The sequence below is a fragment of the Pseudorca crassidens genome, chromosome 8, assembly GCF_039906515.1.
Source record: "Pseudorca crassidens isolate mPseCra1 chromosome 8, mPseCra1.hap1, whole genome shotgun sequence".
Lineage (NCBI taxonomy): Eukaryota > Metazoa > Chordata > Mammalia > Artiodactyla > Delphinidae > Pseudorca > Pseudorca crassidens.
Genome location: NC_090303.1, coordinates 84,711,174 through 84,854,046, shown reverse-complemented (window position 1 = coordinate 84,854,046; position 142,873 = coordinate 84,711,174). Strand labels below are relative to the sequence as shown.

Sequence of the window (142,873 nt, the reverse complement as noted above, 5' to 3'; positions counted from 1 at the left end):
TCCATGCCACCCTTTACACCACTGAGCCACTTCTGTGCTCCACTGGCCCTGGGCGGGGAGTGGGGCGGGCAGGCACTCTTGCCAAGCCCCAGCACTCCCCAGGCCAACCCCACAGATCCGCAGTGATCTGAGTCACCTCCCACTAGCTCAATCTGGGGTTTTTGCAAAGTAAAATGAGGAAGAAAATAGGAGCTATATTTCACACACACACACATTTAATTACAATAGAATCAGATAATACTTTTTCAGAAGGTATGATAAATGAGAATGAAAGTCCCCTGTTCTCTCTCTGACTCAGTGGGTGGGGGAGACAAGAAGGACATGACAGAGGAGAAAAGGTGTGGGCCCCTTCTGTGGGACCAGGAGGAAGAAGTTTACAGCCTTGAGGTGATTTCCATAGTGGGGACCATCTGTGGCACAGCTGGTGAAGGGAAACCTGAAACGGCCTAGTGAAGACACCTATGGATGGGACAGGAGTCACAGGAAGTAATGCGTGAAGGCAGTAATCCCGTGGGCCTAGGTATGCGGCTCTCCTCCAGGAAGGAGAGCTAAAAACCCCATAAAACAAAGCACTGGTCAAGAGGCCAGCTTCCCTGGGCCCTGGGGGACCTGAGGTGGGGATTGCGTCAGGCTCACTCCCCACAGCTGTGGCTATTGCTGGGCTCCTTCTCCCCAAGAAACTGGCGGCTTGGTGGTGGCGCCCCCTGCTGTGCAATCCGTGAGAACTTAAAGCCTCCGCATTTCCATTGCTACCCATTGCCCCTCAGCTTTCTAGTTTGGCAGGAAGTGAGGCTGACTGACTGTCCCCTGAGGGAAGGGAGAGGCAGGAGGGAGGGGGAAGACCTAGTTCTGACCTGGCGGCCTAGAACATGACCTCAGTCTCCTAATAACTGGCTTTCTGGTTAACCTGCCAACCTAGGGTGACTCCCAGCCCTGACCTTTTCGACACCCTTATAAAGAATATTGAGGCCTTCCCCAGAGCAAGCTTGCCATGAACACCAAGTGAAAGCTGCATGGTCTTTTCGGAACCAGCCCCAGAAATTACATAGAATCACTTCCTCTGTATTGTATTGGCTACAAGCAAGTCATGAAGGTCAACTCAAATCCAAAGACAAGGATCCCCACCTTTCAAAGAGAGAAATGTCACACAATTTGAGGACATCTTTTAAAACACTACACCTCCCTTGTCAACTTCTCTGGGATGAAAACCTTAAAGGTTAAGGATGTAAGTGAATCCTTCAATTAGAACAAAGGTATGAGAGAGAGAGGCCAACTTCCTGAAGGTAAAGGGATATGCGAAGTCTTGGAATGCAGTGGGATCATCTATGTGAGTTCAAACAGGACATCTAAGGAGCTCAAGGATAGAACTCAGGCTTGAATACCATCAACTTAGTCAAGATTCATCCAAGGCAACCTACTGAATGGGAGAGAATATTTGCAAATCATATATCTGATAAGGGATTAATATTTAAAACATATAAAGAACCTATACAACTCAATAGCAAAAAACCAAATAATCCAATTAAAAAATAGGCAATAGGGTTTCCCTGGTGGCACAGTGGTTGAGAGTCCGCCTGCCGATGCAGGGGACACGGGTTTGTGCCCCGGTCCGGGAAGATCCCACATGCCATGGAGCGGCTGGGCCCGTGAGCCATGGCCGCTGAGCCTGCGCGTCCGGAGACTGTGCTCAGCAACGCGAGAGGCCACAGTAGTGAGAGGTCCGCGTACCACAAAAAATAAATAAATAAATAAAAATAGGCAGTAGATCTGAATAGACATTTTTCCAAAGAAGACATACAGATGGCCAACAAGTACATGAAAAGATGCTCAACATCCTTAATCATCAGGGAAATGCAAATCAAAACCACAGTGAGGTATCACCTCACACCTGTCAGAATGGCGATCATCAAAAAGACAAGAAACAGCAAGTGATGGCAAGGGTGTGGAGAAAAGGGAACCCTTGTTCACTGTTGGTGGGAGTGTAAATTGGTGCAACCACTATGGAAAATATGGAAATTAGTATGGAGGTTTCTCAAAAAATAAAAACTAGGACTACTATATTATCCAGCAATTCCACTTCTGGGTATTTATCCAAAGAAAACAAACACTAATTTGAAAAGGTATATGCACCCCCATGTTCATTGCAGCATTATTTACAATAGTCAAGATATGGAGACAACCTGTGTCCATAGAGGGATGAATGGATATATATAAAATAGAATCTTATTCAGCCATTAAAAATAATGAAATCTTGCCATTTGTGACAACATGGATGGATCTTGAGTGCCTTATGCTAAGTGAAATAAGTCAGACAGTGAAAGACAAATACCATATTATCACTCTTACATGTGGAATATAAATAAATAAAACTTAAAAAACGAAGTTCATAGACACAGAGAACAGATTGGTGGTTGCCAGAGGTGGGGCTTGGGGGATGGGAGAAACAGGTGAACTGTTCCTGTTTTGTTTTTTATTTCAAATAGAATTTTTTTTAAAAAAAAGCAGATGAGTCTCTTATTCTACATATCTCACCATAAAACAAGCACTGAACTCATGGCTCACTCACGAGCTTTTTTTTTTTTTTTTTTTTTTTTTGCAGTACACGGGCCTCTCACTGTTGTGGCCTCTCCCGTTGCGAAGCACAGGCTCCGGACGCGCAGGCTCAGCGGCCATGGCTCACGGGCCCAGCCACTCCGTGGCATGTGGGATCTTTCCGGACCGGGGCACGAACCCGTGTCCCCTGCGTCGGCAGGCAGACTCTCAACCACTGCGCCACCAGGGAAGTCCACTCACGAGCTTTTTAAAGATCAGATGCCAAACAGGACATCTATGATTTAAGAAACTGGGTCTGGAGTTGTCTACTCAAAATTAGAGTTGGAGCCAATAACAGTTTATGTCCAAAGGAAACAAAATTGAGTCAACAACTAAAAATAAAAATTGTTCCCAGAGACTTTGGCCTCAGGACGTTGGGAAAGGTAATACATCTGGGTCAGAATAATGTACACAAAGGAATTTTCTAGCCATGATATGACATTCTTACCATTTCTTTCATAGTTCCATGTCTTTGGGGGATGGGTTACATTGTCAATTGACTTAAATTTATTTAGTACTCTTTGTGCTGTTGTGGTTATCCTGTTATATTTCCCGAATCTTGAGAAAAGTTCATACATGTTTGTGCATGTTAAAAGAAGTGTCGCTATAGCTATATATGGGGCCCCAGATGCATCAGGTCATTGTACCCTTTCCCATAAATAAATATATACATATACATATAGATAGAGAGATAGATAGATAAATACCAAACCAACACCAACCTCCACTTCTTTTTCTTTCTTTTTTAGCTTCAAACGATAGCCATTTTTTTTAATTAACAATTCAACTTGCAATCTCAGAATACACTTCAATTTAACAAAGGTATGCAGAGAGATTTTATTCCAAGGTGTCCTCCCCAAAAAATTAAATCAGTAGCACATAGTACTGCAGCAATTATCTCCAGCAGATTTAAATTGGGGAATATACATTGACATGTCTTTTGATATTTTAAATTTTTTGTAATATTATTTTTATTATAGCTTTTTAGATAATTAAAACTATATAAAAATTAAAAACTGTAATTAAACATTTGAAATGCTAAGAGCTGTGTAGAATATACCTTAAACTCCTCCTCTCCCCATTCTATGTGTGGGTGCGTCTGCAGTGTGTGTGCACATTCCACTTCTTTTTCAAATTGAGACTTGTATCCTACACTGAAACCCACTTCTCTTGTCCAACTCAGGTTCAAATATTGTTATTTTGTTGTTCAAAACTATCTCCTCCACATAGATCCTTGATTTCCTCTGATATCTCGTTAAATAACTTTTCTATTTCTTCTCTCTGATATGTCCAAAATTTTAATCTATATTGACTCTTCTAAAGAATTATGAATTTTTTAAAATAAATTTATTTATTTTATTTATTTATTTTTGGCTGCATTGGGTCTTTGTTGCTGTGCGCGGGTTTTCCCTAGTTGCGACGAGTGGGGGCTACTCTTTGTTGCGGTGCGCGGGCTTCTCATTGCGGTGGCTTCTCTTGCTGCGGAGCATGGGCTCTAGGAGTGTGGGCTTCAGTAGTTGTGGCACATGGACTCTAGAGCGCAGGCTCAGTAGTTGTGGTGCACGGGCTTAGTTGCTCCGCAGCATGTGGGATCTTCCCGGACCAGGGCTCGAACCCATGTCCCCTGCATTGGCAGGCGGATTCTTAACCGCTGAGTCACCAGGGAAGCCACATGAATTCTTAAGAATGAAAGAATTAGAGAATTATGAAATATTTCTTAATCCTCAGAAAAATTTGATCTATATATTTTTTCTTTTCTTCATACTATATATTTCCACCAATTCTTAGTCAATAATTATCAACTTTATCAAAACCAATGTACTTTTTTTTTCTTTTTTTTTTTAGATGTTGAGGGTAGGAGTTTATTAATTAATTTATTTATTTTTGCTGTGTTGGGTCTTCGTTTCTATGCGAGGGCTTTCTCTAGTTGTGGCAAGCGGGGGCCACTCTTCATCGCAGTGCGCGGGCCTCTCACTATTGCGGCCTCTCTTGTTGCGGAGCACAGGCTCCAGGCGCGCAGGTTCAGTAGTTGTGGCTCAGGGGCCTAGTTGCTCCGCAGCATGTGGGATCCTCCCAGACCAGGGCTCGAACCCGTGTCCCCTGCATTAGCAGGCAGATTCTCAACCACTGCGCCACCAGGGAAGCCCCAAACCAAAGTACTTTTAAAATTGATATATAATTGACATAACACTGTGTAAGTTTAAGCAGTAGAATGTGTTGATTTGATACATTTATATATTGCAATACAATTACCACCTTTGAGTTTGCTAACACCTCGATCACTTCACGTAATTATCTAATTATCATTACTTTGCACTTTTTTTGTGGTGAGAATAATTAAGATCTAGTCTCTCAGCAATTTTGAAGTATATAATACATTATTGTTGACTATAATCATTACACTGTGCATTAGATCTCCAGAATTTTTATATCTACTAGTTGCAAGTTTGTTAAAAAATAAGGACTTAATTTGGGCATGGGAAGTGCTACCATGGGAGGGGGTAGGGGACAGCAGCTGGGGGACAGCTGTGTCAAGAACAGGAAAAGAGCAGAAGTGAGAGATGGTGGTGGAAAGTCAAGGACCAGGGAGAAAGCCCTGAGAAACGAGACCGAGCAGCCCTGGGGCTATGGGTTGAAAGAAAGAAGTGAATGAGGTGGTGGCCTGGGCAGAGGACATTCTTTCCTGCACCTTCTGGGGTGCCTGCAGGCCTGCAGTCAGGGCCCCGCCTGCCAACTGAGGAACAAGATATTTGGGGTCCCAGGCCGTGCGGGCCTCAGAGTTGCTGCCTGCTGAGCCAGAAGCAAGCAGCAGAGGCCAACAGACTGCCGTGAATGCCAGAACTGACACCACCTCTGCGGAACAGCTCACAAAGCCCAGGTTTTGGGCCCATCCTAGGCAAGTAAGACAAGCCTTTGAGAAAATTCTGATTTTTGCCCCCTCGACTGCCCAAGCCGGAAATTAGTGCCACCCAGGATCCTCAGATCTTTTGGGGAGTCCCGAAGGGGTGCTTCACACGTGTCCACAAGCCAGTCTGTCACGGGGCATCTTCCGTCAAGATCTTTGTCTCTGGCTTCGGCTCCCACTGGCCAACCTCACAGACCCCTAAGCCACTTGAGGGAGCCAAAGCTGCCATGCTTCGGGCACCCCAAGAAGTTGAGTTCCCTGTCTTTGTGGGGACGATAACCCCCTCCCCAATTCAGCGCCAACATTGTCAGTGCACCCCAAAGCTGCAGTGCACGGTCCAATCTCAAAGCCCTTTGTTATCGGTTTGGTTAGCTTCTGGCTCTTAGCCCTCAAACATGAGGGCCTAATCCGAGACCAAGGGTCTGACGGGGAGGGGACACCTACCTGGTCAGCCCTCCTTCTCTCCACCGAGATCCTCCCTCTGCCCTCTTCCTCTGGCACCCCAAGGCTGTTGTTGCTTCTTAGAGCCAGGACACAAAAACAGCTCCATTTCAGAAGAAGCTGTTCTTTATGTTTCTATATCTACAAGATTGATTTTAGTGCTTTTTCCTGAAACAAAAAACTGGGTGCCCTCAAAGTATACAAGAACAGCTTTCCAATGAGAAATTGGTTTGGATTGTTCCCCTGGGCTCTGAAAATCTCAGGACTGAGTTTCAGCAGGGCACAACATTACATAATGGTAGGAGGAACAAACAAGACGAGGCACACATTGAGTGTTGAAAGATGTGAAACCATGTGTAAGATCATGCTGATCTCTCAGAAATTCTCAGCTGTTTCATCCACCCTCTGCCACGTGGATCTTCCCCAGTGCTATCTTCCCAGTGATTGGCACAGAGAAAGTGCTCAGGAAGGATTTTTTGCATAAATGAACGTTTATAGTTGGTGTAGGTATTTGAAGGCAGAACTTTGTATTGCAACCCTGGTGTGGGTTGAGGGGTCCCATTCTGGTCCCTCGAAGAAGCTACTTTGAAAGGGGTCTGGAAGGCATGATTTGCCCTCCTCCTGATGAGAAGAAGTCAGACTGGTCTACGAAGTGGGAGGGGAAATTACCCAAGGGCTGGAAAGGGGAAATTCGGGGCTATGTTTAGGCTGAGAAATGAAGAGGGGAACCATGTGCACCACCAACTACACAGCCTGACTTTGATAACATTAGGAAAAATTTGACGCAACGTGCACTTCTATAACTCCTCACCGTCTCATTTAATAGGTTCAAAATGGCACAGGTAGATGAGAGAACTGACGTGGAAGTGCTTGGGTTTTTGTTTGTTTGTTTGTTTTAATTAAAATAAGGGTAACTAACCTTGCAATGAACTTTACCTTTCACAAAACCCTAACCCATACAATTGTCTCATCTGACCCTACAAAAACTTCATAGAATTAGGTAAACATATATTAGTCTCACCTTCCTTTTACAGATGAGAAAAGTGAGAATTGCAGAGTCAGTAAAGGGTCTATCCAACTCAGAGCCCTGTCCTCTTTCTACTATATGTATTTTACTTTGTACTGATTGAGTTACAACTCTACGAAAGGCAATTAAACAAAAAGATCTTTTTGAAAACTCCTTGTAAAACAAAGCTTTATGTATACACAAAGTGTTTTTTTAGTTGTAATACAGCATATTATCAGGGCTACTGCTGGTCCATATGAAGTCTTTCTAGCAGAGTATGAGCTGTTTGTATGGTGAACAACCTGCCCAGCAGTACATGGTGTATCTTTGGGATATGGGAGAAGGTAGTAACGGATGTGAAGTCGCAGACTCTGGGGGTTTAGCTCCAATTCTTCCCCTATTAGCTTTGCAACAGTAAACAGGTCATTTCGCCTCACTGAACTTCAGTTTCTACATCTATAAAACTTAGATATTAATTATGCTGTTACCTTTATCACAGTATTATGAGATTTAAGTGAGTTAAGATACTACAGGAATGTTGTTTTACAGATGAGGAAAGACTTGTCCCAGTCTGTATGTATATGTATGCATATATCTATATATCTATAGATATAGATAGCTATAAAAACTACAACTGTTTTTTGCCTTTTGATCTTATTTTGTTTTATGGGGGAGGGGGTGCTGGGGATGTGCATATTTCCCCTTAGTATTCCAGGATAGTGGACTAGTCATCATCCACCCAGAACACATTTCCCTTTCTTCCTTCCTAAAAGGACTCAGCTTTTCTTGGATCCAGGGGTTGGCTTGTGTGTCTACCCCCCAGCATTGGAAGGTAAGGGCTCTACAGCCTCTTGTCTTTTAAGGGTGTGTACTTACCCTGTGGGCAGAGCTGAATGTGCAGACCTTGCTGGCTTCAGGGCTGGGATTTTGCAAGGTGGGTCTCTGAGGACCTTTATGGTCTGGGCCTTGCTTACCCTTCATTCAACAAAGATGACGATCAGAGTTTGGGTCTGAGCTCAGAGAGGAGAAGACTGAGAAACGAGCATATCTGAGGGGGAGTCAAGAGTTTTAATTTCAACATAGATTACTTTGAGATGCTCATTAGAAATCCATGGCAAGACAGCATGAGAGCACTTAGGACCATGGGGTTCACCATTCTGTTCTCCTTACTTTTCTATATATTTGCATTTTTCCATAACAATAAAAAAGAAAACAGTTCAGCATATGAGTCTGGAACTCCAGGAAGAGCTGGAAACTTCTTACAAGACGATGTAAACTTGGAGGTCATCTGAGTACACTTAGTATTTAATCATGGGCCTGCAGGAAGACACCTAAAAGAATTAAGGAATCAAGCCCTGGGAACTCTGATATTTAAAAGTCAAGAAGATAAGAGATGGATGGACACAGAAATGAAGAGGGTGTGTCCTGAAAGACAGGTGACGAAGGAGTCTTAAGGAGGGAATGATCAACAATATCGAATGCTCCTGACCATTTGAATAAGATGAGGACTGAGAATTGGCCATGGCCTAGGCAAGCGGAGTGATGGGGACAAAGTCCTGACTGGAAAGTATTAGAAAGACCAATGGGGGGAGGTGAAAAAGGGAGACAGGTATAGGTAACACCATGATGGGGTTTTGCTGTAAAGAGAAGTGGAGCGGTAGCCAGAAGAGGACTCTGCTTGCTTTTTGTTGCAAGATTAAGACATTACCGAATGTCTTTATGCTGATAGGAATGATCCAGTAGGGGTGGAAAAACTGACGATGAAAAGTGCTGCTACAAAAGGGAGAGAGTTAAGTGCCGGAGCAAGGTGTCTGAGTAGAAAGGAGGGAACAGCGTCCAAGCAAAAGAGAGCAGCAGGGGGCAAGCGGCTCTCTCCTTCCTTCACGGAGCTCGGGTCTGCTTGTGAGCCCTAGAGCTGCTGGGACCATTTGCGGCTGCCTGAGGATGAAGTCTGTGCTGAAGGCTGGAGACCAGAGAGATAAAAAGAACCGAAATGCTCTCATGTGGAGGGGTCCCTGGACCACTAACCTGCAGCTTGCCCTGCCCCAGGACCTGCTGTCACATGAGATGGTAAACGACCTCATTGTTTAAGCGGGCTCAAGTCAGGTGGTGGTTGTTGTTTTAACTTTATTTTGTGATAATATTACTTAGAGAAAAGTTGCAATATTAGTAAAGAAAACACCCATATACTTTCCCCAGAGTCACCAATTTTTTTTTTTTTTTTGCGGTACGCGGGCCTCTCACTGTTGTGGCCTCTCCCGTTGCTGAGCACAGGCTCCGGACGCGCAGCCTCAGCGGCCATGGCTCACGGGCCCAGCTGCTCCACAGCATGTGGGATCTTCCCGGACCCGGGCACGAACCCATGTCCCCTGCATCGGCAGGCGGACTCTCAACCACTGCGCCACCAGGGAAGCCCAGAGTCACCAATTTTTAATATTGTGTGTGTGAGTGTACACACACACTTGTTTTCTGAACTATACTAGAGTGAACTACATGTCTTGTGTCCCTTTATACATTAGACCTGTACTTCTTCAGTGTATTTCCTAAGAACAAGGAGATTCCCCTACATAGCTACGGTCCAGTTATCAAATTCAGAAAAGTTTACATTGATGCAATACTTTTATTTAAGCTACAGTCCATATCCTAATTTTGTCAGTAGTCTCAATGATGTCCTTTATTTATTTCTTTTTATAAATTTATTTTATTTATTCATTTTTGGCTGCATTGGGTCTTTGTTGCTGCGCGTGGGCTTTCTCTAGTTGCGGCGAGCAGGGGCTACTCTTCATTGCGGTGTGCGGCCTTCTCATCGTGGTGGCTTCTCTTGTTGCGGGGCACGGGATCTAGGTGCGTGGGCTTCAGTAGCTGTGGCTTGCGGGCTCTAGAGCGCAGGCTCAGTAGTTGTGGTGCTCGGGCTTAGTTGCTCCATGGCATGTGGGATCTTCCCGGACCAGGGCTCGAACCCACGTCCCCCTGCACTGGCAGATGGATTCTTAACCACTGCGCCACCAGGGAAGTCCCAGAAAATTTTATGTTATGCATATTTTACCACAATTTAACCCCCACACACAAAGTGCTTAGAACAATACTTGGCATATATAAATGTTTAATAGTTGTAAGCTATTATTATCATCTCTCATATTACTGCCTTTGTTAAAGCTTAATAGATGTCAAAGAGAGTGGTTTGGAGATCACAGTCGTCCAAGGCTGGACCACACAGATCCAAAAGTATGACATTGTCAGTGCATCTGGGGTTGATCAGGCTCAGGAAAATTGACTCGTTAAGTCAATTCCCTAGAAACTGATCAACTAGATCTTCAGAGGCACATTCTAGGAAAGCCTCCTAGAAAAACAATCTGTTGTCTAAAAATTCCTTACCATGTGGAATCAGAGATCAGGGGTCAGGAGCATTTAACCACTGGTGGCATTAGGGACTGGTCGCTTAGGGTTCCATCACCCTCTGCAGGGATGGCTTTTGCTGCCAGTTATATTGCTCAGGGCACCCTCTCCCTGGGACCTGTCACTAGAGATCACAACAACTAGTGTTTTTGCCCTTCAACTTCCTTTTTTCCAAACTGCAGGTAGATTTCCCCACACCTATACCCTGATAGGACAGTCTGTCTTTAGTCAAGTTTACAAAACCATTAACTCACTTACAAGCCCTTTTAGTTCTAGATCTGACACCTTTGAATGGCCTTGAGGGTTTCCCAAGTCTTCATCAGCAACACAACCCATTTTGAAGGGAAATACTTTTGCATCTGGGGAATGTGTTCATTTTCATTTCTCTGGGCAGGTAACCATCTCCAAATTCTGAGGATACCCCACAGACATACACTGCCTACAATCTTCCTTTACTCGTTACAGCTCCTATTATTACTTGGTGTATCATTTCATTCACTCATTTAACAAGCATTTATTGAGCATCTACTATGCGTCAGGCACTGTGCTAGGTGCTGGAAATACAATAGTTGGCAAAACAGACATGTGCCCTCCAGAGCAGACAACCTACTGGACAAAAGATGACCATAAGGCTGTGAGATTGACTTTCTAACCAACATGCAGGATTGAGACATCAGCTCTCTTCCAACTGCCCCAGCAGGAGATGAGCCCCCTCCTGCCCACCTCTAACAAAGCTACCGCTGCTCAGAAGGGTTGGTTGGTTTTGTTTGGTTTGGTTTTGTCTAGCTTTTCCCATGAAATAGCTTTTAGAGCCTCTGGTGTATTCTTTTGAATAACCTCAGTGGTGGCAAAGGCCTAAATGGTTTACAGCAGATCTGACTTTCAGAAATAGTTAAAAGGCATGAAGAGTTAAGTCTGGCAAATAATTTGTGTGATAAAGTAGGTAATAACATTGTGGGTAGAAAACAAATTTGTTTTAAATGTAACTCTCTGGTGACTGATTCTTGTCATGCTCAAAAACTGCCTCTGGAAGCATCTCCAAAGCTGGAAAGCCAAGCATGTTTGGAGCCACAATGGCATCACTGTTCGGCCCTCCAAAGGTGAAAAGGGCGACAGTTATTTGTATGTGAAGTTCCAGAGAATGGCTGGGTTGTTCACTCCACAACCTTTGAGTTCTTTTTAAAGTTGAGTGCCTATGGCTCTATTTTTGTATCAAAAACAATCTCATTATTTTGTTGTTATGAACTCCCAGGAGGAGGAAGGGGCCTTAAGCAGCATCTTCCCAGCCCCCAGTCTGTGCCAAGCACATTGAGGACAGTTTAGTGCCAGGGTGATGGCCCAGACTCAGGTGCCAGATTCAAATCTCAGCTCAGTCCCTTGCTAGTTGCGACTTAAGGCAAATAGCTTAGCCTCTCTCTGCCCCAGTGTCATCTTTAGAATAGGAATAATAATAATTGGGACCGGGTTTCCCTGGTGGCTCAGTGGTTAAGAATCTGCCTGCCAATGCAGGGGACACGGGTTCAATCCCTGGTCAGGGACGATCCCACATGTCACGGAGCAACTAAGCCCATGGGTCACAACTACTGAGCCGGCGCTCTAGAGCCTGCGAGCCACAACTACTGAGCCCACGTGCCACAACTACTGAAGTCCGTGTGCCGCAACTACTGAAGCCCGTGCACCGCAACTACTGAAGCCCCCGTGCCACAACTACTGAAGCCCACGCACCCTAGAGCCCGTGCTCCACACTAAGAGAAGTCACCGCAGTGAGAAGCCTGTGCACTGCAACGAAGAGTAGCCCCTGCTCACCTCAACTAGAGAAAGCCCATGCACAGCAACGAAGACCCAGCACAGCCAAAAATAAATAAAATTTTAAAAAAATTTGGGACTGCCTTGTAACAATTGCATAAGATAGTTGTGAAAATGAAATGAGTTAGGACATTGTAAGGCATTGAGAACAGTGCCTGGCACACGGTCAGGCTCAGTAAGTGAATGAATGATTTCCAATGACATTAGTTCTTTGGGAGCAGGGACCAGGCATGCTCTTTGGGTCTCACTGTTCCTAGCATGGAGCTATCAATATGGTACATGTTCAGTAAAAACTTATTCCAGGATAAAGTGCACACACACACACACACACACTTCCAAGAGCTCTGTGTCCTGACATACACATCTGTTTAAGCTCCCTTCATCTTGGGTACTTTCCCTCTGATGTTTCCCCTTCTGCCTAGGTGCAGTCAGTTGTCTGCTCCCTGGCAGGTGGACAGCAGTGGGGGGCTGGAAGCAGGGTGAGCCAGGGGTGGGGTGGGAGCAGGAAACAGGGCCCTCTATTTTAAGCACTTGCTTCAGCTGTTCCAAGGGGACCATCCCATCACAATTTAAAATAGGGCCCTCCAGGTGGCCAGGGTAGGCTCTCAAGGCCCACTGGGGCCCAACTGACCCATCATGGCAGTGAGGCGGAACCCTGCATCCTGCCGGCCTGACTAGCTGCTCCGGAGAAGAGTGGCTTTGTTTTGGGGTCAGGTGGTAGAGCTACCTGCCACGGTGGGAGCTGCCAGGGGCAGAGCTAGAAAGAAGGCTGTGGCTCCCAGAGAGCTGCAATGGCTCAGAGGCCTCTCCATCACCCCGGTGGGCCCCCGGATCCCTAACCAGCTGGCTTCTCACTGGCTTGGTTCTATTTTTAGACACTTACAGTAGGTTGGATTATCTCCAGTCCTGAACAGACTCCCAAGGCACAGCAGAACTTACCGCAACTCAGGCCATGTCTGTCTCTTCCCCAGAAATGACCAGAAATCAAAAAACATAAAGATCACAGTACAGGGTGGAAGGTCAAATGTCCAGCTGCCTCTTGGAGGGCACAGGTCTTGACTTGTGGTGACTGCTTGCTCTTCATGCTTGATCTGGCCCAGCTATACCCAAACAGAGAAGTGGCCACAGTCTCCCAAGCCTCTGCCCCTCACAGGTCCAGGCCTCAGAGCAGCTGAGTCTGGCCCTTCCCGGCCTTCCTCAATTCAGATTCCTCCTGCAGGTCCTGGTCACACCGTTCTCAAAACACAGGTGGCTTGTTAAAATCAATCACCTGGGCAGCTTGTTAACAATCCAGATGCCTGGGCCCCATGTTAAACCCATTAAATCAGAGTCTCTGTGGTGGAGGCAGGTGTCTGAATTACTTAAACAAAGTTCCAGGTGATTCTGATTCACACCAGACTCAGAGTCAGTGCCCTGATCAGTCAGGTTCTCTTTGATCCTTGCTTCCTTGTTTGATTGAAACTGGAAACCCCTGAGGCTCGGACTGGAGCCACATGTAATTTCTGCCTCTCTAAAAAGTGAAGTTTTCTGTTGAAATTATGCAGACACCAGATCCCCAACATGAAGAACTTCCTAACTGCCTAGGATTGGCTTTTTCTGAATATCAGACTCTGCTTTTTAAATATAAAACGTGAGGGTTATTAGCAAGAGTAACAGAGTCAGGAGAGGTGGCCTGATCTGGTTCATTTATACAAGAAGTGTTGCTTGAGCAGTTATTGTAAGCCAGATATGATTCTAGGCACTAGGGGTTCAGCATTGAACAGGCCAGACCAGGTCCCTACCCTCATGAAGCTGACATCCTAGTGAGAGAGACAGTCAATAAATGAGCAAATAAGTAAATAAGATAATGTCAGGCTGCGGTTGAATCAGGTTGATCTCCAGCACAAGTAACAGAAGATCCCAACTAACCAGGCTTAAATGATAAGGGTGATTTCTTACCTTACATTATGGACTGAATTGGCCCCTGCCCCAAATCCTTATGTTGAGGTCCTAACACCCAGTACCTCAGAATATGACTATATTTGGAGACAGGGCCTTTAAAGAGGTGACTGAGTTAAAGTGAGGTCTTCAGGGTGGGCCCTGATCCAATGTGACTGGGGTCCCTATCAGAAGAGGAGGTTATGACACAGACAAGTGCAGGGGGAAGACCATGTGAGGACACAGGGAGAAGACATCATCTGCACGTCAAGGAGAGAGGCCTAAGAAGGAAGCAACCCTGACACTTTGATCTCAGGCTTCAAGTCTCCAGAAGCATGAACAAATAAATTTCTGTTGTTTAAGCCATCCAATCTGTGCTACTTTGTAATGGCAGCCCTGACAGACTAATACACCTGCTGAGGTCAGACGGCTCCCGGCTTGAGAAATTCAGGGGCTCAGGGGCTTCATCCCTTTCATTCCTTCCACCCTTCTGCTCTGCCATCCTCTGCCTGGCCCTCAGCTCCTCACTTGGCTATAAGTTGTCTGGTAAAGTTCCAGGCATCAAACTCAGACAGGACAACACTCTCCCTGGAAGGAAAGAGGCACCGTTCCATGCCATGTATCTCCTCTGCAGAAGAATAAAGCCTTTTCCAGCAGGCCCCCAATAGATTCCCCTTATATTTCATTTGCCAGAATGTCATCCTGTGTTTAGTCCCAAACCAAGCACTGGCAATGGGACTGGAAGCACGTTAGATGAATTAGGATTCACTCCTGAGATGAATGGGGGTGTAGGAAACATCACCTGAACAAAATTAGAGTTCTGTGGGCAAGGCAGAAGGGGAAACAGGCTTTGGGGAGGCAGCTAACTGTCTGCTATGAAGTGTTCTGCAGAAAATAAATGCAGGCTGATGTGATAAAGAGCGATAGAGGCGGGGTGAAGTTGACAGGGTTAGACCAGCAGGTCGGGCAAGGCCTCTCTGAGATGATGTTTCAGCTGATCCCCGATTGACAGGAAGGAGCCAGCAAGCAAAAACTGGGGCTCAAAACATTCCAGGCAGTGGAACTGTAAAGGCCTGGAGGTAGAAACAAGCTGGCTGTATTCCAGCATCAGAAAGAAGTAGAACTATACTACCTCCAACAAGACCTTCCCTTCCCTCCTCTCCTCCCTCTCTGCCTCAGTCTACCTACCTGAAAGGGGGGTTTAGTGAAGGTTGTCAGGCATCTCCATGTGCCTGAGTCATCACCAGGGTGGACACCAGTCTGGCTGCTTCCACAACAATGTCACAAGAGCAGAAAGCCCTGGAACAACCAAGCAGGTGTTCTCTTCCAAGAAGGATGGGAAAACTCCAAATGGAAGCCAGTCCAAGGGTCCTGGTGAGCAAGTACCTGGAGCTTTGAGCTTTCCTTCAGGGGCAGAATTTGCAGTTTGATGAAGAAAAAGACATATACTTTGAGAAACGTGTGTGCAGGTCCTCCGAGAAAGTAAATTTCACATGCCAACTGTCCACATCCCCCTCCAACTCATTCACATCACTTCTGCCTGGGCAGGGAGAGGCGGGGAGAGTGTAGAGAGCAGATCCCAGTCTCTCAGAACTCAGGAGTGTGCATCCAGCATCAGGGAAAATGTATGGTCTCACCGGATGTCAGGCTGGAAGGGATGTCCGGGATTATCTGTCTGCCTGCTTCATCTACTATTTTTCTTTTTTCACTTAATAATATGTTTTTGTATTCTCATTCTTAAACAGTGAGCAGAAAGCAGTCATAAATAGAGTCAAAAAGGTAAAGTCCCACTGGCACATCGATACAGCCACTTTGGAATTAACCTTACCTCGTCAAGTTGGGCAGGCCCATACCCCGTGGCCCAGCAATCTCACTCCTAGGTACATACCCAGAGAAACTCATGTGCTTGCACCAGAAGATGGGTGCAAGGATGCTCGTGGTGGCATTGTTGGTAGGAGTGCAAAACCGGCAACCATGCAAAGGCCATCCAAAACAGAATACCTCTGTGAATGGTGGTATATCCAAGTTTACAATACCTCAGTAAAATGAATGAATGATAGCTGCACTCATCAACATGGGTGAAACTTACAACACTATTGAGTGATAAAACTAGTCCGAAAATACAGCATGATTCCAATGGTTCTAATTATATAAAGTTTAAAAACAATCAGGTAGGGCTTCCCTGGTGGCGCAGTGGTTGAGAGTCCGCCTGCCGATGCAGGGGACACGGGTTCATGCCCCGGTACGGGAAGATCCCACGTGCCGCGGAGCGGCTGGGCCCGTGGGCCATGGCCGCTGAGCCTGCGTGTCTGGAGCCTGTGCTCTGCAACGGGAGAGGCCACAACAGTGAGAGGCCCGCGTACTGCAAAAAAAAAAAAAAAATCAAGTAATGTTTAAGCATACATACATATATGGGAAACTAAAGAAAGTGCAGGGAAGAGGTTCCCATTGGTTGGAGGAAAAGGAGCACAAAGGCATTGGTGGTGTGCCCTTCATTAGGTGGGATGGAAGGTGCATTGGTGGTCATTTTGTAAAATTGTTCTTTAAGAAACTTCTGCTTCTGTAAAGATGGAGTAGACAAACTTTTCCCTATCCTCCCACCGCTATAACTAAAAGGCCTGGACATTAAATAAAGAGAAATATAAGAAGACTTTGAAAGGTGGAGGGAAGAAGGCCAGCCAGTTGGGGACATCAGATCTCCAAGAAGGACATGCTCGTGTGCTCCCTGGATTTTCTGTTGCCTCCTGTACCCCAGAGGTGGAGGTAAAGGAGCCAGCAACCAGAATCGTGAATGGGCACAGACAAAAAAAGCCCCAGCACACCGTGCTCTCCCTATCCAAAAGACCAGGAAAGGGACAGCCCAGCAAGACAGAAAACTCGCCAGATAATAACTGCTACTCCAGTGCAGTGCTGCAGAAAAAACTGATGCTCTCACAGTCTGCAGGAGGAGAATGTTCCAGGTTCTTTTGGTTACAAGAGACAGAGATTCTTTCAAGAGAGAGGAAAGGTGGGGTGTTGCTGAAAGAGGAACCCAGGAGAAACTGGACCAGGCCAGAAACTGACGGAGCCCTCTTTTTTTCTCCTAGATCTCATGGCATCCCTGTGTCTCGGCCAGCCTGCTCTTTCTTGCCGCACCCGCAGTCCAGTGCCCTGCACCTTTGCACAGTCCCAGCTTGAACATGACCTCAGTGGCCCTCCCACTCCACAGCTGCTCTACGTGACAGCAGTTCTTGGCACAATCTTCATGTCTCATCTCTGTCCCTGCCGCTAACTGCCTCAGTCTCTCAATTTTCCAACTTCCAATAAAGAAATCAGAGTGGCTCAGTTTACCTTTTTGAGGCAGCTGCCAGTGACAAGTTGCTGGGCAGCTTATGGATTGTTCAGTATGCAGCTCCAGTCCAATTAATTGTGGGCACAGGTAGCAGAGTCCTGTCCGAAATATGGCTTCTTAGAAACTCTAATTCAAATAGATACATGCACCCCAATGTTCACAGCAGCACTATTTTTTTTAACATCTTTATTGGGGTATAATTGCTTTAAATGGTGTGTTAATTTCTGCTTTATAACAAAGTGAATCAGTTATACATATACATATGTTCCCATATCTCTTCCCTCTTGCGTCTCCCTCCCTCCCACCCTCCGTATCCCACCCCTCCAGGCGGTCACAAAGCACCGAGCCGATATCCCTGTGCCATGAGGCACAGCAGCACTATTTACAATAGCTAAGACATGGAAGCAACCTAAATGTCCATCGACAGATGAATGGATAAAGAACATGTGGCACATGTGTGTATATATATATATATACCATATATATGTATGCAAATAATGCCATTTGCAGCAACATGGATGGACCTAGAGATTATCATACCACGTGAAGTTAGAAAGACAAATATCATACGATATCACTTACATCTGGAATCTAAAATATGATACAAATGAACTCATTTACAAAACAGAAACCAGCTCACAGACATAGAAAACAAACTTATGGTTACCAAAGGGGAAAAGGGTAGGGGGAGGGATAAATTAAGAGTTTGGGATTAGGGGTTTCCCTGGTGGTGCAGTGGTTAAGAATCTGCCTGCCAATGCAGGGGACATGGGTTCAAGCCCTGGTCTGGGAAGATCCCACATGCCGTGTAGCACCTAAGCCCAGGAGCCACAACCACTGAGTCTGCGTGCCACAACTACTGAAGCCTGTGTGCCTAGAGCCCATGCTCCACAACAAGAGAAGCCACTGCAATGAGAAGCCCATGCACTGAAACGAAGACTAGCCCCCGCTTGCCGCAGCTAGAGAAAGCCTGCACACAGCAACAAAGACCCAATGTAGCCAAAGATAAATAAATAAAATAAATAATTTTTTAAAAAAAGAGTTTGGGATTAGCGGATACCAACTATTAAATATAGAATGGATAAACAACAAGGTCCTACTGTAAAGCACAGGGAACTATATTCAATATCCTGTAATAAACCATAAGGAAAAAGAATATATATATATAATTGAATCACTTTGTTGTACACAAGAAACTAACACAACATTGTAAATCAACTATACTTCAATTAAAAAAAAAGAATGAATTATGGCCCCTTCAGTGCCTATGAGAATAGGCTTCTTCCCAGACCCACATGGAAGGGTGGGTCCGTCAAATATACCAAGTGTAGACGTAAACGAGTAAACACATAAATTATAGTAGACTATAGTTGGTGCCAAACAATGAGCCGAGGCCTAGGTGAACCCGGGCCTGAGAGTCAGGGAAAGCTTTGCAGAGGAAAAGATCACGTGAAGGAGGAGCAGGGGTTTGCCAGAGAAATATGGAAAGGAGGGCGTTCCAGATGGAGGAATGTATGGGCAAATGGAAGCTGTTGTCAAAGGTCGTGACCTGTTCAGAGCACGGAGGCAAGTGCAGGGAGACTGGAGCGAGAGTGGGTGGCAAAAATGGGAGCGAAGCTGGGAAGACAGGTGGGATCAGACTGCAAATGACTTTGTATGTACACTGAGCTAGGGAGTTGGGGTTTTATCCCATAGACAATGGGAGCCAGTATATGTTTATTAAGCAGGGAGGTAACATGATCCATTGTTTTCTGGAAGTAGGTTCCAGGTTGCTCATAGGATCACCACTTCCTGCCATGGTTGGGCTCTGATACAACATCAAGGCTACTGCACTGGGCTCCTTATCCCATGGGGGAATGGTCTTTCTTTTGTGATGGGGGCCTTCTGTCCCCCCACTCCCAAACCCACCAGAAATATCTATACATGTCTCCAATTGTGAATGGGGTTCTAGTAGATATCCAGGGGTTTCATGGGGTTTTTGACCCAAGGGATGGGCACCCCATATTTAAGAAGACAGTAAGCTCGGTAGCAGTGTAAAGGCTTAGATTAGAGGGGAGCTTGGAAGAAGAGGGGTCAGTTAGGCAGCTGCTCTAATCGGCGAGATCCAACCAATAGGTAAGGAAGACCTAACCCAGGCTAGCAGGAGAGGGAGTGTGGCATGAGAGACATTCTCCAGGTGGGACCCATGGCACTTGATAACTGCTGAGGTGAGGGTGAGGCAGAGAGAAGAGGCATCTAACCTGGGTGAGTGGGAAGAGAAGGGTGCTAGAACACACACAGGGGACCCTGGAGAACGAGCAGGCTTGGGAGGAAGAGGTTGTATGAGGTTTTGAGCATGTTGTCCGGAGATTTCTAACAGGCAGTTGAAAATGTGGACCTGGAGTTCAAGAGAACAGTCTTCACCTTTGCACACCCCCTCCCCACTTCAATCTATTCTACGTGTTCAGTAAACATGTTAAAGTTATGTGCTCCATCAATATAACCACAGCTGGTTTTGATGTCCTTCAGATCCTTCACTCAAGCTGATGTCTGGATCTGGAACTGTGGTCTCTGCCCAGGAGGGATTGTGATTCTGTATCTTATCCTTCAAAATCTACCCCAACATTTGAGTTTTTTCTGTTCAATCAACTCATAGCACTTCCTCTTATCCTTCCAAGTTACCTGAGTGCCTCTCCTTTCTGTGACCCTTTTCTTCAGTAACAGTCCTGCAGCCTGGGTGAAGAGCCCAGAGGGTGAGTTTCTCTCAGCCCTCTGGAGAAAGGAAAGGAAGGAGCAGGTGTAGAGGGTAGCAGTGGGAGTGGCCGCGGCTTTAATTTACTCTCCCTCTAGCTGGTCTTGAAACCTGTATGTGGATTCCCTTGCCCTCCTTAGGCCCATAGTGGGGATGTCTCTGATGCTTGGGTAGAAGTTCCACCTTGGAAAGCTTTACTCTACCACCTCCCCTGCCCCCAAGAATTTCACGCACACACACACACACACACACACACACACACACACACACACAGGACCTGGAAAGAGGTTATAGCAGCACTTAGATCAGGTTCTCCCGTCAAGTTTGGGAGATGGAAACAAGCATTGCTCTCACCCGCCCCCCCCCCCCCCCCCCCCCAGCTAACTATTAAGTCTCTGCTTCTATTGCTTCTACCTTTGGTGCCTCCCTGTGGCAGATACCGCCCCTCCTCCCATCACCTCCCTAATCCTCCCCTCTTTCCATGCCTTCTCTAAGCTTCTTCCGGCCCTAGAGCTCCATCCCACACAACTGAAGAGGTTGGTGTCTTAGTCAGCTCAGGCTGCTATAACAAGATACATAGACTAGGTGGTTTAAACTACATTCATTTCTCACAGTTTTAGAGGCTGGGAAGTCCAAGATCAAGGCACTGGCATATTAGGCGTCGGTGAGGGCCCTCTTCCTGGTCCCCTTCTTGCTGTGTCCTCACATGATGGGGAGAAAAGGCTCTGGTCTCTTTATCTTCTTATAAGGGCACTAATCCCAGCATGGGGGCTTTACTCTCATGACCTCATCTAAACCTAGTTACCACCCAATGGTCCCACCTCCAAACACCATCACATTGGGGGTTAGGTGTTCAACATGAATTTGGGGTGAACACAAACATTCAGCTCCTAGTACACAGGCTCTTAGATTGAGCATGGGAGAAGAGTAGGGTTTCAAATACCAGTGCTCTAATATTTTTGACCCTGTCACATTCTACTTCAGAATTTTATCTCTGCACATGTTTCTAAAACCGTATAATGACCCGCCTTCCTTTGATTGGTCATCACTAGATTGGAAACTCCTTGAACACAGGTAATATGTCTAAATTAAATACATTTCAAGAGCCTGGTACACAGTCATCTCTCTATGGGAATCTCAGCATCTAAGTGGATGGAAATCTGGGGTCATGGCCTTGCTTGCCTTGCTGAGCAGGGGTGGTCTACAGTGAGAAGATAGAGGTTCAGATCAGCTCTCCCACTCACTGTATGTGGTGGGCAATCCACTTTCTCTCCTCTAAAAAATTAGAATAAATAACACCTGTCCTGCATTTTTTTTACAGGATTCCTGTGAAAATTAAATATGGAAACACTTGTAAAAACCCTTTGTAAAGTGTGAAAAATCCTATACAACGTGAGATATTGTGATTATTATCTGGGGCACTGGAAAGGCAAGAGTTCTACAGATAGATAAAGGGGTTCTAAATAGATAAGATTATATGGCTACTCTGTGTGACTTAGCTCCTGACTCTATCCAGAGTGTCTGTTTGCCTATTTTCTCAGCTTGCTAGTGATCCAAAGCCATACCAGCTTGTCTACTGTTTGGCTGGAGCCTAAGAGAGACAGGGACAGAGAGACAGGGAGAATGAGGGACGGAAGCAGAGATACATGGGCAGACCTCACCTGGCTTCAGGGCTGGGATTTTCCAGGGTGGAAAAGTCCAGAGGACTTTCTTACCCTTCTTCATTCAACAAAGAATGACTGTCAGGGTTTGGGTCTGAGTTCACAGAGAGAGCTCATAGTGAACTTTGAGATACTCTTATGGCAGCAGTCCTGAGGTCACCTGACCTACATGCAGACGCTGGAATATGGGATGCAGAACCTCCTCTCTCCTCCTTCCCTGTACTCCAGCCGCATCAAACTACCAGGAATTCATCTAACATGCTGTGCTTTTTAGGTCTCCCTCCTGCACCCCCACCTTTTTTAATGTGTATGTATATTTTTAAAACTAATGTTTATTGGAGTGTAGTTGATTTACAATGTTGTGTTAGTTTCTGCTGTACAGCAAAGTGAATCAGTTATACATATACATGTATCCACTCTTTTTTGGATTCTTTTCCCATATAGGTCATTACAGAGTATTGAGTAGAGTTCCCTGTGCCATACAGTAGGTCCCCATTAGTTATCTGTTTTATATATAGTAGTGAGTATATGTCAATCCCAATCTCCCAATTTATCCCTCCCCCCCCCCGCACTTTAATTGTGCTTCTTCTTCTCCTTCTTCCCAAATACCACTTCCCATGCCCCAAATCATGCCTTAACCTGGCTCACTTATCTGTTCTTAGGTCTCTACTAAAGGGTCGCCTCCTCCAGGAAGCCCTCCCTTAAGTCCTCACTTTGGGGTAGGTGTCCAGACTAAGCCTCCCACATATGTAGCAGGTATGAACTGTTCAACAACAACGAGGACACCAATTATATTACTTAAAACATGTTCTTGACATTAACTAGAACCACCTCAAGCCCACCCACCTAGATTGGAGAGAAGTTCGACACCAGTTGTTCCAGAGATGGATTCCACTCCCTTGGATCATCAGTCAACCCTGGAGTGCTTAGAAGGGGTCCCCCAGGCTCCCCATCCTCCAGTCGGAAGAGGCCCTGGTTGGCTGTGTTGATTCAGGACCCGTTCGCGACCGCCTCTTTGTCATTGTTGTTCCATGGATCCTGCAGCCTCCTGGTCCAGCTCCCTGCTCAGAGCTTAAGGATTTCCCCCATGGAAGCCGGCTCCACAGCATCTCCCCCGCTCCCCTAGGCTCCAAAAGCTCTCCCAACCCAGTTCTTCTTCCTAGTCCTTGAGACTCTCCTGGGGTCTGGCTGCTGCCCCTTTCCTACCCCCTGAACCTCCCACCCCTTTCTTAGATAGTAAAATCTAATTTCACTGATAGGCGATTACACAAATGACCCTCACCCCCTCCTGTTATCACCTTCTGGATGTAAAGATTTCTCAGGACCCTGAATAGAGGCCTGCTCACCATCCTGAAAGGGGAAAAATGCCTTCCATTCCCTCCTACAGCATCCATGGCAGCAAAAGCTGATTCTTAATAGATTATTACTCTGCTTCATGTTGCACATGTATATCTCACCCTAACCAAAAAGAAAAAGAACGTTCACCTGTGCTGTAATTATGTGTGTTTCAGTCTCCCTAATAAACAGCCTTAGACCAGTCTTGAGGAGAGACACCCCATATTACAAACCTTTGTATTCCCAAGATGAGTGCTTAATAAATGTTGGATGAATAAACGAATTGCCTGTGGAATTCAGAACTCAGTACAATATTGTACTTACCAGCTATGTTACAAGGATTAAATACCAAGGCCTGCTTGGCAGTCCCTTTTACTAACAAAGAACTCCTGCTTTTCAGAGTGTGATAGCACCTTGTCTTCTAGACTGGGGACATGTTTGAATGAGGCAGAATGTTTGTACTGGAATTTTCTATCATATGTGGCCAAGTCTTTGCCAACTTGTGAACATCAGTTCCGTGGTCAGTCCATAGACTTGACCTTCCTGATTCCAGGCAGTTAAGGGCCAAGGTGTTAATAATTTAGCAAATACAGACTCGAGAATATTTTCACCTGAGGAAAACATTGGAAGACCATTCATGTGGTTGGGCAGGCCTTTTGTTTCTTCATTTGTTTGTGTTAGTGTGTGTGTGTGGGGGGGGGCTTGTCTTGTTTTTGTTGTGCTTTGTTTTGTTTTGGGCTTGCTCCATCAAAACCTTGGCTTCAGGGTGTTAGTAAAACTGACCAAATAATAAACAGCTGAATCAGCACACTGCCCCAGAAACCGAGGTGCCATGGGATGAAATGTTTCCACCTGTGCTGAAAATGAACATTATTAGCCCAAATGACCACGGCAAGTAGGGTTATTCCATCCCAGAAGGCATGCAGCCAAAGGAGGGCTCCTTGGCACATTCTTCTTAGTACTTGTGACTCAAGATCTCCTTCCCTTCCCCTAGAAACAGAGAAGGGCTCGGAAAGGCACTTAGTTATCTCAGTAACAGACAGATTGTTATCCCTCAGTGAGAGGAATTTAATTCCAGAGATCTGTGTGTGGGAGCTCAAGGGATACCAATCAAAACACAGCAGGGTTTGAGAGTAAGGTATCTAATAACTAACAAACACTTATTTCTCCAAAGCAAATCATACCAAACACATTTATAGATTCTTTTCTTTTTTTCCCCGACTTAATTACTGATCTGGTCTACAGCTGGAATGCAGTGGGAAGCAAGCCCTCTGACTATAATCGAAAATACTCCCCTCGATGTTAAAGCAGCCACACTCAGGTTACACGTGAGGTCGTCCTGCCATAGTGACTTGGGCAGGGGGAGGATGAGCACCAGTAGGGGCAAATGGAGGCCTCCCCACAGGAGGGGCAGCAGGGGAAACCAGCACACTATGTATCTGCCACACACAGAATCCAATGAGGAGGGCACAGAGCAGAATGGGGAAATGGAAAGAGGATGGGAATATTGGAGGATTGAAAGCCGCTCTGCCACAGGAATCCCCAAGGGCTTCCTTAGAAGGCAAGGAAGTCCGGGAGAAAAATTCACCACATAAACCTGGGCAATGGCCACCTGAGATGGAACTGGAGAAAGGGGCCTGGTGAAATAAAAAAAAGGAGGTAAAGGACTCCATCTAAGCAACGATAAACAAATCACTATTGAGCACTTGGGACTTGCCTGGTGGTCCAGTGGGTAGACTCCGCACCCCCAATGCAGGGGCCCTGGGTTTGAACCCTGGTCCAGGAACTAGATCCCACATGCATGCCACAACTAAGAGTTCAAATGCCGCAACTAGGAGTCTGCATGCTGCAACTAAAGATCCCACGTGCCACAACTAAGACCTGGTGCAGCCAAAATAAATTAAATGAATAAATAAATGTTTTTTAAAAATACCAACCACAAGCACTGAAATTGAAACTGTGATTAAAAATCTTCCAACGAACAAAAGCCTAGGACCAGATGGCTTCACAGGCGAACTCTATCAAACATTTAGAGAAGAGCTAACACCTATCCTTCTCAAACTCTTCCAAAATACAGCAGAGGGAGGAACACTCCCAAACTCATTCTACGAGGCCACCATCACCCTGATACCAAAACCAGACAAAGATGTCACAAAAAAAGAAAGCTACAGGCCAATATCACTGATGAACATAGATGCAAAAATCCTCCACAAAATACTAGCAAACAGAATCCAACAGCACATTAAAAGGATCATACACTATGATCAAGTGGGGTTTATCCCAGGAATGCAAGGATTCTTCAATATATGCAAATCAATCAATGTGATACACCACATTAACAAATTGAAGGAGAAAAACCATATGATCATCTCAATAGATGCAGAGAAAGCTTTTGACAAAATTCAACACACATTTATGATAAAAACCCTGCAGAAAGTAGGCATAGAGGGAACTTTCCTCAACATAATAAAGGCCATATATGACAAACCCACAGCCAGCATCGTCCTCAATGGTAAAAAACTGAAACCATTTCCACAAAGATCAGGAACAAGACAAGGTTGCCCACTCTCACCACTCTTATTCAACATAGTTTTGGAATTTTTAACCACAGCAATCAAAGAGCAAAAAGAAATAAAAGGAATCCAAATCAGAAAAGAAGAAGTAAAACTGTCACTGTTTGCAGATGACATGATACTATACATAGAAAATCCTAAAGATACTACCAGGAAACTACTAGAGCTAATCAATGAATTTGGTAAAGTAGCAGGATACAAAATTAATGCACAGAAATCTCTAGCATTCCTATACACTAATGATGAAAAATCTGAAAGTGAAATTAAGAAACACTCCCATTTACCACTGCAACAAAAAGAATAAAATATCTAGGAATAAACCTACCTAAGGAGACAAAAGACCTGTATGCAGAAAATTATAAGACACTGATGAAAGAAATTAAAGATGATACAAATAGATGGAGAGATATACCATGTTCTTGGATTGGAAGAATCAATATTGTGAAAATGACTATACTACCCAAACCAATCTACAGATTCAATGCAATCCCTATCAAACTACCAATGGCATTTTTCACAGAACTAGAGCAAAAAATTTCACAATTTGTATGGAAACACAAAAGACCCCGAATAACCAAAGCAATCTTGAGAACGAAAAACGGAGCTGGAGGAATCAGGCTCCCTGACTTCAGACTATACTACAAAGCTACAGTAATCAAGACAGTATGGTACTGGCACAAAAACAGAAATATAGATCAATGGAACAGGAGAGAAAGCCCAGAGATAAACCCACGCACATATGGTCACCTTATCTTTGATAAAGGAGGCAAGAATATACAGTTGGGAAAAGACAGCCTCTTCAATAAGTGGTGCTGGGAAAACTGGACAGCTACATGTACAAGAATGAAATTAGAACACTCCTTAACACCATACACAAAAATAAACTCAAAATGATTAAAGACCTAAATGTAAGGCCAGACACCATCAAACTCTTAGAGGAAAATATAGGCAGAACACTCTATGACATAAATCACAGCAAGATCCTTTTTGACCCCCCTCCTAGAGAAATGAAAAGAAAAACAAAAATAAACAAATGGGACCTAATGAAACTTAAAAGCTTTTTCACGGCAAAGGAAACCATAAACAAGACCAAAAGACAACCCTCAGAATGGGAGAAAGTATTTGCCAATGAAGCAACTGACAAAGGCTTAATCTCCAAAGCATACAAGCAACTCATGCAGCTCAATATCAAAATAACAAACAACCCAATCCAAAAATGGGCAGAAGACCTAAATAGACATTTCTCCAAAGAAGATATACAGAATGCCAACAAACACATGAAAGAATACTCAACATCATAATCATTAGAGAAATGCACATCAAAACTACCATGAGATATCATCTCACACCGGTCAGAATGGCCATCATCAAAAAATCTACAAACAATAAATGCTGGAGAGGGTGTGGAGAAAAGGGAACCCTCTTGCACTGTTGAGGGGAATGTAAATTGATACAGCCACTGTGGAGAACAGTATGGAGGTTCCTTAAAAAACTACAAATAGAGCTTCCCTGGTGGCGCAGTGGTTGAGAGTCCGCCTGCCGATGCAAGGGACGCGGGTTCGTGCCCCAGTCCAGGAAGATCCCACATACCACGGAGCAGCTAGGCCCGTGAGCCATGGCCGCTGAGCCTGCGCGTCCGGAGCCTGTGCTCCGCAACGGGAGAGGCCACAACAGTGAGAGGCCCGCGTACCGCAAAAAAAAAAAAAAAACTACAAATAGAACTACCATACGACCCAGCAATCCCACTACTGGGCATATACCCTGAGAAAACCATAATTCAAAAAGAGTCATGTACCAAAATGTTCATTGCAGCTCTATTTACAATAGCCAGGACATGGAAGCAACCTAAATGTCCATCAACAGATGAATGGATAAAGAAGATGTGGCATATATATACAATGGAATATTACTCAGCCATATAAAGAAACAAAACTGAGTTATTTGTGGTGAGGGAGATGGACCTATAGTCTGTCATACAGAGTGAAGTAAGTCAGAAAGAGAAAAACAAATACTGTATGCTAACACATATATATGGAATCTTAAAAAAAAAAAAGGTCTTGAAGTACCTAGGGGCAAGATGGGAATAAAGACAGACCTACTAGAGAATGGACTTGAGGACATGGGGAGGGAGAAGGGTAAGCTGTGACAAAGTGAGAGAGTGGCATGGACATATATACACTACCAAACGTAAAATAGATAGCTAGTGGGAAGCAGCCGCATAGCACAGGGAGATCAGCTTGGTGCTTTGTGACCGCCTAGAGGGGTGGGATAGGGAGTGTGGGAGGGAGACGCAAGAGGGAAGAGATATGGGAACATATGTATATGTATAACTGATTCACTTTGTTATAAAGCAGAAACTAACACACCATTGTAAGCAATTATACTCCAATAAAGATGTTTAAAAAATAAATAAATACAAATAGAAAAAAATAAAATAAAGATATTTAAAAAAAACCAAATCATTATTGAACACCTGATTATATATGCCAGTGACTCTGCTGGGCACCAGGAATGTATTGTAAGAGAGATCTGGTTTTCACCCTCACGGAGCTTCTAGTACTGTGAGAGAGATGGACATCAGTCAATTAATTCCACGACGACAGTCATGAACTTTGGCATTCCACAAATATTCTAGTCTCCTGGTACTGACCAGGGCCTTGCCTTTGTCACACCAGCTGTATTCTCCAGCTACGGCCAAAGACATATTCAGCTCGAACACAACATCCTGTAGATCTCAGAGGATATCTTTCTTACCTCAACGTCCTACAGAGGCAAACTGTTAATGAACAAAATTAAGCTCATTTGGGATGGAAGGGGGTGTCATTATTTATTTGAATATTCTGGCAGTTGGCTGTCCAACCTTTCTGAAAATCAAGAATCTTACAGAGTTTTGCCCAGGAGTTCCACTTTATTTGAAATATAACGTAAGAAATTCTTAAAAATTAGTTGCACAAGCATGCAGTGTTAATTATAACAACGACAAGAAAAAGGGATATGAGTATCCATGAACCTATCAACAGTTAAACACATCCTTATGATGGAATAGTTTGCAACAGCTAAAAACAATAGGAGCAGGTACTCATGATGTAGTAAGGGAAAAAAAGTTGATACAAACTCATATATACAAGATACTTCAACTGTGTAAAAATATGTGAACATAAAAACAAAAATATGCCAAATATTAAGGCAGCTTGCTCTGGGAAACCAGATTAGGATGACTGTTACTTTTTTTCACACGTTCTAAGCTTTTCCCACTGGGAAGAAATCACTTTTAAAATCAGAAAAGGGTTATTACAAATGAAAAACAATAATTTCAGGCCTGTAAGCAGCTGAGGCTGAGTTTTGAATTCTAAGTTTTTCTTCCATTTTCCTGCTTCCTCCCTCTTCCCTTTGTTTCCATTTAAGGAACTAAGGGCTGGCAAGGTGCGGGTGAGCATTTGGTTCAGTAAGTTTTGAGGGGCCTCCTGGCACTCCTTGAAAATAGCAATCCCCAGGTCTTGGCTGCCCTCCCAGGGAGGAGAGCAGGTGACTCCATACACCACAGGGGCGGGGCAAATAGTTCTGTGACTAGCAGGGGAAGGGGGAGAGGGAAGGGGAGGAGGAGAGGGAAGGGGAGGGGGAGAGGAAAGGGGAAGAGGGACAGGGAAGGGGATGGGGAAAGGAAAGGGGAGGGGAGAGGGAAGGGGACGGGGAGAGGGAAGGGGAGGGGGAGAGGGAAGGGGAGGCGGAGAGGGAAGGGGAGGGGAGAGGGAAGGGGAGGGGGAGAAGGAAGGGGACGGGGAGAGGGAAGGGGAGGGGGAGAGGAAAGGGGAAGAGGGACAGGGAAGGGGAGGGGGACAGGAAAGGGGAAGAGGGAGAGGGAAGGGGAGGGGGAGAGGGAGGTTAGCTGAGGCAGGGCAATGAAGTCTCTGGGGTGGGAGAAGCAGAGGTGGCTCTGGGGACTTTGCCTGGCAGCTTCCCTGTGCTAAAGACAGGCATTCCCACCAACTACTGACTGTGCTCCTTTTCCTCCCTTTCAAGGTAGGGAAGGAGTATTTGCTAATTTGGGGTAACCTAGAAATCAGGAATGGAATAAGGGAAATATCAAGGATGATAGATAAACCCTGGCTGAGTCTGGGCTGGGTGAAGTGTTGTACCCATCTGGTAATCATTGGTAACTGGTAACCAGCCTCATTGTTAGGAAGAGGCCAGGCCTGTGGTTCTGAGACCTTTAGTGTGTTTCAGAAGCTCCTGGGTAAGGGATGTAGGAGGTTTAACCCCTGTTTTAGTACTGGTCAAAAATCCTGGGCCAGGAGACAGTTTAGACAATGTAGCACATACTAGGATCCTTCCACAGTACAAGAGTGTTTCCTGTCTTTAATCAGTGCCAGTGAATATCAGAAAGTTTCCTTTTCAGGAGTTCAAAATTCAAGTAGCCCAGGGATGAACAGGGCTGCAAACAAAGGCACAGACAACAACTGAGGGCAGGAGGAGGAAGGTGAGGACTGGGGCCTCCTGGGGAAACTGGGATATTCTATTTAGAGGTGGGAAGAAAAGGAAACTGGCCTCAGGGGACCAGAAAGTCTACCACTAACTTCAAGGGAGACAGTTACTTATACGTCAAGGAGATGCAAATAATGAAGGGAAGGAAGAAAGATCTCTTAGGGGCTGGAGTGGAAAGGCCTGAGGGGGAAACTCTGGACACCCTGCTGTCCTTCCTCTAGCATGTGCTCTCATTCTCCCTTGTTGCCCTTTGCCAAATGATCTCCCCGTGCAGGTAAATTGGGTTTATTTCCCCAGAAGGGGCCACGAGAAGAAATAAGTTGTCTTCATTTTGTGTCACTGACTCTCAGATTCATTCAACACATATTTCTCTGACCTGCTTCTTCCATCAATAATTCCCAAACATTTCCAATTAGCAGGCCACTTCAGGAAAGGCAAAACAGCCCTTATTAAAGCGTGATGTACCTCAGTGCTTGCCAGACTTTTTCACATCATGGCACACATCACGGTAAACTGTAATATTTATGTGACATGAAGGATAAACTGTGTGAGGCTGGACGCTGTCACCAGGCGCCAGCTGCTCCAGGGCTGTGAGGGTTCATCTCCTCCACACACCTGTAACCCACATGTTGGCACACTATTGGGAACCCCCAATCTGACACTTGGAGCCCAGCCACTAAAAAACAAAAACGCCTAGAATTAATAAATGGAAGTCATGTCTGTCAGCGACACAGCAAAGACCTAAACTACGTGTCTTAAGTATTGTGAGCACATTTTAAATTTATGTCCAAAGCAAAACAAGGGCACTTTATTTAAAAAATATTTATTTATGTATTTATTTTGGCTGCACTGGGTCTTCATTGCAGCGCATGGGATCTTCGTTGCAGCGTGTTTAGCTGCGGCATGGGGACTCTTAGCTGTGGCATGCGTGTGGGATCTAGTTCCCAGACCAGGGATCAAACCCGTGCCCCCTGCGTTGGAAACGCAGAGTCTTACCCACTAGACTACCAGGGAAGTCCCAAGGACATTGTAATATGATGTTGAAGTCCCTGGAGAGAGCCCGGGTGGTCTCTAGATGTCTACTCTAACATGGGGGGGAGTATGAGGGCTCATTATCATTACTGTAATATTCACAGGAATATCCTTTCCAACCACGACAGGTTCTGAACCAAATGAGAACAAGGCTGAAGAATGAGAAAAATTGAGATGAAAACATAGCTTTATTTCTGATAAAGCTGGATTGGAAAATGTGGCTGGTACCTACATCCAAACGGGCTTCCTATTTTTTCTACCCAGATTTAAACTTACCCACACAGTCTTCAGCAAAGCAGCTGGATTACTGCAGGGCAAACACCCCCATCCTTCCTGCCAAGACTGGCTGCTTACCCCATGGAGTGCGGGAGGTCTTGAGAATTCAAGTTATTTTTCCAGTACCATTCCCTCCCAGAGAAGCCAGCAGAAGTTTCTATTTAATGGGGCAAGGTAGGAATGCAGGCTGATGAAAACAGCCCAAAGAGCCTTTGAGGGTTTATAAACACTTTACCCTCAAGTAAATGCAGAGTTTGACTAGGCTTCCTGGAAAACAGAGCTTGGGACAAAGCCTAAGGGTTAATGTTTCTGTGGAGAGGTTGCAAGCCCAGAGCAGCAAGAGTGAGGAAAAGAGGTGAGGCCGGGAAGGAGGGGAAGCAAACACAAGGTTGTGCATTATCAAACTGGCTACGGGCCCACAAGAAAATACACAAAGTTGCTCACTCACTCACTTGGGATGTCTCCAGGGATTGGAAGAGTCAGTTGGAGAGAAAGAAGCAGAGTGAGCAACTGCCAGTCCCTCCCAGTCTCATCTCCCTTTTTGGTCAAAGTTTACCCCCTGGGGGTTAACTCCCCATGTCTGGGCCGTGTGAGCCCCTCTAAGCAGCTGCTGGGAAGCCAGAGGTTCCTGGAGGCCAGCTGGGTTGGACTTGGATGCTGTGCCCTGGCTCCCTTGGGGCAGTTGAGGTCACACCTGACAGGACAGCACAAGGACAGCAGCTGTGACTGCAGGGCTGCAGAAAGAAGCCAGCACCTCTCTAGCTGGGAGGCAGGGCAAGACGAGGCAAGATGAGACTGAAGAAAAGGTGGGACTTAGCCAATCTAGGAAGGTATATAAACTGGGTCCAGACAGTAACTCAGGAAAAAACTGTCTTTGATTCTGAAATTGCTCAGGCCCTTGATGCTCTGGGCAGTCAGATGTCTTTTGACTGCAACTCTGGTAAGCGCTGGTTGAAAAAAAGGATGTGCTCTCTCCTCATGATGAAATGATGCAACTGTCTGCAAGGGCCCAGAGGCCTTGCAAATTTGAGCTGGGCCTGCAACCCCAGAGAAGCCTGGACCATTGTTCTAATCGCTGACCCGACAGCCAAAAACATGGCATTGGAACAGCATCAGTTTTATATTTTTATGTGTGTTGTGTCTTCGTTGCTGCGCGTGGGCTTTCTCTAGCTGCGGTGAGCGGGGCTACTCTTCGCTGCGGTGCACAGGCTTCTCACTGCAGTGGCTTCTCTTGCTGCAGAGCACGGGCTCTAGGCACGCGGGCTTCAGTAGTTGTGTGGTGCACAGGCTTAGTTGCTCCGCGGCATGTGGGATGGAGCAGCATCAATTTTAACTTATTTATCTCAAGCTATATATGGTTTTATTATATTTTTAGATATAATTCACGTACTTTAAAATTAATTCTTTTTTTTAATGATGTTGGGAGACTTTTTGTTTGTTTGTTTATTTATTTGTTTATTTTTTGGCTGCGTTGGTTCTTTGTTGCTGCACGCGGGTTTTCTCTAGTTGCAGCGAGCAGGGGCTACTCTTGGTTGCAGTGCGCAGGCTTCTCATTGCAGTGGCTTCTCTTGTTGCAGAGCACGGGCTCTAGATGTGTGGGCTTCAGTAGTTGTGGCACATGGGCTCAGTAGTTGTGGCACACGGGCTCAGTAGTTGTGGCGCATAGGCTGAGTTGCTCCACAGCATGTGGGATCTTCCCGGACCAGGGCTCGAACCCATGTCCCCTGCATTGGCAGACAGATTCTTAACCATTGCGCCACCAGGGAAGCCCCTAAAATTAATTCTTTTAAAATATACAGTTCAGTGGTTTTAGATCATTCACAAGATTTTGCAACGAGCAGCACGATTAATTTTAGAACATTACCATTAACCCCAAAAGAAATCCCATACCCATTAGCAGTCACTTCCCATTTCCCATTTCCCATTTCCCCCAGGAAATCACTAACTGACTTTCTTTCTCTGTGAATTTGCCTATTCTGTATGTTTCATATGAGTGGGATCATACAATATGTGGCCTGTTGTGACTGGCCTCTTTTGTTCAGCCTGTTTTCAAGGTTCATCCACGTTGTGGCATGTATCAGAACTTCAGTCCTTTTTGATGGCTGATTAATAGTCCACTGTATGGATATGTCACATTTATTTTTCCGCTCATCAATTAATGGACCTTTAGGTTGTTTACACTTTTTGGCTCTTATGAGTAATGCTGCTATGAACATGCATATACAAGCTTTTTGTGTTTTAATTTCTCATGGGTACATACCTAAAAATGGAATTGCTGGGTCATACATTAACTACATGTTGAACTTTTTGAGGAAATGCCAGACTGTTTTCCAAGTGGTTGTACCATTTTACTTTCCAACTGGCAATCTCTGAGGCTTCTAATTTCTGCATATCCTCACCAATACTTATTGGTTGTCTTTTTTTTTTTTTTTTTTTTTTGCAGTACGCGGGCCTCTCACTGTTGTGGCCTCTCCCGTTGCGGAGCACAGGCTCCGGACGCGCAGCCTCAGCGGCCATGACTCACTGGCCTAGCTGCTCCGCGGCATGTGGGATCTTCCCGGACCGGGGCACGAACCCGTGTCCCCTGCATCGGCAGGCGGACTCTCAACCACTGTGCCACCAGGGAAGCCCTTGCCTGTCTTTTTGATGATAGCCACCCAAGCGTGTGAGAAGTGATACTGCACTGTGGTTTTGATTTGCATTTTCCTAATGACAAATAATGTCGAACATCTCTTCACGTGCTTAGTGGCCATGGAGAAATTTCTGTTCAAATCATTTTCCCATTTTTTGCTGTATACCTGAAACTAACACAACATTGTCAATCAACTATACTCCAGTATAAAACAAAAAGTTAAAAAAAATCATTTTCCCATTCTTAAATTGGGTTATTTGTCTATGTATTGTTGAATTGTAAGAATTCTTTATATATTCTGGATAGTGTTTATGTCAGATACGTTTGCAAATACTTTCTCCACTCTCTGGGTTGTCCTTTCGCTTTCTTGATATGTCCTTTGAAGTACAAAACTTTTAAATCAAAAAACATATGTTGATGCATATCTTTTTATTACTTTATGTATGTATATATCAATGTGTACTGTTTAAAACTGAGTTATAATTGACATAGCATTATATTCACTTCAGATGTACAACATAGTGATTTGATATATGTATATATTTTGAAATGTTCATTTTAACCAAGAAGAATGTGATTAAATCAAAGCTATCATGGTAGAGTTTGGTAACATCCCTCCCCACCTTCTGCCATTGTGGGCCAGTCAGCTGAGGGCACATTTCCTGGACCCTTTGCCATTTGACCACTGGAGTAAGGCCAAGGCAGCCAGAGCGCCCTAGGGAAAACCAAACTGCTTCCTGAGACATTGGGAGAAAGTCAGAGGAGGGATATTTAGAAAGGAAAAGGGAACAGGAGCCCCATTTGCTCACTTTTTTCTTTTTCTTTGCTCAACTAAGCAAATTCATACACCTCACTTTCCCCTAATGCAACTTCTTCATTTCTCCCCCTGCATAGCAAAAGAGACTTGGCAGGCATTGAGAGGAATAAGAAAAAAATGGCTAAGTCTTTTCAGACTTAACCAAAAATTTTTTAAGGTCCTGACTCAATGTAAAGTATCCCATGTGTAACCTTCCTGGTATTAGGCAGTTTTCCCCACAGTCTATTGGGGGCGAGCTGATGAGTTCCCCAGGTGCCCCATGAGAGCTGGGATTGGAATTCAGAACCCCGGATTTTGAGGCCATCTGCCTTAGGGCCAGAGCCTCTCCCTCCCTTCCCAGAGAGCCAGATCGGGGCGCTGCGTGTGGAAGCCTTGACTCCACACATTCTGCCTTTTTTAAGAGCAAATGTCTGTTTTAGGCACAGAAAATACAAAGAGGAATAAGACAGCTCCTACCCACAGGGCAGTAGGGAAGCTGCACCAGAAACAAGTAGCCACTCCAACCACGTGACACACATGAAATAGAAGTGCTGGGTACACATGGGCCCTGGCAAGCCTGCCTGTGACTCCAGCAGGTGGCCTCAGATGGGCAGCTGTGTCTGCCCTTGAAGGGGACCTGGACGTGCTGCAGCCCCACAAGCTGGAGGAAAGGGCTAGCCCCACATTTGTTGGGGCAAAATGGGGTGTCTGCCCCAGAGAGGGTAAAGTAAGACATTTAGTGAAAAGAAAAGTTGTGGCTCTTCAAGGAGAGGAGAGAACAGAGGGTGCGAAAAGATGGGAGAGGAGGGAAGAGGATGTTTGGTCAACAGTTGTTCCTGCTGTGACTCGGAGCAACAAGGAAGAGTAGGACTTTTTTTTTAATAATACCTTTATTGAGCTATAATTCATATACCATAAAATCCACTCTAAGTGCACAATTCAATGTTTTTTAGTATATTCACAGAGTTGTGCAACCATCACCAGAATTTTAGAACATTTTCATCACCTTGAAAAGACACCTGTGCCCCTTAGTGGTAACCCCGCTCCCCACTCTGCCTATTCCCCCAGCCCTAGACAAATACCGATTTACTTTCTGTCTCTATACATAGTTCTATTCTGCACATTTGACATAAAAGAAATGATACAATGTGGTCTTTTGTGACTGGCTTATTTCTCTTTGCATAATATTTTCAAGGTTCATCCAGGGTGAATCAATATTTCATTTCTCTTCACTGCTAAATAATATCTCACTGTACGGTTACACCATATTTTATTTATCCATTCATCAGTTGATGGACATTTGGGTTGTTTCCACTTGGCATCATGAATAATGGTGCTTATAAACGTTCGTGTACAAGTTTTTATATGGAGGAGTAGGACTTTCCAGTTAGTCCTTATCAATTATTTATTAACTGCCTCTTGTGTATATAGCACAGTGATAGGTGTAGGGGTGAGGGAAAGGATGTAGGAGGGCCGAGACCCAAAGAACTATAAATATAATTCCCCAACTGTCCTCTGACTAAAGAGATATAAAATCAAAATACATTAGGTGAACCTTCAGTGGATTCTGGCTCAAAAAAAAAAGCCGTAGAGGGGACAGTTAAAAACATCTGATTGTGGACTGGAAATTAGATGACATTAGGGAATCATTGCTCATTTTCATATGTGTGCTAATGATATGGTTATAAAGGAGAATGTCCTGATTTGCAGGGTATGCATGCTGAAGAAGTATGTAGGGTTGAAGTGTCATGGTGTCTGAAGGTTATTTTCAAAAATTTAGCAAAAAAAAAAAAAAAAAAAAAAAGGTACACACTTGACTACATGCAAGTAAAACAAATATGGCAAAATGTTACCAGTTGTTATATCTGGATGGTGGGTATTTGGGTGGTCATTGTACTATTTTCTCAAATTTTCAGCGTATTTGAACATTTCCAAAATAAAAATCTAAAAAAATTACAAAGCAAAAAAAACTGAAAGCAAGGTAAGGACATAAAAGTAAGTGGCGTATCTTTTAAAACAAGGTAGTCAGGGAAGGCCTCTGAAGGCAGGACATTTGAATAAATGCAGGAAGGAGGGAGTTGGCCATGAGGACCCAGGGGAAGGGCATTCCAGGAAGAGGGAACAGCCATCTCAGGGGCCCTGAAGTGGAAACGGGCTTGGTGTATCCCTGGACACAAGCACTGAGTGAGGCTGAGGGGATGTGAGGGAGGCAGGAGATGAGGTTGAAAAGGTAACCTAAATCCAGATTACACAGCATCATAGAATTAAGATTTTAGTTTAAGGATGACCTACTAAAGGACCATGAGTGGAGAGTTACTTGGGTCAAATTATATTTTAAAACATCTCTCTGGTTCCTGGGTGGAGAATAGGCTGTGAGGTGAGGGTGGGGGTCATAGTGGACAAGAGTGGAAACAGAGAGGCTGATAAACAGGATTTGTTGCAGATGAGCGTGGCGTCACAGATTAGGTGATGGCACAGGGAGAAGGGCTTAGTTTTGGCAAATATGTCCCAGAAGGGGAGTTCTCACGGAGTTTGTTGATGGACTGGGTGTGGGAATGAGGGGAAAAAACAGTCAAAGGAGACTCCAAGGACAGTCTGAGCATCTGGCCAAATGGTGGCGCCATTTGCTGAGACAGGGAACTCTGGAGGGGAGGCACAGGCTTTTCCTTTCCAGAGGAACATTACTTTGGTTTAGAATGGCCTGGAAGTCTTTGTCGTCATGGAGGAGCTGGAATTGGGGTTGGGCCTTCAAAATAAGTTCATCAATGTCAACACATTAAGGTTTTCATGTGGGTTAACAAACAGGGTGGCACAGCAGGTTTGAATCCCGATGCTGCCATTTACTGGCTATGTGACCCTGAACAAATTACTTAACTTCTTTGAACCTGAGGTTCCTCATCCATAAAATAGGCAAAATAACAACTGTCCTGCCAGGTTGTTAGGTTGTAACACACCTTGGCACAGCGCCTGGCACAGAGTAGGTGCTCAACATATAAGGCTTCCTGCTACTCTATAGAGACCATTAGGAAGAACTAACTTTCTGAGCACCCAAAGTACTGCTTTAAGCTGTTTATCTTTTGTTGCCTTTTCAGCTAGAGTCGTCCTTTCTTCCTTTTAGTCGTGTGGTATTTGAGCATTTACTGTGTACCACGTGCAGTTCTAGGCATTGGATGTATTGCAGTGAATGAAACAGACAAAACTTCTGCCTTCATAGAGTTTACATTCTGGTGGAGGGAGAAGACAAACATAGCTAAGTAATATACAGCATGTAATATATGAGATGGTGATAAGTCTTAGGGAGAAAAGCAAAACAGGGGAGGGGAAGAGGAGGCACTGTGGTGGAGCCGGGACTGCAATTTTTTAAAAATATTTATTTATTTATTATTTATTTTATTTATTTTGGCTGCGCTGGGTCTTCGTTACGGCATGCAGGATCTTTTAGTCGCGGCATGTGGACTCTTAGTTGTGGCATGCATGTGGGCTCTAGCTCCCCGACCAGGGATCGAACCCAGTCCCCGTGCATTGGGAGTGCGGAGTCTTACCCACTGGACCACCAGGGAAGTCCCTGGGATTTCAATTTTAAATCGGGTGCCCAGAGAAGGCTCTACAGAGAAGGTGACATCTCTGCAAAGACCTAAAGGAGAGAAGGGAGGAAGCCATGTTTTTAATCTAAGTGAAGAATGTTTCAGACTGAGTGGCAAGTACAAAGGCCCTGGGGCAGGAGCATACTTGGTATATCTGAGGAACAGCTAGAAGGCCAGTGTGGCTAGAAAGCTGTGAGTCAGGGAAGAGGGTAGGGGCAGCTCCTATAGGGCCTGGGAAGCCCGCAATGGCTTTGGCTTTAACATAGAGTGAAATGGGAAGTCCTTGGAGAGTTTTGAATAGTGGGGATCTGATTTATGGTTTAAAAGGATCACTGGTTTCTATCTGAGTGAATTCAGGGATTAAAGAGAGGAGGCCTGTTGGAAAGTGAGTGTATATAGTAATGATAATGGCTTAGTAGAGGTGGTGGGGAAAAGATTGTGGATATATCTGATAGCAGAGCCAACAGGATTTCCTGATAGATTCAAGGTACAGAATTAGAGAGAGGGGTCAAGGATTGTAAAGTCTAAGGCCTTTGGCCTGAGCAGCTGGAAGGAGGTATTTGGTTGAACCAAATGATGTTGCTGATACTTGACTGTTCTTGACCTTAAAAAAAAAAAAAAAAGGTTATTTCATATATTCTAACTTAATAGTGGCCATTTACTGAGAAGGGGAAAACTATGCGAGGAAGAGGTGGGGAGATTATCAGAAGTTTATTTTTGGTCATGAGAAGATGTTGAATAGTCAGCTGTATATACATGTCTGGAGTTCAGGAGCAAGGCCCCAGTCAGCAATGTATATTAGGGAGTCAGAGCATAGAGGGCAGTTAAAGCTCTGAGACTGGATGAGATCACTTAGGAATTAAATGTAGATAAAGAAGAACAGAGGCCTGGAGACCAAGCCTGGAGCCTCTAGCATTTCCAGATCACGGAAATGAGGAAGCAGGAAGCCACGACTGACAAAACAAGGGTTCCAAACAGGGGTGCTGGCCCCGAAGAATAATGTAGGTGTGAAAAATTTCCCCAGCCTTGCTCTCTCCTTGAGCCTTGGCATTAGAGTATGTGTGTGTGTGTGTGTGTGTGTGTGTGTGTGTGCGTACACCTGTGTAAGGGGGACATGATAATATCTTATCCATGACTAGATCTTTAGAAATTGCAACATCTCTTCTCCTATTTGATCTAAGCAAGGGTAATGTAGGTGCTATCATCCCATTTTACAGATGAGTAAACTGGGACACAAAGGTTAGGTTACTTGCCCAAGTTACAACAATAACAGGTAGCAGCAGATCTGGGACTATGAGGGGGCATCTGTCTCCAAGTTCCACACTCTCATTGAATCACACTTGTTTGGGGGAGGTTGGTGCTTCCCCAGGGGGCCAGTTGCCAGAGGGAGCAAGCAAAGAATCCCATGGGAATGATAGCAGTGAAGGAGATACAATCTTTCCATCCTTTCTGTACAATCTTTCCATCCTTTCTGTTGCTGGCTGTTCTTGCACCCCACTGACTGCTTCTATGGGGAAAAATTATAACAGGGTTACATGGAGATGACTTGAAATGAGTTTTAAGCTTTTATTTCTTGGCAGCAAGGAAACTGCTGATATTATTGCCCTCTTGAGGGGTCTGGACCTGTGATCTCAGATACCAAGAGCTCCGGATTTAAAATGAACCTATTTCTCAACAGAAATGGTCAAATGGAATCAGGAAGCCTTATTTGGGGGACTTTCACATTTGGCGGGGATACTGATCAATTCACTTTAGTTTTAGAGCCATTGGGTTAATAGGGACCTTTCAGAGATAGAGCAGCTTCTGGGCTAGGCTCTTCGACTCACTCCACCGAATGATGGGTTTCATCTTACTCCCTCTTAGTGTCTTGCTCAAAGCAATATATTCTCTGCAAACTTGTTTTCTTGTCTTTGAGAAGCTGCTCCTGAGATCAGAGGCTCCATTGGTCAAGCTTGGCCCTGCCCTGGGGAGAGATAAACAGGCCTGAATACATTTCCCAGATTGCAACACTGACGCGTCAGGCAAGCCTTGACAGCTGTTCCCTCACAGCGCCCCTGGTTGTCCCCGATAAGGAAGAACATGGCTCATTCCAGGGTACTGCCTTGTGTGCACACATATAAACAGACACTTCCAGGTCCCGGTGTTGTTTTAGAGCAAATTATTGACATTCTGAGTGGCTGAGACACTGGGGGGAAAGGTGAGCACAAACTGACTCCGCTCAAGGGAAGTTCCAGGTCCATAAGCAAAAAATAAGTCAAACCAAGACTGTCATTTGGCACCACTTTGGAGCCACTTTTTGAACCTACCTGGTCAAGGGCAGGCTCAGGAGTCCTCTGAAGGTCTGGAAAGAGGAGGAAAGGGGGAGGAAGTCAGAATAAGGGAGGTGGATTTATGAAGGAGCAGACGTCGAAATGCCCAGAGAGAAAAGTGTCTGGTAAAAATGTGAACATACCTTCACCACAAAGATCGACACTGTGACGTCTTTAAAAAAATACCAAAAATGGGAATTCCCTGGTGGTCCAGTGGTTAGGACTCTGCTCTTCCACTGCAGGGGGCACAGGTTCGATCACTGGTTGGGGGAACTGAGATCCTGCATGTCGTGTGGCGCAGCCAAAAAAAAAAAAATTAAATTAAAAATACCCTCCCCCCCAAAAGTGAATGCTCTTCTTCTTAAATGACATACAAGTGTATAAGGGGTGGGGCAAATGGGGGATTAATATTAATAATACCATCAGTAATATCATCACACCTTGTAATCAACACTTCACGTTGTCTTCATAAAAAGCAATTTATAGTTTACAAGGGGCTTTCACATTCATCTTTTCCATTTATTCCATCAACCCACTCGAGTGGGTAGGGCATTATAAGCCACATTTTACAGATGAGAAAACTGAGGCTTGGGAGGATATAAGCAATTAACTGAGGCATAATTAAGAGCTGGGGAGGGGCAGGTTTGTCCTAAGTAACCCAGGGCTAAGATACTTACTAGGAAGGGTGATTCCTTTTCAATGACTGCTCAGAGGCTAAATCACCATGGCATTCTTAAATAGAGCAGCCTCACCTTCCCCAGTGTGGTCCAGAACAAGTCTCTCTAACTAAACACTCCTCTGATGATTTTTGCTTAGTACTTAGACCACAGCATCATAACATCTGTGAAGATTAAAGCATCACGGGAAAATCTCTATATCCACCCTATGCCCTTCTTTCTCAAGTGTCCCATCCTTGACCAGCTCTTTCTGTTCTGGAAAAAATAGCTTCAGATCCTTTAAGTCTGCTACCTTGGTCTCAGGTGGGGAGGAAACGTCCTTATTTTCATAGGACATTATGGAAGCACAGGACCCACCTGGAGCGGTCAGGCAGGTGTTTTGAAAGTGCTGATGCCTACTGGAATCTTCCAGCAGTGGTTCTCAAACTTTGGCCTGCATCAGAATCATCTGGGGAGCTTGTTAAAGACTTGGATGTCCAAGGCCCACCCCAGACCTTCTGAATCAGAATCTCCTACCCTAAAACACATGAATATAATAATACTTCCATTCTTTAACCATTATCGTTTATGATGATGATAACAACACTGGCAGTTGAGCTATTAAATGAGTGGGGGAGTTGGGGGAGGGGGCAGAGAGCTGGGAGGGCAGGAGAAAGAGGAACTACAACTCCCAGAATCCCTCGAGAAAGCCCACGCTACGGCCGCGGCGGCCCACCCCTTTCGACAGCTGGGCCCGCCCCCTCCGATGACGTCACAGAGGTGACGTCACGGCGCCCAGAGCGAGGCTGGGGTAGAGAGGCCGACTGAGCTGGAGTCGTCCGCTTGTCGTGGGGGCTGCTAGGGAGCCGGCGAGAGGGTGAGCGGGCGAGCAGGCGAGTGAGCTAGCGCAGGCAGGAGGGAGAGTCGCGCGGCGCAGAGGAGCGCCGGGGCCGGGCAGCGGAGACTCACAGCCAAAGAGGGGCAGCCCGAGCCGGGCGCCGCGGGGTCCCCACCCCCACTCGGCCGGACGGTGCCCGGTGTTCCCCCGTGCGGGGGGCGGCGGCGGCGGCTGACGGGACCGGTCAGGACCGCGGGGGTGTTGCCACCTCCACCGAGGAGCCGGCGCGGCCGCGGGCTCCTCAGAGCCGGGGCCCGGGGCCCGTGACAGACGGGCCGAGGAAGGGAGAGAGGCGGCGGCGGCGCAGGCGACGGGGAGGCAGCGGCGACACCATGTCATCCCCTAGTCCGGGAAAGAGGCGGATGGACACGGACGTGGTCAAGCTGTATCCTTCGTGGACTGGGAATTCGGGCTGTACGTGGGGGGCGGTTTGGGGATGCCCAGGGCACCCCCTGAAACCTAAGCAGGGGCCCAGGGGCACTCCAGGCCACTGTCCGAGGCTCCCTCCCCCATCTCCCTCCCCCTAGTGCCTACGGAGGCTCCTTGGCACCTCCCAGGAGCCGAGAGCCTTCTCAGCTCCCCCTTTATCTGCAGCACCCCGAAATGTGCGTTGTTCCACGCTCTTTCCTCACCCCCAGTGCCCGTGACTTTTCTTCACGACGTTTGGACTCCCAAGTAGGCCTTCCCCCCCCCCCCCACCCCCCAGGACCAGCCGTCTCTCTTCACTACCGAGCCCACCTTCTTTTTCCTGTTTGCTCGCTCTGGATTTAGGGACTCGAGGTAGAAATTCCCGAGAGCGAAGAATTCCCTTTCTCCTTTTCTTGAGATGCCTCCACTCCCTCCACTCACAATGCTTCTTGAACTGGGGTAACTCAAGTGACCTCCTTTATCCCTAATTCCTTTCTATATTAGGAAGAGAGTAGTCTGCTCAGTGCCCCCTCTTGTAATAAAGAGCTCTGAGTGTTTTAAACCAGAGACCCCTATTAAGCTTTCTGGTTCTTAGAAGAACCCCACTGTTTTTCTTCCTACCGACAAAGCCTATCCCACCCATAGTTGTATATGGTGAGGACCCCCAGTCCCTCCAGCAAGCCACCCTCCATATTGTGGCTATGACAGCTGAGGGGGAAGGAGAGAAAGAGGATCTCCTTGACCAAATAGCCCCTGTACTAGCCACTTAAGCAAACTCTCCATATGAGAATAAGGTTCTTGGGGAATAATTGCCCTGATCTTGCCAAGTGACACCCTCTATTTTTCTACTCCTCCCCCGCCCCCCCCTCCCCAACTTTATGTACTTTGAAGGTAGCAGTGGGAAAGCTATAACTGATAAGAGTCCTTCAGGCAGTGGTTTTGGTTGGAGTCCAGGCTGATTATTTCATGACTAGCTTGAGAAATTCGCGAAGGTTCCTGTGACAAATCGAGACATTTTTGGAGGGGTAATTTAGAGAGTGGGGGGAGAGAGGAAATGAGCCCAGTGTTCTGAACAACTAATCCCTGGGGAGAGGGGGACCCGGGGGTGGGGAGTGGTAGTGTGTGAAACGCAGTTAAAAAGTCCTGTCTCCTGCTTCTGTCTCTCCCTCACCCCCATCCCCCCACCATTTCCCCCTGTTGCAGGGTTTTGTTTATATAACTCAAGTTGTTTGGCTAGATTCTTCAGGTGAATTCCTTCTTTATTCCTTTTATTGTTGCTGTTTTTGGTTGGATGTTTTACCTGTTTGTAGAGATCAGTGATTATTGTTAGATACTCAGTTATGGAATTCGCTGAAGTTTTTAAAAAGTAGATTTTGCATTTGGTTTGGAAGTGGGGGATGGGAGGGAAGTTGCCTGGGCAAGTGATTTTTTTTTTTCCCCCACCATAATCTTTTCAGGAATAAGGTGTTTTTCTCCTCACTCAGCAAAACTTGATTAGAAATTAGGAACAGTAGATGAACTTCTAAGTTTTAGGGTTTGAAGTTGAGAATTTTGGGGAGGTGGGAGTGGGGATTAGAGAGAAGAGCAAGTAATAAAGTATATATTATGTACCAAATATATGTCTAGGCACAAGTGAAATTGACTCTTTATGAGCTGTTTGTGGCTGTGATTGAGTTTTGTCAATGTGTGAATGATACCAGTAACATTGGCTTTTCATAAGGTGGCAGGATAACTTGTAACTATGGCTGTGTGTACAGTTTACACAAAGCAATATCGGGTTTTATTTTTGTTTAGAAACTAGGAAATGACATGGTGGCAGAATCTGAGTTATTTTTATCTTGAATTGAGACTTGCTGTCACACCTAATGCAAATTTCTACCTAATGTTTAATTGGGATGGGGCTGGGAGAGAGAATTCCAGCTGTCTTTGATCAATGTCAGGTTCTCAAATTGTAGACCTATATATTTTTTAGAAGACTGAGGATAAAGGGTGAGGCCTAACTTGACCTGATGCTTTTTCCATACAGTGCCTTTTGTTCATTTAGTAGTTGAGGCATCTAGAATGATTACCGTATTTAGGAGTCGGGGTGGGGGGGGGGTGGGGAGGGAGAGGAAAACAGACAAAGAACAGCAGGGTGTCTCTCTTTTTTTTCTTTCCCTAAGTGGCTTATTTCATAGCTTATTTTTAGTAGAAGATGAAGAAAGGCATAGATGCATTGGCCTTCTGTGCTTTCCCCACCTTCCTCCTTTCTGACAAAAGAAAGCAGAGGCGCTTTAAAATCATAGATGTCTGAGGTAGGAGGGCAACAGTCTCGGGATTTAAAAGCCAGGGGTTATCTTTGTTTCGTGTTTGTTATTTTCTTGTCTAAGTTCAATTTTTTGTATTTCCTTTTGTGTGTGCATGTGTGTTGTGGGCGTGAGAGATTTTCTGGCCTCCTTTCTCTGTTGAATTCACATTAGTAGGCCCAAATGGAGACAACAATTTTTGAGCAAGGTACACTTACCACAGAATTTAAGCAACACACTACTAAAATGAATACAATGGTGTGAAAGGGCTGAGGGTTGAAAATGAAGGAAGGTGTAGAGGAAGTAGAAAAGGTCTGAAGGAATGTACTTGCTTTTTGCCCCTCAGTGCCCCTTGATTTCTTTGGTGTGGAGGCTGATAGCTGGTTTCCTTGCAGTCTCCTGTTTCAGCCCATTTTTGGATGTCTGCTGAGTGTAATTATGCCACCACGATTTACAGCCTGGCAGGGAACCTGTATAGTAGGAAGGTAGTGGTGTGGGGGGTAGGGAGAAAAGAGGATGTGTAACTAATTGGCCACCGCCTTCCACCACCTCGTTAGGTTCTTTTGGTCTCTGGTGGTTGTTTGGAGTCGGTGATATTTCTTTTGTGACGGGTTGGTAGGAGGAGAGCTGACTTCCAAGTTATGGAGGGAGTGAGTGTTTTGCACCGATGCACTTAATAATCTGCTGGGCGAATATGTTCTGAAACTCTGACTCATTCATTGTTTCTCTTCTGATCCTTTGCTGAGGGTTGTGCAAACCTCAAACTGAGGTACATGACTTGGGCCCTGTAGGAATGTGTCCCAATCAAGAAACTTGCAGTGAGCCCAAATCCTGTGGAATGGTGGTTGAATAGTGTTGCCAATTGTTTGCAGAGTGAGGTAGATTGGTGATAACTGTGCTGTTCCCACCCTGGCAAGCTTTGGGGTTTCCATCTAGAACCCGGCTGATTATTTAGATTGTCTGAGAACTGGGACTCTGGTGACCTTAAAGCGTGATTTGCCCTAAAGGAATATCGGTTTAAGTTCTCCTGGGTGGAGGAACAAACAGCTCAGATTACACGGGTTTCCTTGTTGGTGGGGGTTACTCGTCTCACCCTGTTGCACAGCCTGGTGATCCTTTTATCTGTGAACCAGTGGCCCCTGCTGAAGGCTGGAGCTGCTTGTTTTGGAAAAGCGTATGCAGGCAAAAGGCCGCAGGCACAGCTCCTCACAGCTCATTGGCTGCTCTGTTACTACCCGGAAAAGGAGGAGGGGCGGAGCTACCAAACAGCTGATGGAGTGTGTGACCAGAGTGTGTTTATATACAAAAGAAGCAGGGGCTGGGGAGGCCTTGTGAGTGGTGTTACAGGATCAAGTGTGTTTTCAAGGGGTAAAAAGAGGAGAGGAAAACCTGACCTGTTAGAGTACAAGAAATGTTCAAGGTTAAATCAGAAAAGTGGATCTGATAGTAATGGGGACTTGGCATACACTGTATTTGTTATTGGTGTGAGATATTGGAACTTATTTTTATAATACCAAGAGTTTTCAAAGAGTCCCTTTTTTAGAGGGAGTGTGGTAACTTAAACCTGGATGGCTACCAATTTAAATTTATTTAACTGACTCCTGCAGGAATTCAAAAGTATGGTAGAAATGTAAGCTTCCCCTACAAAAGCTTTAAGAGTAATAATGGTCAGGAAAGGGCAGTGTCTTATACTAAATTCATTAACAGCGTTAGTGAATCTTACAGAATGCTGGTTGTCTGCCTTAGGGTTTCAGAAGCTTTCAGTAGTAAGTTCATCCCCTCAGACGTTTCCGTGCCCTCTTTGTGCCAGGCTTGGGGCTAGATGCTGGGGGTTTAGTAGTGAAAAATTTGGTGTGTGCTTATGTAACTAGTTAAACAATTTTTGAAAAAATCAGAGTACAGACTGTGTTTATAGCAGGTGAGCACTGTATGTATCACCTTGCCTTTTGAATAACTTGTATTTACTTTCAGAATTGACTTCAAGAAATAGAAAGTTTAAAGTGACTTTTATGTTGATGGGATGTATGGGGATCTATATTTCTGTTCTTTAAAAGATTGATGTTAAAAACTGAAACAAAAACAAACATTAAAAAGTGTAGCCATTTGTCTTTGACTTCAGCTTTGGTATTTTGCTGTTAATCAGTAGTTTAGTAAGTATCCCTAAATTAGTAGTCTTTGTTGCTCTTTAATTTGTGCTCAAAGTGTAGACTGTTCTGTTATCTTTTAACTAGCTCCAGTGTCAATTGGGAACCTGTGGTTTGCCTTTTATTTCCTGTGGTCTCTGTTTTACTGAGATGATGAGATGGAAGGTAGAACAGTTTTATGGTCTTCAAGCTAAAAGTTAAAGCTTTGTCAACTCCCAGTGTTCTGAATTTGTCTTCTCTGCCTAGATTTTGGTGACAAATATAACATACTGGTACTTATTTTGGTTAAGCAGGAACCTACATGAGTAAGCGTTCACAGGTTCAGAACATCTGATTCCTGCAGTACAGTTCTAGTAAACTACACACAAGCCTAAAAATTCAGCTTTTAGGGGAAAACAATCTTTGCAGATGTGACCCATAAAAATCCCTTACCCTGTGTGTGTGTGTGTGTGTGTGTGTTTTAGAAGAACCTGGATTTGTTGATTTTCTAGTATTGTGCAGTTTCCCCAGCACCTTGACCTGCATGTTATATCTATATATTAAATGTATATATAATTATATATATAATTTGGTATCTTATCTCAGTCTTACCAGATTTGATGTTTCCAAGAATCATGGGAGTTTTAGGCATGCAATTCAGACCTGCAAAAGTGCTTACGGTGTAATAGCTTTTTAACTGTAGACCTACAGTGTACATTTTAGTAAAGTACTTTAATGAAAAACTTAATTGGATTATACAAGTAGTAAGATAATTGAGGAAAATATAAGTTACAAATATAGGTTCCCCCCAGGATGTATTATTGTCAACCTGTTGATCATACTGTATGTGCCCTGTTTTTGCTTAATATTTTTGCAACTATTTTTCCCATTTAAAAATATCAGATTTAATAAATAGCTCATGTAATATGCCATTCCATGCCTGTGCCATTGATTTAATTCTTTGCCATTTTTCTGTGATAAATAAGATTGAAATTAACATCTTGTGCATAAGGCTTTTCTTGCCATTTTGGATTATTTCTATTTCCCAGAAATGGGATTCTAGATCAAAGAAGGTAAGCTTTTGAATTAAAATATTTAATTAAAAATCTTGGGGCCCCACACTCAGTGGGCTCTCACTTTGTTGTGTTTTAGTTGGTCATTTCAACACTGAAGCAGTCAGCCTGGCGTGGTGATGAAAGATGAGTTCTGATCTCTATTTATTTTCACGTTTTTTTGTGATAATAGTGATTTTTGAATTAGGGATACTTTTGTACTTCTCAGAGTGCCTACTGTGAGTTGGTAGGTTAGACATAATACATTCATAAGCAGATAGATCTGACTGGCAAGAGCTGTAGAATTAGTTTTGGTGACTTGATTTTTTTTTTTTTTTTTTGCTTTTGTCTTTTATTGAAGTATAATTTGGTAAGTTTTGACATAAGTAGCACCCATGAAGCCTATCACCACAATCAAGATAGTGAACATATTCATTTTCCCCAAGTTTCTCTTGCCCCTAGGTAGTCTTTCCCTACACCCGCCCCCATCAGATCAGTGATCTGATTTTTGTCACTGTAGATTATTTTGCATTTTCTAGAATTTTATATAAATGGAATCATACAGTATATACTCTTTTTGTGTGAATTCTTTCCTTTGTGTGAATTTTTTAGATCCACCCATGTTGTCACCATGTAGTTCTTTCCTTTTTTACTGCTGAGTAGTATTTCATTGTATGGCTGTACCACGATTTGTTTATACATTCACTTCTGTGGACATTTGGGTTATTTTCTGTTTGGGGCTATTACAAATAAAGCTGCTGTGGATATATGCTTTCTTTTCTTTGGGGTAAATATATAGGAGTGGAATAGCTGGATCATGTGATAGGTGTAGGTTTAACTTTTTAACAGGTAGCTTGAATTTAACTTTTACTGATGATGGTCTCTATTTCAAACACAATTATGTTGTGACATTGAATTCCTGTTTCAATTGTGTGTTTTAAAGGAATCCCATTAAATAGCATGATCCTAAGCACTGATTTCTAACCTAACTGTCAAAGCTAGTTTTGTGGATGCTCTTCCATTTCCCCCATTCAAAATTACTGAATTAAATTTTCATTGTGAAATATTTTTGTTTTGTGGCCCTTTGAAGTGGTACTTCAAGAATTATGGTCACAAATAACTTTTATTTTTGCATTTGCTAGTAAGACTATACTTTCTTGGAAAGGTAAGCACACTTTTTGTTGATGGTACCCTTTTCTTGCTTTTTGTAGAGTATTGATAAGAATTTTTTAACATTAGTTTTACTTAGCACCTCCAGTTACATTTACAGCAGTTTAAAAATATTTACATAGGACTCTGTTAAGGTCTGAATAGTATCTTCAATTTTCATATGGACTAAACTCGGGTAAAAGGAACCCACAGCAACTCAGTGGCAGAACTGGAAACAGATTCTAAGAGGGCATCCCTTAATATGTATTCCTGGAATCTTTTTTAAAGTTAATATTTAACAAAATGGTGGGGCTTTTTGTTTTGCTTTTTTACTTTTTGGCATCCTATGTAAATTATTTTATAAGTTAATTATTAGACATCGCCATAATGAAAAATTAGACATTGCTTTGTAAAACTTGTTACTGTCACATTCTTATAAATTACAAACATTTGAATTTAGATATAGGAGTTTACATGCATGTTGCTTAAAAAGTTAGGAGTTTACATGCATGTTGCTTAAAAAGTTAACATCTTATTACTGACAACTGGAATTTTTAGCTTGGTTAACAAGAAGAAAGACAACCTGTTTAATGTTGGAGTCAGTGACAGTTTATTCGGTGGGTAGACTTTGGTTCAGTCCTCAAACACGAGGATGGTGCTCTGAGCATATATATATTAGAGTGTATTATTTCCAGATTGCCGAAGTGTAATTCAAGTGCAATGTAGAAATCTTTGAAAACACAGAGAAGTCACTGTGTACTTTTGAGAGGCTGTTGTTACTTTAGTGATTCTCAGGTGGGGTATGAGAGGAATTGTTATACTTTTATGGGGGTGCTAAGGTTATTAAGGTTTCTTCTTGTACCTCATCAGATGCTTGGGAAAGGTGGCTGGTTGTTTGCAGACTGGTGCTTGTGGGGGCACCTGCCCAAGCCTGGCAGAACCCAAATCCTCAAGAGCCTGTGGAAAGCCCCACAGGGCAGTTCTGTGCACATGAGGGATGAAGGATCCTTTCCGCCTTCCGGTGCATTTTAGGTGTCTAGGGCATTGGGTAGGTGGTTTGAATAGGTGCTACTGATCTTTTGACCTGGCCCTGCAGTGAAGTGAGGGAGGAGTAGGAAACCCATGTGAAGTGGAGAGGCTTGACTGGACTTTGTCATTATCAGGACAGGCATGGCTGGTGGGTCTGTCTTTGGGTTCACAAAAGGTACCTGGGCTGTAGCACTTGGAGGGACCATATTTAGGGATCAGGGAATGGAATCTTTATGTCTTTATGTTCAGATTCGTGGAGGCATTATGTATCAAAGTAAGAGATATTCCCTACATGTGAAATTGTTATTAATGTTGTAAATTATGCATTTTCTTTTTAGTCTTAGGCAAAGTATTTCTTTTTTCATGTATTATGTTTTTATCATGCACACTTTTCAAGGTTTCTTGGATTATGAAATCTTAGTTGATGTAATATAAATAGAAAATTAGATACAGTGTGTGCCTGGTTCTTGTTACTTCATAAGCAATTGGGTTACTACTCAGCTTAGTGAATATAGATTTAGTTGTTTTGTTCAAATGGTCCAGTATAACTTTGGTTATCTGAATATTGCTTTTTAATCAGTTGACTTTCTACTGTGTAGACAGTTGATTAATTCAAAAATTCGGGTAAATATTTCCATTGTGGTGTCTATCTGTAGAACGTTGAGTCGGTTAGACTTGTGTTCATAAGAGATCACCAGGCGTGATATAGTTAGATATATTGTTTTATGGTCTTATAGACTACTGAATGTTTAGTACCCTTTGGCTAATCTATTTATCTAAATCTGTAAATAAATTAGTAAGTCTCCTTGGCAACAAAGCTTGAAACTAGATCACACTTTTTGTTTCACTCCAAAGGAAAGAAACTGGATTGGCTTTTTTTCATTAACAAATGGTCACCTTAAGAGTCTCACAGCTGGGAATTGGTACTTGGTCAGTTCACTAATCCACACTAAGGCTCCTACAATGAAATCATCCCATGATGATTTCTTGGGCATTTTGGATCTTTATTACAAATTATATTTACATTGAAATGGATGAACACAGGAGGGAAATGCATTTTAAATGCTTGTGGCGTTTTCTGACAAGAGGAGTTTTAACTGTTTATCTTAATTTGGTCGCTGATCTCAATGTTGCTTTAGAGTATATTTAAGTAAGTATATTAAAATATAGAACATAATGTATATTTGATCACAGAATTACTGATCTTGGCAACACAATTTTGACATTATTAGCATCTGTTGATTTTGCCAACTAATTCATTCAATTCACCAGAGCTGCCATCTTGATGATAATAAGAAAAAAAAACCCGAAAAACCCTGCATTTTGCCTTTCTATTCATTTGTATCCTTAGAGACTAAAAAAAAACAAGGTACTTTTAAATCAGGTTTGTTTTATGAGTGGAAGAAGGAGAGGAAGTACACCTTTGAGTGTGTTCTTTTTTTTTAACAACTTTATTGGAGTATAATTGCTTTACAGTGCTATATAACAAAGTGAATCAGCTATACGTACACGTATATCCCCATATCCCCTCCCTCTTGTGCCTTCCTCCCACCCTCCCTATCCCACCCCTCCAGGTGGTCTCAAAGCACCGACTGATCTCCCTGTGCTATGCAGCTGCTTCCCACTAGCTATCTGTTTTACATTTGGTAGTGTGTGTGTTCTTTAGTCTCATTATCTGGATTGCTCCTCTTGAATGCTGGCTTTGATTATCAAATGACATATATTTGAGTATACCTATATTGAGTCATTCACCTTTTTGTGAATACTTAACTTGCTTTTCTCTTTCTACAGGCTCTTGGGTTAGAATAGTTATTAGGTACCAGATTCTATCTGTCTTTGAGTAATTAATGTGGCTTTTCCTTTGAGACTTAGCTAAGAGTTTTGTAACATGTTAACAGTTATATATCAGGAAGACTATATTGGTGGCTCATAAAGACTAATTTCTTTTCATATATTTCAGTCTGTATGTCTTTTTTCTATTAGTGTGCCTAGCTTATACTTTGACTAATTTCTAGAAATCAAACAAGAGAGTTAAAATTACTGGCAGGAAAGTACACAAATAAACCTTTGGAGAGAAAGTGTTTCCTTAATTAAAAGTAGTAGTGAGGTCCGGTTCTTTTTCCTAGAAGTTTGAAAATCAGACTATACTTGGCCTATTTCACTTTGTGCAATTTGGCAATTATATATCAAACTTGAACTTACTTATGCTAAAAATGTATAGTAGCTTACAACTTTGGTATCCATTCTCTGAATGTAAAAATAGGCTATGCCTTAGATTTGTCTTAACTCTCTGTTCAGTGAAGTGAGACATGATGGACCTTGGCACCTGAATCTTGCATTCTTACACTTTAAAGGCCCTTGTCTCTCATTGCCTCCGAAGAATTATGTTTTTCTAAGCTGAATTTATACAGTCTAGCCAGTGTTTCTGAGATTCAGGAGCTGCTAACTGACTGTATTTAAGTCTTCAAGGTGGGAAATCTAGAGGTCTCTCTCACTCAGCATTCTCCTGTGCTCTTCAGGCAAGGTAGATAGGAGCAGTCCCCTGCCCCATGGGAGCTTATTCCTGGGATTAAGTTTTAGCCCCTTTGCCTCTTTTTCTTTTCTTTTGGCCGCGCTGCATGGCATGCAGGACCTTATTTGCCCAAACAGGAATCAAGCCCGTGCCCTCTGCAGTGGAAACGTGGAGTCCCAACCACTGGACCGCCAGGGAGTCCCCTCCTTTGCATCTTGTAATTCAGAGAATGACTAACGAAATACCACATCTGCTTGTGCTTACTCTCCATTTTGCGGGGTGATCCGGTATATATGCTCAAGCCTTTGAACTAGATTATCTTAATTGACAGAGATACATGTCTTATCTTTCTATTTGCTTAGTGAAAAATAGAGTTAGAAATCCTATTTTTTATAGAATCAAAAGTTAGTGTATGATTTATGCTTTTAAATCAGGGCTTATTACTCATTTGAAAGAATTGGGTAAAGCGTAATGGCTTTAGTCTGTCAGTTCTGGCTGGTTTATTTCTTAAATGTCATTCCTATAGTGTTTTGCCAGCTCTGTTGAAGTTCTGATGACATTTTATTATTTGAAGTTAAATTTTAGTAGGTATTACACTTTCATAGATTTTTAGCATGTTTTTCTACTTGGAGAAAACCTGGAATGCAGATAATAGTATTATAAAGCAATGGTTGCTTTCTGAATATAAGGGCTCCTTGAGTTGAAATTAATAATTATATTCTTTTTAGGCAATATCGTTTGTGGCCTCAAGTAACAGTTTGAGAAATACTAATGCTTGGCTGTACTGCTTCAGATTAGGAGAGTAAACTCTGGTAACTTTGTTTTCATTATTGATAGAAAAAATAGAAGCCAAAGTTGAAATAAGGAGTCTGCTTTTCATCTGTGACTTATAAAATTAGTTTTACTTCTTAGTAATCACATTTGTTATGTGAAAAATAGAATAAAAGCAGTATATAGCCTAATGCCTTAGTTAATTCTATTTATGAATGTGTCATAAAGAAAAAATAAAAATGACTTTAATAGGTTTTAATATAAATGTTATGTTATCTCTTTACAACAGTAGATTAGATGGCATTGCATTTGGTATTCTTGAGATGTCTGAATTATATATGCCCTGTCAATAATTTTTAAATAAAGTAAGCCTTGTAAAAGTGCCTGATTTATGAAAGCTTTTATCAGGATAGAATGGCAGCATGCTGTTCTTTCAAAATTTTATGTATTTAATTACCTAAATTATATTTTGGTTTTTAAAAGGTAAAGTTAGGGAATGTGAGTATAATTGAGTAAAAGAATATGCCCAGAACCAGTGAAGGATCCTATCGGAGTTTGAAACAGTTTGGTACTTAAGCATCTAAATATTTTTTACCTTTGTCCTTTTTTCCCCCCTAGATCATATTTTAAATTTTGACATAGAGATATTTCTGTTATAATGCCACAAATGCATTACTAAAATATCTTGCATTCTGCAAAGTCATGAAGTGGAAATAATAGTGCTTATAGATACCTTATATCTTCTAATACTCTCCAGATATTTAAAATATATCTTTTGAAGAAAATTTAGTTGCCTACATTTTTATTGATATTTAAACTGAGTGTCTCTAGTGGATCAGTTTTGCTTTGTGTTATGGTAATTTTAATTATTAGTCTCAAGACAGCCAAACATGTACTTTAGATGCTTGGTTTCTTAAAAGTTGGGATGATTTTTATAACAGAAAGCTTGGGATATAAGCTGCCCTGCCTTTTTTCTACTGTTTTTGCCTTAATATTTTGATAACTTTACTTTTTTTAGGTAAACTTTTAATTTTAGATTTACAGAGACATTGCAAAGACGATAGAGTTCTTGTACCCCACCCAGTTCTGGTCACCCCTGTTATTTATATTACTGAGACGTGTTTCAAAACTAAGAAACCAACATTGGTATGTTACTATAAACTAAACTCCAGGCTTTGTTCAGGTTTCACCAGTTTTTCCATGAATGTGTTTTTTTTCTGTTCCAGGCTTCCATGTAGGATAACACATTAGTTAGTGGTCATGTCTCCTTAGCTTTCTCTAGTCTGTGTCAGTGTCTCACTCTTTCCTTGTTTTGCATGACATTGACAGTTTTGGAGTACTGGTCGGGTATTTTTTGGAGTGTTCAGTTTCAGTTTATCTGATTTTTTTCCCCTCATGATTAGACCTCATAATAGTGAGGTATTAAAATTTAGCCAAGGGACTTCCCTGGTAGTGCAGTGGTTACGAATCTGCCTGCAGGACACACAGGTTCGAGCCCTGGTCCGGGAAGATCCCACATGCCACGGAGCAACTAAGCCCGTGCGCCACAACTACTGAGCCTGTGCTCTAGAGCCTGTGAGCCACAACTACTGAGCCTGCGTGCCACAGCTGCTGAAGCCTGTGCACCTAGAGCCTGTGCTCCTCAACAAGAGAAGCCACCGCAGTGAGAAGCCCGCGCACCGCAACGAACAGTAGCCCCTGCTTGCTGCAACTAGAGAAAAGCCTGCGCGCAGCAACGAAGACCCAACACAGCCAAAAAAAAATTTAGCCAAACTCATTGTGGGTTTTGGAAAGAGTACTGCAGAGGTGAAGCGCTCTTCTTATCACAAGTCGGGTGTGTGTGTGGGGGTTACCTGTGTCCTCATGACGTTACTGGTGATGTTAACTTTGATCCACTTGGTTTAGGTGGCACTTGCCAAGTTTCTCCACTGTAAAGTTACTATTTTTCCCTTCTGTATTCTATTCTTTGGAAGCTAGTCACTAAGTGTACCTGACACTCAAGGGGGCCAGAGGAGTTAGGCTCCACCTCCTGGAGGGAGTAATTGTTTTTGACTTTTTTTTTTTTTTTTTTTTTTTTTTGCTGTACGCGGGCCTCTCACTGTTGTGGCCTCTCCCGTTGTGGAGCACAGGCTCCGGACGCACAGGCTCTGCGGCATGTGGGATCTTCCCGGACCGGGGCACGAACCCGTGTCCCCTGCATCGGCAGGCGGACTCTCAACCACTGTGCCACCAGGGAAGCCCTGTTTTTGACTTTTGATCATAACGTAATAGTGCATTAATCTTAGTTATTAGTGGATTTTGTACAGAACTTACACTTGATTTTGAATGAAGTGTAAATTGGTACTGCCTTTTTTGAAATAAAATGGGATGTAAAAATATGAGGATGTGGTCTAGGAGCACACAGATTTGATGGGTTTGTTTATTTAGCAGTTTGCATGCAAATTTAACTTTCAGCATTTGGCTGATTTTAGATCTATAATAACATGTGAAAATGAAGATAAACTTAAGATGAGTTGCAAAAATATTAGTTAAAAGCCTTATAACTCAAGGAATTCTATCATCTTGAAGAGTTTTAGATCAGAAAGAATTTGGGAATGGGGTAGTGATAAAATGCCATTACATTCTGTATACCTTCTTAACTAGTTATATAGTTAACTTAGAAGAATATGTTATTAGCTGTGAATTCTAGCAAAGGGTCATTATTTTGGCCCATAGACACGTTTTATTCTATCTTAAAGGAGCATATTTTTCACCATTTTGATATCTGGTTGTTTTTTCTTTGTTTTTTGCAGTTCTATTTGTAGTTTCAGTGAAAACCTTGACATAATTGTAGTTGGCGATATTAACCAGAAATTCAATTATTATGGCAAGATTAACTGTGTAGAACTTCACTTTTTCTTCAGAATTTTCTAAGCAATTGAAGCTTACTCCTTTAAATGAGAAAACTTGTTTACTTTGACAGTTTTTGGTGTGTTTTTATTTTGGCTGATTTTTTTCTCCTTTCTCCCTGGGATAACACTAACTGATTTTCATATGATGAAAGTCTTAAAGTATATATAAAACATTGTTTTCTTGAGCAGAGTATATTTATAGTTGAGGTTATTGGGTAAGTGACCTCTGAAGAAGTATTAGAGGTTAAAATTTGGCCAAACCCATTTGGTTTCTAGGCTAAAAACTTAAGCCAAATTATTTATGTCTCAGGGTAGTCCTTGAAAATAGTGAGGAAATTGTGGTAGCAAGGTAGCAAGAATTACTATCTTGCTAGTAGTAATATATTCTTTAAGACTGTAGAGAATAGTTCAGAATTTATGAATAGTTCAGTATTTATCAACTCATGGGGACACCTGGGTTTTTGTGTGGTATGTGAGTCAAGTGTTTGTAACCAGCTGTTTACTGGTTTAGTGACCCTGGTGGTGCATTTTTAGACCTTTGACCTTAAATAATGCGAGCACCTGGATGTCATGTCAGTGCTAAGAGTCAATAGTGTGGCACTTAGTGCCATCTTACTGGCGTTATGACTCTGGGCAGATGTTCAGCTGGTTCTTTTGTATCCCTGTTTCCTTTGCTCACTTTCTTAAGTTTGAGTGCCCTGGATGGCTTTTTTTAAATTAAGACTGTTTCTTTAGAGCAGTTTTAGGTTCACAGCAAAATTGAAGGAAAGGTACAAAGATTTCCTATATCCCCTTGCCCCACTCATGAACAGCCTCCCCCATTATCAGTATCCCCCACCAGAGTAGGGTGTTTGTTACAGATGATGAACCTACACTGACACATCATTATCACCCAGAGTCCACAGTTCACATTAGGGTGCACTCTTAGTGTTGTACATCTGTGGGTTTGGACATATGTGTAATGACATGTATCCATCATTATGGTATCATACAGAGTATTTTCACTGCCCTAAAAATTCTCTGTGCTCTACCTATTCATTCCTCCTTAGCCCACCCCCTGGCAAGTACTGATCTTTTTACTGTCTCCATAGTTTTACCTTTTCAGAATCATACAGTTTGTGACCTTTTCAGATTGGCTTCTTTCACTTAGTAATTTGCATTTAAATTTCCTTCCTGTCTTTTTTTTTGGCTCATTTCTTTTTAGAGGTGAATAATACTCCATTGTCTGGATGTACCACAGTTTGTCCATTCACCTTGGTGAGCCATTTTTTTGTGAACAGAGCTAATAACTCTTTTAGTGGTTTCTCATTTTTCCAGATTAGCCTTTGTACTTAAAAAAAAAAAATCTCTTAGTAGCAAGTAGCTGAATTTTATACTGCTGCCCCATTCTATCGTCAGTTCTACCTTTCTTATCCCATTATACTTGTTCTGTAATGTGCTACTTCTCATTCTAATATATTTCACATTTATTCTGGTACAATCCTTGCTTTGAGATATTACGACTCACTTTATGTAAATAAGAAACCTGAGTTACAGAGATTGGTTGAAAGTGCTGAGATCACAGAGTTAAGTCCTCCTTGTGATGGGTCTGGAGCCTATGAGAGTTTCTCATGCTTTTGTCCCTTCTAGCACATATTTATCTTTGCATATGAAGTAGGTGTTCAGGAAACACCTGTTAAATGAATTTTGATAAATAATATACCACAGGTTTCCACCAAGTCCTTGGATCAGTTTTAGACTGAACTTTGTTTCTGTATAGAAACAATATGGAAACCTCACAGGAGAGAGGCAGATCTTCCTTATATGATAAGAACTTCAGTTCTTTTATGTGCAGATGCCATTTGCCATTTCATATACACTGTTCATTTTTCCACATGTGACGTGTATTTGTGTTCTGAAATTGTCCTAAATGCTAGTACTTTAGTTTATCAAATGCCATTTTCAGAGGAGTTCTTTTTAAAGATTCCTTGATTGCTGGTTTTATTTAAGATCAAAGGAAATTATTAAGATTGGGGATTGGGGAAAGAAACAGCTGAAACTTTTGTTACTTCACTTGTAAAATAGAATACCTTAAACTCATCAAATCATTTAGCTTACTAGTACTCTATTTTGTACTTTGTAAAGTGTCTCAAGTCCCCCCTTACAAATTAGTGGTTCTGAAGGTGACTTTTACTAGCTTAATATTTGATACTATGAACTTCTTGGTTTGTATAGGATTTTATTGAGGACCTTACTTTATTTTGTGTTTATTTTTACCTTTCACCCATACTCTGTGAGGAAAGGAGATTTAAGAAATGCTTTAACAGCTCACACCTGCTATAAAAATTATATGCCGTCTATTTTTAGTTACTCAGAATAATGGGGGAAATGTAATAGCCAGATATTTAAAAATAATTTTTTTTAATCGAAGAATTAGTTGATTTACAATGTTGTGTTAGTTTCTGGTATACAGCAAAGTGATTCAGTTACGTATATATACACACACACACATATATATGAGTGTGTGTGTATATATGTATATTCTTTTTCAGATTCTTTTCCATTATGGTTTGTTACAGGATATTGAATACAGTTCCCTGTGCTATACAGTTGCTATACAGGACCTTGTTGTTTATGCATTTTATATATAATAGCTAATCCCCAACTCCTAATTTATCCCTCCCCCACCCCCTTTCCCCTTCGGTAACCTTGTTTTCTATGTCTGTGAGTCTGTTTCTGTTTTGTAAATAAATTCATTTGTGTCACATTTTAGATCCCACATATAAGTGATATCATGTATTTGTCTTTCTGACTTACTTCACTTAGTATAATCTCTAGGTCCATCCATGTTGTTGCAGATGGCATTATTTCATTCTTTTTAATGGCTGAGTAGTATTCTATTGTATATATGTACCACATCCTCTTTATCCATTCATCTGTCATTGGACATTTAGGTTGCTTCCATGTCTTTGTAACAGTGAGATATTTAAAATCTCATTTTACAGATGCAAAACTTGAGGTTTAGTGATATATTTAAACTGTATAGACGCATGAGTATATTTTTTTTCTTTCTGTGTGCGTGCACAGGCTCTTAGGAAAGAACAAATTTTTGCTCCTTAGGTTTTTGGTAAGTTCTTCAGTCATTTGAACCCTCTAACAAAGGTTGGAGGTTCCAAAGTTGCCTGCAGACCACTGGGGATCCCCAGGATACTTTCAGGGAGACGGTAAGGTCAAAACTTGTTTCATAGTTACATTAATTAATTTTTTTGCCTCGAGTTTTGTTTATTCTGTAGTGACATTTGTACTGATGGTGCAAAGGCCAAAACCAACAATGGATAAAACTATCAAAGCTTTGGGAGTTCTCTGGCGGTCCAGTGGTTAAGACTCCACACTTCCACTGCAGGGGGCAAGGAACTAAGATCCTGCATGCCTCGTGGCCAGAAAAAAAAAAACCACACACACACACAAAACTCTCAAAGCCTTAGCACATCAAAACCTTATTAATAGTCATTCTTCATCACAACACATGTAGAGTTTTTTAAAAAGACAGTTTCAGTTGAACATGCTCTTGATAAGGAGTAATGACAATAACTTTTGACCCTCAAGTACGTCTCTTTACTCTTCTGTGTGTTGAAATGGGGAGCACCTTTCCTGCATACTGAAAGTATGGTGGTGGTTTCCAGAAAAAGCACTTAGGGCAACCAGCTGTTTGTTTGTTTTTAATTGAATGCCATTTGAACTTGAAAGTATGACTGACTGACAAACTATGGTTATTCAGACTTGGATGTTTGTCAGACATTTTCTCTGAAGGGAACAAAGTGAGCTCATCACTTTAAGGAAAACTGATAGTGTGTGTTGCTGATGATAATATACAAACTTTAAAGTGAAAATCAGAATTTGGGAAAACTTGTATCTGCCACCACATGCTTGACAGTTGTCTAATACTTAGACATTTCTGATGAGATCAGTGGTGATATTAACATAATTTTTTGATATTGTGTGATGAAATGTGCCAGTGTTTGGAAGATCTGTATAAGTCAGTGAACCAGTATTTTCTGAACAGCTAATGCATGATAGAAAAATCATGCTTGGATAAAAGATCTGTTTAAAATACAAGGTGGACTAGTGGATTTTAATGTAACAATATGAAAATTTCATTGGTACTATTTCAGATGCCACATTGCAGTTAGCTTTTAGGAATCTACCACTTGTCAAGTTTTGGTGTAATATCAGTGAAGAATGTCCAGAATTTTCTGAAAAGTCTGTTGAAGTATTCTTCTCTTTCCTAACTACATTCAAAACATATTGTACCAGATTGAATGCAGAAGCAAATTTGAGAATCCAGCTCACTTCTATTAAGCCAGACATCAAAGAGATTTGTGAAATTGTTTTTTCTTTTGGAAATTAGTTATTTTTTTCATAAAGATGATATGTTAACGTGTAAGATTTATTAGTACTTTGTAAAAATATTTATTTCTTTATTTACTTATTTGGCTCCGCCGATTCGTAGTTGTGGCAGGAAGGATCTTCGCTGCGGCGCACAGGATCTTTTTTTTTTTTTTTTTTTTTTTTTTTTGCGGTACGTGGGCCTCTCACTGTTGTGGCCTCTCCCGTTGCGGAGCGCAGGCTCCGGACGCACAGGCTCAGCGGCCATGGCTCACGGGCCCAGCCGCTCCGCGGCATGTGGGATCTTCCCGGACCGGGGCACGAACCCGCGTCCCCTGCATCGGCAGGCAGACTCTCAACCACTGCACCACCAGGGAAGCCCGCACAGGATCTTTTAGTCACGGCATGCGGGATCTAGTTCCCTGACCAGGGGTCAAACCTGGGCCCCCTGCATTGGGAGCGCAGATTCTTAACCGCTGGACCACCAGGGAAGTCCCTTATTAGTACTTTTAAGTGAATTAATGTTTTAAATTTTTTACGTGGTAAATATCAATAGATATTTCCACATAAAGAAGCTCTTTGGGGTCATCAATTTTATAAGTGAAAAGGGTGCTAAGACCAAAAAGTTCGAGAACTGCTACTCTAACAAATGTGTGTCAGTTGAGAGGTTGTCATGTTGTTATGAAGTCTAGGATGCACTTTATTTGTATATAGCATAGTGTTGGCAAAATAGTAGGTTCTCTAATAACATATTTGAATCAGATTGAATTGTACAGTAAACCATGTAAATACATATTTAGCCAAGAAGGAAAATTGATGTGTGAAGATGGCAAGTGATTTTATGATAGTAAAGAATGTCAGGTTTACATCATATTTCACAGATTCTAAGACATTTTTTCCCTTAACGTCTTTGAAACTGAGAAGTCTTAGAATTGGTCGTGAGTCGGTTTGATTGTCAGCTATTTCCTTTCTTGGTGTGTCGTAGATGTGATGAAATAAGGTAGTGCTTGTTGTGTGGAGATGAGGAGGAAACACATTGGATAGCAGTTTACTTCTTGGGCTACAGTATATGCTGCATTAAATGTTTTTGTCAGGCACTGAGTTGACTATGGGCAGTTGACAGTGGGCCCATTGTCAGAATATTACATTCATAAAGCAGTTATCTTTATTCCAAGCTGGAAGACTAGACTCTAATGCTGGAATTCAGGCTTTTAAGATAAAACGTAGAATATGATATAAATTTGGGGTTTTTTTATATGTAAAGTTTTTTGTTTTTCTATTTAATCATATTGTTGATGGACCATAATGGTGAGTATTGAGTTATTCCCATTTCTGTTGTAAAGCAGGCTTTGGAAGGTTTTACTGTGTAGCTCTTAGAAAATGAATGAAGAAGAGTAGCAGAATTAAATTTTTTTAAATTCTTTTGATTAAAAACATTTTAAATCTATTAATACTTTACTGAAGCTTGAGGAATTCACAAGTTCACTTTTGGCGTCTGTTATTCTGAATCTGAACGCTGTTAATATTTATTCTGCATGGTTTTATCAGGACCTGGGAGGTACAGATGCTCATTTCTTCATCTTTAGAGCTTTTTCTGTTCTCTTGAATAGGTCTAGTAAATGATAAGTTACTGGGTTCTATTATTAACCTTGTGCCTCTGTTTAATTCTATAAAAAAAAGAATAGGACCATAATACGAAGATTAAAAGATACTGTACAAATAAATAACAAAGGCATCCTTAAAAATAAGTTTAAGGCTTCCCTGGTGGTGCAGTGGTTAAGAATCCGCCTGCCAGTGCAGGGGACACGGGTTCGAACCCTGGTCCGGGAAGATCCCACGTGCCACGGAGCAACTAAGCCCATGCACCACAACTACTGAGCCTGCGCTCTAGAGCCCGCAAGCCACAACTACTGAGCCCGCGTGCCACAGCTACTGAAACCTACGTGCCTAGAGCCCATGCTCCTCAACAAAAGAAGCCACCACAATGAGAAGCCCACGCACCACAACGAAGAGCAGCCCTCACTCACTGCAACTAGAGAAGGCCTGCACGTAGCAACGAAGACCCAATGCAGCCAAAAATAAATAAATTAAAAAAAAAAAAGTTTAAAAAGAGGGTAGGAGCTTGGAAAAGTAAGGAGTTGAGTCTATTCAAGAAGGCTTCTGGAGGAAGCTGAATTTCATAGAGACAGGAGGTAAGTAAGCAAAAAGGTACCTGTGGGGATGGCAGGTGGTTGGTGGCTTAGACTGATGAAAGGATCAGAGGTTGTAAATTATTTGTCACTGTAAGTATGTATGTACTAGAGTGCAGTGTGTGTGACCATGATTACGTGGGTTGCTGTAAGGTGAACAGGCTGAGTCTTGTTGCTTTTTATCATCTAATGGACACTCTGGAACCAGTAGGGCCACACCTGTTATTTGCTGGAGGTATGATCTCTCATCTTTAGTCAACCAAAGAAGGACTCTTGGTAAAGAATTTACTCACATAGGTTGTTGAAATCTGGTCATGGATTGGCAGGATTTTAATGGTGTTAGTAGAAGGGAATACATGGATTTTATGGCAAGTTATATAAGAATGATTAAGATAGTATTTTGAAATGCATATACTTTTTTTTTTTTTCTTTTCGTGATACGCAGGCCTCTCACTGTTGTGGCCTCTCCCGTTGTGGAGCACAGGCTCCGGAAGCGTAGGCTCAGCAGCCATGGCTCACGGGCCTAGCCTCTCCGCGGCATGTGGGATCTTCCCAGATCGAGGCACGAACTCGTGTCCCCTGCATCGGCAGGCGGACTCTCAACCACTGCGCCACCAGAGAAGCCCCTAAGCTCAGCTTTTAAATTAGAGTTTAAATTAGCTGTTACAGCTGCACATCTTTTAAAAATTCAGCACTTAGGGCTTCCCTGGTGGCGCAGTGGTTAAGAATCCGCCTGCCGATGCAGGGGACGCGAGTTCGAGCCCTGGCCCGGGAAGATCCCACATGCCACAGAGCAGCTAAGCCCGTGCGCCACAACTACTGAGCCTGTGCTCTAGAGCCCACGAGCCACAACTACTGAAGCCTACATGCCTAGAGCCCAGGCTCTGCAACAAGAGAAGCCACTGCAATGAGAAGCCTGCGCACCTCAGCAAAGAGTAGCCCCCGCTCGCCGCAACTAGAGAAAGCCCGCGTGCAGCAATGAAGACCCAACACAGCCAAAAGTAAAATAAATGAAATAAATAAATTTTTTAAAAAATTTAGCAGTTTACATAGAATTAACTTGAAGTGTACCCCCATATTCATTGAATTGATTTTTTAAAGCAAGGTGACCAAATGGAGCCTAGATTAGCATTCATTGTATATGTATTTTTTTTTTACACAAACTGCAAAGGTAGGATACATTTTAGTAAAATTTCAGCTGGATGTGATTTTGGAATAGATTCTTTGGATTAACTGAAAATTGAGCAGAAGAAACCCTTTTGATTTGAATCTATATTAAAATCTTTTAAAAATAGATTAATCCATTTTTCTGCCCTCAGAAAATGTGGAATGGTAAATACAATTGGACCCTCAAGATTAAAGACCAGAGGCAGTGATATAGTCATCCTAATAGAAAAATGATAGTGGCTGCCACAGAGGCTGTTGAATCAATTAAGTGAGACTGTGTACCTAGAGCTTAACACAGTGTCTGATATGTAAGCATTTCAAATGTTAACTTTAAAGAAAAATGTGTACGTATTGATTTGGAGCTATAGACACCAGGACATTTGCAAGATTACTTTTTTTTTCTTTTGATTTATTCTAGTTATTTACTCATTTAGAATGTTTTTAAAATGACGAATTATTTTGAGCACCACAACAAATATGAGGAGTAAGATAATGATAGTAAAAGAGGTTTTGTCAGGTCTTAACATATTGCCTTATTTGCTTCAGAGAATTCATTTTTAAAAAGAAGTAAGACCTGAAGTTACATTGAATCCCCCTGTGAAATACTCCCAGATTCTACTTCCTTCCCTCGCTTATGAAATAGAGGTAGCTACTATGTTGAGTTATCTTTCCAATCATTTTAAAAGACTTTCTTATATATGTACATATCCATAAATATGTAGCATTGTCTTGCATGGTTAAATAAATGATAGCATACATTTTAGTTCAGTATTACTTTTGAGATTTGATGTTGATAGAAGTAGATCTACTTCATTTGTAACTCATTTTTTTTTCCATTATACCGTTTATTACTAATCATCATTCTTGTTGGTACTCTTATTGCTGTCGTGATGGTCAGGGGGAGCCATGCATCTCTGGTGGTCTCCATTTGTAACTCATTTTTAATTCGTTTGTAAAAGTTACATGCATATACCATATTTTACTTATCCATTTTGTTAATTTTCATTTAGGTTATTTCCTGATTTTCACCATTATATATAGTGCTGTAAAGAACATTTATGAATGTCTTTTTGAGCGCATATGTGTTTCTCTACGGCAGTGTTTTTAGACTTTTTTGTTCATTGGACACAATAAGAAATATACTTTACAGTGAGACACAGCATATATATATATATATATATATATACACACACACACACCCCATATATATATACATATATATATACACACACACACACACAGAAATTTTACTTTTATAATAATATTTACTCTGAAAAAAAGTTTAGGCATACACCCTTGAGATATCTCTCTGAAAAAATGCTAATCATGCTCTACTTTTGACAAATAATGGCCCAGTGTATTTAACCTGAAGTAGAATTGCTGGTCTTAATGGTGCACATCTTCAGCTTTGCTAGAGATGAAAACATTACTCTTCGAAGTGGTCGTACCAGGCTTTACGTTTCAGCAGCATGTGAGACTTTCTGTTTACTCATATCCACACCAGCACTTGTCTAGCTTTCTAATGTTTGCCAGTCTAATGAATGTGATATGGTATCCTAATGTTTTCTCAGCCTGTTTCTAATCAAATATTTTGAGTGCCTTTTCTCTGTCAGACCTTCTGCAAAGCAGGAAAGATGCTACCAAGACAAGTGAGACATGGCTTCTCTGTTCTAGGAGAGAGAGGTGAACTTTGTCGATCTATGAGTAGCAGAGGGACACAGAGGAAGGGGCAATTTGCAGCCCACTTGGGTATTTTTGTTGCGAGGGATGAAGCTTGACCTTGGTCTTGAAAGGTGAGTAGGCATTTTCAGACAGCACATAACAGTTGAAGGACATTACACGTGGAGAGGAGGGAACTAGGCAAAGGAATAGAGCTGTAAAACCACATCATTCAAAGAACTTAGTGTTAATGACTGTGCGTAGAGTCCCAGCATTGGGAGGCCAAGGGAGAGGCAGAGGAGAGTCTGCAGACGTATGGGCAGGCTGAAGGAGTTAAGTACTGCAGGCATCCATAGTCACTGGTGAAAGTTTTAAGCGCAGGGTATTAGCAGGAGATTTTTTTGAGTCTAGAAATGAATTTGTGTATTTTAAAAGTTAATCTAGTTTTTGTTTTAATTTCAGTTTCAAACTCATTAGCTTGTCTTTTTTTTTTTAAGATCTTTATTGGAGTATAATTGCTTTACAATGTTGTGTTAGTTTCTGCTGTATAACAAAGTGAATCAGCTATATGTATACATATATCCCGATAACTCCTCCCTCTTGCGTCTCCCTCCCACCCTCCTTATCCTACCCCTCTAGGTGGTCACAAAGCACGGAGCTGATCTCCCTGTGCTATGTGGCTGCTTCCCACCAGCTATCTATTTTACATTTGGTGGTGTATGTATGTCTATGCCACTCTCTCACTTCTTCCCAGCTTACCCTTCCCCCTCCCCGTGTCCTCGAGTCCATTCTCTATGTCTGCGCCTTTATTCCTGTCCTGCCCTTAGGTTCTCCAGAACCACATTTTTTTTTTTTTTTTTTTTTTTTTTAGATTCCATATATATGTGTTAGCATATGGTATTTGTTTTTCTCTTTCTGACTTACTTCATTCTGTATGACAGACTCTAGGTCCATCCATCTCACTACAGATAACTCAATTTCGTTTCTTTTTATGGCTGAGTAAAGTTCCATTGTATATATTTGTGCCCCACCTTCTTTATCCATTCATGTGTCAATGGACACTTAGGTTGCTTCCATGTCCTGGCTATTGTAAATAGTGCTGCAATGAACATTGTGGTACATGACTCCTTTTGAATTATGGTTTTCTCAGGGTATATGCCCAGTAGTGGGATTGCTGGGTCATATGGTAGTTCTATTTTTAGTTTTTTAAGGAACCTGCATGCTGTTCTCCATAGTGGCTGTATCAATTTACATTCCCACCCACAGTGCAAGAGGGTTTCCTTTTCTCCACACCCTCGCCAGCATTTATTGTTTGTAGATTTTTTTGATGATGGCCATTCTGACCGGTGTGAGGTGATACCTCATTGTAGTTTTGGTTTGCATTTCTCTAATGATGAGTGATGTTGAGCATCCTTTCATGTGTTTGTTGGCAATCTGTATGTCTTCTGTGGAGAAATGTCTGTTTAGGTCTTCTACCTGTTTTTGGATTGGGTTTTGTGTTTTTTTTTTGATACTGAGCTGCATGAGCTGCTTGTATATTTTGGAGATTAATCCTTTGTCAGTTGCTTCGTTTGCAAATATTTTCTCCCATTCTGAAGGTTGTCTTTTTGTCTTGTTTATGGTTTCCTTTGCTGTGCAAAAGCTTTTAGTTTCATTAGGTCCCATTTGTTTGCTTTTGTTTTTATTTCCATTTCTCTAGGAGGTGGGTCAGAAAGGATCTTGCTGTGATTTATGTCATGGGGTGTTCTGCCTATGTTTTCCTCTAAGAGTTTGAAAGTGTCTGGCCTTACATTTAGGTCTTTAATCCATTTTGAGTTTATTTTTGTGTATGGTGTTAGGGAGTGTTCTAATTTCATTTCTTTTACATGTAGCTGTCCACTTTTCGCAGCATCACTTACTGAAGAGGCTATCTTTTCTTCATTGTATATTCTTGCCTCCTTTCTCAAAGATAAGGTGACCATATGTGTGTGGGTTTATCTCTGGGCTTTCTCTCCTGTTCCATTGATCTATATTTCTGTTTTTGTGCCAGTACCATACTGTCTTGATTACTGTAGCTTTGTAGTATAGTCTGAAGTCAGGGAGCCTGATTCCTCCAGCTCCATTTTTCTTTCTCAGGATTGCTTTGGCTATTTGGGGTCTTTGTGTTTACATACAAATTGTGAAATTTTTTGCTCTAGTTCTGTGAAAAATGCCAGTGGTAGTTTGATAGGGATTGCATTGAATCTGTAGATTGCTTTGGGTAGTAGAGTCATTTTCACAGTGTTGATTCTTCCAATCCAAGAACATGGTATATCTCTCCATCTGTTTGTATCATCTTTGATTTCTTTCATCAGTGTCTTATAGTTTTCTACATACAGGTCTTTTGTCTCCTTAGGTAGGTTTATTCCTAGGTATTTTATTCTTTTTGTTCCAATGGTAAATGGGAGTGTTTCCTTAGTTTCTCTTTGAGATTTTTCATCATTAGTGTATAGGAATGCAAGAGATTTCTGTGCATTAATTTTGTATCCTGCTACTTTACCAAATTCATTGATTAGCTCTAGTAGTTTTCTGGTAGCATCTTTAAGATCCTCTATGTATAGTATTATGTCATCTGCAAACAGTGACAGTTTTACTTGTTTCCGATTTGTATTCCTTTTATTTCTTTTTCTTCTTTGATTGCTGTGGCTAAAACTTCTAAAACTATGTTGAATAAGAGTGGTGAGAGTGGGCAGCCTTGTCTTGTTCCTGATCTTAGTGGAAATGGTTTCAGTTTTTCACCATTGAGAACGATGTTAGCTGTGGGTTTGTCATATGTGGCCTTTATTATGTTGAGGAAAGTTCCCTCTATGCCTACTTTCTGGAGGGTTTTTTATCATAAATGGGTGTTGAATTTTGTCAAAAGATTTTTCTGCATCTGTTGAGATGATCATATGGTTTTTCTCCTTCAGTTTGTTAATGTGGTGTATTACGTTGATTGATTTGTATATATTGAAGAATCCTTGCATCCCTGGAATAAACCCCACTTGATCATGGTGTATGATCCTTTTAATGTGCTGTTGGATTCTGTTTGCTAGTATTTTGTTGAGGATTTTTGCATCTGTGTTCATCAGTGATATTGGCCTGTAGTTTTCTTTTTTTGTGGCATCTTGGTCTGGTTTTGATATCAGGGTGATGGTGGCCTCGTAGAATGAGTTTGGGAGTGTTCCTCCCTCTGCTGTATTTTGGAAGAGTTTGAGAAGGATAGGTGTTAGCTCTTCTCTAAATGTGATAGAGTTCGCCTGTGAAGCCATCTGGTCTGAGGCTTTTGTTTGTTGGAAGATTTTTAATCACAGTTTCAATTTCAGTGCTTGTGATTGGTCTGTTTATATTTTCTATTTCTTCCTGGTTCAGTCTTGGAAGGTTGTGCTTTTCTAAGAATTTGTCCATTTCTTCCAGGTTGTCCATTTTATTGGCATATAGTTGCTTGTAGTAATCTCATGATCCTTTGTATTTCTGCAGTGTCATTTGTTACTTCTCCTTTTTCATTTCTAATTCTGTTGATTTGAGTCTTCTCCCTTTTTTTCTTGGTGAGTCTGGCTAATGGTTTATCAATTTTGTTTATCTTCTCAAAGAACCAGCTTTTAGTTTTCTTGATCTTTGCTATTGTTTCCTTCATTTCTTTTTCATTTATTTCTGATCTGATCTTTATGATTTCTTTCCTTCTGCTAACTTTGGGGTTTTTTGGTTCATCTTTCTCTAATTGCTTTAGGTGTAAGTTTAGGTTGTTTGAGATTTTTCTTGTTTCTTGAGGTAGGATTGTATTGCTATAAACTTCCCACTTAGAACTGCTTTTGCTGCATCCCATAGGTTTTGTGTTGTGTTTTTGTTGTCATTTGTTTCTAGGTATTTTTTGATTTCCTCTTTGATTTCTTCAGTGATCTCCTGGTTATTTAGTAGCGTATTGTTTAGCCTCCATGTGTTTGTATTTTTTACAGTTTTTTTCCTGTAATTGATTTCTAGTCTCATAGTGTTGTGGTTGGAAAAGATGCTTGATATGATTTCAGTTTTCTTAAATTTACCAAGGCTTGATTTGTGACCCAAGATATGATCTATCCTGGGGAATGTTCCCATGAGCACTTGAGAAGAAAGTGTACTCTGTTGTTTTTGGATGGAATGTCCTATAAATATCAGTCAAGTCCATGTTGTTTAATGTGTCATTTAAAGCTTGTGTTTCCTTATTTATTTTCATTTTGGATGATCTGTCCATTGGTGAAAGTGGGGTGTTAAAGTCCCCTACTATTGTGTTACTGTTGATTTCCCTTTTTATGGTTGTTAGCATTTGCCTTATGTATTGAGGTGCTCCTATGTTGGCGCATAAATATTTCCAATTGTTATATCTTCTTCTTGGATTGATCATTATGTAGTGTTCTTCTTTGTCTCTTGTAATAGTCTTTATTTTGAAGTCTGTTGTGTTTGATATGAGAATTGCTACTCCAGCTTTCTTTTGATTTCCATTTGCATGGAATATCTTTTTCCATCCGCTCACTTTGAGTCTTTATGTGTCCCTAGGTCTGAAGTGGATCTCTTGTAGACAGCATATACACAGGTTTTGTTTTTGTATCCATTCAGCCAGTCTGTGTCTTTTGGTTGGAGCATTTAATCCATTTACATTTAAGGTAATTATCGATATGTATGTTCCTATTACCATTTTCTTAATTGTTTTGGGTTTGTTATTGTAGGTCTTTTCCTTCTCTTGTGTTTCCTGCCTAGAGAAGTTGCTTTAGCATTTGTTGTAAAGCTGGTTTGGTGGTGCTGGATTCTCTTAGCTTTTGCTTGTCTCTAAAGGTTTTAATTTCTCCATCGAATCTGAATGAGATCCTTGCTGGGTAGAGTAATCTTGATTGTAGGTTTTTCCCTTTCATCACTTTAAATATGTCCTGCCACTCCCTTCTGGCTTGCAGAGTTTCTGCTGAAAGATCAGCTGTTAACCTTATGGGGACTCCCTTGTATGTTATTTGTTGCTTTTCCCTTGCTGCTTTTAATATTTTTTCTTTGTACTTAATTTTTGATAATTTGATTAATATGTGTCTTGGTGTGTTTCTCCTTGGATTTATCCTGTATGGGGCTCTCTGTGCTTCCTGGACTTGACTATTTCCTTTCCTGTATTAGGGAAGTTTTCAAGTATAATCTCTTCAAATATTTTCTCAGTCCCTTTCTTTTTCTCTTCTTCTTCTGGGACCCCTGTAATTGGAATGTTGGTGCGTTTAATGTTGTCCCAGAGGTCTCTGGGACTGTCCTCATTTCTTTTCATTCTTTTTTCTTTATTCTGCTCTGTGGTAGTTATTTACATATTTTATCTTCCAGATCATTTATCCATTCTTCTGCCTTAGTTATTCTGCTGTTGACTGCTTCTAGAGAATTTTTAATTTCATTTATTGTGTTGTTCATCATTGTTTGTTTGCTCCTGGGTTCTTCTAGGTCCTTGTTAAACGTTTCTTGTATTTTCTCCATTCTATTTCCAAGATTTTGGATCATCTTTACTATCATTACTCTGAATTCGTTTTCAGGTAGACTGCCTATTTCCTCTTCATTTGTTTGGTCTGGTGGGTTTTTACCTTGCTGCTTCATCTGCTGTGTATTTCTCTGTCTTCTCACTTTGCTTAACTTACTGTGTTTGGGGTCTCCTTTTTGCAGGCTGCAGGTTTGTAGTTCTGTTGTTTTTGGTGTCTGCCCCCAGTGGGTAAGGTTGCTTCACCGGGTTGTGTAGGCTTCCTGGTGGAGGGGACTGGTGCCTGTGTTCTGGTGGATGAGCCTGGATCTTTCTGGTGGGCAGGACTGCATCTGGTGGTGTGTTTTGGGGTGTCTGTGAACTTATTATGATTTGGGGCAGCCTCTCTGCTAATGGGTGCGGTTGTGTTCCGGTCTTGCTAGTTGTTTGTCATGAGGTGTCCAGCAGTGGACTTGCTGGTCATTGAGTGGCACTGGGTCTTAGCATTGAGACAGAGATCTCTGGGAGAGTTCCCATCGCTTGATATTACATGGGGCCAGGAGGTCTCTGGTGGTCCAGTGTCCTTAACTTGGCTCTCCCACCTCAGAGGCTCAGGCCTCACACCCGACTGGAGCACCAAGACCCTGTCAGCCACACGGCTTACGTGTAAATGGGTTAAATTCTCCAATCCAACGACACAGGGTGGCCAGCCTTCTGCACTCTGCTCGGTCTTCCAGCCAGGTGTTGTCCTCCAGCCCTAGTCGATAATGGAGAGCCTGCTTTGGATCCAGGTCCAGCTGCATTCCCTAGTGTATAGAAGAAGCAGCTGACGCCCCCATCCTCCCCTGTCCCTGCTGCAACTCGTCATGATCCTGGAGTGCCTGAGGCTCCACCCCCTCATGCTCTAGCTTGTCTCTTATTTATTATTGCCCATTTGAAACAGAAAGATGATAGAAATTGATATTTTTTCCTTCGAACTGGAGTTGGTCACTTGCTTTCCAAAATAGAAATAATTATAGCGTAGCACATGATGCATTTGCTCTCATCCATGCTCCTTGGTTTTAAGTGGGACAGCAGATGGTCTTCACAGTATTTTATTTCTCTTATCAAATAGGTATAGGTTTGCACAGAGATGGTAATTTTAAGAATTTGTGGTTTTGGACAATGCCTTTTGTAAGGAATTTTCAGTCTTCATGTCTTTCGCTACATCATAGCAAATATTGTATAGTTGAAAGAACTTCTTTAGGAAGCTTGAGTGCTTTTTGTCAGCCAGCTCTGTGTGTATGTGTGTGTGTATAGGTGATCTGAGAGGTCTTTTGGGGGTCCTTGCCGCTTTTGGCATTCCTCGGCTGCCAGTTCTTTTTCATGGGAGTATTTGTCTTGCTTTAAGGCATGGAAGTTGAGGCCTCCCAGCACCTAATTTAAATGGAAGCGATTTTAGAGACCAGGTTGGAGAGAGTTACAGTATTTTGAAAAACTCCCTGCCTTAAAAGAATGAATGTTAAACATCTAGCACAGAACAGTCAGCACTTGTAACAGATCTCACACTTGTGTTAGTTTTAAGGAGAGTGTTCAGAGGTATGTTCATTGAGTTGCTGGGGCAACACTGAGTACTGCATAGATATTATTTTTAATTTAGGAAAATCATTTGCAAGTAGATTCTTAAACGAACTTTTCTAAACCTTACAGTTCAAAGTCTTAGTTGTCTTTCCTAGCTGCTTGATACCCTAAAAATACCCGGTTCCCTCCATGAGATCTCTAAAAGGTCTTTTTATTAGTATAGGACTTAATCCAGGGAGAACTCTAATGGAGAGGACCATGCCTGGGATTAAAAGAACTAGAAGTTTGTGTTGCCCAGTCATCCTGCCTGTGTCCTTTCCTCTCAAAACCTCCCACAGTGTTGATTCTCTCAGCCTCATCATCTCTTAATCACCCACCCAGCCTCCAACACACATACACACACAGTTACAGGTGGGGAAGGAGTAGGGATATGAGGGTCTGTCCTCGGGGTAGGAGCTAGGTCTGTTGTATTTACTTACCGCCTCTAGCAAATGTAATACATGTTAACATCTTGGCAGCAGAAGTAGGCTGGGTCATTTGGATACAAGGTGACTGTTCTAAAATAAACAAAATGAAACAGCATAATCTTGAATTCGTGGGCAACATGTGAGACTGAGCAAATGAGACTTTTGCAGGTGGTTTGGCCATTAACTGTGAGCATGCTAGGAGTATGTTAGGCAAGTGGATAGGATGTTCTCTGTGTGTACTGTATAACCTTGAAGACTTGCATCTATTTCCATTTCCCCAGGAATGAAATCTAAAACAGAAAAGCTACTTCTTAGCTTTCAAAACAAAAGTGAAGTTTATAATCTGAACTAAACTGTTGCATAGTGCTGGAGAGGATGGCTCTGTTCCCGGGTTTGATTTTTGGTGAGGATTTCCCTTTTTAAAAAATTCTGTTAGAAGTTGAACATAGATAAATGGTTTTGAAAAAATGAGAGGAAAGCCCAGGACATTGATCACTGTGCATATTCTATAGCAAATGGCTGAGAAATTTAACCAAATCTGTTGAGGTCTGTATAAGCTGAGCATTTTCTTTTTTTAATAAATTTATTTATTTATTTATTTATGGCTGCATTTGGTCTTCATTGCTGCACACGGGCTTTCTCTAGTTGCGGTGAGCGGGGGCTACTCTTTGTTGTGGTGCGCGGACTTCTCGTTGCAGTGGCTTCTCTTGTTGCGGTGTGCAGGCTCTAGGCACGCGGGCTTCAGTAGTTGTGGCATGCAGGCTCAGTAGTTGTGGCATGTAGGCTCAGTAGTTGTGGCTTGCGAGCTCTAGAGCAGAGGCTCAGTAGTTGTGGCGCGTGGGCTTAGTTGCTCTGCGGCATATGGGATCTTCCCGGACCAGGGCTCGAACCCGTGTCCCCTGCATTGGCAGGTGGATTCTCAACCACTGCGCCACCAGGGAAGCCCAAGCTAAGCATGTTGATTTCTGTAGTAGATAAAGCCAGTGTCATATCTGAAGACTGTTTTCCTATTTTTTTTAGATCCCTTTGGAACTGGATATATTTAATGGCAGAGGATTTCTACGTTAAGCCAGTTATAGTGCCCATCGAAACTTTGTGTTTAGAGTATGAGAGTTCTGGACTAAATAAATGTGATTATCTGCCTATAAAAAAATCGCTAAAGTCATTTGAAGAAAAATGAACAGGTGCAGGAATATAAGCCATTTGAAAATGTAAAGTGCATTTGAGAAAGCTTTCTGAGAGTCAGAGTGTTTTATGGATTTCTTGTCATTAATAATTGAACTTGGTGTGAAAGACACATTTTAGTTGGATGGACTTACAAGGCTTGTAAAGGACAAGGAATTTTTTTTATTATAGAATGTCTTTGCATTGCCTGTGATCTATTTCTGTATCTTGAGCTAATGATTGAAAGAAAAATCTGTGGAACTCAGTACTATTATGGCTTTTGAGTTGGGGGTGGGACTTAAAGGTGACTGCGTGTTGGGGGCAGGGGGAGTTCTTTTGAAAGACAGGCAGACTGGGGTCGTGGGCCACTTAGCCTGTTTGCTTCTGCTTTGGCCACAGGTGCAGGCAGGCTGTTTTACAAAGAGTTAAAGTTCTGCTTCTAAACAGATGCCTTTCCAGTGTTTCTTCCTGGCTTTCTGAAAACCATATGTGGGGGGAAAGAGTCTTGTTCTGTTTAAAGGTTAAGGGCGTTGCCTGCCTGAAAGCACCAATAGTATTATTTAATATTTATTTTAAGGTTTGAGGCAAGAGATGAAGAAAACTTCCCGACATTAACAAAATGGAGCCAAGCCACCGTTTTTTTTTTTTTCGGGTGGAGGGAATGTTTTTCTACTACTACTCCTATAAAGCTGTAAAAGTTAATTTCATATCCTCAGGGAAAGATGTTGCTTCCCTTAAAGATCTGTTCTAGGAGGGTTGGAAGTTGACTTGTCATTTGGTCTGTAACTTAAACTGATAAAAAGGTTTTTTGAGTGTTTACTGTGTGCCAGGCCTTGTGCTTTAGCACTTTGGATATCTTGCTTAATCCTCAAAAAACCCCAATAAGTAGATCCTATTGTCATTTTTCCTGTTTCACAGATGAGAAACCTGAGGTTTAGGCTCCGGTCTCATGCCAACTAAGTTGCAGAGCTGGGTGATAAACTCAGGCTCTCTGACTCTGAGCTATTAAACTCACACTGTAGTACTGGTATTTCCCCAGACCACGTGGCAAGGAGGGGGTGGTCTTATTTCCTGGAGGGAGTGGACTCAGAGAAGATATGTAATTTACTGTCATAAGGCTGGTGTTGAAACCAGAATTCAAACCTGGGTCGGTTTGAAGTGAACACCCGTGTTCTTTCCACTAAGTGTATTGTATTACCTCTTAGAGTACATTACTGTAATATCTGATTTACTAAGATCTTTTTATTTCTTGTGTTGGCTGCCCTCAGTTTAGAGAGGGAGTTGTTTAAAAAGTTCATTTGTGAGGTGGTGGTTTGGAACTCAGAATACATTGTCTGCTGGCAACAAGTGTTGTACCTGGTTATGGTTCCAAGGCCAGAGCCCCTTGGGACAATCGATATGCTTCACCTTCTTTACGCTGTGATACCAACCTGGGTTCTAAGACCTGCTTTGAGTTCCAAGGGAGTAAGAGAAGCAGATATGTGTTCCTAGTTGTTTCCAGGTTCCGTTTGTCCCTTTACAGATGTTATCTCCCTTGGTGTAGGTAACAAACTATAAAGTATGGGGTTGAGGATAAGTGTGGAGCCTCTGAGGTCAGACCTGGTTCTGATTGTGACTGCACTAGTTACTGGTTCTCCCACCCACTCTCTACTAGGTGACCTGAGATGAGCCTTAACCTTTCTAAGGCTGAGTTTCCTCATCTGTAAAATGGATGGGTACTGTCATTGTAGGGTTAGAATGAGACAAAGCATTAGGTGCTCAGCATAGTATCTGGACATGGAAGGTGTTCTGGAAATGATGGCAGTGGTGATGGAGATGGTGATGATTTATTCTCCTTCGTGGGCCATCTCTTCTGTTACCAAAGGTTTTTGTAGTGGTGAATATTTTCTGGAGTAGACTGTGGTGTAACATTCTGAATTGGGTATAAGGTAAAGTTTGGGATTCCCTTTATTTTGTAGTCATGTAAATCAGTAAATTGCCTCGGAATTTAAATACTACAGTATTCTCAAATTATATGTTGTAAATTTTTGTATACTTTAAAACCTTGATTTTAATTGGAAATACATTGGTTGATGAAAGGCTTTGATACTAACAACTTTCATGAGCCTTTTAAGTTTTTGTTGCATTTAAATATAAATATAATGGACTTTTTGTTTTTCAAGTGGAGAAACTGAGGTAGGAAGTAGGGATGGACTTTTGTCCAAGGGCCAAAAAGTAAATATTTTAGGCTTTGTGGGCCACACAGTCTTTTTTGCAGCTCTGCTCAACTCTGCTATTGCAGCACAGAAGCCACCATCAACAATTCACAAATGGATGGGCTTGGCCTGGTACAATAAAATTGTATTTATAATAACAGACAATGGGCCATAGTTTGTGCACCCCTGGACTAAAGAAACATATTCAGTTCTATCTCATTGTAAAGCCCTACCTTGGTCCTACATCTCTCTCTGTAGGCTAATGTAGATTTATTAAAGGTTGGTTTTCCCATGGGCTTTATCCTCATTCTCCTTTTCACATAACACTTCCTTTACCATAAAATGATTCATATATACACATCTTCAGTTGAATTGTTTCCCAATCTCTAAATTAGTATAGCTGCCTGCCTTCCAACTTCTCTCCAAGAATATCCCAACAAGCCCCTTAACATGTCTGATACTGATTTTAGTACTGTAGCCTTCAAAATCAGACTGTAGTCTTTTTATGTGTTCACTCATCTGTTACCCAAGTGGGAAACATAGATATTCCCTTAACTCCTCCCTCATCCTCTTTATTCTGCCCCTTTGAAATCTCTACTCTCTCCCCTTCTCTCCATCCCTACCACCACTTCTTTATTCAGGCACTCATCATATACGTGGACTGTTGCAAATCATCTCTCAACTTCAGAGCTCCCTATGTCTAGCCTCTGTCTCCTTCCAGTCTGCCTCTCGTTTTGCTGCTAGAGTGATCCTGTTTTTAGTACATTTGATCATGCCACTTCCTGCTTAAAACCCCTCAGTTGTTCTTTAGTCTCTGTGGTTTAAAGCCTAACCTTAGTATAAAAGTCAATTCAATAGAGAGGTATTGCCTCCTTACTTGACAGTCTGAGATGTGGTGCTGCACCCACCCTGCAGTACGCCAGCCTTCTCAGAAGACAGTTCCTAACTGTTCTACATAGTTCCTTTCTCTTCTTCTGGCTAACTTTGGTTTATTCTTTAGTTTTCACCTTAGGCTTTGCATCTTTCTCAAACACCCCATCTCCATATTTGCCTTAGATGCTTTTCCTGCCTTCTACCTATTTTAATAGCACCCTTTATTTTCCCCTCAGATGAGCCGTTACCACTTTATTATCAGCTGTGCTTGTGGCTCCAACTCCTACCTCTTTCAAGCTGCCCCTTGGAGGATATATCCTGAATCTTTTATACCTTTGCCCCTAGCTTCTTGTACATCTGGGTTTGGACATTTTGAAGAGTGGTAAATATTCATTAATAAAGAGGTGGGGACACATGTACATTTTTCTTTCCTTTTAGTGGGGGGGGGGGTTCTTATTTCTGCTCTTCCAGGGGAATTAAAAGCCTGAGGAAAGTGGCAAAAGGAAAAGATCCTTGGGCTAGGGTCTGTGGTACGAAGAATGCACAGTGGACAGGCCTGGGGCTTAGAACTGTCCCCTTACATGTTCTTCATGGCCTGGCAGCTCACTCCCTAGAGCAGTGGTGCTTCAAAGAATGTATGCATGTCTGATGAATACCTACTGCCCACTATCCCCACCCAGTTAGCAGTAGGGGCAGCGGATGTTCATGTCCTGTTGATTCTTCTACATGTATATTTCTTCTTTGCCTTTCCAGTCATTTCTCCCACCTGACATTTTCTCCCTGTTCCTTCCATTTCAGAGTTCTTCATGATGATTCTTCTAATGTCTTATTTCCCTTCTTCTGAGAGAGGGGCTCTAGATGCAGCGAAGTTCAAATGATGATGATGTTAGCATCTCAGTGTACAACTCTGGATGCATTGGTACTTTCTAATAGAAATATTGATATAGATGAGGATTAACAATCCAAATAAAATAGTGTACTTCAGATATGAGTTAAATTGGCTTTTATTTGTGAGAAATTACATTCTGAGTTTTAAGAAATTTTGAAACAAAACTTAAGTCTGTTAGTTAAGGGCTTACCTGCTGTGGTGAAGTTACCATCATGCTGTACCCTTTGCTGTACCCCCCCTCCTTTAGTACCCCGATTTCTTAGCTTTGCAGATAGTGACCTAGAAGTTCTATAAAGGCAGCATTTCTTGGGAGGAACTCCAAGTTGGCCCCTCTGGAAGGTGGGTTGGAAAATGGGGAGGAGGTGCACATTTGTATTTCTCTGCAGTCAAATCAGAAAGGTTCAAACAATTATTTGCTGTCATATTTAGAGTACACTTTGCTGGTTTTGAGATTGAGTTTATGCAGATAGTTAGCTGGAGCCTCTAAAGAAGAAAGCTCTTTATTCTTAAATGACTGCTTAGTAATCTACATAACAAATGAGCCATTTTGCTTCAGAGATGTGAAATAGGCATCTATAAGTGAATAGTTTTTGAAACTAAAGTTGTTAAGACAAAGTTCATCTTTTCACAGTAGGGTTTCTCCAGAAAACCCTCTTTACTCTATTGAAATGCAGCTAGTTTGAACTAGGAAAGCATATTCCAATAATAGGCCCATGCAATTAGCCTTTACTATAATGGAGTGGATGCTGGAATTTTTTTGTGTATTATTATCATCAATTGATGTTAGTCCCAGGGGAACCGCATAATAGCTAGAAAACCTTGATTGAGAGATGCAGACAAAGGTTTCTTATTCATAGGCGTGCTTTAGTTCTTGAAACTAAATAAATGTTAGGCTCTTAAATCTTATACTTTTTTAGTAACCATCTGTCGATGGTTAAGATTAAGAATTGGTGCTTCAGAACTATGTCATTATTTTGAATTAGAAGAAAATGTTGTCACTTCATTTAGTGCCATATTCATACGAGACCTTGTGTAGAAATGACACAGTGGTGTGCTGGTGAATGCTGAACAACCACCTATGGGGGGATAAAGCCCTGATTTGTAGCATTTACTGATTTTTGAGGTATAAATATACTCCACCATGCCTGATTTCAGACTACAGATGGTGAGGTCACTGAACTTGAAGTTGGGAAGAGATGCATATAATCAGTTGGCTTCAGCACACTGCCAAATTCACCTCAGCCACTAAATGTTTAAAATCTTACAGCCGGTACTTTTAATACTTGTCTCATTCCTGACTGTACTTTTGTCCTTTATTTTCTAAAAACTAGCCTTATGGATGTATAACTTACGCACAACAAAATGTAGCAGTTTCAGATGTACAGCTTGATGAGTTTTGACGAATGTGTGCCCCGCCACAGTCTTGACACCTATTGCCTCTTCTGCGTGCAGTCGCCAGATGGATTTCCCCAGATCTTGCTTTGCATCCACTGCTCACCTGTGCCATATACTGTTCATACGATAACGTGCAGAATTCCGTAGCCTGGCGCTCAACCATCTTGCCTCTTGTTGGCTTCTCTGGCCTTGTTTACTATGGCTTGGCTACGTGAATCTCTTATTAAAAAACAAAACAAAACAAAAACTGTTCAGCTGGTTTCTAACACAGTTCCTGTATCTGTCCCTCTGCTCGTGTCTGTACCCTGCTTGCAACACTACTGTAACCTCACATTGCTCTTCTCTTGACTGTCCTGCCTTTCTGCAAATCTGGCTCACATCCCATTTTCTTCTTATACAATCAAGTCTTTAGTGATTACTCCCTCATCTGACCTATTGTACCACTGTTTGGCACTTAACTTTGCAACTTATATTGAAGTTCCAGATTTTTTATGGAGTAATTTGGTCTTCCCTAGCAAAGTTGTAAACTATGATAGGGTAGAAAATGTCGTACAGCTCAATTTTTAGCACGTGGCTTTGTTTAAAAAAAAAAAAGACTTAAGCGGTTCTTCTTTTTTTTTAAATTTATTTACTTTTGGCTGTGTTGGGTCTTCGTTACTGCACGCAGGCTTTCTCTAGTTGTGGCTGTGTTGTGGTGTGCAGGCTTCTCATTGTGGTGGCTTCTCTTTGTTGCAGAGCATGGGCTCTAGGCGCGCCGGCTTCAATTGTTGTGGCACGCGGGCTCTAGAGTGCAGGCCCAGTAGTTGTGGTGCACGGGCTTAGTTGCTCCGCAGCATGTGGGATCTTCCCGGACCAGGGCTCGAACCTGCGTTCCCTGCTTTGGCAGGGTGGATTCTTAACCACTGTGCCGCCAGGGAAGCCCAATAAATGGTTCTTGATGACAGTAACCTTTTCAGTGGCTCTTCCAAATCAGCTACCAACTCAGTGACACTGTTGGGGAGAATAGTACTGTGCTATATCATAGATCTCTTAGGGGATGAAAGTTTGGTTTGTCACAGAGTATAAATTTATAAATGGCCAGTAAAGTCTCTCAAAACCAGTGTTAGTCATTAAAATGCACAGTGGAGCTTTTATATCTGCCTTGAACATTCATCCAAAGGTGGTTAGCATCATGGACTTTGAACTTTTGGCAAGATTTAAACATTTAAAGTAGGTCCCAAAAGAAAATTCTTTGTTCCTTTCAACCAGCTTTATTTCACTTTTTGGAGTCCTAGTAAGAAGTCAGTAGGGTGTATCTCATTGATTTCCTTCCTGTTCCAGGAAGCCATATTATGGTATTCTGAAAGAACTTTTGTGTCTTTTTCAGTAACTTTACTGTAAGATTGTTTTTCTTTTTCTTTTACTTTCTCTGTGCAGATGTGCTTTGTAGAAATCTGACGTTGAAAGATAACCTAACAAATATTTAGGACAATTATAGGTGCCTTTCTCTATTTCACAGCCTACCTTGCCGGTTTCTTTTCTTCCATCCTTTAAATAATGGATTTACTCAGGTTCCTCATCTTTTGGTAGCTGCCATGCCTTTCTTGGGTGATTTCATCTATTGGTGCCCAAATACAAGTGTCTCCAAATTTTAAAAATTCCATATCTCTTGAGTTCCAGTCTTGGATAGGCAAATGCTTACTGGATATCTCCAATTACCTGGCCTTCAGAGACCACAGATTCAACATGTCCTAAATGGGACATCTTCTACAAGTCTAATGCCCTCTCTTACTGCTGATGCTGTCTTGCTGAATGGTATCACCATCCCCAAATAACTGAAGCCTAAAACCTTGGAATCATCCTTGGCATGTCCCTCTTCCCTCACCTTCCATATCAGTCAGATTCACCTCAAACATTTCCCTTAAATCCTTTTCCTTAACTCTGTTTGAAGTCAGGCTAACCTCATGCTTTGTTGGGAGGGTGACTTCCCCACCCCCCAAGTCTTTAATTGGTGAACTAAGAGCAGATCCACTTCCCTGGCTTCAGATTAACCGAGCTCATGAGTCTGAAATTGGAAAGCTAGTATATAATTTTCAGTGTGTTCTCTCCTAGACATAGCCAGGAGCCCATACCATAATTAGAGAAGGTTATCTGAGAAGGAATCAGAACAAAAGCTAAATCAAATGTTTAATGGCTTGTCACGATCAGATGATACGATACCACTGTCTCATAACAGGGAGATCCCTTGTGACCAAAAAACTCATCTATGAGCAAAGGCTCCTCCTCTCCTGCCTAGTTGCTTCACTGGCCCCTGCCAGCCTTTCTCTTTTTTAATTCTTCTTCAGTGCTTGCAGGGGAGACCATTGCTGTTGAATACCTTGTTTCTTTACATGTATGAATACATTCTTTCTGGCTCTGCTTGAATCTTGTTTTGTGGCAAACCAGGCTTTCTCTTTTAGATGGCTTGCACCCCTCTCTTACTAGTCATTATGTGTTGATCTTGAGTTGAAGTTTGAGGGCCTTCTTATTTCTTGTGTTTGGAGAAAACTTCATTGTAGCTGCTGAGAGCAAAAGGCTAATCTCCCCTTGGGTTCAGCTGGCAACGTTACCTCCTGAAAACACCCTCTCCCTTCCCCACCCTCCTGGGTTTGGAGCATCCTCTGTATACCTCCTTCGCACCTCTGGGTAACCCTTATCATAACACTCATTTATTTCACCGTTTGGTAGTTGGTTGCCTGTCTGTTTCCCCATAAGAACTTGAGCTGTCTGAGGGCTGATCCCACTGTCTAGCATGGTGCCTGGCACCCATTTACATAATTCACTTTAACCGGTGTTTGTTGAGCACCGACCATAAGCCAGACAAAGAATAAGTCAGATAAGGTTCCCTGCCATCTTGGAACTTAGATTTTCTGGAGGTGAGGGAGGATGTAAACAGACAAAATAGTACTGTGGTAAGACATACAAGGAAACAGACAGTGGGCTGAAGTAGAGAATAGTTGGGGGTCTGTTGGGGTATGTACTTCAGGTGATAAGAAAGATTGCTGAGGAAGTGGCATTTAAGACACACCATAAAGGATAAGAAGAAGCAAGCTATCTGTAGAAGTAAAGAAGTCAGGGCTAGCCAGAAGTAGCCATTGCAAAGGCCCTGAGGAGGGCAAGAGCTTGTGTTTCAGGAAATGAAAGACCAGTGTAGCTAGAAACGAAGAATGGGCCATGAATGTACTGTGTCGGTCATATTATGGGCTCGGATGAGTGAAATAAGACAACTGTTGATACAGTGATTCACATAGGTTAAGATTTGTTTGGAACTAGAACTTGGTTATTTGTTAGAACTTGTGATTCTAAGTTTTCTTTTTGCATATTCCTTTCTGGAAAGTGAATTTTCACAAATAATGATTGAAAGAGAACTGAGAATTTCAGTCTTCTGTGAAACATAGCCTACAATTGGCCAAACACTCATAGGAAGTTCCTTTTTATGCCTAAGTTTCTATCCCTAGGGAGCCTATAGTACAGCCAAATAAGGCTTCTATATCATACTGAGCATTTTCACTTAGTCTTACTGACTGTCATTATTTTCTGCTGGTTGATCTACTATTTCAGCACAACTCTTGAGATAAATATTATTAATTTAATATGATATCCTCATCTGAAAACCAATTCAGGATAAGCATAGCTGATTTAAACTTGTATGAGTACATTTTGTTTTGTACTCATGAATTTTGAATTATAATGATTGAGGTAACTTTAAAATACTATTTAAAAAACTATATTTTGGGGCTTCCCTGGTGGCACAGTGGTTGAGAATCTGCCTGCCAATGCAGGGGACACGGGTTCAAGCCCTGGTCTGGGAAGATCCCACATGCCGCGGAGCAACTGGGCCCATGAGCCACAACTACTGAGCCTGCACGTCTGGAGCCTGTGCTCTGCAACAAGAGAGGCCGTGACAGTGAGAGGCCAGCGCACCGCGATGAAGAGTGGCCCCCGCTCGCCGCAACTAGGGAAAGCCCTCGCACAGAAACGAAGACCCAACACAGCCAAAAATAAAATAAATAAATTAATTAATTAAAAAACAAACAAAGAAACTATATTTTGGGGGCTTCCCTGGTGGCGCAGTGGTTAAGAATCTGCCTGCCAATGCAGGGGACATGGGTTTGAGCCCTGGTCCGGGAAGATCCCACATGCCACGGAAGAACTAAGCCCGTGCGTCACAACTGCTGAGCCTGCGCTCCTGAGCCCACGTGCCACAACTACTGAGCCCACGTGCCACAACTACTGAAGCCCGCATGTCTAGAGCCCATGCTCTGCAACAAGAGAAGCCACCACAATGAGAAGCCTGCGCACCGTGACGAAGAGTAGCCCCGGCTCGCTGCAGCTAGAGAAAGCCCACACACAGCAACAAAGACCCAGTGCAGCCATAAACAAATAAATAAATCTATATTTTTAAAAACTATATATTTTTAAAAACTATTGTTTGGATTTTTGGTAGGTGCAAGACTACTTTCCTTCCCTTCTCATCCATTTTGTGCCTTTCTCTGCCCAGGTTGCTTAAGCACTATTGGGCTTAATGGGGAGCAGAATCCTGAGTAGGTAGACAATGAGTAGCAGCTCTACCACTTACCTTGGAAGGCGTCACAGACTGGACATACCTTCATCTTTATAGTGGAAGAAGTACCTGCATGATAGGCATTGAGAGGATTAAATGAAGTAATATATGTATGACACTAACATCTCTTTGTAGAGGCTTGGTAAGTATTTGGCACCTATTAACCTTCAACTACCCTGTGCATAAATATGATTATCTCCACTTTTGTACAGGCGGGAAAAGCAAGCCTTAGAGAACATTCACTTGCTCTAGGCTGGTGCTTCTCAAACTTTTATGTGCACACAAATTAATGGCAAATATTTTTAAAGTGCAGATACCGGTTCAGTTAGTCTGGAATGGGACCCAGTTTCTGCATTTCTAACAAGTTTGCCACCTTGAGTAGTTAGACCCTAGGCTACTTACCTAGAAAGTGGTGGAGCTGGGCCTGAAACCCAGGTTTGCTCTATTCCAAAGCCTTCCACCACCCAGAGAACTTCCCTAACTCTCACCAGTGGAACAAGAGTTTTATTGAGGGACCTGTAAGTTGGTTATTTAATAATTTCTTAGACTAGTGAGAATCTGAAGTTGTATTTTATTCATTAGTTCAACATTTACTTAGAATGTTTAATGTGCTGTATCCCCTTTTTAAAGAAGTGTAGGGCTAGATTAAAAATGGGGAAATATTACTTCATATTGTCTATTGGACAATTATTTGGTGTCTCATCACCTTACACTTAAATGTCCCATATTGCTCTTACCCCACCCCCAATCTGCTCCTCTTCCTGCCTTCCCTTTTATTTATGTTAGAACAGTGTCATCTACCTCAACAGATACTCTTGAGTCCTCTCTCCCCTCACGTATAATTAGTCACGAAGTTCTTTCAGTTCTCAGCATCTTGTTGAAATGTGGCTTCCTCTCCAGCCCCCTGCTCCCTGTCAGCTCTTACCTGTTCTTGCTCATCAGGTCCCAGTTGGCCTTCCTCCCATCATGGTCTCCCAGACTGCTCCGCAGTCTCTCTGGAGTTAGTCTTCCTAAATCAAGACAAGTCTGAGCATGCTACACCCCTTTCCAAAAGCTCTGGTCTGTGTAGAAAGTGCTGGATGGCTAAGAGCACAGACTTGAACTAGCCTGCCTGGGTTTCATCCCTAGCTCTACAACTTACTGGCCGTGTGAGCCTGAGCAGGTTACTTAGCCTGTCTTTGTAATAATAACTTGTCTCCCTGGGCTGTTGTAAGGGTTATAAGTACAGAAGGCTTAGAATGGTGTTCAGTGCATTGTAACTGCTGAAAGGGTAGCTGTTGTTAATATTGGTGACTAAAGGGGAAGTAGCAATTTTTAAAATTCGGAAGGGGCTGCACCATCATGGAAGTTGGGCTGAATGCTATCTTTGGAACAAATTATAGGTTAATAATCCCCTCATTGGCAATTGCTAACGTCAATATATTAAGGACCTAGGCATATTAAAGGTAAAAAGTCATTGTGTACTTAACTCTTCTCAAAATTGAAGAGCCGTAATTTCAGCTTTGTAGGTTAGTAACTAAGGTAGATTAGACTAATAGATGTACTTTGTTAAATCTGAGGTTATTGTTTTGGAAGTATTAATGATAATAGCAAATACTGAGCCTTTTCTTAATCTATGATATATTTACTATTACTCCCTTTATACATTGAGGAAAACCAAGGCACAGAGATGTTAAATGGTCTGCCCAAGACCCATATGGCATCTTGAGATTCAAACTAATGAGCCCACTCTCTAACCACTAGAATTCCAGACTTACTGTGAAATCTCTGTTCCTGGGAAAGAGCCGTCTTCCTTTGGGGAAGTGGTCCTCTGCAACTGGGTGATCTGGTAAAACCGAGTGGCAGAGGTAGGTAGGACTTCTTTGCCGTCCTGTCAGTCTCCAGCATGTGCCCCTGCAGTCCTGGATTTTACTCTGTAAATAATGCTGATGTTGGATATTCTTTTTCTTTTAAAGTGATGTTAGTGGTTTTAGCAGAAAAATGCTTAATTACTCTTGGGCAGAGTGCGGTCAGGTACTGATCCCTGTCTGGCTTCCTTCTGTCAGCTGGGATGTTCATGAGTCACCTTCCTTGGCTGTCCAGCCAGTGTCAGCTTGGGGAATGCATGGTACCTGATCAAGCCAAAGAGTGAGGCAGGTAAATTTACGAGGGGAAACATTCGAATACAGATATTCATCTTGATGGGTTTAAACATCAAGAGACAGTTCTGTCAGAGTTGAGGGACAAATAATGATAGATACATTGGTTTCTTGTTTGCTTAGTTATTTAAGGCAATGATTATTTCCTTGAGAAAAAATACTGAAAAGAAAAAATCTTATAGTACTGTATGGCTCAGCAGTGAATAATATTTACATGGTCATTACTACAAGATCTCTCATTTGTTTTAAATAGTCAGGGGTAAACTGTGTGGCTTTTAGTAAGTTGGAGACTAACGTATTTCTTTAAATGTTAAATATCTGTTGTTGAAGTATTCAAATCTGTAATTCTTTTGTGAGAATTCATTATTTTGTATGCTGTAACAGCAAACGTAGTTTGGTCTGAAGAGAACTATTTAAAATATCAGATTCACCCAAGAAATAAGAAATTAACTTCACATCCTAGTTGGGGCATAAGTTTAGACGTATAAAAGATTTAAGCATTTAGAGAAGTAGGTAAGATACTACTCCTGTCATTTAATTGTGTGATGCCATGTCAGACTAAACTTTCCTTGTTTTCAGCTTTTTCTGTCCAGGTTCTGTAGTTAACCTATTCGATGAGTTAAGTGAGATTTAATTGGCTAGCTTTGTCTTTGAGATAGTTAGTGAAAGGTGCTTCATATCCTAGTGTGTTTTTGTTCATGAATCTTGGAGGGCCACCTTCACAATCAGGTGTTGTGTTGGAGAGGCAAGAAGGAAGGTCAGCAGAGTGGAAAAGCTTTAATGCCAATATTGTTGAGAGTATGAGGAAAACAGGTTGGCTCATATGACAGTGGTTAGAAAGTGACTGTATGCACCCTTTTTGAAAGACATTTAGGCACTATCAGAAGTACAGCAAGGGGCTTCCCTGGTGGCGCAGTGGTAGAGAGTCCGCCTGCCAATGCAGGGGACACGGGTTCGTGCCCCGGTCTGGGAGGATCCCACATGCCGCGGAGCAGCTGGGCCCGTGAGCCATGGCCGCTGAGCCTGCGCGTCCGGAGCCTGTGCTCCACAACGGGAGAGGCCACAACAGTGAGAGGCCCACGTACCGCAAAAAAAAAAAAAAAAAAAAAAAAGTACAGCAAGATACGCATACTGAGATGTTCATTGTAACCATGTAATAGCAAAACACTAACAGCAACCTACCTGCTCACTAATGGATGCTTAGTTATTTAACTTATGGTACATGGACATTGCACAGGCATTTTTTTTTACGGGAGCTTAGATCTATGTGTACTAATAAAGAGGTCCTCCATATATAACCTGAAGAAAGGTGTTTACAGAGGAGTTTACACCTGTGTGTCTGGGTGTACATGATGATGTTAATGTGTGTATATATAAACATTAATATAGACAATAGTAATATCTGGGCAGTGGGATTAGAGCGTTAAGGGAATGGGGAGGCTGCTTTATGCCCCACACACATTTTAAAAGACAATTTTTTAAAAACCTAGAACTCAGTGCTTCACCAGATGAGGTTGTTTAGCTGTACTGTAAGGCGTTCTCAGAACTGCACTCTTGCCCTGTGACTGTGCCGTCAGCAAACTGTTTGTCTCACTTAGTGGCACCTGAGCCTATCAATCCTACTTCTCCCCATGGTACAGACATGGGAGAGGGAAACCTAATAGTTTTGTCACCTTTTCAATGCCAAATTTTCTTACTATATATATACCCACTGTTGTGTATGTCTAGGTTTATATTCTCTTGTTTTGCTAAATAACCAATTTTTTTCCCCTCATTGTTTAATTATTCAGGAAACACTCGTAGTGAGAACCTTGATTTTTTAACTTCTTAACCATAACTCATAACAATACAGCCTTTATTCACTTTATTGTGTGTGTATATTTAAATCTCAAACTTCTGTTTAAATTATTAGGCTAGCTTATCACATATTTATCACTCCCATGTCTCTTAATTGTACCTGACAACCCATTTCTTAGTATGTATTAATCATTTCTGTTGGTCTTGAGCTAGCAAGTTTACTAACATAGGAAGAAAGCTTCCTTTCTCAGCTCTGTCACCTGTTACTTGTATGATGCTTAAAATAGCTGCAACCTCCCTTGTTGTATCACATTGCACACCTAGTTTACAGTCCACTTTCACCCCACATCTCTTGACTTTCCAGGGTTTTCTACTTAACTCAGTCACATTGGGGTTCTTTTTCTTAGGGTAGGATGTTTCTTTAAAAGAAACTTTTTTTTTCTATTTTAAAATATTATTTCTTTCGCTTATTTTCCTTATGGACTTTTTTTTTTAAAGCAACATTTAAAGTTTCTGGTAATTTTTTATCCCATTTTTTTATCCTAATTATTTATAAAGGTGATGAAGGCAGCTTATAATGGCTACTTGAACATATCAGATAGAGTATTTGCCTACCAACTACCCTTGGATATAGTTTTTAAGCAGAATTTCAATCAAGAAGACACTGCTATTTTCTGTATCACTTTAGATTACTTTTTAATCCTTTTTTTATACTGTTTAGCCAAGCCTTTATTAAATTTCCAACAGATGCTTGCTATGTTACCTCTCATAAGTCTTCCAAATGGGTAATAGAAACTGGGCCCAATTGAATAAAAGCATATTCGTTTGTTGTGGAATGCAGAGTTCTCTACATGGTGGATTGTGCTTTAATTTAGCATCCTATCCAGTGTATTCATCTGTAGTTGTGCTTTTTTCAGTATAAAATCTTGACAGTGATCTTGAACCTGCCACTTATTCCTTTGTACATGTATTGCTTTAAAAAAGCCTGAGTCTGTGCTGCTCACTTCCCCCTTATACTTTTTGTGAAATCAGGGTTGTTATTAACATTTGACATCTACTCTGCCTAATGAACCTGGAGTAGTAAAGGGAATGGCAGGCATTGGTCATTCATGTTCTGGGAAAGAACTAGGGAGTGAGGAGGCACTGAGACCAGGGCTTACAGAGCAGTGATTTATAAGGGCAAGCCAATTGTTATCTTTCCCCCTTTGTTCTGGGTTTACAGGCATTTATATTTGAATTTTAAAGAGCTTGCTGTAAGAAATTTTCCTTGAGATTATTGAAGTCATAAAATTACGATGAGGAATCATTGGTCTCTAGAGACACAAACTCGTAATTAGCCAGTGCAGAGAAGGAAAGGAAGAAGAGCCATGGCCTGGGTCGCGGACCTGGGTCTTTCCATCAGTAGTTCCATGACTTCAAGGTGTGTTGATTGTTCTTTTTTTTTTTTTTTAAGACTATGACCATATATCTAAGATCTCCTTCTCATTTCTGTGATCCACTGTTTTTCACTCTTCCATAATCTTCATCTACTAAATGGGTACCACTGCTTGGTATTTGTTAATTTTCATGGTATTTATTAATTTTCATACATCACCTTGCATTTGTAATGTACTATATTTCACTTGGAGACTGGCAAAGAAAATATTTCCTTTAAAATGTCACTGCTTACTGTGAAAGACTCACATAGGCCTTGATTAGAATATCTGTGGATAGGGATTATCAAACACTTAGCTTAATTCTATTTTCATTGAGTGACATTGTAGTCTGCATGTCAGGTGTTAGGGTAAAACCTGGTCTGCTATATTTAAAATGAGTAAAAGAAGTAAAATTCTCAAGGATTTTCTGAGAAGAGAAGAACACTGGAAACATGATTACAAATACACTGCATAGATATTCCATAAAGCAGTATTAGCTTCTTACTGAGAAGCTGCTTCATGATGCACTTTGCTCTGCACTGTGGATGGCTTGGTGAAGTAGCCCAGAAGGGGAGGTAGAATGTGTTTTAAATAGACGTTTCCGTTAGGATTTTGCAGATGGCCACCTGACTGTGGGGAATTCATCTCTGGGGAAATTATACGTCGCCTGGGACTTCGAAGTTTTCAGGTGCTATTGTCATCTATAAGGTTGTGATTCATGTGTTTTTCTTCTCCAGCCTTCTGTGATTAGGTAGTCTGCCTTTGGAATGACAGCGTTCTTTCTTTTAATATGTCCTATCTTCTAAAAAAATTTTTAACAGATTTTCTAGATCATTGGTTTGGATTTTCATTGTCAACTTGATGTCTCTGGGGTATCCTGCATCTTGAGAATTTTGCAAGTCTTTATTTTTTCTCAGCAGTTCAAAGTTGTATTCCAAGTTTACACATTTAAACTGGGTGTTTGACCAGCTGATAGTTCTTTAGCAGTGAGTGTCCCCTATCTACATAAGTAGAGTGTAGTTAAATATATACAGTCTTCTGATTTTAAAAAAAAGAAATGGTAAGTATTGGAAATTAAATAAAAAGAAATAATGTCATTAAAATTTTCAAGTGTACACAAGAGTAAAGATTACTTTAGGGCTTCCCTGGTGGCGCAGTGGTTGAGAGTCCACCTGCCAATGCAGGGGACACGGGTTCGTGCCCCGGTCCGGGAAGATCCCACATGCCGCGGAGCGGCTAGGCCCGTGAGCCATGGCCGTTGAGTCTGCGTGTCCGGAGCCTGTGCTCCGCAACGGGAGAGGACACAACAGTGAGAGGCCCGTGTACCGCAAAAAAAAAAAAAAAAATTAATGAATCCCCATTATCCAAATTAAAATTTTACAGTTATCAGTATTTTCTCTCACATCTGTTTCTCTTCTTTATGAAATATTTTAGGGTAAATCCCAGACATTGTTGTCATTTAACGCCTACATATATCAGTAGGCCCCTCTTAAAAATGTGAACGTTTTCTTAAATAAGCATAATGACATTATCACACTTAAGAAAATAAGCAGTTTTGGGGGAAGGTGATTTATTTTTAACGTACTGTGAATCAAGCTGTAACAAACCGAATTCTGAAAAGTAAGCTTTTCATTAACCTTTTATGAGTTATTTAAGAGTAATAATACTATTTAAGTAATACACTGTTAATTTATGTACATGGATTTGTATATTTTTAGTTAAAAATAAGCAATGCTTTGTTGCCATAAAATAGCAAAGCATCAAAGTATATTAGGGACATCCCTGGTGGCGCAGTGGTTAGGAATCGCCTGCCAATGCAGGGGACACGGGTTCGAGCCCTGGTCCGGGAAAATCCCACATGCTGCGGAGCAACTAAGCCCGTGCACCACAACTACTGAGCCTGTGCTCTAGAGCCCGTGAGCCACAACTACTGAAGCCCGCGCATCTAGAGCCCGTGCTCCGCAACAAGAGAAGCCACTGCAGTAAGAAGCCCGCGCACCGCAACAAAGAGTAGCCTTCTCTTGCCGCAACTAGAGAAAGCCCACATGCAGCAAAAAAGACCCAATGCAGCCAAAAATAAATAACTAAAATGAAAAAAGAAAGTCCTGGGCTGCAGTTGTCCAACTTGAAATAAAGATCAAAAAAAAAGAAAAGTTTGTATGTTAAAGAGCTGTTTCTATTTTATCAATAGCCTTCTAAATATTTTGAGGTGTTTAATAGGAATTTGAACTTTTTAGAAAATGTAAATCTTATTTCTGTTTTGACTGTATTTTCTTGGTCTCAAGATGGCCTCATTGTTTTTCCATATTTCCCTTTGCTTTTCTCTCTCTCACTTCTTCTGCAACTGGGTCATTTCTGACTATCTGACTTTGTAAATCTGCTGTATAAAACATTTTGTTGGGGTCGAATGGCGCTTAGATTTCTTATGTATCTCTCTGATACACTTCTTTTTTCTAAAACCTATTTGAAAAAATTATTTTCCATAACTTATGACTCTTAATTTTTCTTTTGAGTTTTTTACTTTATTATTTGGGAATCTGGTAGCAGAATAATGCATCTAGGGAAGAGCTAAGTTATAATGATTTTCCCATTTAACATTTACTTATATCATGCCAGTGTTTACTTTGGTTTCTGACATGGAAGCTTTAAATGAAAGCATAAACTTGAGAAGAGAAAAAAAAAAAAGCCCCAAAACTCCAAAGGCTAGTATGATTTACAGTCTGCTGGGTGGTAATGAACATGCTTGCTGTTTAACTTAATTTTTGCACTATCTTTGTAAAATTTAAGAAATACATGCATGCTACTTTTTACCCCTTAGTGAGTCTTAAGTGTTCAGTATGTCATAGTAAGTTGTCAAATTGTTTGCTTTACTTACTTCTGGACAATACATATTTATTTTGAAGAGGCTATTTTTAAATAAGTGATAACTTCCTCACTCTGAAGTTATTTAGTTTAGTTGTAAACCTGAAAACATACAGCTAAAAATTATGTATTTTATTTACTGGAGAATGTCTTGCTTAGAATTATTTACCCTTTTAAAAAAAAAAAATTCTGTGAACTTTGGTTATCTGATTTTTGCATCCTACCATAGATACATTTGAAGGAATGGTAGCCCAGTGACGGCTCTCAAACGCAGCTAAAGAAGGAAGAGAAACTAGGAAAAGAACCTGCCAATCCCTTCAGCCTAAGAGTATGGGAAATTTCTACTTCAGGAAATAAGTATATCCCTTACGGTTCCTAAGGGCATCATTGTATTTTGTAGTACTGTACAGCAACTATTATTCATAATGATGACTTAACATCAAGAAAGGCTTAAGGGGCTTCCCTGGTGGCGCAGTGGTTGAGAGTCCGCCTGCCGATGCAGGGGACACGGGTTCGTGCCCCGGTCCAGGAAGATCCCACATGCCGCGGAGTGGCTGGGCCCGTGAGCCATGGCCGCTGAGCCTGCGCATCCGGAGCCTGTGCTCCTCAACGGGAGAGGCTACAGCAGTGAGAGGCCCGTGTACCACAAAAAAAAAAAAAAAAAAAGAAAGGCTTAAGGATATAGAAGGAAACTTAATTTTTTTAGATATTGTAAAAAAAAAAAAAAGTGTTGCTTAAGTAAATTTTAGTCACATGGAAATTAGTCAGCTTGTGTATTTATTTTATGTTAAAAAAATTGAATTCCTGGTTCTGTCTGACGCTGAGCCAGGTAGATACCTTTGTAGATAGATCATTTCATCTTCAACAATTCTGTTTGTGAGGTAGTAACCCCTCCCCAAAGTAAAGCCCCCCCCCTTTTTTTTAGAGATTAAGAAACAAACTCCGAGTTAAGCAGTTTACAAGGTGACTCCTTTTAAATCGCAAGTTTCCCAAGCTGCTTACAGTATATTGCCTCTTGGTTCGTCCATTTATACTTCAGATTTAGCATGTTCAGAACTGAACTTAGCATCTTTGTTCCACTTTGCCCTTAATAGTATCACCTCATCTCTCTGAGAAACCTAAATCTATCCTTAGATCTCAGACTGGCAGCCTCAGTCTATGCCTGCCTTACAGCTTCATTCATGTGTTCATTTTATACATATTGATTGGGTACCTACTGTGTGCCAGGTACTCTTCTAGGCGCTAGGAAATGGCAGTGAACAAAATAGACAATCCTATTGGCGCGCGGGCTTCAGTAGTTGTGGCTCGCCGGCTCTAGAACACAGGCTCAGTAGTTGTGGTGCATGGGCTTAGTTGCATGCCGCATGTGGGATCTTCCCGGACCAGGGCTGAAACCTGCGTGCCCTACATTGGCAGGTGGATTCTTAACCACTGTGCCACCAGAGAAGGTCCCTCATAAGCTCTTAAGAGAGCTGCAGTAGCTAAGTTCTTCTAAATTGTCATGCTTGTTAAATGCTAAAGTTCTGATAACTGACTACATTAATTTTTCAGAACTTTTATAACGAAAAAATTCAAACTAGAGAGAAAAATATAATGAAAACCCCATGTACCCATCACTCAGATTCAGTAATTGTTGACTCAGGGCCAATGTCCTATCTTCTGTACCTCTCTCTCCTAACTCTTCCCACACTGGATTATTTTGAAGCAAATCCTGGACCTACATTTTAATTAGTAAATATTTCAATTTATATCTCTAAAGGAGAAGGTTTCTTTATAAACATAACCCTCACAGTATTATTTTTGTGATATTTTGTTCGTTAGTGGATTAGTAGACATACCATATTTTTATCAAGAAAACTAGGTAGTGAAGGTTGCCCAGTTTCTTCAACTTTCGTGATGTGATTAATCTCAAGGAGAGTTTAAGCAGACTGGTCTGAACATGTGGATAGAAAGCCCACGCAAATTGCTTTTACCTTCTGCACAGAAGCAACCCGTTCTTTATCCTAGTCCCTTACTGCCATGGGCACAGCTCAGGGAGGCCACCTTCCTTTATCTTACAAACTCACTATCAGCAAATTTAGGAAGCAATGCTGTCTGAATCCTTGACCTGTTAACAGGCTTAGCCCTTGGCTCCCTTTCTGGAAAATCCCAGAAGTATATAAAAATCATTTCTAAAATCCCGACAGACACGTTTTGCCAAGAATGTCAGTTATCTCTTGACGGCTTGGCATTAACCTTTAAATATTACATTGTGTAATCATAATGCCATTCAGGGAAAATAAGTTGGTGGGTGGCTGGCATTTTAAAAGTGAAATGAACTTGGGTTCCTGGGAATGTTAATCATTATTCTACTGAAAATGCTGACATTCCTTAATAGTGAAATGCTAAGTAAGTAAAAAGCAGTATTTTACAAATAACTTAGAGGTGAGTAAAAGGTGATTTTTATGGGTTTATTTAACATATTTTTACCAGAACAGTATCTGAAGGATATTTTATATTTTCAAGCTTTGAAAGTGAGAAAGTAATGAAGGAACCTTCTAGTGAGTTCCCACCAGGCTACTAGCCTGACCAGCACATCTCAGAAATAGATCATTGTAACCTGTCATTGTAACCTGCCTTCTCATTTGCCTTCCTTGCCCTTGACTTTGCAGCAGGGAGCAGAAAGAAACTCGTGGCCTCTACCATAAATATACATGGTAACAGTAGTCAAGTAATTTTATATTTTTTGTGGGTAAGTCATTCATTCATGGTGATGGAATGGCTTATTTTTAATGCAGTGTTTTTCTTTCAACTAAACTTAAATTCTTTTTTTCCATCTGATTTAGTGTCTGTACCACTCCAAGGCAGCATAAATTTAGTACAGCTTCTTCATTTTACCAACTTGGTAGAAGTTTTTAAAGGTTTCATTCAGTTTACTTTTAGCTTTTCATGTGAAATGGACTATAATAACACTTTAATTTACAGTATAATGTGTAATTTAAGACAGACCCAGTGTATCTGGAATGTGGGTTATACCAGGGATCATGGGAAAGAGGAGGTTTGGAGCATTAATTTCTAATCTCATTTTCACATGACCTTTTCAAAAGGAGAATCTTCTTTGAAAAGTAGGTAACAGCATGGACTAAATCCCAAACAGATCACAAAATGGAAGAAACCCAGACTTAACTGCATCTACATAAAAGATAGAAAAGATATCTTCAGTTTTCTAGAGGGGACATTCATGTGGATAACTTATAATTTTAAATGATTAATTAAGAGTAATTGCTGTAGATTAGTGTCATTCATAGCAAGTTAGGTCTGATTGATAGGGAATGCTGCTTTTACAGATTCTTATATTGTAAAATTAGTTTGACTTCTTTTGTTAAACTCATTTAATCCTCTACCTTACTTCATTATTATCCTTGCAAATTTATTTAGTTTAATGTCTGAGATATCTTTATATGTGGTACTACAGTGTATTCATTTTGACTACTTCTGGATACCCCAAGTTAAACAGAAACATACATTAGAGGAGCTCTGGTTGGGGAGAAGACACTAGTAAACAATAATAGACACTAGTAGCAGCCTGTTGCATAAATGGCTTATAATTCTTTTTCCTATTGATAAATACTTAAATTATTTTCATTTTAAAAATTTAAATAAAAAATATCTGTACATGTATCAGATAGTCTTATATTTAGTAAACTTCTTTTATTAAATAGTAACATATGTACAAAAAGTGCACAAATCATTTTTGTAGCTCATTGATAAATGGAACTGTAAATAAAAGTGTAATCGGCACTCTAGAAGTCCCTCTCAAACCCCTTTCCAATGACCAGGCCCCACTAGAGGGTGACCACTATCCTAATTTCTAACACCTTGATTCATTTAGCCTGTTTGAAATGTGTGTAGATGGAATCATATTGTATGTGCTCTTTGGTATCTGCTTTCTTTCACTTACTGTAATATCTTTGAGACTCATCCATTTACATGTACAGTTAATTTTTTATTGCTGTGTAATATTCTGTTGGGTGACTGTACCATAATTTATCCTTTTTACTGTTGATGAACTTTTGGATTGTAACCTAATTTTTGGATATTACAAGTAGTGCTATACGAACATTCTTAAATGTGTTTTGGTGAACATAGCTATTCCTGTCTACTGGGAATAGTGCTGATGAGTGTGGGACATGCATGTGTGCAGCTTTACCGTGCCAACAGTTTTCCAAAGTGGTTGAAACCGTATCACACTCCCACCAGCAGTGTCTGTTTTTTGTTTTTTTAAAAATAACTTGAAAGAAGTGAAATTTGAGTAAAAGAGTAAATTCATTTTAAGTAGTATAGTGCTAAATTTGTCCTCAGGAATACCAATTTATACTCCACTGAACACTGGGTTTTATCTAGCTCTTTCATCTTTATGAATTAATAGTGGAAAATATCTCATTTTTAAACTAATGAGTTGGACTTTTTATGGCTTAATTTCAGTTTTCTCAACTTGGCTCTTCTGGTCTTTTCTTTCTAGTTTGTCCTTTGTCCTGACTTTATTTTTTATAATATAGAAGTTTTAAATGTGTGTGTGTGCTTGCATCTGCTGATTTTTCCCTCTGTGGTTTCTGGCTTTGGTGTCATTCTTAAGAAAGCCTTTTATCCCCAAGGTTTTTTTTGTTTGTTTTTTTGAGAACTTAGTTATTTGTAATTAACTTTGTTTATTGTAACTAGATTTGACTTTTACTAACACAAGGGAGCTTTTTTGGTTGTTTTTGTTTTAAAACAATTTAAACATGTACTTTAATTTATTACATTAGCATTAGCTTTGGAATATTTTGTAAGGAGGTGCCAGGAAGAATTTAGTACACCAAAGCATGCATGCATGTTTCGTTTGACCATGAGAAATGAAGCCAATTTTCCAATGTGGATACTATTTGAATCCTTTCAGTGTGCATGTTATTAAAATAGTTTTCAAAAAGAATGAGATCAAATAGACTGAATTATCTTATTATTTAATATCTCTAGTGGATACTGTTCATTGCTCTTGAGCAAGGACTTTGCCAAAAATACACCTGGCCTCTGTTCTGTGGCCTACAGGACAAAGGATTGGAGAGCCAAATACTTAATTTCAAGCCTTTAAAACTAACATTTTTCTCTATTTAAGAGATCACTTAAAATTTCTTTGGCTTTTTTTCTTTTGTATAATAGTACACATAATTAAAATGTAATTTGCACTGGTGGTTGAGAAAGATGAGACCAGTCTGTCATATCTGGTTGTTGTTGGTGGTTTTTTTTTAAGGTTACAGTGGGATTTGAGAGCTCCCGAAAGCCCCCACCATCTAAAATTTTTCTCAGTAGAGTCATTATTGGGTTAGACCACAAAGCAGAGACAAAACAGATATTAAGCCAGTAGCCCTCTCTTCTGCTGATGTGGGTTGGTTTGGTTTCTATAGTCGAATCTTAGTACCTTAAAGGGGTGGGTCTCGGGACAAGTAAATTTTTGAGGAAGGGAACACAGAAGTGTTAGCGCTCTGTGATTCCAACCCCGAGCACATAAGAACCTAGAGACCAGTCTCAAGGGGATGGAAAAGAGGGAGGAAAAGAGTAGGTGAAAATAAATACTACAGATAAGATTTAAAAAAAAAAATTTTTTTTTTTGCTTGTCTTTTGCATTTGGCAATGCTACTTATAGCAAGGTTATATCACTAGTTATTTTGATTATTCTCTAAGCCAGGGAGAAAATTATGGGGACTTCCTTAGTAAATGTGTAATTTTAGGAGCACAGCATTTCCAGTTCAGGAGAATCGGTGTTTTGCTGAGTGCTTGAATTTGACTAAAGGGAATGCTGGATTTATGTTAAAGGGTCATTGGGGATAGGATGGGGTGGGGACAGTACAGAGGGGAGAAAAACTAAAATTAAGTGCCTATTTTTCATACTTATATATACAATGTGGTCTTACACATTTTACATACTTAACCCATTTAATCTTCACAGAGGTCTGTAAAGTGGTGTTTTCCTGATTTGCAAAGGAGAACAAAAGGCTCAGGGAGTGAGTTTACATTATTTTGTCTAGGCTCAAATTCAGTATATGGCAGTTCTAGGATTTGAACCCCAGCTTCTCTGAATCTAAAGCTCATTCATATTCTTTTCACAAGAGCGTATATTGCCTTTTAAATTACAAGAATTATTATTCATGTTTTATATTTTATTGCTTTCATTATAAAATGTTGGTAACACTTTAAATGGCATATCTTGAGGAAGCCATCTTTAGTTCTTCTGGGTAATATAAAGCCTGTGTAATTTCCTTTACCTTCCACCTTAGCATCGAGAGTAAGCATGAGGTTACGATCCTAGGAGGACTCAATGAATTTGTAGTGAAGTTTTATGGACCACAAGGAAGTAAGTATATGTGTTGGTATGTGTTTTTTATTACAATCTTTTACTCTATTCCTTAATAGACAGTGAGAATATCAAGGGAGATGGTGATATGTGTAGTTTTTGAAAAGTAAATTTAATTTAATTCTAGAAGCAGTGAGGAAATCTTGCTCTTATCATAATTACTTTATATGCTTTTCTCTTTTATCTCTGTGTGACAGTATTAAACATGAATTGTGAATTCTGGGTTTTGTGGAAATGTTTTTTGTTGTTTTTTGGGGGTGGGGTGAGCATGGTATAGATTGAGACAGTAGGCTATTACTTACCAAATAACTGAACAGTGTTTGATACTTTAAAGAATCACGTAAATTTGGGGGAGAAAATGAACCTTTGCTAACTCTAGATTTTTTAAAGAAAAGTAGTATAATTGAACATAGAGTACCTACTAGTTATAGTAGTTAGTTAGTTATAAGAGTTCCCTGACTCTTGAAGGAATTAATTTGCAAGGTTCTCAAAACAGGTTAGGATTTAATGTTTAACTTACATTCAGATTTATCTTCTGATTTGGAGGCACAATCCTAATGTTTAACTTTTTTGCTTTTATTTCAGCACCATATGAAGGTGGAGTATGGAAAGTTAGAGTGGATCTTCCTGATAAATACCCTTTCAAATCTCCATCTATAGGTATGTAACTACCCAGTTTCTCTCCTTAGAGAGTTTTGAAATGGAAAAAAAAAAAATCCTACGTTTTATGGGACATCATTAATTCCAGAAATATTAACTTAACTGAATTTTTTCCTTTTTTGGCTTAGGTTAATTAGTAATTTGGTGGGGGGGGGTACTTCCATAGTGTGATAGAAAATGTTTAAATATACCCTTTGCATGCTTGTAATGACTATAACTCTAGATTTTTCTGTCAGGGTCACATTAAACAATTTTAAGACCCACTGTCCATTCAGGCTATTAGCAGTAAAATAATAAACATCTTAAATCTCATTTTAAATGCCAGATTGTTGGAATTAATATTTTACAGTGCCTATTCTAATTCTGCCATTTAAAAATCCTGTGTATATCCTACTTTACTTTTGTTCACTCCCACTCTGGGTACCCTTTTCCATTCTCTACATTCCTAATCTTTTTAGCCCTCTAAACAGCTAAAGAAAGTAGAGAAGAAACCTCAGTGGGGTTGTATAAAGGGTATTTTTTTCCTCACCTTCATCTTCTGCCCTAATTGTTGATATTAACCTATTACCCCTATTAAGGCATTTAGTGACAATTTAGGTATTTTAGCATCAGATGCTATAGAGGTATATTTGATTGAAGATTGATAACCTTTAAATATTTTGAGACTGTAGAATGGTAGTAACTTAGCTAACTTAAGCCCACTTTTAAAAGTTTCATTCTGTAGATGATTTTAAAATGTTATAAAATATTGACCAATTTTAAGAAGGAAGAAGAAGATAAAATTGGAATCTATTAGAGCATTCTCTGTCACACTGAACCGCATGTTCAGAATTGTTAGTTTCAGATATGTTGCTACTGCTGTGGGCTTGTCTTCAGAGCTAATGCCAGAACTCTTGGAATTTAGACTGCCCCACCACCCCAAAAGGGTTTTTTAAAAGAGGTGGACCAAAGACATTCTGAGCTATATGTTTTGATTCTAGGCCCCCACATTTCTGTCTCGGATAAATAATGCAGGAACGTTAGAATAGTCACAGGCTAATTCCCAGTCAGATGCAACGGCCTAGCCCCCTGACATCTAGCTACTTTATATGTTTTAGAATTTCATGCTATAAAAATACTACAGAGCATCTATAATCCCTTCTTAGGCTGGGATTCTTAGTGCTCATTTTAAGAATAAACTGGTGATCTCCTCTTAAGGGCCCTAAAGTTGAGTTTTTAAACTCAGTAATTGAGAAGATACTTTATGGATAATTGAATTACTATAAGGGCCTCCAAGTTTTAGAGTTATCAGCTGGTGATGTAGGAAGAGTGCTGTGAGGTGCTGAATCTTTGAGACAATCCCTGAATGTATCTGACTTAATACCTTAGCATACTTGGGACACCAGCCCTTTCTCAGTTCCATTCCAGTGTGGTGGAATGTAGGTTTCACTCAGTTCGGGAGGGCTTTTGTGTCACATTGGTTCCCTATCCCCCATTTGTCTTTTAACTTTAGGGTGTTTCTTTCTATATAGGCATTTAAAACTTTTATGTAGTTGAGTGGTATGATCTTTAAACCTTTACAAACAGAACGTCCAAACCATGTAAATTCATTCAAATATATTCCATACATACCTATTTACTTAAAGACTAAAAATTGGCTTGGTAAATCTAGTTTTGTTACCCTAGATTCCTAGTCAGAAAGGAAACAGTATAGCTTGTTGAAACTAACAATGAACCTATAGAAATGCAATTACATATCCTGTAGAAATGTAGTTTTTTCTCAAGTCTTGTCTTAACATATATTTCCAGGTAATATAATTATTTCAGCATAACTTTCAAAGTGTAAATATCTAAACTTCAGACATTGTTTATTAACTAATGACACAGCAGAGGCCTCTGTACTTTCTTAAATTAATGATGTAACATGAAATTGGTTAGGACAAATGACTAGGCAAATTTAACTTCTTTATAATTTTTCCTTTGCCTTTCTGTGTGCTTTTAGAACTTGGTAATACCTACAAATGTGTACCATATTCTCTTAGGGAAGTAGATCTAGTTGAAATATTTGTACAAGCTGTCCTTGTTTCCTCCAAAGGAAGATTGCATAAGAGAGTTTTAATCAGTTGTGTGGGGTGACCCATTTTCAGGTCGTCAACAATGTAATTACTGTTAGAATGTGCGTTAAACATTTTGAGAGGTAGTGGCTCATGTAGAATAGGCAAAGATTCCTTTTTGAATTGTATAGATAGTTGCAGAATTATACAGAAGGGCAAGGGGATAAGATAAATCCAACTTCACTGCTCTTTTTAAACCCTGCCTCTATAGTATCTAGGCAGGCATACCCTTCTTTCTGAGCCAAATTTTGAGATGTGCAAATTTAGATTAAGTATTTTAATGTTTAGCTCTTGGAATTTTAAAATGTATATGTATATAGTTTTTTGTTTAATATTACTATGTATTTTTTAAATTGTATAAATGCTCCATATCCATAGTAGGAATGTAAGAAGGTCCAGGTGAGCAAAAGTAAAGAAAAATTAAAATGTCTTATAGTCCTATCCCTCAATAGATATCATTATTTGCATAAAGTGCATAAAAATGTACTTTAAAACATTTTTCTATGCATATATAAGTGTATATGCAATGTAATTTGACAGGCTCATCTTTGGTATATACTCCAAATACAGTTTTAGAGAGTTTTCAGTAGTTACATGATTGCATGAGGTATAACTACAAAAGTCCTTTCAGAAACAGTTTACGTCTTTAAGTAAGTTTTTACCCCCAAATAGCAGTAAACTCCCTCAACTCCTCTGTGGAAAGAGAAGGAATATAAACAGACTCCTGGGGAAGTTACGAGCTTACTCTTACAATGCCATCATTGTTCCAAACATCTTAAGCTCATCTTTTGGAATTTTACATTCTCTTTGAATATCATGAGTGATGGCAAATCTTGATGCTTTGAAGCTGGATATAAATTTTTGAAATGGCTAAAGGTCATTTAATTCTAGAGAATAAGATGAATTGAAAAACAAAGTAACATCAGTTGAAATCTAAAATGAAATATGGTTGTGAAAGTGACTTAAGTTTAAGGATTATGATCTTGTTTTAAACTGGCCCTATGGGCTCTTTCAAAAGGAAATTATAAAACTCCTTTAATCAATTGTAATGTCATTGAAATATTTGCATCGTTTTCCAGAGAGACTGCTTTGATGTAAATTATATTTGAATCTTTAAGTTCTGATTTATTTGAAAGTACAGACTTTTATCTTTTTCATTCAGAAACATTCCTAGAATGCTAGCAGTGCTGCTGGGTGTGTCACTGTGTAGTTAGGCGAATGTGATTGGTCAGTGGACTGGTTCAGGAAAGAGTGGGAAAGAATGGTTCTGGCCCTGATTCTCCTTGACTGTGAGAATGATACTTATCAGAACTGTTGTTTCCTCTTCTAGAAAATGAGATAATGGAATTAAATGAACTCTGCATGTTTGATATTGACCAATGTATTAAATACTCAGAATACATGATATATGGCATTCTACCCAATAGTTAGGAAGGCTGTGTAAGGCTTTCACTAGTTGGGAGGAAAAAGTCAACACATACAAAATACTGCATTTGCTTTAGTGACAGCATTTCCTTGCTTTTTAGGAGAAGTGTGAATTAGCAGCTCAGTTGAGGAAGAAAGAGTATATGGAGGAGATAGGCTTTTACAAGAATTGTATTTCACATATTGAGAATAGTCTTTACAAAGCTTCAGAGATGTGAAGGTGAACGTAAGGACTTTACAAATACTCTTTCAAAACCGAAGTAATGCCCAGCCCATGAAGATTATGTTATATGCAGAGGAGTTTCTACAGAGACTGCCATATTCCCTACTTCTCCAGATTCACAGTTTTCAGTCGTTACACGTGTGCTCATCTACTAAGGAAGAGCTTTTATCCGTCAAAGATAAGACTTGCAGTTGCTGTGTGGGGAAATAAAAATGAGTGATCTCATATATACAGAGGTCACATGGAGCAATTTTTTATAAAAATTAAAAATAATCGATAAGCATAGGATACAAATGGTTTTGTGTCTAATCCAAAGAATGCAGATTAAAAAAATAAGAGAATATATGACTTATCAAATTGGCAGGTTAAACATTGTTGGCAAAGTTATTATGATGTAGCCAACCTAACAGTATATATAGATAAAATTTTGTATCCTTTGAGTGATTTTACTTAAAATAAGGAAATACCCAGAGGTGTACACTAAGATTAATATACAAGAGTATGTAAATTGCAGTGTTATTTTTAAAACTTAAAAGTTGGAAGCAACCTAAATCACCCAGTTGATAATAAAGTAGTTAAATTGTGGTACATTTTAATGGACAAAATGTTTCACAACCATTACTCATATTTTAACACCATCTTTAAAGGAACACATAGGAGGGAATTCCCTGGCCAACCAGTGGTTAGGACTTGGCACTGTCGCTTCCAGGGACCTGGGTTCAATCCCTGGTCAGGGAACTAAGATTTTGTAAGTCACACATGCAGTGCGGCCAAAAAATAAATGAATGAATAAATAAATAAATAATGGAACACACAGGAAAATGTATAACATTATATAGTGTAACAATAATTTTTTCCATGCAAATTCCAAGTATGAATGCCAAATACTGGCTGTAGTTATCCATGGCTGTTAAGGGAATTAAAACCATTTTTCTGTAATTCCCAAATATTCTGCAGTAAGTTCCCTTTTATTATAAAAGTAAATATTTAAAAACATATGGCAAGTGCATGTCTTTTGAGTGTCCTGTCTACATCTTTGTCTGAGTCTATGCTTTTCCTGTGTTTTGTTCTAGAAAGCCACCAAGCAATCCTTGGCCAGAATTCTTACCTGGTAGCTTGCTAAGGGCCTGCTGGCCCCCATGTTTCCCACCACCCTCCTTTCTTTTTTACCTTCAGTTTTAATTATTTGTGCGTGTAAGTGTACCTACTATTTCCTTTGTTTCTCTGCTTACAGTTTAGTTTACTCCATCTTGGAATAAACCTTTAAGTATAGCTATTCTACACTCCTTTTCTTCCTTTCCCTTTTCCCTTCCCTTGTTACTTGAGCAATTCTTATCTGCTTCTTTTTTCAGTCTGACTCCTCCACTTGTGTTTCCCTTTGTTCCATTTTTCTCTTCATATGAACCAAGAAGGCTCCCGTTTACAGCTAATAATAACAGTAATAATTTTTTTTTTTAACAGAAGGGGAGGGGAGAATCTGTTCTCTTATTTTTCAACAGGCAGAATTTTTATTTTTATTTATTTTTATTTTTTAAATTTTATTTTTTTGGCTGCGTTGGGTCTTCATTGAGTCACACAGGGGCTACTCTTCGTTGTGGTGCGTGGGCTTCTCATTGCAGTGGCTTCTCTTGTTGCGGAGCACGGGCTCTAGGCGCGCGGGCTTCAGTAGTTGTGGCTCGCGGGCTCCAGTAGTTGTGGCTCGCGGGCTCTAGAGCGCAGGCTCAGTAGTTGTGGCGCACAGGCTTAGTTGCTCCGTGGCATGTGGGATCTTCCCGGACCAGGGATCGAACCTGTGTCCCCTGCATTGGCAGGTGGATCCTTAACCACTGCGCCACCAGGGAAATCCAATAACAGTAATACTTTGGATAAACCTCACCCAAGAGGGCAAAATTATGTCTTCTGATAAAATACAACGTACAATATTAAATTTAAGCTTTTCAGCCTCTAAAGCAGCGGTCCCCAACCTTTTTGGCACCAGGGACTGGATCTGTGGAAGACAATTTTACCGCGGGGGGTGTGGGGGCTTGGGTGGTTCAGGCGGTAACGCAGGCGATGGGGAGTGGCAGCTGAAGCTCCGCTCACCCGCCCGCCGCTCACCTCTTGCTGTATGGCCCAGTTCCTAACAGGCCGCTAGCAGTCCATGGCGGGGGTGTTGGGGACCCCTGCTCTAAAGGTCTTGAAAGTACCTTGAAAAGTTCCCTTCAAGATCTACAGTAGTCTCCATCAGATCTACCTATTTTACTTAAACACTAGCATTCAACAGAAAATTTTAAAGTTGTCATTTAATCTTATTTTTAAATGTCTACTGACTAGTATATTAATAGACATGTATTCTACTAATTTCAGATAGAACTATAGAGTATCTTAGAATCTTTTGTAGATAGCCTTAAGACCAGCCTGGGAACTCTGTCACCATTTATACTTTTTTAAAATAGAAAACTCTTTTGTAAGAGCCAGCTAACAAGTCTAGAAACTCACTTTTGAAATACTACCTGTGTGTTATCTCCATATTAACAGTGAGGAGGACCCTCTCAGGAGCAGGCTATATGCTATGTGTGTCTGGACTGTAATTTGATGATACCAAAGCTGACTGTGTGAGAGGAACGGTTGAGAACAAGATTCTGGAGAGACCACTTAATGTGTTTGCCGAATGTTGATAGAATGGCCAGGGAAAAACCCAAGCTCATTCTTCAGTGTAATTGATGTCAATAGCATATGGCAAGAGCTAGCCAAGTCCATTTGAGTAAATAGAAACAAAACGAAAGAGTCATGGACAATAACAAAAATTAGAATGCTATTTTGAGCTATACCAGTGGCCTTTACAATTAGGTCAGACTGTCATCTAAATAGAATGGTTTTAGGTCATTCTTTTCCAAAGGAAACTAGACTAGATAACCTGTCTGAGTTCCTTCTAAATTTCCCAATCTGCCACCAGTTTTTAATTAAAAGATATTCTGATATTCAGTGCACCATATTCTTTTTACTTGTGCCAGTGATTAAAGGAAATGTTTTCACCTTTTTCATTGGCAGATTCACAGACTCTTCTGGCATAATACATTTTTTATTTCACTATGGCCAGAAATTACCTCACAGTATTTTTGGAATGGAGTTTTATAACATATGGTATGACTAACTGTAGAGTTTAGAATATTTACCATTTACTTTGTGTCTTCCTAGCTGGAAACATTGTACAATTACTCCCTCAGGAACTATTGTGAGTAACTTAACTGAGCCCTGCTTAGTCAGGAGTAGACCAGGATTGGGAGTAGAGAGGAGTGTGTCATGCATGAGAGGTTTGGGGTCAGTCATTTAACAAAGACTACTTGAACCACTATATTTCCACAAATAGAATGAATTCTTAGACTGAGGAAGCAAATTCCATTAAGATCACCTATATACTTCTCTACTTTTGCAACCTTGGGTTTGAATTTAGTTCCTGTTTCAGTTACATTCTAGTAGAAAAGTTTCCTAAAAAAATTTTTTTAGATAATGCTATAAGAATATAAGCCGGGCTTCCCTGGTGGCGCAGTGGTTGAGAGTCCGCCTGCCGATGCAGGGGACACGGGTTCGTGCCCCGGTCCGGGAAGATCCCACATGCCGCGGAGCGGTTTGGGCCCGTGAGCCATGGCCGCTGAGCCTGCGCGTCCGGAGCCTGTGCTCCTCAACGGGAGAGGCCACAACAGTGAGAGGCCCGCGTACCGCAAAAAAAAAAAAAAAAAAAAAAAAAAAAAAAAGAATATAAGCCATTGTTAAAAGCTCTCCTTTTACTGGAGTTCTGAAAATGAGATTTTTCAGGATAGATTTTTTAAAAAGATTATGTCTAGCAGCTGAGGCAGAACCTGCTTTCTCATAAAATGGATACATCTTGCATCGTCTTCTAATCAGCTCCACAAATTTATCAGATACCAGCTGTGTGCAGGGCATTATTCTAGGTGCTAGGGATACAGAAGTGAACAAATTGCTCCCTTCACCCTTAAATCCTTTTGTGATGACGGGAGGGGGGGATAAAACAAAATTTTAAATGTCTGATAGCTTTATGCAGAGAACTGATGTGATAGAATTGACATGATAGCTATCTTAGATTAGGTATTCAGGAAGGGCTTCTCTGACAAAGTAAATTTAAGCTGAGGTTTAAATGAAAAGGGGAAAAAAGCCAGCCCTGATCCTCCAAGGTCAGGGATTGAGAGCATTTTAGGCAGAAGAAATTGTGAAGACAAAGACCCGGAGGCAGGAGCTTTGCATGCTCAGGGAAGAGAGATGAGGCTGGGAGGCTGGGTCGAGAGTGTGAGATATGAGAAGCGGTCCAAGTGGTAGGCAGGGCGAGGTCCTGTAGAGCTTTGCTGGCCAGGTTAAATGGTTGAGTTATATTCTTAATGTAATGAAAAAAAATCATTGCAGTGTTTTAAACAGGTTCAGTGATCACTCTGCTGTTGTGGGGAAAGAGTAGAGATACTGGTGGTTTGGATCAAGGTGCCAAGGTTGAAAACTCTGGTGTATTGGGTTGGCCAAAAAATTTGTTCGGTTTTAAGTAAAAATAAAAGACACATTTTTTATTTTCACCAATAATTTTATTGAACAATTATTCACTAACCGAATGAACTTTTTGGCCAACCCAATAGATACACATTACTTGAAGAAATCTATCTATATAGAGGAAAGCATACAAATGAGGCTGTTACCTAGAGGAAGATAAAAGGAAGGCTTTACTTTTTATTTCTTGAATAGGAGATTTTGCTCCTTGCAGGGAGTTGTCTAGAAGAGAGGGAAAGCTTGGTGATGTTGGACGTCAGGAGGAGAATTAAAGGAGCAATGCCTTTGACACTGTAGCAAGGGACAAGATCAGAACACAAATAGAAGACTGGTGCTTGAGAAGACCATGAACATGAACATTTGAGCAAGCTGTTGAGGCAGGAAAAATTAGCATGTGGGGGGGTGGATTTTGTTGGGGATGATGAGGGATCCTGCCAATTGGCACCCATTTTCCAAAAAAAAAGGGCAGGGCTATTAAGTCAAAGTGAGAAATGGAGGGGCAAAGGGAATGGGAGATTTGCAGAATAATGGTAAAATGTCCAAGTCATTGGAGAATGGGGGAGCAAGCTACTAGAGAAAGAAGAGAGGAAAATTATAGGGGATGTTGAATCCACAAAAGTTGTTATAGAGCATACTTTTTAAAATTGATACATTTGTTTACTTACATCTCTCCTCCCTGCCAACCCAATAGATATAAACTCCATGAAGGCAGTTCCTGGGTCTGTTTTACTAAAAATCCGTCTCCCCACCTCCAGGCTTTATACATTGCCTGTTCTGCAGAAGAATATCTGTTGAGTGAGTTAGTGAATAATGAGTGAATGCCTGTTTAGAGACATCCTCAAGTCCAAGTAAGAATTGTGAATGATTGGTTTTCTCCAGTTGTAGATGGGTATTTTGTAGGGGAGAGGGCAGGGGATTTGCAGAGAATTGCCAGAGAGTGATGATGGTGATAGCTCTTAAACCTAGTCAGGGGAAGACGTGAAAATAAGAGGGTGGTAGGTAGGAATAAAGTGGGAGGGTGAGTGGATTAGAGTTCACAGGTGGAAGAATTGTTCATGGGGTGGGAAGCTCTTTGACAAGGATAGGAGACCGTAGTGGGAGAGGGGATGTCTGAATTTGTGATTTTGGAAGTGAAGCTATTTGTAGGGATGCCAGACTTCAAGGCATGTCCTGGGAGTGTGAATGAGATAGAACCGAGGAAAGATCATTAAGAAGAAGCTTAGAGAACTGAGAGGCCCCAGGGTGTGAGGAGGGTGGTCTGTGTAGGTAATAATGTCACTAAAAATGACAGGAGTTGGTGGGGGAGAGACTTGGCTTAGGTGCTGAAGTTCTCAATGATGGAAGAAGTCAGTAGTCAAATTGGCCCTGTCAATGAAAAACCTGTTGTTAGCAGTTTGTAATATCTAAATTTATTCAGCTTCATCTTGCTGTATAGCCAGAGTAAAAATAATAGTCGGCTTTGATTTCCCTTCCCCAGGCCACCTCTAAGGGGTAACCTTGCTTTTGCACATGCTTGCTTCTGTGAGAAGGTTTGTGCATTTCCTTCTTGAAGCTGGCTTATGTCAGTTTTAATTCTGCCTTTGGCAATTCATTATTATATAATCTTTCCATTTGCTGTATAAAAGTTCCACCTAACTTGCTGTTTAGGTTAGTTCCTACTTGAACTTTAGTTCCTCTAGCTTTTGAGCTGGTTGGTTATTCTGACATCTTCTGGGCATAAAATTCATTTTCCTTTTAGGATTGGTGTTATAATGAAAACATATATTCTTAGCTTCATTTTTCTTTAGTTAAACTGAAATTCTTCTAAAAACAAATAAGAGTAATATCTTAGTTCCCTTGGAAAAGCTTGTTCACACAGTTCAAGATTTGTTCATATTCTTGGTGTTGGTGAAAACCATATTGCTAGAAGGAACTTTGGAGATTATATCATCCTGTTCCGTTATTTGAAGGATTGTAAAAATGAGACTCAGGAAGGTGGAGATATATTACTACTAATTAGTTGCAGAGTCTGCCTTCTAGCTTCCAGTCCAGTGTTTTTTCCATATGCCAAATACAATCAGAACAATCTTTTTAATAGTAAATATTAGAGTAACTGTATTTGCCATTTCCAGTGTGATAGGGTTATAAAAAAAACTAATATCCCATAATCAAAATACCTTCTAATGCTCTTGACAATTGCTAAAGGATTAAGAGATGGATATGTAGGGGCAGATATTTTCATTTTTAGGATGAGAAAAGTGAGATGAAATTACTTGCCTGAGCTCATGAGTTACTGGTCACATGCTGTGCATATATTCCTTAAATCTTGGTGACAGTCCTGTGGTATGTGGATACCATTATTTAACCCAGCTTTATGAATAAGGAGACAGAAAGGCAAAGAGATACAGTAGGTCTAAGTGGAACTTAGGCAGTCTGACTGGAGCCTGATCTTTTAACCACGACTTTGTGCAGTAACAGTGGCAGAGACTTGAAATTAGGTCTCGAAATTTCAAGTCCAGTGTGTTCTGTCCATACTCTGCTGCCTCTGACCATGAAAATAAATCCTGCCTGATTCAGACAGTGTGGTTATATGAATGACCAGGAGAGTGAAAGGTAAACTATGGAGATAGGAAAGAGATTACAGTCTTCCAAAAATGGATGTGCAGGAGAGTAGATTTAAGGCTGCAGGCTTTGGTAATCTGCTAGGTTGGTAGAAGAGTTATGCTGTTGAAGGATAACACTTCACCTTTTCTTAGTTATAAATGAATAAATGAACTTTTCTTATCCATCCAGCCCATTCCTCAGACTCCATATTATCAGAGAGAAAGGAAGAAACAGAAAAGAGGACCCCTTGTTGAGTTTAGATCTCCTGAACACACACAGGATCAGTTCAGAAGTTCCCATGACACAGGGCAATGAGAGTGAGCTCCTTGCTTGGTTCCTCACCCAAGAAGAGACCGGCCCAGGTCCATCTCTCCTGAGTAGGAAAGGCTCAGCTCTCGGAAGAGACTTCTGCCTGGGTGCAGGCTGCCACGGGCTGGGCCTGGCTGTCTGAGGTAAGATGAAAATCTATCTGAGGGTGCACTAATGCACAAAGCTGGCAGTATAGCTGTCACCAGTGAAGCTGGCAGCATCCCCACCCCTTTTTTATCTGGAACACCCTAACTCTGATCACCTCCTGCATGCTTGGAATGGAGATCCAAGTTATTGCCCTTAAAAAATTTATAGTCTGAGATACTTCTAGGGGAGATAGGATTTAATCTTTAATAAATATATTTTAAATAATTATATCTACTTTAAAAATAGAGAATTAATCAGTTTCATTCTGAATGGTCTACTTTATGTGGGTATTTGTCCTGAAGATAGAATATCAGAGAAATTAAATATATTTATTTACTGTTTTCTCACAGGAATTCATAAGCTTATAATTAAATCATATCAGCCACAGCTGCCTCAACCATCTGCAGTCCAGGTTCATTTTATCTCTGGGATAAAGTTTTCATTTTTGCCTTTTGTGCTTTTCACCCTATTACCGTAGGGTGGATTTACCTTGTTTCATGAGTCACCTTGTTAGACCTCATTTCTTCAAGATTATTCTGGATGAAATTTCTGGATAGATGACTGGCCCTTAGGTATTTCATTGTATCCACAAATTTGATCACTAAAAATATCCCCACTTGTAAATGGAACAAAGACGGAAGTATTTTTTGCCTCTTTCATGTACATATTGACCCCAATATCAGTTATTCGAAAGTGTACAACTTTGTATAGATCCCCTCCTGGGATTGGACACAGAAACAGTCTGAAATAAAAAACAGTTTTCAGCATGACTCGGCACAGCGTTATTTACTTTCTCTCTTTATTAGCCTATGGGTCAAGAGATTTGTTATTCTAGAGCAATTGAGTATTGGAGTGGAACAAGCAAAAGCATGGCATATTTTTCTATTTTAATAATCTGTGCTTTTGTTTTCTAAGATATGTAGTTTTTCATCAGCTAAGCATGGTTTGGATTCCTCCTCCAGAATTATAAATCTCCTGATTCCCTTCTGATAAAAGACAGAGGACAGAGGTGGTAAGATTTTTAGCTAAACCTTTGTACCTGTTGTCCCCCTTTTTTATAAATGCTTGATCCATGCCAGAGAATAATTGTCCAAAAAATTTGAACAAAGGAGTTCTGAATTTTATCTGATCAAATCACTGAAATGTTATCATTAGAAAATGTCTGGTAGTGAATAAAATCTTAAATCATATGGATTAAATGTGACTTGCTGCTTCCACTTATCATGTTTCCATAAAAGCAGTTTTCAAAATATGTTCTCTTAAAATATCTTCAAAATAGTTCCTGGTCAAATGGAAACAAGTGTTGGGAAAATTCTCTTGTTGCAGACAAATTCATTAATGTGGTGATGGCATTGCCAAAAGGAAGGAAAACATGCCAGGGCAAACACACTCAGTCCTGAGAATGTTCCTTCTCTGAATTCCTAGCCTGTTCTTTCTCTCCTCCCCTCCTTGTGCAGAAGTTCCATTGTTGCCATCATTATCCAGAATGTAAATAGCTTTGCCAGAAATGCTGCCCACAGCTTGCCCAAGGACAAATTTAAAGGAGATATATATATATATATATATATATATATATATATATATACACACACACACAGATATAGATAAATCTACCCCTTTCCATTTATTTGCGTTGGGTATTTTTCTAACAATAGAAAAAGCCTGGTATAGGAAGAGATGATTGTAGTGTGGAAATTGTTTTTTAGTAGAAATGGTCTGGTTGTGCTTGTTGCTCAATGGCAAGTTTATAAACTCCATTTCTGCCTACTTTGGAATAGTCAGTGGATTTTGTGTCTCTTTGTGGTATTTTAGCATGTTAGTAACTTTGTATTGTATTCTCCAGAATACTTATGTACCTAAAAATGTGCCTCACAGAATTAATTTCCTTTATGGACTTAACCATTGGCCATTTCCCCTTAAGTCCTCTGTTCTCAGAGGTCTGGCCATTGTTATTAAATCCCAGATTTTAGAGCTGATGGTCCTTTTACAAACAGAATAAGAGTGGAGGTTTTGGAGGTCATGTAGCCCAGCTGTTTCTCTTTGCAGGTAAAGAAGCAGACCCACAGAAGTATAGTGACCTGATCAAGGCCTGCAGTTAATAGCAGAGTTGGGACTAGAAGCCAAATCCCTATTAGTACTTTTCTCTTTCCAGTCCGATTCTGCTCTCCACCTCAGAACTCAGATGGGGTTTTATATTTATCAGGGGCACTGGGGACTGGGCTCCAACCCATTTATTACTAAAGAATATGTTTACTAAGCCCTTTTTGGCCCTCTTTCTTATATAGTCTTGGACTCAACCAAGCCAAAATCTAGATTAAATTGAAAACAGTGTGGAAACTATATTGATTCCAAATGTAATCTCCAGACCTTGTACAAGGAAGGAGGCAGGAACCTTAATCTTTCAGAGACAGTTTTGATAAACATTTAAAGCTTTTTTCACCATAGCTATTTCCTTGACTTATACCTTTGAGGTTCCCTGTGACATCAAATTATTGAAGCTTCATTCTTTTATTTTTTTAATTTTTTGTTGAAGTATAGTTGATTTACAGTGTTATGTTAATTTCTGCTCTACAGCAAAGTGATTGAGTTATACGTATATACGTTCTTTTTTCATATTCTTTTCCATTATGGTTTATCATAGGATATTGACTATAGTTCCCTGTGCTATACAGTAGGACCTTGTTGTTTATCCATCCTGTATGTAATAGCTTACATCTGCTCACCCCAACCTCCCACTCCATCCCTCCCCCAACCCCCTCGGCAGCCACCAGCTTGTTCTCTACATCCATGATTGTTTCTGCTTCGTAGATGGGTTCATTTGTATTGTATTCTTTCTTTCAGACTTACTTCACTTAGTATGATAATCTCTAGTTGCATTCACATTGATGCAAATGGCATTATTTTGTTCTTTTTTATGGCTGAGTAGTAGTCTATTGTATATATGTACTACATCTTTATTCATTCATCTGTCGGTGGACATTTAGGTTGTTGCCATGTCTTGTGAATAGTGCTGCTGTGAACATAAGGGTGCAGTATCTTTTTGAATTATAGTTTTGTCTGGGTGTATGCTCAGGAGTGGGATTGCTGGATCATATGATGATTCTCTTTTTAGTTTTCTGAAGCTTCATTCCTTCTAACCCATTTCCATTGCTGCGATCCTACCTCTGGTATGGGGTGGGGCTGGTTTAAAAAGGATAACGGAGAAAATATCCCCACCACTAAGAACTAAGCACTGTTGATATTTGTACATATTTGTTACCAGTTTTTTATCTATGTGCACACTTTTTAAAATACCAGGGCAAATAATATACAAGCACATATATCTTTTTAGTATGTGAGCTGCCGAAGCAAGAGCTAGCTCTTTTTTAAAGGAATATAGTTTTACAGATAAATTCATCTTTAATCACCATTCCTCATTCTGTTACCTATTCCCACCATGACCTTGGCCCTGCACCCTCACTAAAATACTCTTATAAATTTGGTATATGTTGGTCCAATACAGTTTTCTGTACTCGTTACCATAGAGAATATGTAGTGTTGCTTTGTTTTAGTTTATGTAAATGGTATCATGCTGTAAATATATCATCCTGCAACTTTTTTGTTTCCCCTCAGCTTTGGCTCTATACATACTGACCTAGTTCACTACCTTGGCTGTATAGGACTCCCAGTATAAGGATGTACTACAGTCTCTCCCATCCCTTGTTGATGGGGTTGAACTTGGTTCTTGGCTTTTATAAACACTGCTGCAACAGATATTCTCGTAGGCCTTCTTGGACACATGTATTAGTGTTTTTCTGAGGTTCGATAGAATTTTTATTCTTCTTTTTTTTCTCAACATTAAGGCATGAACATTTCAATTGGCTTAGTATAATCGCCTCATAAACACATACCTTGTACATCTAGACTTTGAAACATCTTGAATGAAAAATGAATGTGAAATGGTAATTGGACACAAATCTTTTTGCATCAGAGTCATTTAAACATTGCATGGGATCTCTTGATAGTAGTAAATAAAACATTAAGCTATTTCAACACAAAAGATTAAAAAACAAAAATTGGAAGCATGATTAGTACTTGGAGTGGCTAGAGCACGTGAGGATTGGAATGTCTGGGATTTCATATAGTCTCATCCCCGTTTTCTAAGTCTAGAGAAGTTTCTTAGCTTTTTGGAGATGACCTCTGTCACACCTCATCCTTGAGGATCTTCCTTTGATGCCACTTGTCTGCATCTTTCCTGACATCTTCCTCTCCTCATACATGCTTCCCCTGTCACCTCTTTTTTTTTTAAAGGGCTTCAAATGCTTGGCTTTTTTTTTTTTTTTTTTTTTTGGCTGTGTTGGGTCTTCATTTCTGTGCTAGGGCTTTCTCTCGTTGTGGCAAGCGGGGGCCACTCTTCATCGTGATGCGCAGACCTCTCACTATTGCGGCCTCTCTTCTTGTGGAGCACACGCTCCAGACGCGCAGGCTCAGTAGTTGTGGCTCACGGGCCTAGTTGCTCCACAGCATGTGGGATCTTCCCAGACCAGGGCTCAAACCCTTGTCCCCTGCATTAGCAGGCAGATTCTCAACCACTGCGCCACCAGGGAAGCCCCCTGTCGCCTCTTTTTGCACACTGCATTATTTCTTTGTGTGTCTTGTCCCATTGCTCCAGTGACCTCCTCGAGAATAGAGTACTGTCTTTATTTGGTTTTGTACCCTAAATAAGCACAGTGCCTGACACACAGATGTTGACCAGATATATTTTGAATGAATGAAAGAGAACATGTAAGGTGGGGGTGGGGTGAGGGAGGGTGGGATTGGGACGTGGTGATAGCCACTTAATAAGGAACTTCAATTTATTGAAAGGAGGGTACGGAATAAGGAAGTCTAAAAAGGAAGTAAGGGGACTTCCCTGGCGGTCCAGTGCTTAAGACTCCGTGCTTGCATCACAGGGGGCACGGGTTCAGTCCCTAGTCAGGGAACTAAGATCCCGCATGCCGTGTGGCACGGCCAAAAAATAAATAAATAAAATTAAATTTAAAAAAGGAAGTAAGGCGATAAGGATGACAAAATGAGGGCTTTGACAGTGGATCTCTGCTTTAGAATACTGTCATTTGCTTGTATACAAACTGATTAACTCACTGGTTTTGAGTTAGAAAATAATTTCTTTTTGGAATTTAAATATCAATATATTTGTTTAAAAGTCTATACATACTTGTTTTTCTAGGAATAAATCAAAAAATTTGAATCCCTGACAGATAACAGCCATCTTACAGAATTTTTTTAAACACCTTGCCTAATTTCTTGGTTGCCCCAATTTTAATCAAAACTGGGTTTCCTGGAATGAGTAGACTAAAGTTAAAGGAAATACTTTGGTCACTGTTCTTATGAAATCCTTTGCGGTTTGGAAGCAGTACTCCTTTAGCATTTCAGCAGCTTCATTCATGTTCCGCACACGGTGTAGCACAATGATACGAGTAACTGAGCTTCGGAAGGAGAAGTTCAAATGCAGAACCTCCACATTTAGTGATTGAACAATAAAACTTTGGGGAGGAAAGTCAGAGTAGCTTTCTTAACTTTTATCATGGCACTAGTTATAAACCATTTAGTACTATAAATTTTCTTGGCAAGTACCTTCATAGCTCAGAAAATAATTTCTTGTAATGATTATTTTGTATTAGAAGCTACATTGCTCTCAGAGTTTGCTCATTTGATTAGTAGAACTCTGATGTATTTTAAGTAATTGACACATTCAGGAGAATATAGTCTTACCAGTAACCAAAGATCTAAGATTGAAAGTAATGAGTTATCCTAATACTGAAATTGTTTCCGTACTGAAATACTTTTAAACTAATTGTTCTCTGGATACTTTTTGCTGCTAATTAACATCTCTTTTTACAGGATTCATGAATAAAATTTTCCATCCCAACATTGATGAAGCGTAAGTAACTGTTTAAAAATGTTTAAATCTTAGCAGCAGCTGCTCTTGGTTAGAGTTCATCTCTCTGTTATTAAAAAAACCTCAATTATCTTTTTGGATTTTAACAACAGATCGGACTGTAAGAATGGTCACTTCCATTATAGAATCCAGGACTACGATATTCCACCTTAGTTCAGGGTCCACTATTGGACTGCTTGGTTTTTTCCACTGTCATGAATGGGTCTTTCATTTCCCTTGATATCCAGCTAACATTTGTAATATTCCATATCTCTGTTCTCTTTGTATAGACACTGTCCAGAGATCTGTCTTCAGTGTACAGATTATATTATTTTCAGCCCTTAAAGTATTTCTCAGTCCTTGAGAGTAAAGCAAACAGTTAATGAATCTTAATTATCCCTTTCTTTCCTTCTAATATTTTATTAGTGATATTTTAAAATGTGATATCAGTGCCTCCTATTTTATACTTCCAGTGCTATTTAGAATACTATTTGTCCTGCAGTTTTTCCTTGTCATGGCACTAAATTTTGATATTACACACACGCACACACATGCATACATATGAAGTATTCTGAACTCTGAGAGGTTGTATGTACATATATACATCATGCCCCATGGTCCTTTAATACTTTCATGTATCAGTCATCTTAACAAGGATGTTCTCTTATATAACTGCAGTATAGTTGTCAGATTCAGGAATTACATATTAATGCAGTACTTTTTCATCTACTGCCATATTCTGGTAATGGACTTTTTAGCACTTTTTTTTTTCATTCATTAAAGGATCCAGTCCAGTATCATCTACTGCATTTAGTTGTCATGTTTCTTTAAACTACTTCAATCTGAAACCATTCCTCAGCTTTTTATAAAATTGACATTTTTAAGGAATAAAGACCAGTTATTTCATACTGTCCCTTAGTTTGGATTTGTCTGATTTTTCCTTATAATTAGGTTCAGAGTATGCTCTTAAGGCCAGAAAACCAAAAAGTGAGATTGTGTCCTCCTCAGGGTATCCTTTTTGGAGGCACACAAGTTTGTCTGCCCTGATAACCAATGGTAATTCTCATCACATGGTTAAGGTGTTGTCTGGTTTCTCCATTGTATAGTTACTGGTTTTCCCTTTCAATCTGTAAGTAGACACAAGACTTTGTGTATATTCTGCTCCCCATCATGTTTTCCCCAATTGGGATTCTTTGGTTTTTTTTTTTTAATCTATTAAAAATATTTTTCCTGATGATTAAACTAGTTGCCAAATACATGCAGCTAACTTTCTAATTTTTTTAAAAATGCCATTCTTTCCATCTGTTTCAGGTCAGGAACTGTGTGTCTAGATGTAATTAATCAAACTTGGACAGCTCTGTATGGTGAGTTTGGCCATGGAATATTTTTTAGAGATGTTGAGACACTGCCTAAAAAAATGTTGTTTGGATTTTCTTCTCTGGTTTAAAATGTTTTGTTGGGAATGGGAAAGGATTTTGAAAGCCGGTGGGAAAGTTTAATCAGTGAAAAAAACGTTTTCTCATGAGTACAGACTTTGGTTTAGCAGTGGAAGTTTGAAATTATCTTGTAAGATTCTGAAATTAATGTACAGTGTTACACATATGCAGACACACAAATACATACGCAGACATTTTATATATGTGTTATTCTGAAGCACATTGTATACATGTTTATCTGTAATGCCTTTTAGTTTTGGAAAAACTCTTAGGAATGTCCCTTTGAAATGAGATGGTGTATTAAGAGGTTTGGGGGATCATCATCTGTTTCAAAGGTGAAAACTTTGTTATGAAGCAAAGAATAATTTAGCCTTACCTTCAGTGCTGAAATTGACATATGATCTCTTACAGTGAATCAGCATGTAAATTGAGATCACAGAGAGAGAGAAGCCTTATCAGGCCTTGTAACTTGCTTGGGGAGCTAAAAGTATTTTTAAATATATTTAAAGTTTATTAGGGATACAACAAATCAATCTGTTCTCCCCACATGTCCCAGTTCTCAGGCTTCACAGACTCTCCCTCTTCTCGTGCACCCACCTCGTGAAGCTTCCCCTGATGCTCCAGCTGGAAGTAATCTCTGGACAGGCCTAAATTTTATAGCTCTTTTTTTGTGGCCTGCTTTTACTTTCTACCTTGTGTTTGTTGTCTGTGCCTACATTTTCTGTGCTACTGGATTATTTCCTGCCCTAAGGGCTGTCAGGGTGCTGGTCTGATTTGTGTTTAAGTCCTGGCACTCCTAGCAGGCTGCCTCGCACCAATGTGTTTGTAAGAATGAGTGGTACAGACAACAAACACTTGCTGAGAGGTGCAGAGCGGGAAAGATCACTTCAGGCTGGGGTTACCTAGAGACGGCCTCCCCTTGTTGGAGAGTTGTGAGACCTTTTAGCGGTCTTAAGGTACATAAGACCCCTTATTCCAGCCACCATCTGCAAGTCACCTTGTTTGTACTAGGATGGTGATAAGAATCACAGAGGTTGGTCACCAGCAGCACACAGTTAATCCTTTTTTTTTTTTTCCCTCCTCCTAATTCCTTCAAGAGTTATTTCCTCTGCCTGGAGTTACCCTCCCTGATCTTTGTGTAGCTGGCACCTTCTTTTATCATCTCAAACATGCTTCCTTAGAGAAGCCTCATTTCCTGGCCACTTGATCTGAAATAACGCCCCTCCATAGCACAGCACCCTCTTTAAAAACCTTAAAATTTATTTATTGTTTATCTTGTCCTATCAGATTGTAAGCTCCACAAGATCAGGGACTTTGTCTCATGTGTGCGCATGCGTGCATGTGTGCGTGTACATATGTACAAGTGCCTAAAGCAGTAGCCCATGTACAATGAGGGTTCACATATTTGTTGAATTAATAAGTGAATTAATCATGCCCAGTACTGTTTAACATGAGAGTTTTAGGGAAACAGCAGCTTATAAGGAGATGAGGCAACAAGAAAGGACATATACACTGAGGTTGGTTAAAGGGATTCCTTTTAAGATGGTTTTTCGGTAAAAATGTCTTGTGGCAGGTTGCCTGGAATATCTGATGTAATAATGTATTTTCTTAAACTGCATTCACATTGTGGAAATATACATAACTAAATGCTGCAAGCTGGTTCCAATGACAATAAAGTAAATTGGACTTTAGTTTAACTAATTCTTTTACTACTGACCAGAAGAGCTTTGTGGAAGAGGTTTGCTGATTGTCAAGTACCTCACATCTCAGAACAGATTTTTTTTAAATAACAGTTTTATCGAATTATAACTCACATACATAAAATACACCCATTTAAAGAGTGTAATTTGATGATAGTTTTTAGTATATTCACAGTTATTTACAACCATTCCCACATTTTTATCATAGAATATTTTTATCACCTCAAAAGGAAACCTTGTACCCTTTAGCTATCGTCCCCTCATTTCCCAGCCCCATCCCCCAGCCCGAGGCAATAACCAACCTTCTTGTTGTTTGTATAGATTTGCCTATTCTGGACATTTCTTGTAAATGGAATTATACTATATGTGGTGTTTTGTAACTAACTTTTTTACTTCATATAATGTTTTCAAGATTCATCTATGTTGTAGCATGTATCAGTACTTCATTCCTTTTTATGGCCAAATAATACTCTAGTCTACAGATACCATTTTTATTTGTCAGATGATAGACATTTGGGTTGTTTACACCTTTTAGCTATTATGAATAATGCCTCTATAAATATTTGTGCACAGGTTTCTCTGTGGACATATGTTTTCATTTCTCTTGGGTATGTACCTGGGGGTAGAATTGCTCGGAGATATGGTGACTTTGTTTAACCATTTGAGGAACTATTTTCCCAGGTGGTACCATGTTAACATTCCTGCCAGCAGGTGTATGAGGTTCAGAATAGACTTTCAAGCAACAGGCCAGCGTGACTAAGGTTTCATCACATCTATAAAATGTTAGAATATGTTCTTGTATTACCTTGCAAAGCATTTAGTAAGTAACAAGAATTAAACCACATTGATGAAAGTGAATTTTGATTTCTGTATTACATGTGTACAAGTTACCACTAAGTGTTCCATAATACAAGAACATGAACACACTAACAGGTAAGTGTAGGAAAGCAGGAAGAAAATTTTTTTTTTTTTTTTTGAAAATATTTTTATAGTATAGTCAAAATTATACTCAGCATGGGAAAACTGTTTTGACATTTTTCTCAAGTCCGAACTATTCCTCAAGAAAATTCAACATTTCTTTCATGGAAAGATTTAGGAGCAGGTAAATACAATCTATATGAAAGTACTGGTAGAAAGGGTTGGTTTAGATGACCTTGAAGTTTCTTTTAGACTTATCTGATCTTGAGATCTAAACTGAATTTTTATTACAAGCTGCTAAACCCTCCGGCATTGAAGGTTAGTTTCGTCATTGGTGAATTTTGAATCACTCAATTTCCTGCTGTGATTCTTGAATTTTAGTTCAAAGGACAAAAACAAATCTAACTTAATACGAAACAACTAATAGGAGAAAGTTGGCAAGTTAACACAGATATTCAACTGAAAAGCAAAAGGCTTAGCTTGGTAACCAAAACTTGTTTCAACTCTACTATATAATATGGTAAGGAGCAAGGAGTTACTTGTGAAATTTCCTGCAATTAGCTTTGCCCCAGGGCATGCATGTACTGTGCAATAGATATACATATTTTTATTATAACAGCAATTCCCAGATGAAATTCAGATTTATACTCATCATAACCTGATAATAAACAATGTTTATGTTTATTCCTCCACCACCCCTCACCAACTCCACAAAAGAAAATTGATTTCTGGCAGCCCATTTGACTCCTTGCCTCTGTTCTTCTCCTGTTTTCCTTTGCCAAGTGTACATGCAGTTTGTTCATTCAGAAGCTCAAAATTGGTATAATTGTAGTTTAATCACCCAGTAATTTAAAATTTTATATTTAATCTTGAAAGAGAGCATATTATAGTGGTTAATTTTGTAAAGAAGCTTGTCATCAATATGAAGCTATCTATTGAGTTTGAAGTTACTATTGTTACTCTTTGTGACATTAAAAGGAAAGTAGCAGATGCCATCACAGAATTGATTCATTTTGGCTTCCTGTATGATGGCATCTTTTTTTTTTTTTTTTTTTACATCCCTTCGTGCTCTTCCAGACAGGAATGATAAAAGCTCTGGAAAACTTAAAATTCAGCCAAGGGGATCTGGATTTCAATTTCAAAAACAACTGTAATTTTAAAGACTGATGAAAGGAAAGTTCATTAAGCCATAGGTAGCTTGTTTTCTGTTTTCCTTTTTACTCAAATATATTTTATCCATAGTTGTGTTTTCACCCCACACTCCTGGAAGCTCAGGTGCCTTCACTGCAGTACAGCTTCAGTTTCCCTCCCGCCATTCTGAGCCATGCATACATGACCCTCGTAAATTGTGTTTCTCTCTCCGACTTTCGTTTTACTCATTTCTTGACTGACTTGGTAAATTACTTATTTGTGGACTAAGTTGTGGACAAGTAATGTAGAAGACAATTTTCATATAAAATTGGGCAGTTTATAATTTTATTCTGGGCTTCCCTGGTGGCGCAGTGGTTGAGAGTCCACCTGCCGATGCGGGGGACACGGGTTCGTGCCCCGGTCCGGGAAGATCCCACATGCCACGGAGCGGCTGGGCCCGTGAGCCATGGCCGCTGAGCCTGCGCATCGGGAGCCTGTGCTCCGCAACGGGAGAGGCCGCAACGGTGAGAGGCCCGCGTACCGCATAAATAAATAAATAAAAATTTAAAAATAATTTTATTCTCACCTTTAGGGTTGCTAGCCAATGGACTGGATAGTTCTCTTATTTTGCTGGTGAGAAAAATCAACATTTGGGAACTTATTTCCCCTAGAGTCATTTGGGGGGGGCGGTCAGTAACAGACAAATGAGTTTGACTGCAACAAAAGGAATGCTTCAGGAACTTTGGGATTAGAGTTAGGAGAAACAGTGCTTCTTTTTACTAGGCATTTAGAAAAATTTTAAATCATAAATTTACTTAATAGTACTATGCTGTAACCTAATGATTTTGAGCGGCTAAATGAATTTAAGCCTTTTCGTGTTGGAAGTACATTGTTATTACATACCTCTTTTCAGTCAGGTAGCCTGTGAATCTTTCCAAACAACTCAAATTTTGGCTGAGGGTAACTTTATCTTAAAATAATGCTTTATGCTGCATGAGTGTTTGCTAGCTATGTTTCTAGACATTTTAGTATAGTTGCAGAGATAAGAGATACATTTATCTATCTGCATGGATGATTGAGTGGCCAGCAACCACTGTTTCAACAGGCTTGAGAACTCAGTATTGATCCATCCATGCTGGAATCACAAACATCATCCTGCTTTTGGAACAGCTGGATGTCATTATGAGTCTCCTAGACAGACCCAGGTAGAGCAGTTTCTTTCTAGTACTATGGAGAAAGGTCAGCTGTAGTAGATAAAGAAGAAATATGCTGAGTTTTGGATTTGATGGTTTCCACAATGCTAGCTCCATGATCCACCTCCTTTGTCTGCTTGTAAATATTTAGATTTGGTGTTGGCATGTGCCCCAGGAGTTTAATTAGCTATACATAGAAAAATGGGGCTTTCTTGGGTTGAACAACCTAGCAGAAATTCGTTAAAAACACCACATTCACTGACAGTCAGCATTAGAACCATGGAGTGGTCCAGGCTTTGTGCATCGTGGGATATGAGCCAGGCTACGGTCCTGAAAGACAGCCACAGCCATGTTTTTCTTTCTTTGGGGCTGTAGCTTCAGGGCTCCATTGTGATTTTATGGATTTGTTTTGTCTTCATTTGCTTGTGATCACTGTGTCTAGGTAAAGTCTTTCCCCATGCATGGTCATTTATCTTATAATTGCATGAAGTTATCTTGTTCTTTTCTGACATTAAAGACAAACTAAATTATTGCCTAGTAATTTAAAACTTTAATAATGAGTTTTAGTATGACTGTAAGAATACCCAACTAGCTAATTATACATTAACTGCCCTCATTTCTAGAAGGGTAATAACAAATCCTACTACCGTGTTTTAGCTTGCAATCTTTTAAGGTAAGCAGGGTCATACCAGGTTTAAACCAGGATGAATTGCCCTCTCAAGAACACCTAAGTAAGGTGGGAAGTGTTTTGAGATCGACATGGCAACAAGGGGAATGTTTTTTGGTGAACAAAAGTCTGTTTTCTTCATTCTGATCTATGTAGTAGCATTCATTTCCTTCTGCAGATCTCTACGGTTTAAATACATTGTGGAGAGGGAGTTGCAATTAGGCAATGGATGGAAGATGATTTTCTAAGACAGTGGAATGCTTTAAAACGTTCCATGTTATAAAACTACACACCTCTGGTTGGTGACCTGGTGGTCTGGCAGTTAGGATATATCTGGTATTCCACCAAGTTTTAATTAGTACCCTATGTCTTTGACATTGCTCTTTCCCACATACAACAGGAATACCTGTTTTTAGCTTGGAATACTTAAAAAAGTGTAATGGTAGTGTAGTGAGATTAAGTATATCTCTCAGGAATATTGCAAAAATTCTTCAAGTGTTTGCTGATTCTTATTAATTCCTGATGATTGCTCTCTCTCTTTTTTAAGAGGTGTGAGGAGAGAAGAGTTTTGTTTTTTGCATGCATGACCCTCTTCATGAGACTTTTATTCTATCTTTAAAAGATCCGCATGGACTAACACGAGATCACGTGTACATCTAATGAGTTTCACACTCTTTGTATATTTTATCCACACAGAAGACCCTCTCAGTTAAGTGATTGGACACATTCTTGAATATATCATCTGGGATACTGGTTTGCTATATGTATTATTCCATTAAAGCATGTTAGCATTCAGTGGCCAGCTGGTTCTGTGTCACAGCACCACACAAGTCTTTGTGGTGTTCTGCTTCAGCTTGCCACATGTGTGCCCTCAAACAGCTAGTAAGAGAATATTTAATCTCAAGGCCATTTCTTTTTTCAAATCTACCTGCTTATCTGAAGGCATTCCTCCTAATTGGCTTTATTGAGGTTTTCCTCTAGGGGATGTCTGTCACCTTTTAGGGCCCACTGCTTACTCAGTCTTTCATACATAACAACTGCTTGACTATATGCAATGCTGATCCTTCAGCTGAAGAGAGGTATAGGTTTCTGGCTCCTCCTCCTTTTAGGGGGTAGAATTTCACTGTTTTTAGTATTCACAGACTACAAGCAGAAGAAAATTAAAGTAAAAGACTCAATCATTAATAGTGCAACTTCTTAAGAGCTGACAAGAGTAGAAAAGATCTATTAATTAACCCAAAATTCTTAGATAACCTGAAGAAATCTGGAAATTTTATTTGTCCTCTTTCAGTCTTGTAAACTTTGACCACATATATGTCAGTGTGTTTTCATACATATAGTTAGATACCACCACCCCCCAAAAAAAAGGACAAAAAAAAAAAAACCTTGAGCAAATGAAATGGAATTTTATGATTGTTTTTATTTTGAACATGTAACTATAAATTCATGGCTTGCTTAGCAATATGATGAATTAATTACAGTTCCTTATAAGATGAGCAAAGTCAATCAGTGGGATTTTGAAAGGTCAGCTGATGATTTTCTCTAGCAAATCAAGGATAGCATGGGTTTGTTTGGTTTTTTAAAATTATTGTATTTTTGGCTGAGTTGAGTCTTGGTTGCTGCGCGCGGGCTTTCTCTAGTTGCGGTGAGCAGGGGCTACTCTTCGTTGCGGTGCGCGGGCTTCTCATTGCGGTGGCTTCTCTTGTTATGGAGCACGGGCTCTAGGCGCACAGGCTTCAGTAGTTGCGTCACGTGGGCTCAGTAGTTGTGGTTCACGGGCTCTAGAGCACAGGCTCAGTAGTTGTGGCGCACAAGCTGAGTTGCTCCGCGGCATGTGGGATCTTCCTGGACCAGGGATCGAACCTGTGTCCCCTGCATTGGCAGGCGGATTCTCAACCACTGTGCCACCAGGGAAGCCCCGGATAACATGGTTTTAATTCCCAGGTGATCTCAACTTATTTAGCCATCAGCTTCAACTATAATGGCCAAAAGCCATGGAAAGAGGAGGTCATAGTCATTGGTTCTGGTTCACTAGAATCTACTTCTTGTGGGTTTTTACCTCTCTGATTGTGAGCAGGACTTTTCCTTTCTTCCTCTCCTTTTAGCCCTGCTCCCTATTGAATTACAAAACAGTTAAATACCTTAAGGAGTCATGGCTAACTCAGTGATTCTGAGCTTTGGAAGCCAGGAGTCCTCCAGGAGGGAGAAGGTCAGTAAAGTGTAAGTTTGTTTGGATAGCATGCTTCTGGAGTACGAAGTTTTGTAGGAAAAGAAAAGGAACTTGCTCTTGATGGGAAATGACCTGAGTGTTTTAAGGAAGTGTTTTCTGCTTCCAAAGGTAAGAGTTTGGAGGCTGGAAGGCCATCCAGAGATGGTTGTCCTAATCCAGGTCTAGAAAGATACATTGGGCTTGATGTAGTTACATGCCAGTGGAAACAGAAGAGGAACTAGAGGCATTTCACTAGGATTAATAGTGAGTCTGGGAAATTGACTGAGTACATGGAATAAAGGAGGAAGGCCTAACCAAGGTCCTTCCAGAGGTTTGGAGCCGTCGATCTAGGTTTTAGGAGAAAGGAATAGGTTTTCAGGGAAATAATTTTAGGCATGTTTAAGACCAGAAATGTAAAGGACCAATTAGAAGGATTTGCTAGTTATCAGCATAGACTTATTTCTTTAAAATTGTGAGATGATGAGCTTCCTGGAGTAAGAGTATAAAATACACTCTGTATTAATACAAAGACCACAGAATTCACATTGCTGAGCAAGTGGCTGATGTCTTTCCAAACAAGTTTTTCTGTATGTTTTTTGTTTGTTTGGCTTTAAAAAGAAGGAACCCAGGGCCTCGGATATCTGGGGAACAAGGAGTAGGGTGAGAAAAGGGGGAAGGATAGGTGGCATTGGAGAAGGGAGAAGGGCTATGATGGCTGGTGGTACCTGGCCGTGACTGTGCTGTACCATGGTCGTGTTTTCTGAGTCACAGCATTTGGGGTGTTAAATCTGAAAAACAAACAAAGATTATGCAAGTTCAAGTCTCTGAGAGGACTGCCGGCTTGGTAATTGTGGTTCCTGATGGGGCTGACCAAGTCAATCTTTGGCATCCACAGGGTTTTAACCTGAAGATAGCAGTATGCTTTACAAAGGTTTCCATTTTAATGTTCAAAGGAAATAGAGGAAGAAGAAATAACTTATGGTCACTGGTTCATAAACAGCCAAGAATAAAACATGAGATATGTGATTCATCCCCTCCTGAGTGTCTTCTCTTTTAAGCCATGTACCCATCTTTTTGTGAGTCACCTGGAGTAGGGTGGCTTTACTTTAGGAATTGGTGCAGGGCGTCCTTGATGGTGCAGTGGTTGAGAATCCGCCTGCCAATGCAGGGGACACGGGTTCGATCCCTGGTCCGGGAAGATCCCACATGCCACGGAGCAACTAAGCCCGTGCGCCACAACTACTGAGCCTGCGTTCTAGAGCCCGCGAGCCACAACTACTGAGCCCGAGTGCCACAACTACTGAAGCCCACGTGCCTAGAGCCCATGCTCCACAATGAGAGAAGCCACTGCAATGAGAAGCTCGCGCACTGCAATGAAGAGTAGCCCCCCGCTTGCCACAACTAGAGAAAGCCCGCGCACAGCAACGAAGACCCGACACAGTCCAAAAATAAAAAAAAAAAAAATTGGTGCATTTTTGTGTGGGTGACTCATTTTAATTATTAATAAGTATTCCTTGAGGGATACAGGTAGCTGAAATTTCTTCTGAGAAGATGGCATATTTGTATTAATATTTTAGTCCTTTGATGTAGTTTGAAGCCTATTTTATAGTCATTTTTAGAAATGTGTATTTCTTCTTGTAAGGAGCTGCAGTATTCTCTTTTTGCAGATGAAGAAATTGAGATGCAGAGAGGAAGAGACCTGCTTTCCTACCTATAGTTTGGAATACCTCCACCTGGAGTGAATGATGGTGACAGCAGTGTGCAGAAAAAGGACAATGAAAGGGTCAGGGAGGGCTACTAAATTAGAACCTCTTCAGCAGCTTAGCTGTCAAGACCTAAACATTTTCTTGAGCTAGAGAACCCACAAGCACATAGCTCTTCCCATTTGGTCTCTGGGGTTAGGAGTGTGTAGAGTAGGTAGTGCATTTCTGCACACGTATCACAAACATGCAGATGCTAACCAATCCTAAATCAGAAGCCCTGGAGTAGGTATGCATATTTTGAAAAACCCTGTGGGTAATTTTAATGGACGAACAACCAGGACCTAGACTTGCCCAAGAACCATTGCTGTAGACTGAGTGGGATAAATGCTGCTTTTGATGAGAGATAAGTATAATTTGAGTGTTTTTAAAAATTAAATATGGATATAAATGATTAGTTTATGTGCCTAAGCTGAACTATGAGTGTTGTAATATTGTTAACATTAATACTGTAAGATCAGGTTGAAGAATCAGTCCTAATGGACTGCATTTTGGTAAGTGCTGATTTAGTCCAAGGCAAAAGTAAGAGCTGTTTGCTCATGGTAGACCATACTTATCAGGGTTCTTGGGACTTTCTTTAAAAATTAAGGTATCCAGGGCTTCCCTGGTGGTGCAGTGGTTGAGAGTCCGCCTGCCAATGCAGGGGACACGGGTTCGTGCCCCGGTCCAGGAAGATCCCACATGCCGCGGAGCGGCTGGGCCCGTGAGCCATGGCCGCTGAGCCTGCGCGTCCGGAGCCTGTGCTCTGCAATGGGAGAGGCCACAACAGTGAGAGGCCCGCGTACCGCAAAAAAAAAAAAAAAATTTAGGTATCCAGTAATGGGGGCACCTGACTGTAATCTCTAGATTGTGCGATCCATGTCTGGTTCTCTCCCTTCCAAAAAGTGGAAGGTCAGTGTTTTTTAAAAGACTTTGGAACTGATAGATGTTTTATATTATTAACAATTCTAGGGGGAAAAATTTTTATTATGATGGATTTTTCCAAAGATGAGTATCTTTATTTCATTCTTGGTTTATGGTTTATGTCTCTTCTGCTAGAATATTTATCTTGAAAGAAGATTTTGTGCACATCTGCATGTTTGAGAGATATTTCTTTGGGGAGGAACCTCTCAATGGTAGTCATTCTGTTAGCCACTTTCAGGAATACTTTACTGCTTTAAAATGGCCATGGCAACAACATCCTGGCCTTCAAAAGCTGTCATCTTTACCCAAAACTGGGCTGCGTACTTTTCCTTTCCTGCTCTTCTGTTTTAGAGGTGTGACTCAGCACATCTGTAAAATGGATCAAAAGTATGTTGATGTCGGAAGACAGTAGACACAGGAAAGGAGAAACCAATAATTGAGGGTTCTTTTTTTTTTTTTTAATTGAGGGTTCTTTTATTTGTTTGGAACAAATACATAGGCAAAGCCACTTATTGGTAGCTTGAAAAACTTAAAAGTAATGGTGAGGGGTATAAAATCTTTTCCTGGAACACATGAAACACCTAGTTATGAGACATGTTGTCTGCAATATTTCTCAAGTCCTGAAGTGCTTCTGAACTTAAAACCTGCACTTTATTTTTTTTTCAAGTTTTTTGTTGTTTGATAGGAACATTCAGCTGTTAATCTTTTGGGGGCAGCACCAATAATGCTGATGTGGCAGGAGAGGCCCCCAGTTTACTCCTGAACATTCTCTGCTTAGAGACCATCCTGTTGGCCTTGAACACGTGAGAAAGAAAAACTTTGGGGAGGAGGGTGGCCATTTCTGAAGGTATACAGTTTGATGCAGAGATGTGGGGAGCTTTTGCCATCATGGTTGAGACAGTGTTCCTTTCATCCACTAACAGAAGCAGTGTAGTGCATAAGCCCAGGTTTGAAACCCAGCCCCTTGGACAAGTTACCTAACCTCTCTGTGCCTCATTTTCCCCATATGCAAAATGGAGATAGTAATGGTACCTACCTCATTGGCTGTAGTGAAATTAAGAGTGTATATAGGGGCTTCCCTGGTGGCGCAGTGGTTGGGAGTCCGCCTGCCGATGCAGGGGGCGTGGGTTCGTGCCCCGGTCCAGGAGGATCCCATGTGCTGCAGAGCGGCTGGGCCCGTGAGCCATGGCCGCTGGGCCTGCGCGTCTGGAGCCTGTGCTCCGCAACGGGAGAGGCCCGCGTACCGGGAAAAAAAAAAAAAAAGAGTGTATATGTAAAGTGTTTACAGGGCCTGGCTTGTAGTAAGGGCTGTGTAAGTGTAAACTCTTGCTGCCATTACTATTACTGTTACTATTATTAGTGTTACTGTAACTCTGCTTTGGGATCATGTTCAGTTTGTAAAACTTGGGGTTCACACCCCTTTTCTTCTTAATTTGCTTACCTTTTAGCATTTTCTACCATTGCCTTGATAACCCACCCACTTAAGGATAAAGAGAGGAAAATTTTTTTCAGACTTTCCATGTTTTATTAAATGTTTCAAACATATGCAAAAGTAGAAAGGACACATTTATATGCAAATACTATTTTTAAAGGCAAAAAAAGTAAAGTGTCATTTGAAGTGTGAAAATACAAGCCTTTTGCTTTGACATAACTTTCTTAAAATTTTTATTTACTTTTAATTTTTCCTTTTTTTTTTTTTTTTGGCTATGTCAGGTCTTAGCTGGGGCACACAGGATCTTCATTGAGGCCTGTGAGATCCTTCATTACAGTGCGTGGTCTCTTCGTTGTGGCACTCGAGCTTCTCTCTAGTTGTGGCCTGCGGGTTTTCTCTCTCTAGTTGTGGCGTGTGGGCTCCAGAGCGCATGGGCTTTGTAGTTTGCAGCACACGGGCTCTCTCGTTGAGGCATTCAAGCTCGATAGTTGCAGTGCACGGGCTTAGTTGCCCCACGGCATGTGGGATCTTAGTTCCCTGACCAGGGATTGAACCTGTGTTCCCTGCATTGGAAGGCAGATTCTTTACCACTGGAGCACCAGGGAAGTCCAACATAACTTTTAAAATATTCTTATGCATAACTTTTAAAATATTTTTATGCATCATACTGTGTACATCATTGTAATTCTAGAGAACATAATATTTTACAGACTTTCTCTATTCAGCATTAGAACATAAGCATTTTTCTCTGTCCCTTAGCCTTTACAAATAGTTTCAATGATTTTGTACCATGAATAGTTATTGGTTTGTTAAATATGTTGCTTCCTTTAAAACATATATATGTAAAACAGCAGTGAAAATCCTGCCATGGATGGTTGGGGTTATGTTGGAAGATCATTTTTGTTTTGCTTTTTTGATTAAGGATCTCTGCATTTGTTTCCTGGTACGTGGGAATTTTACTTTAATGTGATTCTTTGGAAAGTTGGCCTTATCAGTAATACCAAGTCCCTAACTTGGGGTTGAAGGTAAACCTGCTCTGTGTTAGTATCTGGTGCATGAGGATAGGACTGTGCTGGCTGTCATGAAGTACAGCCAGCACAGTCCATATATCACTCTGTAGACCTGAGTGGTCCAATATGGGATCTACTAGCCACATGTAGTTATTTAAATTTAAATTAATTAGAATTAAAGATGAAAGATTTAGTCCTCACAGTCAAACCAGCTATATTTCACGTGCTCAGTAGCCACATGGCTACCGTATTGGTAGCAGATGCAGATCATTATCATCATTGCAGAAAGTTCTATGGAATAGTGCAGCTCTAGGTTTTTTTTGACTGCTCAGTTTTTTTACCTTATAGTGACAAGGATGATCTGCTTCTCATAGGATTTTCTAGAGCAGAGGTCAGCAAACGTTGGCTGCCTGATTTTGTGTATAGTTTTATTGGAACACAGCCACACCCATCTGTTTATTATCTATGGCTGCTTCTGTGCTAGTGGCAGGGCTGAATGTTGAGTAGCTGTGACAGACCAGATGTGGCCCACCAAGCCTAAATTAGTATTTACTCTGGCCCTTTACGAAAAAGTTTGCTGACCCCTTTTATCTAGACCAGGGTTTCTCAACCTCAGCACTATTGACATTTTGGTCCCAGATAATTATTTGTTGTGAAGGGCTATCCTGTGCATTGTGTTGTAGGATGTTTAGCAGCATCCCTGGCCTCTGTCCAGTAGACGCTAGTGGCACCCCTGCACCTTCCCCCACCCGGTTGTGACAACCAGAAATTTCTCTACACATTGCCAAGTGGCCGCTGGGAAGCAACATCACCCCTGGCTGAGAATCATTAATCTAAAGTGACATGGCTTGACAAAACATTCACTTACAATACTGCATGAGAGCACTCACTCTAAAACAAAATCCATTAGAAAAGCAGAATAAATTGAAGAGTAGTTTCTATGCTACTATACTTTATTCCCTCTTGAAACAGAAATGTTTTTAATAAAACGTGATGAGTAACTAGAGTGGGCAGAGAGATGGAAGCGCTAAGGTTCCACAGTTCACTGTCTGCTAACTGAGCAGCGAATAGAATGGAAGTTAGAGCATCTCTGAAGTTATGTGGATGTGTGGTTTATTTTACAGGTTTTCAAGCCCTACTTCCTTTATAAAACACTAGGTAACTGCAGGGTTTTTGTTGTTTTTGCTGTGTATGTAGATGTGCACCCAGCACCTTGTGCTGAATCTAGTAAGAAGGGAGTTGTTAATGTTTATTAAAATGATTATTAATAAAAGCAGTAAATTGGTACTTATCTGTCTTATGATTATGATTTTAAGTGATTCATATAGGTTCCTACCCTCATTACCTAGAATAATTGAAAAACTGGTTATATTTACCTCCATTAGAAGTTAGGAGAATTGAATTAAATGTCAAGGCTTATATAATTGTATTCAGTTCTTTTAAGATCTGGTGCTTGAATACTTTCAGAGTGGGGATTTTCAAAGCTGTAGAAAATGGCGATGTTAAGAAATTAACTGCTTGCTTTGTAAGAATGTAGAGTGCTGTACAGTATTGGGGTACAAGTTTTAATAAACCATGTAGTATTTCCAAAATCTCAGTTTACAGAGTGGAGTGAATTCGAATTGGGACAGTTGCCTTTCAAAGAGAATACCAAGTGTACCTGGTTCTTCAAATTAAAATTAAAAATTGGTATTGAAAGGAATATATAAGTCACATGTAATGGACCACTATTTTATGAAAAAATATCAGTGTAGTTAAATATGTTGACTACTGAATTCAAGTGAATTTTAGGTGAACTTGCTTGTTCCATGCATGATATATTTCTTGCTTGTTTTTCAGATCTTACCAATATATTTGAGTCCTTCCTGCCCCAGTTGTTGGCCTATCCCAACCCCATAGATCCTCTCAATGGTGACGCTGCAGCTATGTACCTCCATCGACCAGAAGAATACAAGCAGAAAATTAAAGGTAAGGCAAATAGCTTAGCCTTGAGACAGAAGAACTTAAGTCTATTAGGTTTTGATCATTAAAAGCCCTTCTTAGTTACTCGTAATTTTTCTCAGGCCTAAAAAGAGACAGCTGTGGGCCAGAGCAGAGCTCACTAGCCTCTGTAGATTCAAGGGTCAGAGACACCTTTAGAAAGCTGGAGGTTTCAGCAAGAAAGGAGAGAGAAAGCAAAAAAGGAAAGATGAGGAAATGGGTGACTTATTAGTTGGGTGGTAAGTAGACATAACCCTGCCAGAAATCCCTGTGACCCCCTATATGAAAGAACCTTTGCTTTCATTTGCTTCCTCTTGTCTTAGAAAATTAGAAAATTGGACTGGAGAGTAAAGTATTAATTGAAAGGCATAGTCTCACATTGGTTTATAAATGGAATCATCCTGGCCCTTCAGGACAGCAGTTAACTTTGGGAGTTGGGAAATAATTACCAAATTCATCTTTAGACTTTGTTTTATTATATCATTTTACCTGTTGAATAAAAATTACCCAACTGGCTTCTTTTCTTGGTCCCATACTGATTTGCTTACATTTTGGGAAGTTTACATCGAAGGCACATTTCTACTGCAGATACCTGGCCCCAGTGCCCTGGTGCTATGGATTTTTCTATTAAAACTTAAAATGTGCTATTAAAGTTTAGAAATGTGCAAATGGTGGTAGCACTAGTTAGCTCATCCTTTAAGATTTAGGATCCTGTTTTCCCATTCTCAGTTTACAGGCTAATGGGACACGAATTTCATTAAAATGAAAATGTGGCTGTGAAAGAACAGCTAAAGCTACACACAGGGTTACCAGCATTCACCACGTTGTCCTTTTACTTCTGTGTATGTTTGAGAACTTTCATAGTGAAAAGTCTAGATACATAAAGTTCCACCAGAAAGGAGAGGAGTTCAAAGTCCATGAAAATAAGCCTACTCTTCTTAACAAATGGCAGGCATTGGTATTTACCCAATTTTTAGCTTGACTCGTTCATCTGCACAGCAGCTCAGAACATGGGCTTCTGCAAAGTGTATAGCCCCTCTGAGTACATTTGCAGGAGATGGCAGTAGAAATAATTTATGAGAGCCCAGAATGCATAGGTCTTCACTCTTAAATATGAAAGTATGAGACAGGATGTGAGCATCTGGGCCTATTTGTTGAACAGTAGTTTTTCCTTTTCTTCGTCTTCTCATTCTTCCCTGGTCTCGTAGGGTATTGTTTGGTACTTTTTGTTGAGATAAAGTAAAAATAAATCTACTCTAATTAACTTACTTAGGTCTCAGGTGCTTTGCAAATTAATATCTAATTTATGTAACCAGACATAGCCAAAGAAACATAATTCAAGAAAACATGTATTTCATTTTTAACCAGATAAAATTCTGTTATGAGACTGTCTTACTTTGACATAAGAATCACTTAACAGTGTCTGCAACCCACAGATATCTCTGTGCAGAGCATATTTCTATAGTTCTTGTATTCATTATGCCTCTAACACTATTCCTGTTTTAGTACATATCTGTTATAGTCCCAGTTACAAAAGGAACCTAACCTACGTTTTTATCTTTGAACAGCAAGCTCTAGCTTAGGGGGCTCTAGATTTCTGAAACATTAGTGTTGGCTATCACTTCCTTAGTAATCTGAGAAGATCATGACTATCAGACCTGAGCTCACCCCAGCTTCCTACCTCTATATATATCGGGGCCCCCCCCCGCCCCCGCCAATCTTTTCTTTGTTTCTTCCTACAGGAAATAAGAGATCTTATTTCTCGGACCCAGTCCCCCCACCAACATGATCTTGTTCTCCATTTATCCTTCCTCCTAGCACTGTTGGTCTTCCTTCTCTTCCTGGTTACCCACCACCCCCATACTCAAAGGTATCCCCATGTCGGAAGCCTTTATCTGTTTCTGTGGACTCCTTTAGGAGTCCTGCTGTTTGTTTCCCCTCCTCTCTCCTCTTTTTTTTTTTTTTTTTTTTGTGGCTGCATTGGGTCTCACTGCTATATGCAGGCTTTCTCTAGTTGCGGCGATCAGGGGCTTCTCCTGTTGTGGACCACGGGCTCTAGGCGTGCGGGCGGGCTCAGTAGTTGTGGCTCACAGGCTCTAGAGCACAGGCTCAGTAGTTGTGGCGCAGGGGCTTAGTTGCTCCACAGCATGTGGGATCTTCCCGGACCAGGGCTCGAACCTGTGTCCCCTGCATTGGCAGGAGGATTCTTAACGACTGCACCACCAGGAAAGTCCTCCTGTCTTCTTAATCATTTGGATTTTTCTCATGACCCATTTTCCTCTCTGCAGCTTTGGTATTTTACCCCTTACCTTTCTGAAAACTTTTCTCGTTCCATTCCTAAACGTGATCATTCTCATAAGATTTGGGTCCTTCGGCCCCTCTCTCCTTCCTCCACCCGTTAGGGAGCTAATTCACCCCTTACCGCTTTAGATAATCCCCTCCAGGTAGTCAGTTTCCACGCCTGACATCTGAGGTCAGTGTATGTAACCTTTCTTACCGTGAACATGATTCATATTTAGTTGGTGCTATTTTATCTTGTAAATTATTGGGCTTCCCTGGTGGCGCAGTGGTTGAGAGTCCGCCTGCCGATGCAGGGGACACGGGTTCGTGCCCTGGTCTGGGAAGATCCCACATGCCACGGAGTGGCTGGGCCCGTGAGCCATGGCCGCTGAGCCTGCGTGTCCAGATCCTATGCTCCGCAATGGGAGAGGCCACAACAGTGAGAGGCCCGTGTACCGCAAAAAAAAAGAAAAAAGAAATATTGGACTGTCTGTAGGATGGGGCACCGTTGGAGCTGTCTAAAGATATGTCACTTCTCAAAAACCTTCCCTGAGTGGCATCTTAGCCTGCCATTCAGGGCTCTCTGTTACTGTGTGTGATCTACATCTTTGCCTTTACTCCTCTAAATATATCAATATGTAACGCACAAATTGGATGAATTTTAGATACCCAACTGTATCTGCTTCCTTAGTTCTTCAGGGAGAGTTTTCAACCATACAGAAAAACAGAGTGACTTAACTGCGTACCCACTATCCAACTGTAGCAAAACCTGTACATTTTGCCTTACTTGCTTCAGATTTTTTAAAAGAAAGAAAACAAATATAGTTCTCTCTTAATGTGTTTTAATATCCCAGCCACTTCCTTCTCCCCTGTGCTTCGGCGAGGCTGTCTATGCCTTTCCCCTGGAGTGGCGTCTCCTATGCTGCAGCTGCCAGAGCTGCTTCAAGGGTCAGTGCAGATACTGCTTTCCTGGCTCTCAGGAGCCACAGTCCCTTCCTCCTGCTTCCCACTGATGGCACTTAACCCCCTAACTGCTTTTATCTTTGTCTGTGTTTCCTGCTCATTAGTGACCTTGCTCTTCATTTTTCTATCTCCTGAAAGGCCTTATCCCAGTAAGCACTTAATACACATTGGTCTCCTTGAATATACTGAAGAAGGCTGATAGTGTCGACTTACAGTGTCCAAGAGCAGTGCCAAAGTGCAGCAACTTCTTTCTACAAAGGAAGAAAAAGCCAACCCAATAGAGAATAAAAATACAATTTCTAAGACTTCAGTAAACATTTCTCTCACTCAAAAAAATGAAGGCAAGTTCCTACCTAGCCAGGGGCTTTTGATATCTCAGCATAAAATTTTGCTCCAATGAATCTGTAGGGGTGTAAGTCAGAAGCCTGCAAACTTTTTCTGTAAAGGCCCAGATTTGGCCACATATGGTCTCTGTCACATACTCATTCTTTCTTTCTTTCTTCCTTTTTAACAGCCCTTTGAAAATATAGAAAATAATCTTAGCTCGCCCTGCACTGCATCATTCAGACTTGGCCCATATACCTTCTCTTCTAGTCCCTGCAACTCCATAGGAGGAAAAACAAAGCATTCAGACGTGAGGATGTGTTTTTCTGGATAGGATTCTGTCCTGTCTTTTCATATTGTGTGTAGGCTACTTACTTGAAAAACCATCTGCACCTAGAGTTTTAGGAAAACGTTTAATTGTGTATTCAGCAGTTCTTAACATTTTTTTCAGCTAGCAGCTACAGCCTAGGCTATAGCATCATAAATCTTCAGGTAAATAAGTTAATAGGTGGTAAAGTCACTCAGGCTAGCTGTGTCCCCAGGTAGCAGCTCATTCCTGAGCAGATTGAGAGACTGTCTTCACCAGCTGCTTCAAAAACCTGACAGGCAGGATCTGTTTAGACTAAAATGTATTTCTAAAATAATAGATTTGGGCTGACTGTAATTATATAACTGCAAATCTAAAAATGATGGGGGATTTCCTTATAAGTTACTATGGAATCATAACTAGTCCTGTTCTATCTGGGGGGAGAATAGTTTTATTAACATAGAAAGTAAAAGAAAATGTGAGGTTTACATTTCCCCCGTCCATCAAGTTTGGAGGAGTGCAGCCATATCAGTAGGCAACAAGGAGAGAGTGGGAGCGCCCTGGCTGGAAAACTGGGGCCTGGTTAACCCCAGACACTGTCCTGGACGTCTGCCGACCTTCCTGAGCCTTGCAGGCGAGGCCCAGGGTGCTCTGCTGTCTTCTACACATCCACGTGGGAGGTAATGGCCCAAAGAAGATCTAGCATGGTGGTGCAGTGTATCTGTTCCCCTGCAAATCAAGTGTTCAAATTTGCCTCTCTTACTAAGAGGGTGAAATGCATAAACTCCAAAGACACCTCCCTGCACAATTTTCCCCTTAGCTTTAGTGACTATAATAACTGTCATCTTTGTCATTGTCTGTTCCCTACTTCCCAAACCGAATAGGGAAAGCTTGAACCTCCCTGGGACTTGCCAGCTTTGGGGTCGCTGAAGCACATGCCTGCCTGCTCACTATCCTTGTGTTTTTTTTATCCCAACCCCCTGTGCAGAGTACATCCAGAAATATGCAACAGAGGAGGCACTGAAAGAACAGGAAGAGGGCACCGGAGACAGCTCATCGGAGAGTTCTATGTCTGACTTTTCGGAAGATGAGGCCCAGGATATGGAGTTGTAGTAAAAAAAAGCACCTGCTTTTCAGAAAGACTATTATTTCCTAACCATGAGAAGCAGACTATAATATTCATATTTAAACAAAGCAATTTTTTTTATTACTAAACAAGGTTTTTATGAATAATAGCATTGATATATATATATTATATATCACCCTTTAGATCTTGATTTCTTGGTCATTTCTCAACCTGAGGTGCATAGCATATTCCCACATTCCATTTTGGTAGCAATATGCAGTCCGAATGCATGCATTCATAAGTCCATTTAGCCAAGTCAGCCTGTGTGCTACTGAACTGTCAAAAGAAACAGCCGCTCTGATAGATAGACATGAGTAAAAATAACAGGAAAAAGTTGCTTCTTTTATTGACGGTTCCAAAGAAACAAACCAAACCAACCAGCTCTTGGATGTGAAGATAGAATAGTACTTTTTCAAACTGGAAAGGAAGAAATTGGGGAGGAAAAGCCCTGCTTGGGAGCATTTAGAGCCAGCCATGTCAGAATCAGAGCTGCTTCTTCCTGTGCATCCTAGGTGGCCCCATTTCTGTGGAGTAACAGTATAAAACAGGGAGCTAATAATTTTTTTGACTTGGATTTTAAGTACATTTTTATATGTAGATTCCTGCCCTTCTCGCTACCAGGCCCTGCAGCCACAAGTGTTTTGCTTTGGAGAACCTTTTGGAAATGTTTTCTGAATCTGATTCTTTTTCTTGGGGGTAGAATTTGTAATCCAAACCTGTTTTTTGAGAGGACAGGACAGGAAGAGAAAAGTGACTGGGAAGATGTTTCCTCTCATCCAACACGTGCAGAGTCACATCCTCATCCTATTGTTGGCCACTGTGAGACTGCTACCCTGGACTCAGAGCTTTATATTGAGGATGGTTGTGGGGTTTGGTTTTTTTTTTTTTTCTTTTTGGTGTGTGTGCATTGTGCTTAGGTTGCAAATTTAATCTTCACCTACCAAGAGATGGCCTCCTCCTTGGACAGCCACTCAGTGGACCATTAGACTTGGGAAGAAGACCCTTCTGGTGGCTGTGACTCCTGGGTACTCTCATTCAGGTTTTGATTTTGTTTTCCCTTCTGCTGCTGCTCTTGGCAGCAGCCTGATCATCGTCTGCTCGTGGGAGTGGGAAATAGGTATTTTAGACCCAACTCACATTCTAAATTTAAAATGAGTAATAATTGGAACAAATAAAGGTTCTTGTACCCAAAGTGACTCTACATGGGAAAAACAAACAGCTTTTTTTTTTTCAGAGTGAGACTGAATAGGAGGAAAGGATTCAAAAATATGATGTAGAACAGGTTTTGAAGGAAGAGAATTTTCTCTCCTGTATGTGTTAAGAGGAAATCAGTTTAAATGCCTGCTAATCAAATGTTTACTCAGCTAACCATATGTCCAGGTTGCTGGCAGAGTTTCTTTCAGATCTGAGTGTTGCCTGCTGAATTTGGAGAACTTCAGACATTAGCTGGTGGGGGGGGTGGGGGGGTGGTTGACACAACCAGTAGGACAATAGCAAAATTAGCCAATCCTGAAATCTTCTCGAGATGATTTTTGAATGTCCTACTGGGATAATTTAATCCTTCTCTCTGTGTGTTTTTAGTTTATAAGTGCTATATTCTGCAAAATTTGAGTCAATGAGATTGAAGATACCCTATCTTTTTTATTCAAAAAGCACAATCTTTTCTTTGAAAATCTATATAAAGTACAACTTGTTTTTAGCATGATTATTTTCCTAAATAAAAACAAAGAATTTACTTATTTTATGTTAATTACGGGCATGAAGCAAAAGGTTTTCTTTTTTAAAAAAAAAATTAAAAGTGCAGTTATGTAGGGCTGTGGTTAGTTAACCGTACTGAGTTATCTATCTAGCATTTGTGGCTTGTTGGAAGGGTAGTATTAACTATTTAACATGTAATGGAGTACTTTAACTCTTATCTAGCACGTTGTCTTCTCATTACTTTGGGGGAGGGAGGGTCTCTGCTGGCACTGTCTAACTTGCTTACCTGCTGAATTAGCAGTTTGCTTGTGCTATAACCGTTATTTGTAGGTGCGACTTAGGGTAGGCTTAAAGTGCTGGGTGGTGATTTGAGTTCAAACAATAAAAAACTGTATTTTTTCAATATTGTATAAACAATAGTGTTCTAATTACCTTTCAAAGAAAATAATGTCCAGATAATAATTGCTTTTAATCTTGTCAAAAAACAAAAACAAAAACTAGTAGAACCAAGTTTAGGGATGGTATGTGAGCAGTGCCACAGCTCTGCTCCCTGACTAAATCCATGTTTCTCTAACCAAAAGACATCAGCTTGCCTGTGATCGAGAACTCCAGCACTAGGAATCTGTTGGTGCAGAATTTCCAAATGAAGATGTGTTGGAGGTTGCAGGGGTTAAGAAGCAGATCTGAGTATGGCTACAGTGTGTATGCACGTGTGTGCGCGCCCATCCAAGTCTGTGTGATAAAGGTGTAACTAGGCTTCTCTGCTAGCACTGGAAGCTCCTGGAAATTGCTGCTCAGATCACACTGTACCCTCTCATTCTGTGCAAGTCTATCCTTTTTGGGCACTAACCTTGATCCCATGCATGTTTTTGGCTCTGTGTGGAGCTTTTCCTCTCCACTTGGAAATTGACTTTTGATATGTTGAACAGAATCCCTTCTTACACTAACTTTTCGTCCCTTCCCTGTGCCTGGGAGAGGTAGGAGTAGGAGAGGAAGCTGGAAGAGGGCCTGGCTGTGATTCTGAGGACTCTGGGCCCCCAGTAGTAGATGGTAGAGTGAGTCTGGAGCAGGGGGTGGTATGACACCAAAAGCTTTTACACGTTGTCCCATCATAACACTCAGAGAAGCATTCAGAGCCCCTCAGAAAGGCTGCACATTATTGCTTTTAAAGGTGGTGGTGGTAGGTCAGAGCTGCTTCTGGCAGTTTCCCTTCCCTTCCCTTCCCTTCTTTAGTACCCATCATTTTTGAAATCCTGCTTGTGGTTTACCAGCGCAAGCCATTCTTTGCCCCTGTTCAAATGACTGAGCTCCAGCTCTCGCCAAACACCAACAAGCAAGATGGCTGCACCACAGCAGCCTGCAATCCGCTACCCTCCAGCCACCCCAGCACCGGGGCCTCGTGGGTTGCGTTTTAAGGTAGCCAACCTAGACACTGGCGTATTTGCTCTTTTGTCTTCAGTTGTATCGCGCTACTTGAGGTTGCTGTGCAGTTTCAACCAGCGTTTTATACTAGTGAGATAATTATCAGAAGTTGCCATATCTCTCTCCAGTACCTAACGTTTTTCTTCCACTCCAAAAGCTGTTCTAATTGCCAACTGGCTGATCTAAGCTCCAGAAGAGTGTCTCCCCTCGAAGGAATTTTTTCCCTCACAAGGCTCCCTGAAGCCCTAGTTGGCCTTGGCCTGACACTTGCTTTTTATTAGGCCTCCTATTGGGATGGCTGAGAATCATGAAAGACAGATCCTCTGCTAGCCCCCGTGGTGAAGTTGTTAGATACCAACTTTCTGGGAACTAGTGTTTGACTTTAAATGGCATGTGACCCTTCTGTGTTCTAGGGACTCAATTAGAAAAGTGAAAGCCATTAACAAAAGTTAGAGTTTTATTCATCTCACCAACTTCCTGACTGGGTTCACAGCCTTGTTGACTGAAATCATTTCTGATTGAGCTCAAAGACCTGCATTTCTTTGGACTTCTGAATCCATGTTCATATTTTCTCTGGCCACTGAACACCTTGGTGATTCCATTAGGGACTGAATGGAGTGGAGGCCCCTTGGGGGGAAGGGAGAGTAAACCCTCAGGTATGCAGTTTCTCCACTCACCTGAGGAAGGGCCAGGACTCTTAATTCAGCAAATATTCATCTTGGCCGTGGGCTTGGGAAGAAATGGCCATTATTTACTGATTGTATTTGGTACATATTGTGTGATACTTGAAGAGATAAAAGGGACTTACCAGCCCTTAATTGAAATCTAAGCTTTTTATCACTTATTTTTTCCTTGCCCCCTCTCCTCCCTTCCACCTTTTACCTTGCATTGTGATGATCTAGTGGGCACTTCTGTCAACAGGACAAATGCCTCCTCTGACTATAACCTCTTAATAGTTGTGTATAATGAAAACTGTAAACTTTTTTAAATAAAATGTGTATATACCTTGGCAAATGGCTGGACCTTGATCAATAAGATAATAGCCCCCATGATTACTAAGCCCGATATTTTAGAACACCCTCCCTACTCATCCGGCTCCTCTGAGCAGCAGACGATGGCTTGCTTTTTTTTTTTTTTTTTTTTTTTTTAACTGAGACTCTCTTACGAGGCAGGTGACTGGGTTAGTTTGGGAAGGGATTGTCATATGTAGGCAGTAGTAACTGAGAGGCCCTGCCTACAAGAGCCCTACCCCTATACCTGGAGTGGCAGGTGACTGCTGGCTATAAACAGGGCTGGCTCTGAGGCTTCTCTACCAGAGCCTTGAAAAACCATCTGTTCTGTGAAGTCCTGTAGCCTGGAGGACCCCGCCTACCCCCATGTGGATCAACAGGTATGGCTCCTGTGTTGCTGTTCAGCCC

The 142,873-nt window shown here is 41.0% G+C and overlaps 1 protein-coding gene and 2 long non-coding RNA genes across 4 annotated transcripts; 1 reads left to right on the top strand and 2 right to left on the bottom strand.

The window, feature by feature from the left end:
• Positions 1 to 36,656: 36,656 nt before the first annotated feature.
• On the bottom strand, positions 36,657 to 39,093 carry LOC137228642 (uncharacterized). The gene is made up of 2 exons (XR_010945324.1): positions 38,455 to 39,093; positions 36,657 to 38,136 (listed from the first exon to the last, which is right to left on the bottom strand). It is a non-coding gene; the product is annotated as an uncharacterized lncRNA (long non-coding RNA).
• A 945-nt stretch (positions 39,094 to 40,038) lies between these two features.
• On the bottom strand, positions 40,039 to 43,220 carry LOC137229300 (uncharacterized). Its single transcript, XR_010945622.1, has 5 exons — positions 43,098 to 43,220; positions 41,840 to 41,999; positions 40,949 to 41,086; positions 40,803 to 40,837; positions 40,039 to 40,459 (listed from the first exon to the last, which is right to left on the bottom strand). It is a non-coding gene; the product is annotated as an uncharacterized lncRNA (long non-coding RNA).
• Positions 42,237 to 142,469, top strand: UBE2H (ubiquitin conjugating enzyme E2 H). 2 transcript variants are annotated; one of them, XM_067746997.1, is made up of 7 exons: positions 42,237 to 42,744; positions 99,033 to 99,109; positions 99,695 to 99,769; positions 116,960 to 116,999; positions 118,308 to 118,360; positions 133,195 to 133,323; positions 138,198 to 142,469. In XM_067746997.1, the coding sequence occupies exons 1-7, from the start codon at positions 42,692 to 42,694 to the stop codon at positions 138,320 to 138,322; spliced, it is 552 nt and encodes a 183-aa protein (XP_067603098.1). In that variant the 5' UTR covers positions 42,237 to 42,691; the 3' UTR covers positions 138,323 to 142,469. The 2 variants fall into 2 exon arrangements, with proteins under 2 accessions (XP_067603098.1, XP_067603099.1); XM_067746998.1 differs by lacking the exon at positions 42,237 to 42,744 and adding an exon at positions 44,939 to 45,061.
• The last annotated feature ends 404 nt before the right edge of the window (positions 142,470 to 142,873 follow it).

Bases quoted from the DNA above. Each gene is read 5' to 3' on its own strand.
- UBE2H (XM_067746997.1), top strand. From the start codon at position 42,692: ATGTCATCCCCTAGTCCGGGAAAGAGGCGGATGGACACGGACGTGGTC. The intron at 99,770-116,959 runs GTATGTAACTAC...CTCTTTTTACAG, and splicing joins TTTCAAATCTCCATCTATAG to GATTCATGAATAAAATTTTC. The intron at 133,324-138,197 runs GTAAGGCAAATA...CCCCCTGTGCAG, and splicing joins ATACAAGCAGAAAATTAAAG to AGTACATCCAGAAATATGCA.